The sequence below is a fragment of the Notamacropus eugenii genome, chromosome 1, assembly GCF_028372415.1.
Source record: "Notamacropus eugenii isolate mMacEug1 chromosome 1, mMacEug1.pri_v2, whole genome shotgun sequence".
NCBI classification, from domain to species: domain Eukaryota; kingdom Metazoa; phylum Chordata; class Mammalia; order Diprotodontia; family Macropodidae; genus Notamacropus; species Notamacropus eugenii.
Genome location: NC_092872.1, coordinates 345007209 through 345144101, shown reverse-complemented (window position 1 = coordinate 345144101; position 136893 = coordinate 345007209). Strand labels below are relative to the sequence as shown.

Below are 136893 nucleotides of genomic sequence, written 5' to 3'. Positions count from 1 at the left end.
ACTAGCCTCTTTCTTTTGGGCAGCTGCCCCTTCCCACATTTCCCCTTCTCCAGCTTGATACATCTTCCTCATGTCTATCTTTGATTTCTTTGGGGTTGAGGGAATTATCAGAATTCAGTAAACCACACAGACTTTATCTTGTGATTTAATTCTGGAGCTACCTCAGTTCCCTCTCTACTCAGTTATGGGTCTAGCCCAATTTCTGTCCTGTGAGAAAATTGTACTCAATTATAGGAATTGTGAGAAAACTTTATTGCACTGTTTAAACCTAGCCTTGTGTGTCTAAGAACTGGACCACCTCTACTTGCTACTTAGAGATCCTTAACTAAGGACCTAGGTTATGCTGAACAGAAACCCAGACAGCTCTGAAGATTGATGCAAGGAGTTTTCTCACAATTCTACATCTCAAGCAACCCAAATGTCTTATCTGAAAATTGCCCCCATACTGATCAATTCATTACTGCTTTCTTGTTCCTTGACTGAAAACAGACACTTGGGAGAGTGGGACACCTTTTTCTGATATCAGGGAATTGTATCTGTTTGCTTTATACTAGATCTTGATTTTATTTAGATTGTATTTATATTGAAGATCTATTAATTCCTATGCTTTCTAGAGATTTTAATTTAAACAGAGGTTGTATTTTGTCAAAAGGATTTTTTTTTGCTTTTATTGATGTTATCATGCAATTTTGTTGTTTTATTATTAATATGGTCTGTTATATTTATAATTTCCCTAACGTTGAGCTGCCAAATTCCTAGCATAAAAGTGCAAAATCTTCTTAATATGTTGCTCTAGGATCTTTGCCAAGATTTTGTTAAATATTTTGCATCAATATTCATTGATATTGATCTACAGTTTTCTTTCTCTGCTTTAACCCTTCCTGGTTTAGGTATCAGGACTGTATTTATCTCATAGAAGGAATTTGAGAAAATCTCATATTTCTCCATTTTTATTAACAACTTAGGTAAAATTGTAGTTAATAGTTCTCTAAATGTTGGATAGCCAGTCAATAAGCACCTATTAAGCACCTACTATGTGCCAGGCATTGTGCTAAGCACTGTGGATACGAAGAAAGAGAAAAGTCTCTGTCCTCAATTTTGAGTTTGCAATCTAATAGAATTCATCTGTAATTTCACTGGTTCTAGGATTTCCTTTGAAAGTTGATTTGTGGCTTGTTCAATTTCTTTTTCTGTGATTGTTTTACTTAAATTATCTATTTCTTGTTCTGAACCTTGAATTTTTTTATTTTTATAAATATTTATCCATTTAATCCACTAAATTAGTGCTGTGCTTCAAAAATTGCACAAAATAGTTTCCATTTCCCTTTATTTGTCTTCATTCATTGTGATTTCTTTTATTTTCCATTTAACTACTTAAATGTCATACCATTTAACATATATGTTAATATTGATATTATCTATAGTGCCTTTAAGCATAATGTGTTTTTCCTGCTTATTTCTTTTAACCATGTCTATTTTTACTGTTGCCTTGTCTGAAATCATGATTGCTTAAACCCCCCCTTCCCACCCATTTTTTCAGTTAGCCTGAAGGATAATAATTTCTGTTCTAATTCCTCATTTTGAGCAGCTTGGTAGCATAATGGATAGAGCACCAGGCCTGAAGTCAGGAAGACTCATCTTCCTGAGTTCAGATCCAGTCTCAGACACTTAACTAGCTTTATAACCCTGGGCAAATCACTTAACCCTGTTTGCCTCAGTTCCTCATCTGTAATATGAGCTGGAGAGAGAAATGAAAAGAAAGTTATGTCTGCGTGAATTTTTGTAATAAATATATTTCCTAAAAGCAAAATATTATTGGATTCTGCTTCCCTCCTGTATTGTATAGGTTAGTTCAAGCCATTCACATTCACAGTTAGGATTGTTAATTCGGTATTTCCTTCTATCACAAACCCTTTCACATTTCTTTCCTCTCTTTGCCTCCCCTTTTACACAGAAGAAGGCAATGGTGGAAGAAAAAGGAATGTAATCAATAATAGAAATCTATAACTGAAGTGGTCTGATCTCACTCTTCCCCCTTCCTCTCTTCACCTATTCTAGATTGTTATCACTGAGTCATTTCTGCTTATTATCTTCTTTTATCATTGCTCCCCTGATCCTACATTTCCTCTTAAACCCCTCTCAACTGGTTCCTGCTTTTTTCACTGTTGAATTTATTGTATTTCTACGATAAACTGTTTCCATTTGTATGTTAATTCTACTTTACTTGGTTCAAATGGGTGAGGTTCATGAGATATCTTCTCCTCCAGCCCCTCTTACATGTTTGTCTACTTTTCTCCCCAATTATGCAGAAATCCTAGGTTCCTTCTGTTTCTCATTTCTTCCCTAGTGTATTCTTATTAGACCATTTGTAATACCATTATGGATATAATTTCAAGTGCTCTGAAAGGAAGGGAGATTGGCCCAACCCTGTGACCTGGTGACTAGGATGTTTTCCTTCTCTTTTGCATGAGGCAAAAGAGCAAGTGTGAGATTAGTGGCCCTGGTCATTTGAACTTTTCCCAGATCCTCTGAGAGAGAATTCCATGAACCTTGTGGTTCTCTATGGAGAATTTCTCCACAAGCAAATGAGTTTTGTTTGGTAATCTTCCCATGTTGTTTGTGAATTATTTCTTTGGTCTATGTGGACTTGTTCTTTGTTTAGAGATAGACCGATTGTTGGCATAAAATTGTCTCTAGGCAGACGGCTAGGCAGGTGCTTCAAGAGATACAACTGAGCCACCATAGAAGAAATTATTTGGATTAAGGCTTGTCTGGGACCAGGAACAATGGGTAGAGACTGCAAAGAGGTAAATTCAAATTTGATGTTAGGAAAATTTCTTAATAATCAAAACTTGAAAGTGGAATGGATTGGTTGCCTTCACCAGGTCTCACCTCACTGGTGATTTTCCAGAAGACACTGTGTTACCACTTGTCAGTTAGCTGATGTGGTAATTTCTTCTCCAATACAGGGTGGATTAGATAGTTGTTGAGATCTCTTGTGGCTGTAAAATTCAGTGATTCAGTGACCTCCAGGAAGATCTCTACCATAGAGAAAGGAGGACATAGAAAAGAATCACACTGAATAAGAAGGCATGGAGAAGTCTTGATCTGAGCTATTGGATAAAGTTACCCAACATCCAGGAGGTCCCAGATCCATTGAAATTGAGGTGTTGAAAAGAATAATGATGATAGCTAATTATTTATACACTTTAACACTGGCAAAGTGTATTGTCTTGTGTCAACCCTACAATGTAACTAGTACAGATATTATTGTCTCTATTTTACACACGAGGAAACCGATTTCAAGAAAGTTGAAGTGACTTACCCAGGGTCACACAGCTAGTGAATGTCAGAGGTGACATTCGAACCTAGACCTTCCTGACTCCAAGAACTTTATTCATTAGATATTATTTAAAAGTTTGTGCCACCAGGAGGACTGTTATTGGGAAGAGTTTTATTATTTGTTTTTTAATTTATAATTTATTATTGAAAGATGTGTTATAAAGCAGCTATTTTATGAGGAGGATCTTGTTATGAGGAAAGTTGTATCATCCTTTGCCAAGGTTTGTGTTATCGAGATGACTTTTTATCAAGAATGAAGTAATGGGGGAAGTTACTCTTTTAAAGAAAGACAGATACAATATATCCTGCTTGGATTAGATCTGCCAAAGATTTGACACTGAGGACTTTTACCCCTGAATTTTTCTCCTTGCTCCATGCCTCCACCCTTGAGTGACCCTTCCCATTTTCTCCCTTTCATTTTGGGGGTAGGTTGTTTCTGAGGGTCTCCTCTCCAGGTACCCTTTCCTGTCTCCCATGTCTCCTTCCCAGCATGTGAAGCCCTCGAGGCTCTGGTAATCTCATGTCAAAAGTCCCTCTTATAAAATATACACATACACTCACCCTTGCAAGGGTTTGGTTTTTTCCTGAGGTTTCATTCACTTGTTTATTTTATTTCTAGTTTCACACAAGCAATAAAATAACTGATTAAAACCCCTTATTTACATTACAAATTGTGTTGTTGGCTGTCACACTATATATTATAAACTCTGCACTAAAATAGATTAATAATAAACTTATCTTAAATACATGGAAGAAAAATAAATTATCTTTTTGCTGTAATGTCATGTAACAGTTTGGGAGGCAGAAAAGTCAGTCACAGTCTAGTTAATCACCCTCTTCTTCTGCCCTTTGCCTTCCTCCCAGCTTTGGTTGGCCCCACCTGACTCAGCGGACACTGTGAGGTAGCAGGTTTTGAAATACAGTACTGTGTAGACTTCTATGTCAGGGACCACAAATGTCCACTGGCATTAGTGCCCGTGTGCTGAGTCTTTACCTCTGTGTCTAGGCCTAACTGAAATAGCCCCTATCTCTAAGACATTAAAGAAAAACTGCTTTAAATAACACAGAATAATAAATAAGACAAGAAGAATGTCACTAAATTGTTCTCTTAAGACCTAAAGAGCAAGAGGCTGCTATCACAAGAATGTCCCGTCTTCCTGGACTGCCCAGCTAGGAGAGGGTAGTGCTAGGTAATACTGCCAAATTGAACAAGGAATGCACTGTTTTTTCTTCCCAAGCCACAGAGATCTAAGCCCCTCCGAACCAGGCTGGCAGCTGGGCTGTTAAGTTGCTGATGCCTGATGCTCCAGACTGCTTCAAGTAAGAGCATCTGCAGGCTGTGGCCTAGCTGGTAGTAGGGTTGGGGGGGTCTAGATGGGAGCTGGGCTGAGGCTCAGGAAGACTCAAAGGAACCTTTTCTTTGGGAAAGAAAGAAGCCCTTTGTAGACCTAAGTGCAAAGTGAGTTTGAATTCAGTTTTCCTGAGACTGGGGCAGTGCAGGCTGAGGGCTAAGCTAAGCAAATCTCTCTTCCCCTTCCCTTCCCTCTCACAATCCCCCCTCCCTCACTGAGAAATGTGTCTAAAGTGAAAGTTAGTCTGTAGGATGAATATTCATAGTTTCTCTCTGCAGACATGGGTTTGGGCTCTCATTCTTTAGTAAAGTTTTCCAGCCTTGATTTGAATATCCAATTTCTGTTATACTTCATCAGATATCTGTGAAGGTCCTTCAGGAATCTGCTCAGCTGGATCTTGGTGTTTTGAACCTCGAGGCAGGTTCCTGAAAATGTTCCCTGGAAGAAAGAACCCCCCTTCAGTGAGAATCCTGCAAAGACATCCCTCTAGCTGGAGGAGTTTGGGAGCCTCCCCTTCCCCCTCTCCCCCTCCCAAACTCCCGGTCTGATGGAGGCCTCCCTTGAGGGTTGGCATATATCAGGGGTGGCCAGGGAGTCTTCCTGGAGCCCTGGGCAGGGAACTAGAACAAAGATCATATTGGACACTGGAAAGTAACCCAAGGAAGCAAGACAGTTCCCTAGGGATGCATGGGATGCAAAGACTTACATCACTACTGCTGTTGCCTAGGAGAGAGTTCATGTTTCTCTTAAGTGGTTCAATTTCTGGACAGTTGGTAATGTTATTCAGGACCTCCAATGTTGCACAAGGCTGTGGAAGAAAGAGTGATATGCAGCTCTTTGATACCTGGAATTCAGACCCTGATTTTCTTGACCTTGCTTTTCTTAAGCAGCAAGGGTAGCCCATTGAGGATGCCATTTCTGAGGGGAAAGAGGGCCATCTTTTGAAGGGCAGGTGGATGCAGCATAATCAGCTCTTTGGTCACTCTACTAGAATATTATGATGACCAACTTCATCCCATTTCCTTGGAACTGGGAGGAAAATGGCCCTGAGTGCTCATGGCTGAGGAAAGCTTAGTTATAAGGAAAAGAGTTGAGGAGAGAGAGACAGAGAGAAACAGAGAGACAGAGATAGAGACAGACAAGAGAAAGAGAATGTGTATGTGTGTGTGTGAGTGTGTGTGTGTGTGTGTGTGTGTGTGTGTGTGTGTGTGTGTGAGAGAGAGAGAGAGACAGAGAGAGAGAGAGAGAGAGAGAGAGAACTTGCCAAGGATCCCTTTAGTAAGACAGATGGAGATGGGATATATAATATAGGGTTTTGCAGCCTCAGGAGAAGGAACTTGGTAAATAAGAGGGACTAAGACAGGGGCTAAGGAACTAAGGTAAAATTCCCGGCTTCTAAACTGTATATTCTCAAAGGGGAGCAAAGTCAGTTCAGGGAAACAGTCTAGGAATACTCTGGTTATTATTTTGGCAGTATTTAATCTGTCTCTCTTACCTTATCCTTTTCAAAGTTGACTTGCCACACCATACTTGAATTGCAGGATGGCTGAGGAAAAAAACCCAGAATTCTTATTAGGAGATGCCCTGGAATAGGGCTCAGCCCTCCTTGCTCCTTGACCAAGGCATCCTGTGTCAATGCACTAGCTGACCCTCACCCTAACCCCATGCAATGGTCTCCTTGCCAAGGGAGGTGGGAAAATGACTCTTATTTGGGCTCTTAGTGTCTAACTGCCCCATCTGTCAATGTTCCCACCATTGCCCCCATCCACCCCTTCCCCTGCACACACACTTTGCCATGGAGAGAATATAAGCTTTGGAGTCAGAAAACCTAGCTCAGAAGAACTTGGCTCAGCTACTCTATAGCTGTATAATCTCGAGCAAGTCACATCCTCTTTTTGGGCACTTGTTGCCTCAGCTGTAAAATGAGAGGTCTGAATGAGAAGAGCTCTAAAGCTTATGCACCTAAGATCCTGGACTTCACATTTCCAGGCCCATTGAAGTCCCCTTCTACCTGTCCCCCAGCTGGCCCCAAAGGCAGTCAGTTATCTTTTCCAGTATGAGTAACGGAACCTAAAAAATCAGTAAATACTCATATACTGTGGCTACAGTTTGTTTTGGGAACCTTAATGAATCCCCAGTTCATTCTCTCAGAGCTTAAAGTTTACTTCTATTGGATCAGCTGATTGAGTGAAAGGGGTGATTGCTTACATCAGAACTAACACATTAAAGATAATGCCCCCAGGATGGCGCTTTGTCTCTGATTGGCACTTTTCCCCCATGAGTGGCTTCTCTCTTTTAATATTGACCTAGCCCTATCCTTGGTGAAGCTTCTTCTCCCAATAATCCAAGCATGTCAAGCCAGGCTGCCTATTCCAAACCCCACCACCTACCACAAATATATTGTCCTGATCACAGGATGATCACAGACCCTTCTCCCCACACTCACCAGTTTGGCGTTTGTATTTAGAGAATGAAGTTGTAAGATGACTTCTTTGATGGTCATATTGTGAATAGGACTGGAAGAGACATAACCCTCCAGGCAGGTCAACAGAATGATCCCCTTCACCAATACAGCCATCCCCATCCCAACCTCCATCCTGATCTTTGTGACTTTGTAGAGGAAGGGAAATGTCTTCTGAAGCTGGAGCTGTGGTGACCCCTCTGTCTGGCAGTGACTTTTATAGGCAGAGGTAGTGACGTGTGACCTCTGTCTCCATTCTGACAACTGGCAAAGAGATCTAAAAACCACATCTTTTTTTCAAATAAAAATCATTTATCTTGATTTTACTCTGCGGAAAATCCAGCATCCCTTAAAGGAAAGGTTTGATTTCTTACGGAAGTATTAGAAAGAGGTACTTCAAGAAAAAGTTTCCAAGGCTGACACTTACTTTTTTCCAGACTTGGGTGCCTAGTAGCAAATACCTCACTGGGGGATGTGACTGAAGGCCCACTTTGGAGAGGGTGACTTGCCTGTTCTCAGGGCAGTGGGGTGTCGTCATTGGTTACTTCTCTATTCCATTGATGTCAACATCGTCTGCCCCTTCTAAGCTGTTTTGACTTTGACCTTCTCATATGCTTTCTGAATTAACCCCCCCATGATCTTCAGATATTAATGTTCAGGCACTGTTCAGTGGCTATGCAAGGATGCTGATAAAGCTCATATCACAGAGCCACAGATTTGAAAAGTCTTGGGAAGTAATTTGGTACAGAACTGTTCCCTGCCCTGACTCCCCTGTCACTAACCTGGACCCCTTTTTTGGGTTGGAAGTAGATAAGCTAGGTGGCACAGTGGATCAAGTGCTGAGCCTGGAGTTAGGAAGACATCTTCCTGATGTCTGGCCTCAGACACTCACTAGCTATGTGACCCTGGGCCAGTCACTTAACCCTGTTTGCCTCAGTTTCCTCATCTGTAAAATGAACTAGAGAAGGAAATGGCAAACCATTCCAGTATCCTTGGCAAGAAAACTCTAAATGGGGTCATGAAGAGTTGTACATGACTAGAAAAAAAACTGAACAACACCTGAAAGACTATTATTATAAGGGGAGGAGTATTTTTCCTGTTTGAAGGAGATTCCACAGCCTTGTCAAGTAACATTTCATTATTCTTAAATCAAGATCCTCTCTTTCCCTGTAACTTCTGCCTTATAAGACCTAGAGAAAAAGGTGGAGAAAGCATCCACTCATATGGTGCCAAAACTTTGGACTCGGGAGTCAGGATCCTGGGTTATACAACCAGTTCTTCAGTGATTTCTTCAATTTTCCCATTGACAATACGAGAGGATTTGAGCTAGAGGCTTTCTGGGGCCCCTTCTAGCTCTTAGATTCTGTAGTTCTCTGAGGATCCTGCCAGATCCTATGATTATAGATTTAGATCTGGGAAGGACCTTAGAGGTCCTCTCTTCTAACCCTACCCACTTACCTCCATTTTACAGATGAGGAAACAGAAGTGTAGTGAGGTTTCTGAGCTAATAGTTATTTGAGGTGGGCTGACTCAGAATCTTTCATGTTCTTTAGTACCTAAGTCCCAAATGTTAATTTATATTCAAATAATTTTCAGTTCACCTCCAAGATACCACTCCATTTTCTATATTTGCACAATAATCAATAAGAGAAAAGTCTCAGTAATCTTTGCACATCAGCTTCTTCAGCCATTAATTGATCAGCTTATGATAAATTCTTCCTGTTAAATCTATGTGTATGAATGTGTGTATATCTCAACGTTTTTTTTATCTTCCTTCATTTTCATATTTGTCCTTTGAAAACTTCCCCTGAGTAGCCCTCCTAAGATATTTGCCTATTTTTTGCTGATTTCAAGGTTTCTGTCCTCAACCTTCTCTACTTTTTATTGTTAGGGTTTTGACAGCTACATGCTTCTTCCTCAGCTTGCTATCTTGTCACCCCCATCACCATCTCCTCACCTCTTCATAGAGTTGAGCTCTTTCCCATCTGAGATAGTCTCTTTTGCCAGTAGGAAAAAAAAATGAATCTCAGTGGTCCCAAGGTAGTCTCTCTCTGGAGCCCTAAGATGGGACAACCAGGGCACTGTTGTCTCCATCTTCAAAAGATGCGAGGATACCAAAATTTAGAGGGTACTGATGGCACTTGCCAACCATCAGAACTGTAAATATCACTGAGCTTAGTACCTGGTTAGCAAAATGAGTTAAATGAGTTAATTAATGAGTTAAAACTGGAAACTCCCTGCCGGCAAGCTACCTCCCTTTCATTTCATAGCACCCCCTCCTCCCTGGTCTGGCTCTGCCCCTAAGTTCTACCATTGGGGTCCTTAGAAATAGCTTTTTTGTAGATAACCGAGGATCTCTTCTCAACTCCTTCCCCAACAACTGAATTTATCTTAAAAGGTTGACCTGAAAGTACCTTTTGTGTTGCTTGCCCAACAATACAAAGAGGCTAGTTTTGACTTTGCTTTCCTCTGAAGGCTGGCTAGCCTGGGGCCAGAGAAAGGGAAGGCAGAGGTCAATAGTAAGAGAAAGGAGGGCGCTTATTATGTTCTCCACTGAACTTTTCTCCTCCCAAGATGAGTTTGGGAAGTGGTTTGATAGATAGTTGGTAACATGATCCTTAGGTACTGGTAAAGGTTCCTTGCCTCTATCAGTGCCCTTCACTGTGCAGAATACTTGTTGAGTAAGAGAATCTACAACTGGAAGGAGTTTTAACTTTGTCCAGTGTGTCCAGAGTGATCCAGTGGAAAGAATGCTGATTTAAAGTCAAACGACCTGGGTTTGATTTCCACCTCTGCCATTTTGTATCTCTGTGACCCCAGGCAGATCACTATACTTGTCTTACCTTCTGTTTCTTTGGCTGTAAAGCGAGGGCATTGGACTAAGTAACTTCTAAGCTCTCTTTCAAGTTCAAATATATGGTATGTTGGTAGTCTCTCCTTTGGGAACAGAACCTGAGAGACCAAGGAACTCTCCTAATTGTAATAGGAATAGCTCATCTTCTTAGACAGCCTTACGATTTGCAAAGTACTTTCCTCACCACAACCTTAAGGTTACCAGTCATTGTTCCCATCATAGAGTTGGAGACTCCAAGAACTTGACTGGTTTTCCAAGGTCATTCAGTAAGTAAAAGAACCAGGACTCAAGCTCACCATGCCTCAGAGTTGGAAAGGACTATCTATATGGGTCAGTGATGTCAAACTCCATTAAAATTGGGACCCACTAAATCTACATAAGGATCCTTGAAGGATGCATACTGACTTAGAAAAACACATACTAACATTCATATTCTGTTGTACTTTTATCTACTTTGTTAAATATTTCCCAATTACATTTTAATTTGGTTCTTCTGGACTAGGGCAGCATGTTTGATGCCTCTAATCTAGGTGACCCTTCTCCTATACCTAAACAGAAATCCTCTTTACAATATCTCCAACCAGAGTGAAATATGAATTACTTGGGACAAGCAATAATTGTTGACATAGTTTCACTTTGTGAAAGCAATGGTTGTGTGTGCACATGTGTGCCTCTGCTGATACCAGGCTGACTCAGAAGTCTGGTTAACCCATGTTTAGTTAGTTCTCTGCCAGTTCAGTACTGGATTTTGTGCCATAGCCATGTATTTGTGGTTTCATTAATTCTGTACTTGTAAAGAATGGATATTACTTCAAGCAGTCCTTTTTAAAAAAGTTATCATTCTTAAAGAGTACATTAGAGTGAGTATTAGAGATACTGCAGTGGCTAATTGGTATAGGGATGTCAAGCATCAGGCTCACCAAAGCATAAAGGGAGGTATGTTAGAAAAGAAAAAAATTATCCCAAGAATACACTTTTGTTGCACAGTTTCATTAATCTTCAGAAAACAAGCAAAGACCTTCAGCAAGACCTGGCAGCTAGAGAATTTGTGATTGATTCCTCCACTGGGTGGTTCAACCATAGACTTCTTGAAGTTGGAAGAGGGAGTTAGCTTCTCAAAGACACCTGATCCTGTGTTTCGAAGATTCCAGGAGAGATCATAGAGTATGCAGAGATATCTGTAACTAGTTCTAGTCAGCTAACCAGTTGGGTAATGGGAGACTTTTTTGATTGGCTGTAGAGGCATTTGAAGGTCTTCATTTGGCTTTCCACCTTTCTTCACCTCATTGTCTTCCATTATACTTTTGGGGAATCTCCAGGACTCCTCTGTTTATGGTGGTCTGGTGGCAGTCAATGTTTGAAGTGGGGAGGCCTTGGGTTATCTCCCTGCTGAGACCATGTAACCCTGAGAAAGAGTCTTGAATGTTGTTCTCTAAGTTTGTTCTTTTATGTTTTAGGTGAAGGAGATTAGTGTGGAGGTCAGGAGAGTGAGCCACAGGAATCCAAGAGTCAGAGTTCAGGTTGCACATTGTTGAGGTCACTAGGAATAAGAAGTGACCCTCATGAGTAGCTTTAAAGGACCTAGGTCAGGGGAGTAGAGACCCATCTAGCAGCTGTGCTGCATTTGGAAGTAAAATTGATGGGTTATGTAGGAACTTTGCTAAACATTAGTTTATTCCACCTGCCTCTGTTTTGCCAGCCTGAAGTGGTGCAGTGGACAGTAGGCCCCCGGTATTGGGAAGATACACTTGCCATATCTCTGAAGTAAATATCTCTTTGTAAAATTTAATTGAAATCAAGTGGTTAAATGGAACTAAGGTACTAGCTATTAGCACTTAACCATACTTGGGATGGGAGTAGGGGAAATATAGCCAGAAGCAACTATTGGCTCAGTAGATAGAGCGCTGGCCTAGAATCAGGCAGGTTTGAGTTCAAATCCTGCCTCAGACATTTACTAGTTGTGTGGCACTGGACAAGTCACTTAACCTGTCTGATTTAGTTTCCCCATCTGTAAAATAGAGATAATAATAGCACCTACCTCACAGAGTTGTTGAATGAGGATTGTTTGTGAGGATCAAATGATATATTATTTGTGAAAAGCATTTAGTATAGTGCCTAGTATGCAGTGTGTGTTCATCCTTCATTGCCAAAGAAGACCATGCCATCAGAGAAATAATGACACAACTTGCACTTGACTTTGTTTTGAGTGAGGGAGGGCTGTGTAGGTCACCAGCCTCACTTCTCCTCCAGAGCCATTTGAATCCAGTGACCAGATATTCATCAGGATGACTGGAGATGACCCAGGATGAGGCAATTGGGGTTAAGTGACTTGCCCAAGGTCACACAGCTAGTGAGGGTCAAGTGTCTGAGGTAAGATTTGAACTCAGGTCCTCCTGACTCCTGCACTGGTGCTCAATCTACTGCACCACCTAGCTGCCCCCTACTGGCATGCAGTAGGCAAAATATAAATGCCCGTTGCCCTCCTCTTTCCCCAGAGTGGGCTAGAGCCATGGTCTTAGAGGTGATAGAACTTCAGACGTCTCAGGGTACCCTTCTGATCCCTGGGGGAAGATGGAGTAGAACCAGCTCTGGTAAAGTAGCATCTTTGCTTCAGTTGCTATGGAAAAATGTTTGTTGAGGGCAAGACAATACAAAACTGAAGTACTGAAATTTGGAAAAAGGAAATTTTTAACAATGAATCTTTTCTTTTTCATTCAAAGGCTATACTTAAACCATTGCCAAAAGTGCAGGATTTGGGCCTCTTCATTAGACTGTAAAACAGCTACCCCCAAAAAAAATATTTGGGGTATTTTTATTTTACTTTCAGTGGCCCTAGAAGTCTTATCTGCACTGAGGAAATGATGAACTCTGATTAATATGTTGATATCCTAAGAAGGAGAATTATTCTGGAAATCCTTAAAAAGAGGTGGATATTCCAACATGGCCTTGCACCATGCCACACGTCACAAAAGATTAAGAAATTTATGGAAAAATGAAAGTAAACATGCTTCAGTTACCTAGGAGCTTGCCTGATTTAAGCCCCCTTGAAAATCTATGGAATATAATGAAGGCTGGACTTGGAGAAATGCAGATTTCATCAAGGGTGTCATGTACTTAATATCCAATGTAGTGTGTGATTTCCTGATGAATTAAATAATTGTGTCAAATTTTTGTGAACTCATTGACAAATCATGTAAAACAAGTGATTGCAATAAAAGTAGGACATTATATATAAAAATGCTTTTTTTTTTTAATAAATAAGCTCTAATAAGTTGTAAGGCTTTGCTCTACGGCACCAATTTAAAAGGTACTGAAAGCAATTGTAATCCTTCAGGATAAAGGAAATGGAGTTCATCATCTAGTTAGCAAAAAGAGTTAATTAAAATGGGAAAGATTATGTTGAGTCCCCCTGCCTCCCCTGTACTGACCTCACACTGATGTATTAGGATTCCTTCCTCCTCATCCCACTCTCATCCCAAATGAGGATCTGAGATGCTACTTGCCCTGGGTGCAAACATTTCTACTTACAGTTCCTTCTAAAAGATAAAGAAAGTTGAAATGTAGTGGGAGGCAGACTACAAAATGTACTATAGGGACTATACATTTTAATTTAAATGTGTGGTAAAGAGGGTTACCCCTGCATTGTAGTAGAGACCTATGGGCAGGGGACTTTTGGGGATGAGACAGAGGGATGAGAGAGGGAGGGGCTGGATGGGATGATGCCAGCATACTTTGTTGTAGAGGAGGATATGAAAGGTCCTATGTGACTGAATTGGTGTGTATGCATCCAGAACATTCTGCTCCTGTGACTAAGCAAAGTGATATGGAACCTTTGAAAATGTTCATCTTTTTAACTTTATAGAACTGGTTTTTTTAAACTATTTTTCATGATTTATTAAAAGGAATGGCTCTTATGGATAGGGAGACATATACTGGCAAATAAAAATTGTATAAAAACAAAAGATACCAATGAAAATTTATCTTAAATAATCACAAAAAACAAACCATGACATGCATTGGAATTTGACCCCTGAGAAGAAAAAAAATTTTCATCTAAGTTACCCTGTAGTCCCAACCCTCTGTGAGATGTGAAGACCGTTGTTCAAAGACAGGATTGTAGGCTCACAGGAGTTGATCTTTCTTCTGCATGAATCCTTTCAAATACTTGGAGACAGCTAGTGTATCCTCCTTGGATATTCACTTTCACAAGCTGTTTCCCCAAGTTCCTTTGACCCCCAGTTCATGAATAGCATGGGGTCCAACCTCCTAGATATCCTGGTCATTTCCTATAAGCCCCCTGGTGTGTCAATATCCTTCCTAAATCATCACACTCAGAACTAAAGAACTAAATGGTATACTCCAGGGGTATTCTGAGCTGATAAGGTATAGCAGAATTATCATCTTTCTTGTTCTAGAAACTATATATCTCTTAAGATTAGATTGGGTTTGGAGTAGGTAGGTGGTGCAGTGAATAGAGCACCAGTAATGGAGTCAAGAGGACCTGGGTTCAAATCTGACCTTAGACACTTGATACTTACTAGCTGTGTGACCTTAGCTTTAACCCCAATTGCTTTGCCTTCTCCCCTCAAAAATAAAAAAGATTATATTGGGTTTTTGGGCTGCCATATCACACAGTTGACTCATACTGAATCTGTAGTCCTCTAAGACCTCTCCATTTTTTTTTCTTCATAGAAATTGTTATGTAGCTATGTATCCTCATCCATTTGGCTGTACCATTGAGAGAAGGTACTGTCATTTGCCTTTCTTTGTATCCCCAGAGTTTAGTACAGTGTCTGGAACATAGGAAGTACTTAATAAATGTTGACTGTATGGAGGGGTTGATTTTTTAAAAATAAAACTAAAGTATATTATATCACATTTTAAAATGTGATACTGTGTGATAATGACATATGAGAGATTTTAAATTTCATTTTAGCACACTCATTTCATTTTTGAGATAGTATATTATAGTAAAAAGAGAATTGGATTTGAAGTCATATCTAGCTTCAAATCCCAACTCTGCTACTTATGTCAAATGCATGTCCTTGGGGGCAAGTAACTTAATTTCTCTGAATCTGTAAATCTTTCCTTTGCAAAAATAAAGGAGTGAGATAAGATGGTTTTTAGGATTTCTTTCAACCTGACCCATCACTCTACCCTGTAATCTACAAATTTCATGAGCCCATCAACTGTGTCTTTATTCAGTTGCTGATAAAAATTTTGAAAATACATGGCCAAGGACAGATCCCTGTAGAATTCTGCCATACTTTTTGTTCAGTTGTTTCAGTTGTATCCAACTCTTTGTGACCCTTTTTAGGGTTTTCTTGGCAAAGATACTGGACTGGCTTGCCATTTCCTTCTTGAGTTCATTGTACAGATGAGGAAACTGAGCAAACAAGGTTAAGTGACTTGCCCAGGCTCCCCCAGCTAGTGTCTGAGGCTGCATTGGAACTCAGGTCTTCCTGACTCCAGGCCCACCACTCTATCCACTGCGCCACCTAGCTGCCAATTAATGTCTAATCTTTGGGTTTAATTACTGAACCAATTATGAATCCATCTAACTGTACTATTATATAACCCACATATTCTTCCATTATGTCCGTGAGAATATTATAAAAGACTTTGTCATGTTTTGCTGAAATGTGAGTTTACTTCAGTTATAATAGTCCCCTAATGTATCAACCTAGTAATCTTGTTTAAAAATAAAATAAGTTAGCATCACTTGCTCTTTTTTCTCTTTTTATGGATACATTTTGTTTTGATACAAAACACTTCCCAACAAACTCCCCATCAACATCGCCTACAAAGTAATTCCCTGAAGATAGTTAAGCAGAACTGCCTAATATAGCATGACTTTGAGGGACCATACACGTCAGTTTCCAGTTGTGTAGCTTGCAGATTGTTAACAGAAAGGAAGGATGTTTGCTGTAAGTCTGATAGTATGTTACCACCACTGCCTGTTATATGTGAGCGGAGCTTTGTTGCCTCTTTATCTTGTCTTTACTTATTTTACTACATTCACATCGCATTCTTTGTTCTGTATCATTTCATGGAAGTCTTCCCATGGTTCTCTGAATTATTCCTATTCATTTTTCTTACAGCCCAGTAACGTTCCACTGTGTACATATACCATAATTGAATCAGGCATTTTTTACTTCGGGAATGTGTATTTTGTTTCCAGATTTGGCTCCTTTTTTTTTTTTTTTTTGCAGATGACAGTGCTGCTATGGAATAGAATAGAATGAAACAGCATTTATTAAAGATATCAAATGCCAAGCACTATGCTAAGCTCTAGTGATACAAATATTAAAAAAAAGTTCATTTCCTCAAAGAGATCGCTTTCAAATTACAGGACGGTTCAAATGACGGGCAAATGCAGTAGACCTGCCCTGCAATGACAGGGCAGAAGGTGAGGTGGCACCTCTTACTGGAAGAAGTGTGCTTGGTTATTCTCTACTCAGCCAAGCAATATGAGCCATATCCTTGATCCTTGATCAACAACTATTAGGAAGGAGATTTGGTCCCAAGGGTGCTAGTGGAGCAGTGTTACCTCCACCGAGGGTAAGGAAAACGTGTGAGGAAGAAATAGCATCCAATCTGGAGGGGTGGCCAGCCCTGGGTGGGAATTGGGGAACAGGGCTTGGAACAGGAAAGGGGAAGTATCCTCAAAATCCTTTACTTCTGGGTCCTGGAGAGCTTGTTGGGCTCTGGGCAGCTCTGGGAAGGCTAGGGGGAAGTTCTCCAGGAGCTTCCCTATGGTGCCCAGTAGACCTGGGTGCTCAGGCCATTGAAAACTTTTGTCTTTTCTTTCTATAAATAAGCTTCTTGTAAGCTCAGTAGTGGGATCTCTAGATTAAAAGTGTATGAATGATTTTATAAACTTTTCTTACATGATTGATTCCAAATTGTTTTCCCCGAATATTGGAACCAGGTCACAGCTCCACCATCACAACCCTTCCAGTAAGAAGTTCTCCTAGCTTTGCTAACTTGAAGGATATAATTTGCACTTCTCTGATTATTTATGATTTTTAATAGTTTTATTGCATGGAAGACAGCTTGTCTTTCCCCCTTTGAAAACTATTTACTGCTATCTTTTTGTCACTTATCTATGAGGCACATAACTTATTCTTGAAGCTATGCTGACTTGTAGTCATCAACACTTCTATTCCTAGATAAATGTTCATGAATTATCCTTTTAATAACACATTCTAAAGCAAGTAGGAAAAATCTTTGTAGCAAATTTCTCTGACAAAAGTCTTATTTCCAAGATATATGGTAAAGTGATTCGAATCTATAAGAATCGGACCATTTGATAAGTGATCAAAGGATATGAACAAGCAGTTTTCACAGGAAGAAATCCATATAAAAAATGTTTCAAATCACTAATAATTAGAGAAACAAAAAATTAAAACAACACTGAGGTTCTATTTCACATCAATTGGATTGGCAAAATTCTCAAAAAAAGAAAATGCTAGAAGGGCTCTAGGAAAAATAGGTTATGTTATTTGCACTGTTGGTAGACAGGTAGCTTGGTCTTCCCATTCTGTAAAGCAATTTGAAACTAAATCCCCAAAGTTACTAAACTACATATCCTTTGACCTAGAGAGACCCCTACTAACCTGTATTCTCAAGAAATCAAAGAACAAGGGAAAGGACCCTTATTGTACAAAAATATTTCTAGGAGCTCTTTTTTTGATGACATAGAGAACTGTAAACTAAGGGGGGGTACATCAATTGGGGGATGGATGAACACATTAAAGTATATGAATGTAGGACTACTATTGTGCTATAAGAAATGATGGAGAGGACAATTTCAGATAAACCTGGGAAGATTTGTATGAACTGAAGCATAGTGAAGAGAACAGAACCAGGAGAAAAATGTATATATAACAACAATGCCAGAGTTTTAAAAATACTTAAGAACTCTAATCAATGCAATGACCAACCATGATTCCAGAGAAACAATGATGAAGCACAGTACCTACCTCCTGATGGAGAAGTGAAGGAATCAGGATGCAGATTGAGGCATATATTTTGGACATAACCAATGGGGGAACTCGTTTTGCTTGATTATGTGTAATTTGTTATAAGGTTTTTATTTTTGTTTTTCCTTTTCCAGTGGGGGAGGGGATAAAGAAAGGAGAGAAAATAAGTTTTTGTTCATTGGGGAAAAAAATAAATTAAAAAGATTCTAGAATTTACCAAGAATAGACTCAAGATCTTTGGTTTATAATTTGAAGACCTTGCTGTCTCCTACTTTTTGAACACTGGACCAACATTTGCCCTCCTTCAGATTTGAGGCACCTCTTTTACTCTCTATGATTTTTAAATGATTGCCAATAGCTGCTTGGCATTGCCCTCACCATGTTTTTCTGCCTTGGTGACTTGACTTGTAATGGGGCTGCTAAGCACTCTCTTACCATTTGTTCACTTATCTTGGGCTTCAATTCCCTTGTGACTATTTTTTATTCTAAACTTCTCAGTCTAAAATTCATTCTTCCTAGTAGAGAAAATAGAAGCAGATCAGAATTGAGTAGTTCTGTGTTCTCTATATCATCTCTTATTTTTATTCTAACTCCAAGGTTCCATCCCTTGTATCTAACATACCTAAAGAAAAATTCCTTTTTGTCATTTTCATATGTATCCTTAATATCATTCACTGATGACTTCTATTCATACTGTGCTTTAGTATTGTTGACACCATCCTTATAGGACCATTTATATTCATGTATATTCATTTTTAATCACACACCCTTGTTTTTCCATAAGTTCTGTGTGTGTCCATTTCATAGTATTCTCTCTTCTTCCTTGTCAGAATAATCTGTTGTATTTTTGGAATTTAATTTCTAGGAATGTCTCATTATTATTGGATGAACTTCTTCAGAATATTAGACCATGTCATGGATGGATTCTAGAGGTACCATTCAGCTGAGGCTACAGGGCTGGTTCCTGACCTATGCCTAGTCATTCTGATTTGGTCAGATTCAGTTCTGGGGAAGCTTGACTTCTCAACTGAGAAAATAGCCTCCTCATTCTCATTGTGGTTGCATGTATTCTTGTGTGTGGTTTGTCCTTCATTCTCCAAGAGGACCATGACATTAGGGAAATGATGACATGACTTGCAGTTGACTTTGATTTGAGTGAGGGAGGACTGTGCAAGGTCACCAACCTCACTTTCTCCTCCAGCACCATCTGGGTCCAGTGACCAGATATTCATCAGGATAACTAGAGACAACTCAGGATGCAATGGGAAACCCTGGCCTTTTTAAGCTAAAGCCTTTTCAAGTTCTCACTTTGAGTGAGGCAATGCCCATTCAGTGAATAGACCTCTTTAAGAAGTGATTCAAGGCATGGGTCCCTTTAGTCCACCTCAGCTACTCTGGTGAAAGTGGCTAATTCTGGCTCTAGCCTAGTCTATACACACATAAAAAAGGAAAAAGTAGCCAATACAGAATATGAATCAGGCATAGAACACATTATTTATTCTCTCAAAGAAAACCATGATAATCATAAGAGAATCCCAGCTTGCCTTAACAGAATGATTTAAATGGGCTTCAATATCTTAACTCATCACTAATTCCTCATCTCCGCCCCACTTTGATCTGCTCACCCTGAAGCTACCTCCTCTTCTGGAGCCCCTTCTCTAATTGGTGAGTTCCTGTCTGAAATAACTATTTGAGGAACTTCCCGTGCCATCCACGCTCACTTTTCTCCTGGCTCTGCTCTTGACTCTTTTGATTGCTTTTACTCATCTTCCATCTGAACCCCTAGCTTTCCAGATCCAACAGATATATGTTGTCTTCCCCTTTACAATGTAAGCTCCCTCAGGATAGGGGGTTGATGGAGTTTGTGTTTGCATTTGGGGGTGGTAATTGTATTCCCAGTGCTTAGCACAGTGTCTGGTTCATAGGAAGTACTTAAAAATGCTTCATCTATCTATTAATCTATCATTTCCAGTCAGCTGTGTGGTTAATATTCAAGCCTCAGTGAGACATAAACCATTCACTACCATTCCAGCCTCCAGACTGCTAATTAGCCAAGTTACATTTCAGCTCGATTGGCACTGTCCAACCAACCAATGGGCTTGACTGCTTCTTTCTGATGCCAACTCTTCCCTGGATGTGCTTATTAAGTTTCTTCCCATTGCTGCTTCAGTGCCAAGGAACAGGAAGACATCAGGGACAGTGAATGTGAAAATATGGAGGCAAGAGTAGCATGAAAAGACTGAGAGTTAGCTGGATTGAAGATTGCATATAAGACAAAAAAAGCATAAGAAGATTGGAAGAATAGGATAAGGGTGGGTTATGAGAAGAGCTTTAAATGCCAAACCAAGGACTTTAATATTTGATCCTGCCTATAGTTTTAGGATAATCACATTATTGGGATTATATCATAATCACAGGGTTGGCATTCCCTAGCCATTCTGTATATATGACCTCTGCCTCCCCAGACAGGCTGAGATAAGGGCATTGATCAGGTTAACAAGTGGTTGACATTTGTTGGGGATAATGATAGCACCTACCTCACAAGGATCAAATGAGATGATCTATGTAAAGGGCTTTGTAAACCTTAAAGCACCATATTAATACCCCCTAACAGAATCATTAATATCATAATACCTTTTGTCTTTCCTACGGCATATCCAACCCAAGCATATAGTTATGCTCACAGGGAGACTAGGCAAACCTCAATGGAATGAATTAATGATAAATTTTCCCTCAGTTAATTTAATAAATAACTTTAAATAATTTAAACTAATAAATAGCTTGCTCAGGAGATGCCCAGAGATTTAAGCCTCCTTCTCTCTCTCTCCCTCTTTCCTTCTCTAAAGTTGCAACATTTTTGCAGTCTACTCATTGAGTCCAGCAGCTGCTTCAGATGAAGAACCTGATCTGGAATTGTTCTTTCTGCCCTTTTCTTGATTCTGCTGGGAGGAGGCAGCAAAACATCTCACTCGACCCACTTTCTGTAGGCACTGACCATGGGGCTCAGAGAAGGAGGGAAGAAGGGGGGAGGGGTAGAAAAACAATGGTGCTGCTGCTATGTCAAGATGTGTGTACAATTCATTGCTTCACACCACTTCATTCATTCATTCAACATTTATTGAATCCTTTAAGCCATTCCCTAAGGCCCTGTGACAGGCAATAAAGCTCACTTTGGGATGTGAGGGATTCATGGAGGCTGAGAAGTACAGGTTGAAATAATCTTAGGAATCCCTGAATGAGACCTAAGCCATTTACCTCTATGGGTGGTATAATTTGTGCCCATTGCTCAAACATGCACACACCAGGTAGATTGTAGACCTGATGCCTCCACTTTCTCACTAGCCATCCTTTCTGCTATCCCTTGCAACTGGACTTTAATCCTCTGTCCTTCCGCCCTAAAGTAGGTTCACTGATGACAGCTCCAGGAAACTGAACTGGGACATCTTCTGTCACCTTGGAACAGTTCAGCCAGGACCTGCCATTGGGTGGAGAGTGGGTGACTATTCCACACTGGGACAAACAATCCCCATGCCTACTCATTCTGCAAAGCTTCCCAAATGACTCACAAGGCTAGGGATACAACCCTATTGACCATGATTCAAAGCAACTAGGCAGGTCAGGCATTTGAGGACTCTACCAACACAAATTATCAATCAGCCTTGAACCTTCTGGTCATCTGTCTTTATCATCAGACCACCCTTTTATTCCACCTAGACCCATCCTTAATGGTTAGCATACTCCTATTCACTCCTACTCTCCCTTATTCCTGTGACAATAGCCTCCAGTTGCCAGAAATTAAACTTTCTCCCCAACCTCAGATGTCCATTCTCATATTCTCATTCCGCTCAACTGTATAACCCCTAAAAAGTCCTACTCCAGACCTACCCACTCCTTCCCCTGTGCCCTCTGGCTCACATAATTTCATTCTACCCCATCTCCTTTTGTCATCCTAGGGGATTTCCACACACATGTTGATGTTTCCTCAAATACTCTAACTTTTCAGTTTCTCAGTTTACTCATTTCCCATCACCTACTCTTCCATTCTACCTCAGCTACTCACAGAGATGGTCATGTCATTGATTTTGACACCATCCACAAGTGTTCCACATCTATATTTAAAGAACTGTTCACTTTCTTTATCTGATGACAATATTTTATGTTTATAAAATAGATAACTTGGGGGTACACTCTCCCCTATACTACCTTGCTCTAAGGGCAGAGTGGACTTGGATGGAGCACAGTTTTCACAAAGCATTAGTCCCACCAAGTTCACATCCAGATGCAGCATAAATTCTGGATGAATCTGGATCTTAAAGATTGTTCCTGAGGGCACCAGTGCTGCTGGGATCAGGGCTACAAAGTCAAGAGTTAGACTTTATTCCAGATACTTGGACTTCTGGGCTTTTGGATGCCCAGGTGGCCAGAAGGTTCATTCTCCTTTCAAAACTCACAAGACTGTAGTTTCCAGGTTATTCTCGTTCACCTAAACAAAAGAACAAATACCAAGCCAGGTTCACAGGGCAAGATGTTGGCCTCAGAGAGAGAGGGTGCAAGACATCTCCCCTTATTCATCATTGTCTCTCAGCGGACATCATCAGTGAAGGAGTCACGTTAAAAGCAGAGGTCCAACCAACTACAACCAAACACAACCTACAGCCAAACCCAGTAGGCTAGCATCTATCATGTGGTTAGCAGAGTAGAATCAATTGCAGAATTAAAATTTCTCCACTTCCACCACATGTCATCATGGCTCTTGTGGAAGCTACTTCTACAAAGAGAGTTGCATCAACAGAGTGTGCTAAGATAATTTGTGCATGCTCATAGTAACTGACTCATTGGTCAGTCCCACATTACACTTCATAGAAAAAAAATGACACCATTCAAGAAGAGTTCCCTCTGTTCCCTTCCTTTTCTTACATCCCTTTGAAACTGTCCCTTACTATCTTCTCCTTCACTGCAGTCTGCTTGCCAAGGCCAACCCCTTTACATATACCCTTGATCCTATCCCCTCCTGTCTCCTACAGCAGACTGCTCCCTTCCCCATCATCAACACTCTTTCAAATATTCACTCTCTTCCTATCTAATGCTCCTTTCCCACTACCTCCTAGCATGCTCATTTAAAAAAAAATCCTCACCAGATTCTATCATGCCCACCAACTGACCTATATCTCATCCCTTTCTCATCTAAAATCTTTGAAAAAGCCTTCTACACTAGATGTCTCCACTTCCTCTCTTCTCACTCTCTTGTTAAACCCTCTGTTAATGTCATTCATGCATATGTGTTTTCAAGTATCCTCTCCATGAAAATGACCTCTGGTGTGTATCTCATCTTGACCTCTTTTCTGAATTCCAGACCCTCAGGGAAAGCTGCAGGGAACAATGAGGTCAGAATATTTAAGTTCAAAGTTCAATTCCCAACCTCTGTCACTCAGTAGCTCTGTGACCCTAAGGAAATTATTTAACCTCCCTGAGCCTGTTTCCTCACCTACAAAATGAGGGGAATTTCTTAAGTCCATTAAGCCTCAGGGTCCCTTTCAGTTCTAAATCTGTGACCTTATGGTCTCTAAGTACCTGTAAATCACGCCTATTTGGATGTCTCATTGGCACTTCAAATTGAACAAGTCCAAAACCAAACTCAGAATCTTCCCCTACCCCAGCCCCGCTGTTCTGACCGACTTCACTTTTTCTGCCAGTCATACCACCATTCACCCAGTCTCCCACATTTGAAACTTTGGAGTTAGCTTTTCCTCTTCCCTCTCTTTCACCTCTCATAATCACAGTCCCTAAATTTTGTTGGTTTCATTGCCAATATTTCTCTTCATCTCTCCATTTAAATGACTTCCACTTTAACATTAGCCTTCATCATCACTGCCTTGACTATTGCAAAAGCCTTCTTGAGATCTTTCTGTTTCCACTTTGTCCTCTTTCCAGTTCATCTTTTATACTGTGGTCAAAATAAACCTTCTTACATACAGGTATGCTCAGGTCACTTGTGTGCTCAAAAATCTTCAGTGGCTCTCTATTTAGTAAAGTTCAAAATCTTTTGCATGGCACTCAAGGCCTTTCATAATCTGGTACCACCTTTTCTTTCCAAGCTTTTAAAAAAATATTATTGTCTTCTCTTCCCTTGGAGAGAGTTGGAAGAAGACCACACATGGCTGTTCTATTAAATTTTTAAAGAAGTAAATAAAAACTTTTTCAATGAACAAAAATCTATTCTCTCTCTCACCACCACCATTTGAAAAAAAAAGAAAATAAAAACAAAATCCTTATAGCAAATATGCATAGTCAAGCAAAAGAAACCCATCCATTTCTTTAAGTCCATCAAGTATCCCTCCATCTTGCACCCTGAGTCCATTACTCTGGAATCATGGCTGGTCATTGCATTGATTAGAATTCTTTAGTCTTTCAAAGTTGTTTATCGTTATAATAGTGTTGTTATTTTATAATTATGACTAATGCTCTGCATTCGTTCATACAAATTCATCATTCTTTGTAGCACAATAGCATTCCATTATATTTATATACCATAATGTGTTCAACCATTCCCCAGCTTGATGAGCAACCCCTTAGTTTCCAATGGCACATTCCACTGCCTCCAGGAGCAAATACAAAATGCTCTGTTTGGCACATAAAGCCCTCTGTAACCTAGCTCCTTCCTACCTTTCCAGTCTTCTTACACCTCACTCCCCAAACACACTTTTAAATCTAGTGACACATCTCCTAGCAGTTCTGCAAACAAGACACTCCCATCTCTTGGCTCCAGGCATTCTCTCTGCTTGTTTATCCTCCCTGGAATGCTCTCCCTCCTTCACTAGATTACTCACCAACCTGGTTTCCTTTAAATCCCAACTAAAATCCCATTTTCTACAGGAAGCCTTTCTCAACTCCCCTTAATTTCAGTGCATTTCCTCTTTTAATTATTTTCTATTTATCCTGTATATAGCTTGCTTTGTATAGATTTGTTGGCACATTATTTATTCCCCTTCTCCCCCATTAGATTATAAGCTCCTTGAGGGCAGGGACTATCTTTTACCTCTTTTTTGTATCCCCAATACTTACCACAGTGTTAATAAGTGGATATATTATTAATATTATTATATATCACATTATATTATAATAATATGTTTTATATATAATGTAATCATATTATGTTATTAATATGTGGACATAATTAAGTGGACATATTAGGCATTTAATAAATGTTTATTAAACTGAATTCTTTGCAACCACAAAAAGAGCTGCTACAGTTTTGTACATATAGGTCCTATTCCTCCTTTTCTCATTTCTTTGGGGTATAGGCCTCATAGCAGTAATCCTGGGTCAAAGTAACTTCTGGGGTATTCTTTTGCTTTGGCAAAAATTTGCATTTTTTGCCAAATTGCTTTCTAGAATGTGGAAGCAATTCACAGCTCCACCAACAGCGCTTTAATGTACCTGATTTCCCACAACCCCTCAGCATTTGTCTTTGTTAGCTTTGTTAATCTGATGGATGTAGGGTAGACCTCAGAGACTCTTTGATTTCCATAACTCTTTTTTTTTTTAACAAATAAATTTATTTTTAGTTTGTAACATCCACTTCCATAAGTTTAAATTTTCTCCTCCTCCTTTCTCTCTCCCCTCCCCAAGACAGCATTCGATCCAGTATAGGCCCCTATATACATTCTTATTAAATATATTTTCACATTAGTCATGTTGTATAGAAGAATTATAACTAATGGGAGGAACCATGAGAAAGAAAAAATGAAACAAAAAAAGAGAGCAAATAATCTGCTTCGCTCTGCATTCAGACTCCATACTTCTTTCTCTGGAAGTGGATGGCCTTTTCCACCATGAGTCTTCTGGAGTTGTTTTAGGTCCAGGCATTGCTGAGAAGAGCTAAGACTATCAAAGTCAGTCATGTCACAGTATGGCTTTTATTATGTACAATTAGAACTCTTTTAAGAAAGGAATCGTGGAATGGTGGAAAGTTTGCTGGATTGGCAGTTATAAAAGACTAGAGTTTGAATCCCTCTCTGCTCCTTATTACCTGTATGACACTGGACAAACCTCTTCTTTATTCCTTAGCCATTCGTTCTGTAAAATTTGGATTCAGTCCAAAGACTGCACTTAAGGATTTAGAGGGCCACCTTGGCCTTAAGGCCACAGCTTCCCCACTCCTACTCTAGGTAAACTAGACTAGTCTTTGCCCTTCTCCCACTTTCCCTCCCCTTATGTAGTTTACCACACTCTTCCCTATTCTTAGAATGCCTTTCCACACTTCCCTTGCCATTGACTTCCTATTTTTCCAACCTAAATGCTATTTACTTTTTTCAGCAAGTCCTAACCAATCAATAGTGAATGCCCTCCTCAGACCTGCCACTTTCTTTTTGTAATTGGAATGCACTTAGCATATGATGTGTGTAATAGCTATTTGCATTTGTGTGTTAAACTCCATCAGATTAAAAGTTTCATGAGAACAGGAACTAGGGCTTATTGTAAGTCCCCCACTAACTAGCACTCTGTGCTGTTGATCGTAGGTCTTCAATAAATTTGTACTGAGTGCATTATATCATTGTTGTTTAGTCATTTTCATTTTTTATGCCTGACTCTGTGAACCCCTTTGGGTTTTCTTGGCAAAGATGTTGGAGTGGTTTGTCATTTCCTTCTCCAGCTCATTTTACAAATGAGGAAATTGAGGCAAACAAGGTTAAGTGACTTGTCACAAAACCAGTAAGTGTGTGAGGACAGATTTGAACCCAGGAATATGAGTCTTCTGGGCTTCAAGCCCAGCGCTATCTACTGTGTCACCTAGTTACCTACTGCATCACATGGTATTGTGTTGATTATATTATACTGTATTCTTCAATACTGAATTGTATTGTATTGCAATGCATTAGTCTATCAAAAAATCCATTGGAAAAAATTTTCATATATTTGATTTGAACACAATTCCTGGGGAAAGGCAACAAGAACAAAAACACGTAAACCTTATAAACAATCCATTCCAATTCAATTCACTAAGCCATTTATCAAGCGCTTGCAGTGAACGAGGCTACCTTGCAAAGCTCTGGGGATACAAAGTCGGAAATGAAACAATCCTCTGCCCTCAATTTGTCAAGCAAAAGTCCTTGTGTGGGACTTCCCTGGTCTGTGGGGCTGAATTACCCACCCACACTTGTGGGCTAAAGCTCTGAGGGTATCACTGACCAGCAAGGGAGTGGGTAGAACCTACTGAGAAGCTGATGTTTGAGGAGATAAGAAAGAAAAATGAGTAATGACACAGCTGGGATTTATGTCACTTGGGAGATGAAAGAAAATACCCTTGATTTTATCAATTCCACCCTATGGGATTCTTTATTAATCACCTCTTTAGTACCTTCCATAAAAGTCCTAATCTGATGCCTCATTGTGGCATGAAGGTGAACCAGGGTCGTGGAAGGTCAGCAGAAGTTCTGATAGTCTGCCGGTAGTGGAGAGGCTTCAGTGTCTGTCCCAATGTACTGTCTAAAGATATTAGCCCAGCTATATATGAAACAGGGCAGCTAGGTGGCACAGTGGGTAGTGCACTGGGCCTGGAGTCAGGAAAATCTGAGTTCAAATCTGGCCTCAGACACTTTACTAGCTGTGTGGCCCTGGGCAAGTCACCTAAGCCCATTTGCCTCATTTTCTCATCTGTAAAATGGGGACACACAGGACAAAGAAATGGCAAACCACTCCACAGTCTCTTTGCTCAGAAAACACCATGGACAAGTCCACGAGGTCACAAAGAATCAGACATGACTGAACAACTGGACAATAAAGTGTGCAGCATACTAAGCCGCAGTATTCGTAAAAGCGCTTAGCACACAGTAGGTGCTATATAAATGCTTATTTCCTTCTCTCCTCCCGTAAGTAAAGAACAGCTCAGCACCAGTAGTTTGGCTAGTGACCAATAATATGGTTGAACATTTTTGCGTAAAATAAAACCAGAAGATCTAAGGAATTTCCAACTAAATGGTGAGAAAGTTCACAGGTTGCCCTGGAAAAATCAAATAATGCACAGGTATCAAATGATTAAAACATCACAGGCAAAAGAAGGCAATTGAGAGGACCTCAATAACTAATATTTCCTATGCCTACTTTCTCATTTCTATTAAGTTTTTAAGAGAATGGGTCTTCAGGATGGGAGGAATTTGGAAAGGGAGAGAGGACTGGGGTGACCGGGGAATTTTGTGAACTTCAGATTTAAAGTAGCCCTCCAGTTATAGATAATAAGTGCATCAGGGCATATTTCTGGGGATGAGGTTTTGCAGGATGGAGAAAAGGTAGCAGTAGTATAGGAGTTTCACATACTGGGGGAATCTAATCGAAAGAACAATTTCCTTTTATCAATTTGGCAAGCTCTCCAGAGAGCTGGCATTTCTAGAGCCAGTTGAGGGGAGAGAAGCATATTAATCAGCTTTTGGAGGCAGAGGATTCCAGGTTGGTTTGTTTTCTGGTTCATATTTCCCTGAAGCCTTTTGCATGTAGTAGTGGTGGTTGTTTGTCCTTCATTTTCAAAGAGGACCGATGACATCACAAATTGGTCTGGACGCTTGCACAGACTGGATTTAAAGTGCAGCAGAGTGGTATGAAGTTGGCAGTCTCACTCTCTCTTTCAGTCATCAAAATCCAAGTGACAAGACAAACATCAGGATGGGATGGCTTGTTATGGCCCAGGATGCCGTGGCTGACCTTGGTGTCTTACCAAGGTCTAAGCTCTTCACAGCACCTACTTCAGCCGTCCTTATGGTGGCCGCTGGAACAAATTTGTTCTCATTTGCCCATTCTGCTGCGGGGAGTCCTCCTGTGCTTGGGATAGACACCTTCCTAACTCACCAACAGTTACCCTCAACCTCTCTATTTGAGAGGGTGTGAACTCTGCACATGCTATATATAGCTTCCTGGAGTCACAGGTGAGAGTTGAATGCCAGGTGGACATTAAAGGTAGATGAGCAGCCCTGAAAAGGCCTCGGTAAGCCCTCACACCAGAGGTGCTAGTCCTCTTTGAACATCCATACAGCCCACAGAGTAGTTACACACAGTAGGTGCTTAATAAATGTTTGAATTACCAATGGTGATGTTTGGAAAAAAATGGGATAAGAGCTATCATTCAGTTAATGGATGATTGGAAAAGGAGGGCCAGTCAAGCTGCAAGAATAAAGGAAGATAGACAGATAGACGGACAACCTGAGGTCTTTACAGGTACCTATGGAATGTTAAATAACAAAGAGAAGGAACTTCAACGCATTGGATGGATCATTTATTTATTTGTCTGTTTATTGATTGAGACAATCCAGGTTACGACTTGCCCTGGGTCACACAGCCAGTGTTTTGAGGCTGCATTTGAACTCAGGTCCTCCTGACTCTAGGGCTGGTGCTCTATCCAGGGTGAAGCCTTCATTGGAAATTTATTGGAGGATATGGACAAGAATCTCAGGATGTGAGTCAGAAGGGAGCTCAGAAGATTTCTAGTCAAATACCCAGAAACCCTTTTACAACATTCCCAACAAGTGGTCATCTGTCTACAATGCCAGGATGATGAGTTTTTGGTTTTATTTTTAATCACAGAGACGATAGGGTTAAGGGGCAGAGCACAATGAAGGTGCTTGGCATGTACAGACCTACTCCTTAGGGAGATTATTCTGGGAGTTGTATGGAAAATGAGCTGAATAAGGAGAGACAGGAACCAGAGGCAAAGATGAGCAGTCTACTACAATTATTCTGGCAATAAATAGGGACTGGTATGGTATCCCTTGAGGAGAAGAGTCTGGATTTGAAATAATGTGGAATTTGAATTTGCAGGACTTAATGAGTGGATACAAAAAAAAAAAAAAAAAAGAAAGATGACGCTCGGGTTATAAACCTGAGTGACTAGGAGGACAGTGGGCCTTGTAGTAATAGGAAAATTTGGAGAAGGGGCAGGTTTGGGGTGGGGAGAGAGGAAATAAAAAGAACGAATTTGCACATTGAGTTTGAGATGTTAGTGGATGTCGAGTGAAGATGTCCAGGAGGCAATTGATGATGCAATATTAAGAGTTCTGGAAAGAAACTGGGTGTGCATATGTAGTTTCTCAGGCCATACATATAGGGATAACTGATCCCATAGGAGGGGGCTGGATCACTTAGGGGATATGAGATGAAGGCAGAGCTATGGGTAACCCTTCTGCTTAGGGGCTTAGAGATGTGTCATTGCAGATAAGCTGAAAATAACGAACTAGTCAGCTGTGAAGAAGAAAAACCAGGAATGCGATAGAAGTCAAAGGAAAAGGGAATATTAAGGAGTGTGGTTACATCTACTCCATTCACGGCCCACTGGTTTGGAATCTCCGTCCTATATTTATCAGCCTTGTTTTCATAGTATGAATGCTGTTAGATTTGATCAGTTCTTACAAAAAATTTTAATTAAGAACATTTTTAAAAATATAGTGTGTACAAGTGGGAAGTTCACGTTATTTTGGTTTCTTTTTACCATATTTTGTAATAACATATTTGTAATGTGTACACAAACCTATTCCTCTTTTATCCTTGAGGTATGTCATTCCACCCCTGAGAGAAATATCAATCCAGGATGCCAGGTAATCACAGAGCCCGGATTTTACCTTCAGCCTGGGTATTCAGGAATGAAAGCATTATAAGACTCCAGTCTAGTTATGACTCTGTGGTACAGTTATGTCTGAAATGTACATCCAGACTACTGACTCAGAAACCTGGCTGGCAGATAAATGGAAGTCCCCACTGAAGACTTCTAACCACACCACCTCTACCCAACACGTCCCCATGTCACCAGGCCAAGGACTTTGCTACTACTAGGCCTAGTGTGTGCAGAAATGCTGTACCCACGCCAGGAAGCAAATGTCAGAAAGCTTAATTCTCTGCCCCCTCCATCCACTCAGGAAATCTAGGTCAGCAGCACTTGGAAAGTGTTTTCTCTCAAAACCAGAAATAGGGAAGTTAGGAAAGAAGGGTAGCTTTTGGGATAAAGAGGAATTCCATTTTGGAAATGTTTAATTTTAGACGTTTCTAAGATATCTAACTAGAAAGGTCCATTGGTGTTGGTGATGTGAGACTGGAGCTGAGGAGAGAAAAGGGCTAGATATAGAATCTGATTCATGATCATCATAATAGCTTGCATTTATATACAACTTCAAGGTTTACAAACATGACCTCATTTGACAGAATGTAAGCACTTTAAGACCAAGCAGTTACACTTCTTCTCTTGGTATCTCTCAGTACTCAGCACAATGCTTGGCACACAGTATTTAACAAATGTTTGCTGAATAATACAACCCTGTGTTTAACAAATGTTTGCTGAATAATACGACCCTGTGAGATAAGTGCTACCGTTATCCCTGTATTAGAGATGAGGAAGCCAAGTACCAGAGTGGTTGCCCTTATCAAATAGCTGGTGAATATATGAGCTAGGATTCAAACTCAGGTCTTCCTGACTCCAGGTTCATCACTCTATCCTTTATGCTATGAATGCCTCTCATTTGCAACTAAACCTAGAGGACCTTAAGAGATCACTGAGGGGTTGGAGAGAAAACAAAAGGGCACAGAACAGAACAGTGGGGTCCCATCCTTGGTTAGGGTGATGATCTAGAAAAAGAGACTGAGGAGCTGCTACACTGCTAGGAAAACCAAGTGAGAGTCCTGGCCCGAATATAACAGGTTAAGAAGGACGAGGCCTGGGATGTGTTGGTTTTCCTCGGTCCACAGCACCACCCAGATCAACAGGCCAGAAATGTGGCCGCTTTACTGCAGTGGAGGTGTAGGGGGTGTAGGTGGTGAGGGTGTTGCTGTCTTTGAGACTTGATTTTGCAGGTGTGAGAAGCTGCCAGTAAACTGCCTCAGAAATGAAAATCCTCCCACAGATATTGCTTCTAGGAATTTTTTTTAACAACCAAGTGATGAATTAAAAGTTCAAAATGATGGCATTTTCTTTAAATGAAGTAATTTCCTCCTGTCAAAGAATATACTGGCTACAGAATTAACCCAAAAGATGCTTAATGGGTAGCTGCTGCCCCAATCCCTCTAACAGCAGAGGAAATCTTATAGGATCATAGAGAGACTGAAGGCATTTCAGAGGCCACCCAGTCTAACCTTCTCATTTTGCAGAGGAAACTGAGGCCCAGGCAAGTTAAAGGACCTTGAGCACAAGGACTTATCACACAGGTGATAAGTATCAGAGGCAGAATTTCAGCCTCAATCTCTACTTAGGTCAGAACTTCTACCGTATCATCTTGCTGGGCATCTTGGAGTTGGGTTCACAAGTGAGGTGAATCTGGTAGGGACCTGCACGTCAACTTCTGACAACTGGCCCCAAATACCCTTCTTAAAAGGGTTTTGATGTTAGTCCTCTCCCCAGCTATTATTACTGTGTTTGTTCTATAACCAGCTTCATGTTTTTCCAAAGAGAAAGGGATGAAAAGATTAAGGCACGCCTCTTCAACATTTCTAACTCCTGGTCAAGAAATAAGGCTGCCTACAGGTAATCTGTTCAATTGAACAAGTATTCAGTAAGTACCTACCATATGGAGAATACTGTGATGGGCACTGGGAAGATAAGAAGCGACACTTGAGTTGGGTTTTAAAGGATGGGTGGAAATTAAATAAGAAATTAGAAGGTAAAGATGGATAAGAATCTTGTCTTTGCTCTTGTGTGACTCAGGGAGAGTCACTTGATCTTTTCGGTTTTGTTTCCTCATCCATAAAATGAGGGAATTAAGATATCTCCCAACTCTAAGTTGTATACATAGGCTCGTTGCTTAAATTACCCAACATTAATCATCCTCACCTTTTACTACAACAATCAAATTTGCACATTTCTCCTAGAGACACCTCTAATGGTCTAATGAGGCTGGGGTTGATTTTGATAGCAGCTAGAAGGGGGAAATTCAAGCCCCTTGAGGATACTTTAATTTTGATCTAGCAGACCAGTTTCTTAACCTTTTTTGGTACTGGGTGAGGCCTATGAACCCTTCTCAGAATGTTTTTAAATACATAAAATACATAGGATTACAAAGGAAATGAATTGTATTAAAATGCGATTATCAAATTATTAAAAAAAAAAAATTCACTGACCCCAAGTTAACAAGCCCTGCACCAGTCTCTGGGTAGTGTTTTCTAAATAACACATCTTGGTTATTTCCTGCCACGTAGTAATTAGCAGTGGGGGGTAGCTGAAGTGCCCATAATAGTTCTTCCTCTGGTTTTCACTTTAAGTGAAGAGGAAATGCATCTTAATCAGTTGGAATCAACTAATGAAGTTACATTTTTGATAGTGTTAAATTATATAATTTTAGCTGCCCAGGACTATTCTGGTGTACTAAATAAACTATTGCTGATCTTGACTACAAGTTAGGTACCTCCCTGGGGGAAGTGCTTTTCTGGGGTAACACAGGGTATACAGGATGGTTTTTACTTCCTGCCAAGAACAATGCAATTCTCCTCTGGGTCTCTTTAAACCCCCCCATTTGGGAGCTATACATATACATGCAGACAACAGACACATACCTGAAAGAGCACAGAGACTCCCAGTTCAGAAAACAGTTCAACAAATTTGCAACAAACTCCACAGTACTTGATTGTTTTCAAAGCACTTCCTCACATAATGATTTCAATTCAAGAAACCAACACCAAGAGAGGTGAGCAGGACAGAGACTTCAGAACTCCCACATTTCTCATGAGGAAACTGAGACTCAGAGAGTGGAAGGGACTTAGCTATCACACAGAAAGTTACTAGCCGAGTTGGGACTAGAAGCTCCCAGGGGATGGCTTTATCCTACACTCTACTGGGCACATATTACAGGACCTCTTACCTACCAGAGAAAACACTCGAATGTCTAAAATCCCAGTGAGGCATTTACAAAATTAGGAAACAAGACAAATGCCACTTAAAATTAAACTTGTCATTTTTATTAACACTCAAAGCACACAGAAATGTTCAGAAGCTCAGGCCTGGGCTGCTTGAGACAACTGCTAAGTTTGCCTCCAAATACAGGGTTTCTATCTTAGACACACTGTCAAAGGGAGAGCTACTTAGAAAGACTTTAATGAACATAAGAGCCCAGGGAGCTGATGCTACATCTGATTATCTCTGAGCACTGGTCGATATTCTTTCTAATCCTGTAGAATTTCTCCACGTACTCAGAACGACCCAAAAGTTCCACAAAGTCTTCGTCATGGGTGATCACAAGAAGCTGGAAATTGCGCTGCTGGGAACGACTTTTTATTATTCTGGAACAAAATATTTACAACATGTTACTGAAGGTACAAAATCCTTTCTCCACAGCATGTACTGCATCTCCAGGAAGACTCTTTCCTGCTGTGCCAAGTCAGTAATGATGCTCCCCTCAGACCTTTCATGGCCTTTCGTGGGAACCTCATTCTGCTACTAGAAGGTGACCTCTTTGAGGTCAGGGATCAAATAGTAAGACCCTGAATAAATATTTGTCACATTGTAAAGATCTGAGCAAAAACAGGCTGTCTTCTGTGTTGTTCACAAAGGGTACTAGCAGTGTGAATAATGACTACGTTTTCCCAACTAGTGTCTCTCAGTCTCTCCTGTTGGAAAGAAAGATGGGGGCTTCAGGCTTACCCATCTCACCCAGCCAGGTAAAAGCTGAGATGAGCAGAAGGGATGAAGAAAAGCCTTAAGTTACATTATGAAGGCTTTGTTTTTTATAGTTCATTTTACAACACAGGAAACTGAGGCCTAGAGGAGTTAGGTGAGTTGTCCAAGGTCACAGATGTCTAAGGGGCAGGACCAAGATATAAACCCAGGTCTCCTAACTTCAAATCCATCTTTTTACTAAGTCACACTGCTTCAAAAATCTGCCAGCTCCACTTGAATTCCAATTGTCCACAAGGAAGTGGAGTTACTTAGGCATGAACTCCAACAGTTCTGGCCCAGACATTTGTAATCATTCTGAAGAGGTTAGGAGGAAGGAAAAGAGATATTTAAATACTCAGCTTCATTTAACTCATAGCTTGGTCTCACTCTCCTTGCTTTGGGAATTTCCCAGACCTGTCTGCTTGTCTTCTTTGGTGATGTTAAAAACAAAATTACAGATGATGGATGGGGGAAGAACACGAGCTGTCCCCAAAGTTTTCTTAGGAGTTGGGCCTACTTAGAAATGAGTCCCAACCAGTTATCAGATGCATCATTGCTATGACACACAGAAGCTAGGTGAGTGGGCGGGTTGGGAAAATTTTTGTATTTCTTGTGGGGAGAAGCTGAACACATAGGTTAAGAAGCTTGCTTGGGTTTAGTGGGGCAACATGAAGTTTCAGAAAAATGATAACCCATGTCACACATAGGGATTTGAGTGGTGGCTGTCTTAATCTGGAACACTGCACCCAAACACAGCCATCATAAAAGATGACAAATAGTGAGAGGATGGGGAAAATTCTATCCAAGACTATTAAACTTGGAAGCACATCAACTGTCTTACTCTGTATGTCCCTAGAACATGGAAATAGGCTAAGAGGAGATGCCTTGTCAAACGTACAACATCACTCTTAGGAGAAGTGCAGGCAAGAACAATGACTGCCTTTAGAGATGTGTGTATTTCTAAAATACACATGAACAATATACTCAGTATACATATGAATATATGAAAAACAAGTTCAGCTCTCACTCGTCACAACATAAATGACAAAAATGGAAAAAATTTCGTAATCTCTACCTAACATTACTATTTAAAGTTATGCTTCCTCTGAAGCTGTGGCTGTCCACCTGACAGACCACTTGATGCCATAAATCATGTCTCCCCTACCATCCTCTTAATTTTGCTCCCACACCCACTACCCTAACCCATCTCACCTGGAGGAGCATCAGAGCCCCCTAACAGTGTCTCTGCCCTTCAGCCCTAATTCACACCCATCTCTCTCACTATTGCTGTCCCCACCTCCAGCCTCAGAACAGGTGGGCTTTCCTCATCTCCCCCACTGATGGCCAATCACTCTCACCCTCCTGGATTCTCCTTGTAGGGATAGAACTAAGGACTAGACCTGTGATTTCAAGAAAACAGGGAAGTCCTTGATAAGGAAACTCCCCCTACCGCTGGTAGGGCAGCCTTTTAGATGTAAACGATAGTTGCAGTTACCCAGAGCACTGAGAGGCAAAACAATTTGCCCAGCCAGGGTCATTCAGCCTCTACATGTTAGAGGCAAGACTTGAGCCGAGGTCTTCCTTGTGGCTCTGAGGTCACCTCTCTACCCACTATGCCATGCTGCCTCTCATTTCCTTGTACTATACTGGTTTGTGCTTATGTTGCATTCCCCCAGTGGAATGTTGATATAAGAAGAGAACTGAGGACAGAGAGAGCAGAGCACCTTGCGTGTAACAGGGGTTTGATCTGAGGATGGGGTCAGGGTAGAGAAGATGAGCAAATTGTGGAATAAACCCGTTCAGAAAAGGAGTGTCAGGAGGACCAGCAGGTTCTGGGCAGAGATGTACAGCTGAGGACGGGCTCCATCAGGATGCTTTTTTGTGTTTTAGTTTAAGGGCAGAGAAACCTGGGGAGACTTATGTGAGCTGCTGTAGAATGAAGTAGGACCTGGGGAACAGTTATACAATGACTACAAAACTAAAGGAAAAGAACACTAAAAGATTTAATAACTTTTATCAATTAGAATGATTATGAAACATGTTCTCTACCTCTTGACAGAGAGGTCAAGATGGAGTATAGGTGAGGAATGAAATATATACTTTTCATACGTAACCAGTGTAGGAATGCGGTTTTTTTTCTGCTTGACTATACTTGTTATAAGGAATGGTTTTTAACCTTTTTTTTGGTGGGAATAGAGAATAGAGATACAAAAAAAAGGAAAGGAACATCAATGAAACATTTTCAAATACACAGAAGAGTAAAAAGAAATTCAGAAGGGAACACAATAAGCAACGCAGTGGCGTTATTACTATGGTAAATTTAATATATACTTAAAAAACTGAAGCTGCATATAATAGATTCAGTTTGATATATAGTCCTCATTTTCTGTTCTTAGTGTACAGATGTGTTCCTGTTTTCTGAAACTGGTCAAATTCATAAGGAAAAAAAAGAAAAGAATCAGAGGAAGGAAAAAAACCCTCTTTCCTGATGACTGCCTACTGTGTGGCCAGTTAAGAAAAACATCAGCTATTTTTTAAAATTCCCAACAAACTGTCAAACCTTTATAATGAAATGAATCAAATTCTTCATGAAGCCTATGTATAGTTTTCATTCAAAGCTGATTTTCTCTGAGAACTTAACTTTCTTAATGTTATTTAAAAGTTATTGCTATATTGATCACAGAATGAAGCAGATCATTTTCTTTTGTATTATGTTTTGTTTTATGATTTCTCCCATTCATTTTGATTCTTCTATGCAACATGACTAAGGTGAAAATGTATTTAATAGGAATGTATGTGTAGAACCTATATAAAACTGTATGCCATCTCAGGAAGGGAGTGGGGAAGGAGGGTGGAGGGGAAAAAAATCTAAGACATATGGAAGTGATTGTAAAACACTGAAAACAAGTAAGATAATTAAAAAAAAGTTATTGCTATAAAGCTACCACTGGCCCCTCCCAACATAATAAACACTTACTCCACCAGGGCATGTGCAAGAGATTCAATGTTTTCTCTGTCGAGGTTTGTTGTAGGCTCATCCAAGGCAAGAATGCCACAGTTCAAACAGAAGGTTTCTGCAAGGGCCAAGCGAATGATAAGAGAAGCAAGCACCTGAGGGAACATCAATGGCAGTTAGAGTTGAGTCTTTGAGTTGTAAAAAAAAATCCCCCAGAAGAAAAAGGTATTGGGATCTGAGGCTAGAAGACTGACTCCTGTGTTTGTCAGGCTCAAGAGAATGTCACAAATGTCATTCCAAACCAAAGGACCTTAGAGGTGATAGACCTCAACCAACCACTCAGGCAAAATTCTGGATAAGTCAAAATTCATAAGAATTGTGTTCTAGTGACGAGAATATACTAAGAATCTAGTATTACCAGAGAGGTAGGATGATGTAATGGAGAAAGCCAGCCTGGGTTAAAATCTTGTGTCTAATATCCACTGGCTGAGTAGTTCTGGACAAGTCACTTAACTTCTCAGTGACTTCCAGCAACCTCTAAGTTGCAGAACAATCACTATAAACCTCAGTGGAAAAAGTTTCCTCATTAGGAGTTCCCTACATCAATGAAATCATAGGTCCTGACAGAAAACAGAAACCAAAGAAAATCCAAAACAAAACAAAACAATCATAAGAAAAGAAAATGTTGAACATAATGCTAAGTCTCTCAAAGATAAGGCCCTCTTGACCAGTGGTGTCAAACTCAAGTAGAAACTGGCCAATAAGCTGCATATAAAGATCTCTGCAACCACATAACTGACTTAGAAAACCACATATTAACATTATCTATGTTCCATTCCATCTTTATTTATTTTGTAAAATATTTCCCAATTACATTTTAATCTGATTCAGGCTGCAGAGGAGTATTGTGGGTTGCATGTAGTTTTGGGCATTTGACACCTCTGCTTTAGACAATGGGGAGCCATTGAAAGATCTTTACTAAGGAGATGACATGATCCTGCTCACTGGAGGTAAAGGATTTGCCCAAAGCTCCCCCAGCTGCTGCAGCAACTGAGCCAAGAGCTCTGATGTAGTGGCTCCTGCCACTACAGCAGGCTGTCACTCAAATTGTGTCTAACCACTACCAAGAGCTACTATTACATCACTCATTTCTGTTATTCAATGTCCCTAAGGATGGTTACTAAAGAATATCACTGAAATGCAGGAGATAAAACTGACAGTTCTAAAAAAGCTCTTAAATCTGGAAGGGTCACTATACATTCTTCACCCTCGCAGTCAGCAGTCTGCTTTGATGAAACACATACTCTTTAGGGTAGAAAGGACTCGTAAGTTCACAGCAGTTTCTGATGGGAGCTCCTTACAACTATTTTTCCTAGAGAACTGCTGTAGTCATCCATTCCTCTTCACTTCCTTGGCAGATAGAGCTTCATTTATTTATAGCCATCTTCCTGCCTTGTTAGGAGGTTAGAGCAGTATTTTCAACTGTCCTTTAACTGGAAATGAGTAGCTTCTTCACGAAGTCCCAACACCAACAGTGGATGAATGTAACTGACATAAATAAAGTTATCTAGCTGAATGTATGAGTCTGATGACTTCATATGCAATCTGAATAGAAGAGATGAAAGTCCAGGTAAAAGTATTTCCGATTTTGCTTTCATATATCCATCTTTTACTTGGAAAAGTGAAAACATCAGATCAGAATTATTTTGTACTTATATACAAGCAGGAATTGGTGGTGAAAGCTTTAGCTGAAATGAGAAATTTTCAAGTATCCTGCTATTTATTTCCAGAGTTAAACCTCAATTCTTCTTCAGCTAAACTGGAAATGCAGAAACCTTTCCCATTCTCAGAAGTTGTGTGAAGAAGGGAAGTTTATCAGTCAAAGCTGAGAGCTTTTTATGAAAATAAAAACTCAGCCAATGTAGACAACAATTTCTGGATGTTTAAAATTCTCTTAATAAAGTCTCGATACCAGCTAAATGATCCAGTCCTCTGCCACAGGGCAGAATTACATCTAAGTTGTAACATGTGGAAAGACTTTAAAACTTCTCTAGTGAATCTACTTGCACGTTTATCCAAGGAAGCTGGGCAGGCAAATTCCACTGTACACACATACTACAGGGAACCATATGTCCTGGATTTTCCTAGATAGTCCCTAGTTCCAGAAAGAAAAATGGGGTTCTAAGGAGGTGAGGTAAAGGAGCAGTCACGATTTGGTTATCAGAAAATATGGTCACCATGGCCCTCTAGATGTGTCTAGGAGGCCAGTCTCTCAGTGCATTTTAAACGATTTCTCATGTTGTCCTAAGCAAAGGGAAATGGCTATTTTCCCTCCTTAAAGATTAAAAAAAAAAAAATTTATAGTAGTATGTGACTATTCCAATCTGGGCAGAGACCAAGTATTTTTAATTCCAATTCTTCCAATAAAGAAGCATCACAGGTGCTACTTTATTGCTCTTTGACCTTTTACTTTTCTTTTACATTCTTTAATATTTGCCACTTCTCTTTTAAACAGCTGCTACTAGAACTAAACCCAGTGATGTGCCCTCTGCGAGATCCAACAACCACAATGCAGTCCTAACCTCTGGATTTCCACATGACTTCTCCCCAACATGCAAACTAGTGTCCAGCTCAGGCACCAGGGAATTCATGCTAGAAGCAGAACCAATACCTTAATCTTATGGATATTTCTGTTAGGTCTTTGAGGGATGGTGTTTATAGTTATCTCACCAAGTGTGGGTGAAGCCAGTGTTCTGGAGACAATGTCTGCAAGTCCAAAGATCCAAACATGCCAGACAGCACTCCTACTTTTTCAAAAAGTATGAGTTCAATTTAATATCTCCTACCTTACTACTAGGTTTCTAGTTTGCTAACATGGCTAATTATGGTTTCCTAAATCAATAAGAACCTCTAGAGATATAATGGAGATAAATGAGACAGTAAAGCAACACCAGGCACTAGAGTTGGAGCTAAGAGGCATCAAATTCTAACTTGCATGTAGCTCTCTTAGTCTCAGTTACCTCATCTGCAAAATGAAGGGCTTCACCCTCACGACCTTCAGGGTGCCTTCTAGTTCTAACACTTTGAAATAGTTCCTTTGCATGTCTATCTTTTAAACATTTTTGGTTACTGCTACTCATAACTGAGTTTTCAGTATCTTATGGCAGTTCACGTATGACTTGCTCCATTTCCTTGTTTGACTATTAATATGACAAATTCTTGTTTTTGTTGTTTTGTGTATTTTATATTTTTGCAGATATTCAGCCATTTCCTTTGGTGACAGGGTTAGAATCCCAGAAGATCTTGACAATCTAGAGCATTGGACTAAGATTCAACAAAGATAAATGTAAATTGTTGTACTTGAGTTAAAAAATATCACCTCCGTGTGAAGTGGCAGGAAAATTAAAAAAAAAAACAAAAACAAACCAACTACAATGTGACTTCAGGCTGCCCTAATGAAGACACAAGTTTCTAGGGAGAAAGTGACAACTCCCATCTGGAGTGCTTTATTTAGTGTTCTGTTCTGGGAATCTTACTTTAAGAAGTGTATTGATAAGAGCAAACAGGATGGTGAAAGGTATTGGGTCCATATCATAAGAGAATAGGTAAAAATCAGCGGGGAGGGTCTATATCCTAAAAGAAATAAGAACTAAAAAGCAAAAGGACCTACATGTACAAAAGTATTTATAGCAACTCTTTTGTGGAGTGAAAGAATTAGAAATTGAGGGGATGTCCATCCATTGGAAAATGGCTGAACAAGTTGTGGTATGTGATTATGATAGAATACTACTGTATTAGAAGAGATAATGAGCAGGATGCTTTCAGAAAAACCTGGGAAAACTTACATGAGCTGGCAAAAGGTACTGTGTACAAGTAACAGCAATATTGTAAAATGATCAGCGGGGAATGACTTAGCTGTTCCCAGCGATACGATCCAAGACAATCCTGAAGGACTTAGGATGAAAAATGCTATCCATCCCCAGAGAAAGAATTGATGGTGTCTGAATATAGATTAACACATACTTTCTTTTAACTTCCTTTATTCTTCTTGAGGTTCTTTTTCGCCTATGTTTTCTTTCATAACATGACTATTATGGATATGTTTTGCATGACTACATATGTATAACCTATATCAAATTGCTTGCCTTCGCAATTAAGGGGTGGGAACGGAGGAAGAGTGAGGATTTGGAACTCAAAGTTTAAAAAACAAATGTTAAAAATTGTTTTTACATGTAACTGGGGAAAAATAAAATAATAAATAAAAAAAAACAGGAAAATAAACAATGGGGGAGATTTAGCCTAGAGAAGTGATGACTCAGAGGGATATGAGAGTTGTCTTCAAGTATCTGAAAGGATGTCGTGTGGAAGAGGGATTAGATTTGTTCTGTTTGGGACCCAGAGGGCAGAACCAGGAACAATGGGGGACTGGTGTCAAGAACATCAACAATTAGAACTATTCCAAAATGTAGTGTGCTCTCTCAGGAGTGGAGTGTTCCCCCTTGGGTGAAGGTCTTTGAGCAAAAGGCTGGCACTGGGGATGTCTTGGGGGGGATTCCTTTCAGATATGACCTGGACTAGATGATTGCTGAGATTCTTTCCAACTCTAAAATTCTGTGATTCTAGGAATTCTCAGTTTTGAGGCATTTAAACTTTTGCAAATTGTTTTACATATATTCTTCTCCCTTCATTCTCACAACTCTGTAAGATAGGTTATTATTATTATCCCTATTTTATGGACAAAAAAACTAAGACTCAAAGAGCTTAAACGACCTGACCAGGGTCACCCAGACGGCATCAGACGGAAGAGTAAAATTCAGATTTCTCCTGCCTCCCCATCCTATGCTCCCACCACTCACACTACCTACTTTTCTGGATCGGAACTTGGATTTTTCATCTTTGCTTGGAAAAAATCCCAAGCCTCCTTGCCCTCCTTTTACTCTCTCTTTATATGTAACTGCTAAAACAATTCTGTGTACCTACCTTCTGCCCAGCACTGCACCGTCCTCGCATATCCAGGGCTGTATCTCCTTTTATCATCACTACTCTATAGTTGTAATTCCTCCTTTTGTCAGAAGCTGATACGTTTTCATCTGCATCAGACCGAATTTCTATATATTCAATATCTAATATAGTAAGAAAAGAGTTTGAGAGAAAAAAAAAAAGAACATTTTTGTTGAAGACAACATTAAGCAGCAGTATGGGAATTATTCCAAATAATTCCAGCAACTCCCTAGACCTCTAGAATCAAATATAAGTGCTTTGGTTTAGTTTTTAAGGCTATTCATGCCCCGATTCTAGCCTAACTTTGTAGCTTCACTGAACATGATTCCCCTCCTGCACTATGACACATCTCTGTGTGATACATGTACGTGTACGTGTGATACGCCATCATCTCCTGTCTCAATGTCTTTGAACAGGCTGCCCTCATGCCTGAATGGAAGTACCTCTATAACCCCACTCCACAGAATCTCTCTCTTCCTTCAAGACACAGCTCAAGCAACACCTTCTACATGAAGTCTTTTTGCCTTCTCAAAATAACTTGTATTTATTTTCCTCATATTTCATATATATTTAAAGATGTACTTGTCTCCTCCTAACGTTAGAATGTGAAAGGACTGTTTCATTCTTTGTATTTATATCCTCAGAACCTAGCTCCATGCTTGGCACACAGTAGGCACTTGTTGGTTAACTGAAAAAAATTCCTGAATGAATTTAGACAGGTTAGATGACAGAGGATGTAATTAGCTTTAAGTAGCACTATTAAAGTGGTACTCTGTGTCAAGTTGAAAATAAAATATTTTTTATGCTTCTCTTAAAATATGAAGTTGAGTCTTTTTAAAATTGACTATCAAAGTTAGGAAATAGTAATCACATGATGCCAAAAGTCAGGTCAGGGAATGGGGCGTCCTTTCTGCCCTTTCTAGTTCCACTATCAATTTCCTCATGCTGGTTTTCTCCTTATCTGAGTTAAGCTTACCCATATCTTCATTCTTCAAAAGAAAGCAAGCCCAAGCCCTTTTTTTCCATTACAGCTCAGGCTAACTGTTATTTGCATCTTAGCTAAATTATGTAAAGTTGGATCAGGTTGTGAACAGAAGATTTTGCCTTATCTTCTCAGTAGAGGATCATACCAAGATAAGAAGTCTTACAAATTCTCAGAAAGAAAGTCAGAAGTAATAATGGAAAGGGAGGGAGAGGAGTATCAGTGAAGGAACAAAGCCAGACCAAAGCCCTAGAAAATAGCTTCCAAAAATGATTCATCTTAAATGGTACATAATGTCAACATAACTGTTCATTTTACTAGAGTGTCAATAATTCTAGGAATGGCATGGACTGTGTGGAAGATAGTAGGAAGTAGGGATGAGACTCAGGAAATGGTTAGAGTAGAGCTGTTAATTGTGGAATTAGGGTGCTGATAAAGAGTATTAATCAAATAAATACTAATCACCTTGGCCTCGGTAGGTACTTCGCCAGAGATCACGAATAATTTTATTGATTTCTTCCATTTTCATGCTATGAAACTTCATTATTGCACTGAGAAAAGAAAATAATTTGCTAGTAAAAAAATTAATATCACAAACCCCTAATGATAAAATAGCTACATCAATTTTATGTCATTTGGTACGTTTCCCCTTGTTCCCCTCCAAGAAATCTTAAATTGGTCAGCTTTGTTCCAGGAATCAACTAAGAAATGAATTTTATTAAGTCACTTCTTTGATGCATATTATAAACATTCTACAAAGTATACTTATTCCTTTTAGAAGTTTTTACTTAAGTTGTAATAAGTTATTGGAGGTAAAGTGTGGTCTCTGGTCACTTCTTCCACTTCCCACTGGTATAAAGTACAAGAATTGCTTTCTAGAGTGGGAACTAAGTCGGGGAATTAAGATATGGATAAATCTAATTCAAAGGACAAGTCTTTGAGTTATCAGTCCCTGTTACCATCTGCTGAAGCTAAGAAGCTAAGCTAAGAAGAGAAATCATACCATAGCTCATCTTGTATTTAAGAGTCTCAGGACAACAGTTCTCATAACTTCTCCAAACTAGAGTCTAGACTCTTGAAGTTTCCTGCAGGGATCTCTGTCTTACTGTTACCAGTAGGTGAAGGATCTCTTATTTTCAAATTATTACAGAGAGAAGACCACTGTTTAACATAAAGCAGATCATGTGCCTATTCTGCTAACTCTGCTAACTAAGCAAAGGGAACAATTATTAATAAGAGTAAAGTGGTATGATATTATCAAAATTTCACAAAAGTACGAAGGAGAAAATTCCTTAAGGGCAGAAGAAGCTGACTGACACGCAATGGCAAAGGTGAGGCTTGGGGGAGAGGCGGAGGGGTGTGGAAGGGTTTTCCTGGCATCCCTAGCACTGCTAGCTTCCCCTTTTCACTTAGATAAAGGCTATAATGCTTCAGTTTTTGGTTTTTGTTTTTGTTCCCCCAAAAGTTCTAGTCTGGGTCTTCTAAATTTTTTGTCATTTGGACAACTTGGTCCAGCTGAAAAGCTGTGAAGCAAAAGAAATGATACTGTTCAGAGGATTAAGGTGTTAAGATGCCAAAAGGTAAACCTCAAACATCTGTACACCTTAATCCCAAATATTATTCAGCTGTGATAAATATTCCCCATTTGTGTTAAGACACATTTTCTCAATTTTATTTGTTAACTGATAGCTTTTAAAGTCAAAATAAAGGAAAAGATAACTACAAAACTGATGTGAATGGCTGCAATGAAACTTGCAATTACATGTCACCTTTTAACAAAAGATCCTTAGGTTTGGACAATTTAAGAATCTTACAAATATTACATACTATCGTGCCCCAAAGGCAGACATTATTACTCTCAGGGTAAAATGTAGACACCAAGGATGTGAGGCGGATCTTACTTCCAAAGCAGGTTTCTTATCTGATTGCACAAAAATGAAACTTAACTTTATGCTACTTACTTCGGCAAAATCATTTCATGATCTTTTGATTCACCAGCAAAAGAAACAAGAAATGACTCAACATTAAATACATTTTAAATATTATCAGATGAAGGATTATAATGCAAATTATAAAAAGAACTGGGAAAAAAAGCAAATGACTAAAACCCACACTCAGCTTGTTGATGAGGATGCCATCTGTTGCCTTATAATTGCCCCCATTTTCTTTACTTTTTAATACCTATTCATAAGATCTTAGCACTTCTTACTTGTGGGGAGTTTTCTTTCTGTGACAATCATGAAAAAGGACTTCCTATACCTTTTATACTATGAATCTAATATTTTAAAATACAAATTAATTCATTTAAACTTTTAAAAAAATGTATTTCAACTAACACTGAAGCCCAACTTATACATGACAGAAATAAAATCCTTTTGTCCCCCTCTCATTCTTACCATGAATATGAAATGTTAAGACTTCAACATTAGAATAGAGGTGGAGGAAGAAGAAGGGAAAGGCACTGTCTGATTTTTGCACTCACAGCTGCTCTGAGATAGGAGATCATTTAATAATCAGAAGGATCCCAAAGAAAATCTCAAGAGATCTAGTGAAGCCTGATATGACTTAAACACTTGAAAAAATGTTTTGAAGTCTTAAAGAAAAACCATACAATTCAGAAAAACGTTGTAATATGGGAAATACATGGCCTATAAAATTCAACCACTTTATTTACCGAGTGAGTATACGGCTGGACTTGAAGGGAAAACACTTCCCTGGGGGCTTTTACATAGTCTAACAGGAGAGAGAAGATGCACCCACAGATACCTATAATAGCAGGCAAAGTACAGGAAGGGAATATAGAATGCTACAGAAAGGTTCCTTAGAAGAGAGAAAGATCACACTAAAGATGGGGGATGAAGAGGGGGGAAAGAGTTCCTAACATGTTACGGCAGATTTATCTGACAGTGGCATGTAGGATCAACTAGAAGGTAGACAGACTATTTAAGGTTACTGTTAAAAACTGGAGAAAGGCTAACAATAAAATAACAGCAATAGTTGCCATTTAGATAGCACTTGATGGTCACCAAGTGTTTTACATAATCTTACTTGACTATCAACAATTCAATGAAGAAGGTAATGCAAATATTATGATCCTTATTTTATAGATGAGGAAACTGGTAAAGTTACTTAATGAACTGCTAGAGCTATGAAGTCAGAGCCAGGAGGCAAAGCTGCATTCTCTGAGCTCAAATACGTATGGATGAGCAACTGGGAAAGGCATAAGCTATTCTCTGCAATACAATGATCCAAAAGACTTATGATGAAAAATGGTATCTACCTCCATAGAAAGAAATGATGATGTCTAAATGCATACTGCAGCATACTTTTAAAACTTTATTATTCTTGTCTTTAGGCTGTTTTCTGTTGTAACATGGCTGATGGGGAAATGTTTTACATGACTGCACATGTATAATCTATATCAAATTGCTTGCCTTATCAAGGGGAGGAAGGGAAGGCGAGAATTTAGAACTCAAAATTTTAAAAAACAAATGTTAAAAATCTTTTGTTTACATGTAATTGAGAAAAAAATAAAAATAACCAACCAATAAAAAAAGCACATGGCTATTTCCACTGTATCACACTCTTAGCATGGTGGGCATGGTCATAAGTAATGATGAGATGGTAGGAATCATCTCAAGCAAGGAGGTATCATATCTCCCTGCAGAGACCAATGCCTTTTTCACATTTCTATAATACAATACTTCCCTAAATGCTTAAATGCATGTTGAAGTCAAGGCACTGTGCCAATAGTGTACATCTTCTTTCTTTTCCCATTCCTAGGCAAGCTATGCTTACTTGAAATAAGGAGTCCAGTGATTATTCAGGCTATACTGGCTCCCTGAAAGCTTTGCATATTTCATTAACAATACAAAAAGGGCTATAGCAAATAGTTAACTTTAACAGGCAGATATAGAAAAAAAAAAGGTGGAAATTTATTTTTTTCAGTGAGTTGGCCAGTCAACAGACATTTATTAATTGCCTACTATATGCAGGGTACTGTCCTAATTGCTGGGAACATAAAGACAGATAAGAATAGTCCCTGTCCTCAAGAAGGTCACATGAAGAAGGTATGAAAAAAAAATATTTGGAGTGGATGGAAAATAATCTAAAAGAAAAGGGCATTAGCAGAGGTAGGGACAGGCCACCTAAAGAAGACTGGATTTGAGATAAGTCTTGACAAAAGTCTGGAAAACTAGAAAGCATTCTAGACTGAGGAAAACCAGTGAAAGGGAATGAAGAGAGGAGATGGGATGTCATCTCTAAGGAACTAGTAAGGAGGATGATGATGATGTCAGTGGATCACAGAGTACCTGTAAGAAGTAAAATATAAGAATGGAAAGGTGGGAAGTGGCCAGGCTGTGAAGAGGTTTAAATGTCAAAGACAGGAATTTTTGTGTAATCCTTCAGGTAATAGGGGACAACGGTAATTTACGTAACAGGGGAGTGATATGGTCAGACCAATGCTTTGGAAAATCACTTTCACAGATGAGTGGATGATAGATTAGAGAGGAGCCATTTGAAGTTGAGAAACCAGTTAGAAGGCTAATTTGAGTCCAGTTGTGAACTGATGAAGGCCCACACTAGGGTGGCTCCTATGTGAGCAGAGAAAAGGGGATATATACAAGAGTGGTTGTAAAGATAGAAACAGCAAGATTTGGTAAAAGATTAGACATCTATGGGATGAGTGGGAGTAAAGAGGTGAGGATGACACCAAGGTAACAAGCCTGAGTAGGGTGTCTGGGAGGATGGAGGGTATCCCTGACACATAATAGGAAAGCTGGAAAGGGAAAGAGTTTGGAGAGAAAGATAATGTGCTCTGTTTTGGACAGGCTGATTTGGGATATCTGCAGGACATCCAGTTCAAAATGTTCAAAAGTCAGTTGGTGGTGAGCAACTGGAGATCAGCAAAGAGACTAGAACTGGATATGTAAATCTAGGAATTATCCACGTAGAGAAGATAACTGAATTCATGAGACTTGATGAAATTGCCAAGTGAGATAGAAAGAGAAGAGAGCACAGGACAGACCACTTGTGAACATCCACAGTTAGTGGGTATAATGTAGATTAAAAATTAGTAAAGGAGACTGAGGAGTGGTCAGACAGGCAGAAAGAGAAACAAGGAAGAAGTAGTAGGACAAGAAAGTGATCAATAAAGTCGAATCTCACAAAGAGGTCAAGACTGAGAAGACTATTAGATCTGGTGATTAAGAAAGCACTGGTAACTTTGGAGAGAGGAGTTTCAGTTAATGATGTCCAGGAATCATTCGTTCTTTCACAAATATGTACGAAATATCTATCTGGTGCAACATACAGTGCTAGAGACAGGAGATAACTTAGGTAAGAAATTCATGAAGCTTCCAATTAGTAAGAAGATAATACATAAAACCCAACAGCTGTGATAAACAACATTACATGATTAGTATATTAGAGAACTGCAGAATAAAGTGCTATGCAAGGTCCAAGGGTGAAGACCATTAACTTCACAAAGAGGTTAAGCTGTTACTTAAGAGTTCACTCTCAAAGGATTGTTGCTTGTCCTGTATCTGGTTCTGTAGGGCCTTCCTATCTTGTCACACAAAAACTCATGAGGCAGAAGAGAAAATTTGCTCTTTGCTTAGTAATATACTCCAAATTCAGGCTGAATAATAATTGATAATTATAGACCCCAAAGGTGAGGGGGAAAATGGATATAACGCAATGGATTTTTTCTTATGTACACACTTAGACTTAAGATTCTCTGACCACTGGAGATACTTAGTCTCAGTGATTTTTCCGATGATTACTAATAACAGATATTAATCAGCTTTTCTTAAAAATGCAAAGCTAATTTCCTGCGTTACCTTGAATACCCAAATGCAATACTATACTGAACTCAAATTTAACTCTAAAAGAAGGTTAACTGGGGCCATATTTTCTTGAGGAGAGAAAAGTTGCATTCAGGGTTTACAGGAAAACTTGTATAAAAAGGGGCTACTGAGTTCCCTCCAGTTTGGTCTAGTAATTAAGTCACTGAGCTCTTACACTGCACAAGACATGGCAAAGCTTATAAATATAAGTATGAATCTCTGTCCTCAAATAAATAAATAAATAAATAAGATGAAGGATAAAGATAAATGTAGAAATAGTTGTAATACAATGCAGAATACAGTCAAGAGACTCAAGAACGGTACAAGACAAAGTGATGTGTTCAGAAGGGAGAGTGGGATCACATTTAGAAAGGGTTGATGAGGCAAGCCTTCCTAAAGGAAGTGGTCCTTGAGATAGACCTTGAAGAATGGGTAGGATTTCAACAGAAGGCGAGGGGAAAGTGAAGGGGAAAGATGGAAGGGAATGGGTATTTTCGGAAGAGGAAACAGCATTGAAGAAAGGTGCAGAAGGCAAAGTAAGTACAGAAATGATGGTACTTTGATCTGAGTGTAGGAGAGTAAGTGAAAACAGGTGTGGGTAATTGTAGGGGGCCTCTCGAATGCTGGAATAAGCAATCTGAACTTTATCCTTTCATCAATTGGGACTCTGAGCAGAACACTCACCTTCACTCTTTTTCCAATATTTTTAATTCTTTCCTTGTCTCACTTCTTTTATCCAACCATTTGCCAGGCCCTATCATATCTATTCCTTCTTCTTTACTCCCACTGCCATCACATTAAGACCTCTCACCTAGATCATCTCCTAAGGAGCCTCCTAATAGGTCTCACCATCTTCAATTCTCTTTCCCTTTCCAATCCATCCAACAGATTCCTGCCACTCCTCACTTTCACTCATTCCACATCAAAAATCAATCAGTTGCTGAGTCTTGTCATTACTATCTCCACAACACAATATGTGTCCACCACTTTCTCTGCACTCACATAAACAACACCACTTCAGATCAGACCCTTATCACCTCTCACCTGGACTACTAAAATAGTGTCCTCATCAGTCCCCTCACTTTGAGTCTTTCCTCACACCAATCCATCTTCCATACACTTACCAAAGTGATTTTCCTAAATTACAGGTCTGACCTGGGTCCTCCTTTACTCAAACTCTAGTGGCTCTTCTATTACCTCTAGGAACAAATCTAAATGTTTATTTCTGTAAGGCCCTTTACAACCTGTTACTTCCCTTCACACGCTCTATGATTGAAACTAACCTTCTTACTGTTCCTCATACACAGCACCATATCTCCTCTCTCTTTGTCCAGGAAAAACAAGAATCCAGATACAGATCGTGACATATAAACTGAGTTAAGTGCCTGGAACTGCAAAACAGGACTAGTTTCTGCAAGGAAGAGGTTAGTCAGGAAAAGCTTTGCAACACCAAGGCTCATTCTCTTTCTTCTTTCAAGCTCTAAGCTTTTATCTTCCATCAATGAACAGCTCTATTCCTTAGTTCCTCCTTCACTGATAAACCTAACATCTCTCTAGTTTTTTCTCTCTTGCTCTTCCAACATTGTCTTGGGGATATTCTAACATTCAGAGGCTTAAAAACACATGTCAACACAGCGCAGGAAACTGGATTATAGAACTAGATCCAGAAGGTCCTTAGAGTCCACTCAGTTCAATAAATTTTAGAGGTAAAGAAGTTGAGCCCCAGAGAAGTTTTGTAATTTCCTAAGGCCATCGAGGCAATTCACGTCAGTGGTAAGCTCTGGGTCTCTGGCTCCAAACTGCTGCCCTTTCTGTTGTAATGTACTACCTCTCCAACATGTACTTAACTGAATAGTTCTACATCTTAAAATGTTGATCAATCAACTTTTAAAAGGTTTAGAAGTCAGGTTCCATTACAACAAAAACTCTTATGCCAAGAGCTCTTTTGTTTCAAACCACAAGACAACAAAATATTAAAATAAAACACATAGTCAGTCCCTTTGAAGTTCCTAAGACTGAATGTGAAGTATGTGGGCACTTATCTTCAACCATTCTATGATGTAGACAATGGTTCTGTAACTCTAAAGCCCCATCCATGTGCAATCATCTCATGACTTTCATGTGCCCTGTGGAGTCTGAGCAACACTACTCTGTCATTTGTTTTTCTCCCATGTTTATTCCCTTTTTATATATTTGAGATCCTAAAGTAAACCTACTAGTGTACTTCTTGAGCAGAGACCCAATTGATATAGTTCTCGCTTTATGTATATTTGCATTATGCAAATTCAACTTTACATACAGAATTCTGAAAGAAATACACATTCCAAAAAAACACCTAAGTTAACTTTACTGAACAGTATGGTGCTCTTTCTTTCCACTCCTGCTCCTGAGCTAGGTGCTCCATGGCCTGCTCCCCTCCCTCCCACAAAAACTGTCCAACTGAAAGCAGAATAGGTTCCAAGAATGGCTGCTGATAGATTGGGGGCTTGGCCTGAGATGTTCAATGCCAAGAGAGGAGACCTTGACTCTGACTCCACCCAAATGTCCCACTGTTTGTCCCCAGCCTGTGTGTGTCCTCTCCTGTCTGTCCATGTCCAACCCCTTCTTGGTTCCCAGTCAACCTCCCACCTGGCTGGCCCTAGAACTGTGTGTTACTCCTGCTCTAGCTTCTGTGTCCCTAGTCCCTGTGTATCCTTGAACTATGTCCCTTTCATTCCCTCCACAGGTATTCGGGACCCTTTTTATATCCTTTTCTCCCTCTCTTCCCCAGGCAAATTTGCATTAAAGTAAAAGTCTCTTTACTTAGAGATCTGTGGAATAATTCACTTCTGTAAAGTAAGAATCGTCTGCAGTTTATGCACAGGTGAAGATGTAAATTTCTAAAGAATTAACAAAAAGAAGAGAATAATTGGAGAACTGTGTATTTTCTGGAGGAAATGTGAATCAGGTCTATAACATGACACTTACTGGTCCAATGCCTTGTAATAAATGTCAAGGTCCTTGTTCACAAGTTCTGTTGTTCTCATCACAATCATCATTTCTCTGTACTTTTCCTCAGCATCAGAAAACTGAGGTTCCCGCAGCTCTCTCTTAAAATGAAGAATTTCTTCCTCATAGCCTTTTTGTCGTCCTAATGCTAAACTGTGATTTCTTTTCAGTGTTTCTATTTTTTCTTCTAATTTCTGATATTCACTGTAAAGGAAGAAAAAATTAAAAAAATTAAAACTGCACTGACAACCACTGTGTGATTCACAACAGCCAAGTGAAAAACCTGCTAACAGTTCAATTTGCTAAGTATTTAGTAAGCATCTCCTCTGCAGAAAGCACTATACTGGGGCTAGGGACACACAAACAGCCTCTGATCTAGAGGAATATACAGTTATTATGTGCACACACATAACTAGAGTACAATGAAAGCTGAAGAGGAAGAAAGCCTTAATATAGGAAATAGGGGGAAGGTTTCATGAAGAAAGGGGCACCTGTGTTAAGTTTTAAAGGAAGTCAAGGCTTCTCACGCATGGACATGAGGAGTGGTTTGTGGAACTGTTTAGAAACAGGAGATGGAGTGTCAATTTTGGTGAACAGTGGCTAGTCCAGTTTCACAGAGTCATAGACCACCAAGTGATGGGAGGGACCTCCAAGAATATCTGTTCTAGCCCATACTCTCTGTGATACATGACTTACACACTGGGGTGTCATTTCTATCTGTTGTAGCTGTTACATATATACATTGGGGGAAGGGGATGTACCATATTATCCTCAGGAAGTCCATGTTATTTTTGGATAGCATTAGTTGACAGGAATTTTTTCTTTCCCTCAAGCCTAAATTTGCCTCTTTACAATGTCTAGCCATTGCCCCTATTTCTGCCCCCTGCCCCATCCCCTGGGCCAAGAAGAACAAGTTTATTCCCTCTTCGATGTGGTAACCCTTCAAATACTTAAAGTGATTACACAATACCCCTTCCCCCTCCCTCCCCAGTCTTCTCTTCTCCAAGATAAATATCCCCAGTTCCTTCAAATGATCTTTGTGTGGCCTAAATTCAAGGTCCTTGACCATATTGATTGCTTCTTCTGGACACATTTCAGCTCACCAAAACTTTTCCTAACATGTGGCCCATGGAATGGAACACAGTGCAGACATGATCTTACCAAAGGTGAAGATCCACCAAAGGAGAATCAAAAGGTTAAACAGGTAGAGATGAAAGAACAGGGGGCAAGATCAGAGAAGGAATAAGATCAGGGCCAGGAAGGAAGCATTTATGAGCAATAGAGAGCTAAGGTATAACTATCTCTATTGATGACTGTGGCAGAATGAAGATTAGTGTCATAGGAATTGAGGAGAATGATGATGAACTGGGTGACCAGAATAAAACGGTAGATTGAGAATGGCAGATTTAGCTGAAAGGGACAGTAGAGGTTATTTAGTCCAACCCTCTCATTTTACAGGGAAGGAAACTGAGGCCCTCTGAAGCTAAATCACTTGCCCAACATCACACAACTAGTAAGTGGTAGAATCAGAATGTGAACCAAGGTTCCCTGACCCCAAAGTCAGCTGTACCAACCTATCTCCCTCCCTTTAGGAAAATGTAAATCACTTTTAATCACTCCAAGGTACTCCCTGAAGCAAAAATTTACATTTCTAAAAAACAGCGATGTTTTTACAGTGAGTGCTATGAATCATGGAAAAAATATCACAACCTTCAAAAAAATCAAAATTTCAGGTAAGCCAAGGGTCAATGGAAAGAGATAGAGTAGTCATTCCTCAATTGATAAATGATCAAAGGATATGAGCAGGCAGATTTTTGATAAAGAAAACAAAACTATATGAAAACGATATATAGTCATATGAAAAAATGTTCTAAATCATTATTAATAAGAGGAAGAAAATTAAAACAACTTTGAGATATCATCTTACACCAATGTGATTGGCTAAAATGGGAGACAGAAGGGATTATAGAGGGGATTTTGGAGGGGATGCAGAAAAATTGGGCCACTAATTCACTGTTGGAACTGTGAACCGACCTAGTCATTTTGGAGAACAATCTGGAATTATGCCCAAAGAGTTATAAAGCTGTGCAATATCCTTTCACCCTGCAATGTCACTAATAGGTATGTTTCCCAAGGTGATTAGAGAAAAAAGGAAAAGACCTTATATGTTCTAAAATACTTACAGCAGCTCTTTTAGTGGGGGCAAAGAACTGGAAATTGAGTGGATGTTCATTTATTTGGGGAATGGCTAAACAAATTTGTGTGGTATGATTGTGATGGAATACTACCATACTATAAGAAATGATGAACTGGTTGATTTTAGAAAAACATCGAAAGATTTGCATGAAATAATGAAGAGTGATATGAGGAAAAACAAGAGAATGTTGTATACAGTAACAGCAATATTGTTCTAAGAACAACTGTAAATGACAAAGTCATTTTGAGTATTATAAATACTCAAATCAGCTACAAAGGTCCTATGAAGGAACATGCTATCCATCTCTAGAGAAAGAACTGGCAAATAGGGCAAACAGAAGTACGTATAGTATGGTACTTGTGTCTAATGATGGCCTTCTCTAATGTGGGGTAGGGAGGGAGAGAGAAAAAAAGTGCACAGCAGAGAACAAAAGGAAGCAAAGAAAAGTGAGGTAACTTTGAAAACAATGTGTAGTATTTATTACATGGTTTTTCAAAATAAGTAAACAGTGTGAAATGAAGATTTATGGTTTCATATTGAATCCTCCTTTTGTACAGTGCTATGTATAGGATTTTTTATGTCTTTTGTATTTAAGTTCAAAATAAATAAAATTTTTTTTGAAATAAAGGCAAAAGTTTATTTGACCAGTACTCAATAATAATCACATTAATACATATGTATATAAAATATACATTTTATAGAATTATTATTGGGAAAGTGTATATGTGTTTGTATATACGTATAGGGCTTTAAGTTCTACCTTATATGTGTGTGTATATATATATATATATATATATTTCACAGAATTATTGTTTGATAAAGTATATACACATATACACACATACATTGATATTGTTCAGTTGTTTCAGTCCTATATGGCTCTTAATGAACCCATTTGAAGTTTTCTTGGCAAGGATCCTGGAGCAGTTTGCTATTTCCTCAGCTCATTTTACAGATGAGAAATTAAGGCAAACATGGTTAAGCGACTTGTTCAGGGTCACATAGCTAGTAAGTGTCTAAAGATGGATTTGAACTCATGAAGATGAGTCTTCCTGACTTCAGACCCAGCGCTCTACCACTGTCACTTAGGAGACCAACATAAACAGACACATGCATATGCACACGTGTGTGTGTGTGTGTGTGTGTGTGCATGTGTGGAGAGAGAGAGAGAGAGAGAGAGAGAGAGAGAGAGAGAGACCTTTAAGGTTTACTTTCCCAAATAAAATTTTTTAAAAAGAAAGATGTAGAGTAGATATAAATAAATTACAGCATTACTATCAACAACTTATCAGCAAAAAGGGGCATAAAATATCATTGAAGATGTACATGACAGGCAAAGGAGGAGGGTTAGTTATGTAAAAAAGGTAAAGAATAAAGGACACATATATATATAAACATATATATATATATATAATCTTATATAATCCTCACAATAACCCATTTTATAGATAGGGGAATTGAGGTTGAGAATCACTTATCAAAAGCTAATAAATTACAGTCTTTCTCTTAGTTTCCCCTGTCTCTAAGATGGGGATAATAGCACTTATCCCACAAGGTCACGTAATATGCACTTTATTTACACACCCATGTGTATATACAGCACTTTGCAAAACATTAAGTGACATAACCATGTCAGCTATTAAGTGACACATAACTAGTGACTACAGCAAGTCTTGAATTCAGGTACTCCTAACTTTATCTACTAAGCCATGGAAATCAATGAAATAAAAAATCCATCTGAGTATTTTGTTATTAATGTTACATAGAGGGAATGAAATCTACAAATAATTCTACTTAAATGGATCTGAGAACTTCTCAATGTGGGTACTCCCTCCACTGGTATAGTCTGTCCGGGCTTTCCATCTTATGTTATTTATGTCAATATTTTTCCATAAATTCTCTTGGCACCTATCCAAAATACTGGCAGTGTTCCTCTAGTTCTTTTAATATTTTGTGGCTACTAATGTAGCACATAGGCTGTCTATCCCTTGTTCGTGCTAAATGAATCGTCCGTTTTCTTTTTGCCACATGCAGTTCGGATTCTTAAGATATCATAGTTTTCATGATTCACAAGACTACAGCATCACCATCATGATGCTTTTGTGGCAGAGAGAGGACTAAAATCACTGCAAGATTTCCCAAATGCCATGCAGTAGGACCTTTAAAAAAAAAGCCAGACCTGGCGCTCTGTTCATCTTTGGCACCCACTCAAGCAAGATCTACATACTAACAGACCAACTCAGTAGCATGGCCTGGGTAATATGCACTCTTCATAGTTTTTGAGTGTGAATGTTTAGACTGATCTCTTTCAAGTAACGATGGATCTCAGGGAAGAGGTCCAGTAATGTTCCTGGGCATAAAGAAGTTGGCACAATGCTATCCGTGGACAAAAGTATATAGAAAACCTTTCTATGAGAAAGAATCCTACGTCTGGCATCTTCCATGACACTGGTCCACATGTTTCCTTGCTTTATGACTTGCTGTTACCTAACAGATTAATGAACAGTTATTCCATGATTGAATTTCAGTCACGGAATCTTTTTTTTAAACATTTTTTAAAAATTAATTTTATTTATTTTCAGTGTTCTACAATCACTACCATATAACTTAGATTTTTTTCCTTCCTCCCTCCCCCTGCTCTTCCCCTTCTCTCCCTGAGACAGCATACAATTCTATATAGAATCTACACACACATTCTTATTAAATACATTTTCACTATAGTCATGCTGTGTAGAAGAATTAAAATGAATGGGAGAAATCATATGACAAACCAAAATGTAATATAAAAGAAAATGTTCTGCTTCATTCTGCGATTGAATTCCATAGTTCTTTCTCTGGATGTGAAAGGCATTCTGCCTTAAAAGACCATTGGGGATTTTTTAAGTCCTTGCATTGCAATGAAGTTCCAAGTCTACCAGAAAAAACTCTCGCACACTGTGGTCGTTGCTATGCACAAAGTTCTCCTGGTTCTGCTCCTTTCACTCAGCATCAGATCATATAAGTCCTTCCAAGCCTCTCTGAAGTCTTCCTGTTCGTCATTTCTTATAGCGCAATAGTACTCCGTCACATTCATATACCACAGTTTATTCAGCCATTCCCCAGTTGATGGGCATCCCCTTGATTTCTAGTTTTTGGTCACCACAAAGAGTCAGTCATGGAATCTTGTACGATTTAAATGTATAGCTGGGAGACACGCTGTACTGAGGAAACCTTCATAGCTATGTTGAAATAAGCTGCATATCTTTTTTTTTAAGTAATCAACAAATAACAAATACAGCACAACCTTATATTCTCTACACCACTCAGGTTTATGGCTGTGAAGACACTATCTGCTATAAAAACATCATCTACAAAAGCCTGTTTCCTTCTTATTTTTTTTTACTGAGGTTACCTTCAATCCATGTATTGTCTATTTTCATGAAATTTTAGAGAGATGAGCATTTGAGTTGGTAGCTATTAGTGTCTTCTCTCAGCTCTTTTTTTTCCCTTCAAGAATACTGTCCACAATTTTTTTCTATTCTTTTGGAATCTTCTCTGCTTTAAAATATCTTTGAAAATCAAGGAGTACTTTAAAAATTGTGTCACTTTCAGCATGAACATCTTCAGAATGCTTTGTTCAGTGTTACCGCCCCATTTCCTTACAGAGGAGCACTGGGTCCAGAAATGGTGACAGAGACTGCCGTGGAAATGCTGGAACTCATCCTCTGTCCAGTTTCATCTACAAATGTTATTGCGATGATCTGACCTGACTTAGAACAGCATCATGAGAGAGATGGAGAGAATCCTGGACTTGGAGTCAGGAGTCCTGAGTAGGAATCTTGTTTTCAGACACTTAGTAACTGTGTGATAATAGGCTAGTCTCACTGAAGCAGTCAGTCTCTGTCCCATTTCACACATGCACTAAGAGCTGGAGCATACTCCTCCTGAGTTCTGCTTTTCGACCTTACCTTTCTTCCAGGCTCAGTTCAACCACCACCTCTTATGTTAAGCCTTTTTTGATGTCCTCCTTAGCTCCTATTTACTTCTCCATGCACAGGTTCCATCTTCTGGGTAGAATATAACTTCCATGAGTGCAAGAATGGCTTCATTTTTCTCTTTCTCTCCAAGGACTAGTACCTACCTATGCAGATTCGTACCTCATCCATAATGCATAATCTTAGAGAATTGCCTGGGATGGATATGCAACACTGAGAGATTAGTAATATGACTACACTTATACAGCCAAGGTCAGAGCCTGGACTTGAATTTAGGCCTACTTGACTCAAGGCTGACCCTCTAACCACTGTACCACAATGCTTTCCTCTTGCACCTAAATGCATGATCCTTAATAAATGTCTGCTTAATTGAATGGAACATTTTAGTTTTTAAAATTCATATGCTTTTTAAAATCCTAATTTATTTAGATTTTTCTTTCAAACATACTTTAAACCTAGTTTACTATTTTTGTTGAGAATTTATTGCTCCACTCATCTGAAGTTCCTCTTTGTTTGCAGGGATCTTTTCAATTTCAAGCTGTCATCAATAAACTGAGTTCTTTAAGTTCTTTTTTTGTTTTTTTTTCTGCTTCTATTCTTTGGCAGCAAGAGGAACCAACTCCTTGGCTTGTGCTGATTCTTGGATCTTCCTAGAAATCTCTCCCAGTTTTTTTTTAACCACTGCACATTTTTCTATGAACTCAAAAATTCTTCACAGTTTTTATGTCTATTTAAAATGTATCAAAAGTTCAGTCTAAGTGCTTTGAATTCTTTTTCACTAAGAATTTTTAAACAAATTAAAGAACAAACTTTTAGAAGCTCTTACTTTTTCAGCTGTAAAACCTGCATTTGTCCCATTTCCTTTAAGTGCTGTTTTCTTTCTTCTTCAACCTCTTTCAATTCCTCATTTCTCTTCCTCAGAGTAAGATTATCTTGAAGCCACCTTTCCTGCACCTAGAGAGACAGAGAGCATAAGTCAGAGTCTGCACGTGGCCCACTGATACAGGGGAACATGCAATTTTTCCCTTGACTTAAAACCATATTACACACAATAATAGGCTGGCAAATTTAATATAGAAGACAGAAAGCAGGATTTGGAGTCAGAGGGCCTTGGTTCAAATCTCGGCCTTGTCACCTAATGTGACCCCAGGCAAGTCTCTGGGCCTCAGTTTCTTCATTGATAAAATGGGAGGGTTACACAGTGACTTCTAATGGTCTTTCCAGTTCTAAATCTGTGATCTTATGAAACCAAAGTTACAATATCCCAATGACAGGAAACCTATGATCTTTGACTTACTTCAACCTGACCACTCAACAAATAAGCGTTCGCTGAATACATGGCAGGGAAAACACAAAGCAGTTTTTTACAAGTCCTTAGTGGCAATACTCTAAAGAGCCACGAGATGGCAACACCATGCTATAGGATCAGAGGCTCTCTCAACATCTGACAGTGCTGTATTGGAACAATCAACAACCTCTCCTAGACTCTCCTCTCTGGGTTATCATAAAATTGCTCTCTCCTGGGTCTCTTTCTACCTATCTGATCATTTTTTTTTTTTGGTCTCTCTTGCTAGACCTTCACCAAAGTCATGACCATTAATGATAGATGTCTGTCAAGGGTCTGTTCTGAGCCCTATTCTCCTCTTATCACTTAGTGATAATCATATCACATCAAATCCCAGGGGTTCAATTTTTATTTCTATGCAGACGAATTCCAGTTCTACATACCCAGACTCAGTCTCTCTCCTGAGCTTCAGTCTCACATTATCAACTGGTTTTTTTTGGACATTTCAAAAAGATGCTACACAGATACCTAAAACTCAAAACATTCAAAACAGAATTCAATCTTTCCCCACAAACTCTTCCTATTTCTGTTGGGGGACAATATTGGATTCAGTTTCCCAGGTTTGTCATCGCAGTGTTGTACTTGATTCCTCATTCTCCCTCACCCTACATATCCTATCAATTACTAAATAAAATGCTTTCCATTGTACTCTCCTGTTTCTCTGTGAAAATGCTTTCTGTCTCTGTGTGTTGGGGGGCTGGGAAGGTGGGCAGGAAGAGAGAAACAAATAAAAAATCAGTTCCTATCTAACAGCATGAGAAAATGTACCCAAATATAATTGCTGCCTTGTCTTCTATATAAACATAAATAATGTTTCCTGTTTCTGTGTGCTAAATGAATGTATTTTTTCCATTCTTTTTCCTATATATTTTATATTATGTATATTCACTGAACAGATTTTCTGTTCTTTATTTTTAGTTTTTTAAAAAGTCCATAAGTATTTTATATTTCCCCTAAAATAGAGGCTTCACCCATGTAAAAATTGTCAGAAAACAAAGGGACCAATCATCAACTCAAATTCTAAGACTTTCTTGGAGTAACAACACTTAAATTTAATGTGTTCCGCTAGCTTTACAGGGAATCTTCCTTTGATTCCATGCTATCGTGAAGCAAACATTTTTATCTGTAGGTAATGTTAATTATTTAGTCTTACACAAGACAGCTGGCCATTCTCCCTACTGAGACCAATTCCTCCATTTGTATCCCTGAACTCACAGTCCTTCATCTCCTCTAGAACCTTGTCTCAATCATTTCCTTTCTCATCTCTAATCTCTCCTTATTCTACCCTGCTGTCCACAAAAATGCCCAGGTTGTCACCTTAAGCAATCATCCCGTCTAACTTTTCCCTTTCCTAGACAAACTTCTAAAGAGCTGTCTACATTTGCTGCTTCCATGTCCTCAGGTCAGCCTCTTATGATCTGGCTCCCTACCACACTATGCTATTGACAATAACTCTCCCAAGTTATTTATGATATTTTAACTGCTAACACAATGGCTCTTCTCAGTCCTCATTCAGCTTGATCTCTTTGTAATTTCCAAGGTTAAGAATTCTTTCCTCATGGTTACTTTTTTAGTTTCTATGATACTGCTTCTTCCCGGTTCTCTTCTCACCCTTTGAGAGATCATCTACTAACTTCAACCCATTAAGGTGGTTGAACAAAGTTATGCTTGAGGACTGTTCTCTCTTTACACTTACTCTCTTGGTGATCTCATCAGCTCTCAAGGGTTCAGTTATCATCTCAACACAGATGACTGCCTAAAGAGCTAAACCTAATCTTTATCCTAAACTTCATCTTGTCTTCACCAACTGGGCATCTCTACTTGGATGTCCCATCAGCTAAGTGGTCCAGGAGATATCACTTAAGTGTTTGCCTCTTTCCTTAACTGTAAAATGGGGATAATAATAGCACTTAGCTCACAGAGTTGTTGTGAAGATCAAATGAGACAACATTTGTAAACTGCTTAGCTTTATTATTATGATCATCATCAGAATTTCAAACTTAACCAAAAAGGAATTCTCTTAACCCTATCACCAATCCAAACATACTTCCTTTTGCTGAGGTTTAAGGTACCACTATCTTTCCAGTTACCTAACCAGTTAACTATGCAACCTTGGAGTCATTTTTGATTCTTCCCTCTCTTTCATTTCCCATATCCATTCAGATGCTGGATTCTATCTGCCTCTAAAACACCTCTCACATTTATTTCCTCTCTGTTCACATGATCATTCCCCTAATTCAGACTCCCATCATCTTTCACTTGGACTTTTATAATATCTTAATAGATATTTTATAGACATATAAGATATATATCTATAAAATATGTAATATATAACAATATATTATATGATATATTATTATATATAACATATAAATATAATAATATATACAAAATATATAATATATAAAGTAATATGAGAAAATAAGATATAAGGAATTTTATAATATCTTAATAGATCCCCTTCAAATCTCTCTCTCCACATCAACCATCTACATGTCAAACCTATGCTCAAAAACATTAAATGGCTCCCTGCTCCCTTTATATACACACATATATATGTATACATATACATACAGACAGACAGAGAGAGAGAGATAGAGCAGCCTAGCATTTAAGGCCCTCCACAATCTGGCTCTATGTCCATTCTCAGACTTAGTTTATAGTATTTCCCTTTGTGCCCTACATGTTCCAGACAAACTGGCCTACTAGCTTTTCCCCCTAAGCTGACATTCCATCTTTTATTTCTGTCCATTTGCAAGACTGAAATGCCTTCTTCATCTCTGCCTCTTAGAATGATTAGCTTCCTTCAAGCTTTTTAGTTCATCTGTCTCTTTTTGGATTAATCAATCATTTATTGAACATCTTTCTGTCAGGTACTGTTTTTCACAAAAACTGAAATGATCCCTACTCTGGTGAAGACAGAAGTCTAGTGACTCATCCAGAGCCACCCAGACACTGCTTGAAACCAGATTTAAACTCAGGTCTTCCTGCCTCTAGGTGTTTTCTAAGGTTTCTTCCAGTTCCAAGATATGATGGTTCTAGTTATTGTCCAACTATACCAATATTCTACCCAATTTTATATGATTTAGCATCCAACTTATAAAAGGTCAATGATTTGAAATTTTATTGAGTTTCCTATTTAGGTAGGCAATTTCTTCAAAAGTTGCAAATATTTTTGTACCTTTCATTGAAACCTATAATAACTAAGCATTGTTATACAGTTGTCTTGATTTTCACAATTATATAAAACACTTTTTTGAGCATTTAAGAATTACAGCAAGGATAGTCTGTAAATTTGATATTTCACTCATATTCACAGAAATTCCTGGGTTTACAGTCAAAGAAGATGCAGACAAGCTTCCTGGAACAGCTTTCATCGATAAACTTACTTACAGAAGTATTTCCAAAACAAAGGATGATTTTATCAACTAGTTAGCTGCATCAAGCATTAAAACGTGAAAAAACAACAAATTCAGGGTAGAAACAGCAGGAGCAAGAGACTAATGGGTGTGCACAGAAACTAGGCAGTTACATTTAAAGCTCTGGAAACACTGGAGCTGGGCTCAAATCCTGGCTCTGACACTATCTATGTGGTCTTAGAAGTCACATAACTTCCCTTGGACCCAGTTTTCTTATCTATAAAATGAGGGGGTTGGACTAGATGGCTTCCAGAATCCCTTCCATTTCTAGATCTATGATTCCGTATATCAGAGATCAACCTTCTGTTCTGGTGGAAAACATTAACTCTAAATAAATATCAACAGAAAAATAATTTGACAGAAAGAAGAATTTACAGTACCTTTTAAGAACATATTTGATGTAGAGAGCTAGTTCAAACCTTTACATCATTTGAGTCACATAGCATATGCCTTACCATTAAGCCACAGGCAACAAAGAATACTGACCTTTTGCATATCAATGTCTTGTCTCATTGTTCCCATTTCCTTACTTATCTTGTCTTTTTGTTTTTCGCATTCATTTAGCTGACTTATTACTTTATTCAGTTCAGCTTCTTTTTGCTACAAAAAAAGAAACAAATTTGTAAGTATAATGAAAGTTTTCTAAACTTAATCAAATTAATTATTTTTAGGTTTTAAATTACCATTTTGTAGCTGTCTTTTCCATCTTGAATATAGTTCTCAATGTCTTTCATGTAACTAGATATGTTTTTAACCTTCTCTTTGATATCATTTAACTGTGGAAAGACATTAATTCGTTAGTTTAAACTATTTTTTAGCATTACACACAGACACATACAAAGTACTAAAAAAAATTCTTTTTTCTCATGTCTGGGTATAAAGAGTATTGAACTGTAGCCAAGCTAGGATAGGAAGCTAAGTTTCAGCTTGCTGCGCTGCTCTGCATTGGTTATGACCCATCACCTCATAAAACGGAGGAAATCAACAAGTGATTTGAAGTCCTGTCAACTCTAGCATCTCATATTTCTATAAATTACAAAATCTAATATGACAGGACCATGAGATAATGATTAAAACTTCTATTATAACTTTGATCAACTTACATGAAAATATATTTTCAATGTGAACATCAATTTTTCTCTGCTTTTTGGAACAATGCAACTCAAAATTATACATCATCTTTTTAAATAAGATTTTATGACCAACTTCCTATCCTAACTTGATGTTGTCTTTGTCAGCTATCTCTCTCCATTTCTAATTAAGTCAGATATCTGCTCACTAAGTTCTTTTTTTTTTTATAAATTTATTTAACTTTTAACATTCATTTTCACAAAATTTTGGGTTCCAAATTTTCTCCCCATTTGTCCCCTCCCCCCATCCCAAAACACTGAGCATTCTAATTGCCCCTATCACCAATCTGCCCTCTCTTCTATCATCCCTCCCTTCCCTTGTCCCTATCTTCTCTTTTGTCCTGTAGGGCCAGATAACTTTCTATATACCCCATTACCTGTATTTCTTATTTCCTAGTAGCAAGAACAGTACTTGACAGTTGTTCCTATAACTTTTGAGTTCCAACTTCTCTTCATCCCTCCCTCCCCACTCATTCCCTTTGGGAAGGCAAGCAATTCAATATAGGCCATATCTGTGTAGTTTTGCAAATGACTTTCACAATAGTCGTGCTGTGTAAGACTAACTATATTTCCCTCCATCATATCCTGCCCCCCTATTGCTTCTATTCTCTCTTTGGATCCTGTCCCTCCCCAACAGTGTTGACTTCAAATTGCTCCCTCCTCCCGTTGCCCTCCCTTCCATCATCCCCCCTACCCTGCTTATCCCCTTCTCCCCCACTTTCCTGTATTGTAAGATAGGTTTTCATACCAAAATGAGTGTGCATTTTATTCCTTCCTTTAGTGGAATGTGATGAGAGTAAACTTCATGTTTTTCTCTCACCTCCCTTCTTTTTCCCTCCACTAAAAAGTCTTTTGCTTGCCTCTTTTATGAGAGATAATTTGCCCCATTCCATTCCTCCCTTTCTCCTCCCAATATATCTCTCTCACTGCTTAATTTCATTTTTTTAAGAAATGATCCCATCCTATTCAATTCACTCTGTGCTCTTTGTCTCTGTGTGTGCATGTGTGCGTGTGTGTGTGTGTGATCCCACCAACTACCCAGATACTGAAGAGTTTCAAGAGTTACAAATATTGTCTTTTCATGTAGGAATGTAAACAGTTCAACTTTAGTAAGTCCCTTATGACTTCTCTTTGCTGTTTACCTTTTCATGCTTCTCTTCATTTTTGTGTTTGAAAGTCAAATCTTCTTTTCAGCTCTGGTCTTTTCATCAAGAATGCTTGAAAGTCCTCTATTTCATTGAATGACTATTTTCCCCCTGAAGTATTATACTCAGTTTTGCTGGGTAGGTGATTCTTGGTTTTAGTCCTAGTTCCTTTGACGTCTGGAATATCATATTCCACACCCTTCAATCCTTAATGTAGAAGCTGCTAGATCTTGTGTTATCCTGATTGTATTTCCACAATACTTGAATTGTTTCTTTCTAGCTGCTTGCAATATTTTCTCCTTGACCAGGGAACTCTGGAATTTGGCCACAATGTTCCTGGGAGTTTCTCTTTTTGGATCTCCTTCAGGTGGTGATGGGTGGATTCCTTGAATACTTATTCTGCCCTCTGGTTCTGGAATCTCAGGGCAGTTTTCCTTGATAATTTCATGAAAGATGATATCTAGGCTCTTTTTTTGATCATGGCTTTCAGGTAGTCCCATAATTTTTAAATTGTCTCTCCTGGATCTATTTTCCAGGTCAGTTGTTTTTCCAATGAGATATTTCACATTATCTTCCATTTTTTCATTCTTTTGGTTTTGTTTTGTGATTTCTCATAAAGTCATTAGCCTCCATCTGTTCCATTCTAATTTTGAAAGAACTCTTTTCTTCAGTGAGCTTTTGAACCTCCTTTTCCATTTGGCTAATTCTGCTTTTGAAAACATTCTTCTCCTCACTGGCTTTTTGAACTTCTTTTGCCAATTGAGTTAGCCTATTTTTCAAGGTGTTATTTTCTTCAGCATTTTTTTGAGTCTCCTTTAGCAAGGTGTTGACCTGCTTTTCATGCTTTTCTTTCATCTCTCTCATTTCTCTTCCCAGTTTTTCCTCCACCTCTCTAACTTGATTTTCAAAATCCTTTTTGAGCTCTTCCATGGCCTGAGCCCATTGAATATTTATTCTGGATGTTTGGGATATAGAAGCCTTGACTTCTGTGTCTTTCCCTGATGGTAAGCCTTGTTCTTCCTCATCTGAAAGGATGGGAGGAGATACCTGTTCACCAAGAAAGTAACCTTCTATGGTCTTATTTTTTTTTCCCTTTTCTGGGCATTTTCCCAGCCAGTGACTTGACTTCTGAGTTTTCTCTCCACACCCACCTCGCCTCCAGATTCTCCCAGCCAGCGACTGGGGGCTGAGATTCAAATACTGCTTCCCAGCCTCAGGGCTTTTGGCCGGGGGCGGGGCTGCAGCTGCTATTCAGTTTGTGATTAAGTTCAGGTGCTCAGGTGGGGGCAGGGCCACCACGCAGGGCTTAGTTCCCTCAGGGGGTTTATGAGGAGACCTTCAACAATGGATCCAAGCTCCTGCCTGCTTTGGGAGCCCTTGTCTGCTGCTGCCTCCCGAGGGGGTCTGAGTTATGGAGACACCTAGCTCCCCTCTTGGCGAGCCAAAAAGACTCTCTCACTGACCTTTGGCACCTGTGGGTGGAGGGACCTGTGCAGCTGCTGGAGATTCTGTCCCTGAAGCCTGCTCGGATCTGCTCCTCTCAGGTGCCGAGTGGCCAAGGCAGGGCTGGGCTCCGCTCCAGGTCTGGTGCACGACGGACCTTTGATGTAGGTTTTTCAGGTCTCTCTGGAACAGAAATCTCCTCCACTCCATTGTTCTGTGGCTTCTGCTATTCCAGAATTTGTTGGGAGTTCTTTTTTACAGGTATTTTATGGGCTGTGGGTTTGGAGCTAGCATATGTGTGTCTTTCTACTCTGCCATCTTGGCTCCTCCCCCTCACTAAGTTCTTTTGAATATAAGTCCTTTAGGCCACTAGCAAATTGGGTGAATCCCCTGTGACAAACTTCAGAGAGAACACAGACAAATCATGTAGGATAAGCAGGCAAGATGGGCTGCCATCTGCACCAATGGAGGAAACTGAATCAATAAGATCAGAGATTTATTATAGGATATGTATAAACAAGACCATTTTGTGATACACTGAAAGATCCATTATTTTAATAGTATGGCTACTTCTAGTCAACCTTTTGTGATGAGTCTAGCCTTTCTTAATCTTTTCACCCAGGCTGATCCTTAAACATACTTCTGATTTGTTTCTAGGTCTCTGTTCAAGGCTTCTCTAGCTTGGTGAGTTAGATCCAACAGAAAGTGTGTTTTGCTGCAAAGGTCTTTTAAGAATCCAGGGCCACAAAAGTAAGACTCAGATAAAGAATGTAAGACCTTAGGACAAAAATAATCTAAACATTACTTTTAGAATCAAAGAATATTAAGTACCAAAGGCACTTCAGAGATCATCTAGCTCAACACTGTCATTTGAAAGAGGAGAAAACTGTTCCTGGGTGTTCTAAAGTAAAAAGAAATTTCATGAAAAACATACACCATCTTTACAAATGAAGTCTTACTTTTTCCTGTACTACACTGTTACTTGTATTCTTTTTGTTAATTAATTCTTCTTTTTCTTGCTGCAATTTTCCCAGAGTGGCTTCCAAAGGACACAGTTGCTCTTTTGAATCCTAAAAGAAAAAAATGCATATACATTAAGGAAGAATAGCTTCATATTATTCTATGACCTTTACTATGAAATGTCTCTAGGATGATTCTTAGGGCTATTTTAACACAGATACTACAGGCAAAGTAGTTTGTGGGTGAGATAGTGTCCTTTATTTATGTTTCTGACTTGTTCTTGTTAATCTACATATATAGAACTATAAAGGCATCCTATAATACATTTATCAGGGCTTAATGAATATAACAAATAACTCTTTAGTAAAGAATTCTTCCCTTCTCCATAGATCTGATAAATACACTATTCCTTGCTTCTCCAGTTTATTCATGGTATCAATCTTTATACCTAAATCATGTACCCATTTGGACTTTATTCTTGTGTACGGTGTCAGGTATGGGTCTATGCCTCATTTCCGCCACACTGTTATCCAGTTTTCCCAGCAATTTTTGTCAAACAATGAGTTCTTATCCCAGAAGCTGGGGTCCTTGGGTTTATCAAACAGAAGGTTGCTATATTCCTTGCCTACTGCATCTTGAGTGCCAAGTCTATTCCACTTGTCTACCTCTCTGTTTCTTAGCCAATACCAAGTGGTTTTGATAATTGCTGCTTTATAGTACAGTTTGAGGTCTGGTAGGGCTAGGCCACCTTCCCAAGCATTTCTTTTCATTAGTCCCTTTGATATTCTGGACCTTTTGTTTTTCCAAATGAATTTTGATATTATTTTGTCCAGCTCTAGAAAGTAATTGTCTGATAGTTTAATTGGTATGGCACTAAATAGGTATATTAATTTGGGTAGAATTGTCATTTTTATTATATTAGCCCGGCCTACCCATGAGCAACTAATGTTTTTCCATTTACTTAAATCTGACTTTATTTGTGCAATAACAAATAACTCTGATAGTAAATCTAAAAGTTTAAATAAAATGCCTCCATCTCTCAAGTTGTAATTCAATCCCAGAAGTTTAAAAGTTTGAAGCAACCTTAGTCTGAGGGCTCTTAAACTAAGGTTCATGACACTCTTTTATAAAATATTTTGGTAAGTGTATTACACTGTTAAGTGGTTTTCTTTATAATTCCATGTATCTGTTTTACACAGTTAAAACCATCATTCGGAGAAAGGGCCCAACAGGCTTCATTAGATTGCCAAAGGGTTTACAACATAAAAACAGTTAAGGACCCTGGTCTAATCCAACCCAAGCAGGAATTCCAGTCCCTAACAGGTGGTCATCTAGCCTTTACTTATATAATGGGAATGTTACTGTCTAATAATGAACTGACTCCACTGTTGACAATTTAACTGTTAGGAAGTGATTCACACTGAGCTGAAATTTGTCTCTCTTAACTCACAGACACTGATCCTACTCTTGCCTTCTCAAGCCAAAATATGCTTATATCTTCTTTCACATAATAAGTCTTCAAAGATTGAAAGACATTTATCATGACTCCCCTTAAGTAATCTTGCTAACTGAGAGGGTACAACAGGGAAAAATCAAATAATAATAATCCCTTGTTAGTTTCCCAACTGTTTTCACATATGTTGTATGTCAATTTATATATTCTTACTTTTATTTCTCGATGTAAGGACTGAACTTCTGTAGACAAATCTACTGTCTGTTCCTCTAGTTGCTGTCGACGTTGCAGATTACTAGATATCTGAAGTTTTTCTGATTTCAGTTCATTTATTGTACTTCTTAGGTGTTGGATTCGTTCTTGCTGGTCCTGTATAAGCTTACGATTCAACTCAATTTTACTGGAGACTACAATGAAAACATATTGTACGTAACTATTACAAGTCCATTTTCAGCAAAAAGCCCTGTCAGACTACATATTAATCAATTTAAAAGCATTTATTAAGTAGCTAATATGTGCTAGATACTAGGGATACAAAGCCAAAATAAGACAGTTCCTCTCCTCCAGGCACTTACATTTATCCAGGATAGCTTGGTGGTGTAGTGGAGCCTGCAGGCCTGGCATCAGAGAAACCCTGAGTTCAAATCCAGTGATCCTAGGCAAGGCAGTTAAGCTCTGTGTGCCTCAGTTTCCTCAATAGTAAAATAGGGATAATAATAGCATCTACCTCACAGGGCTGGGGTGAAGACTAAATGAAATCATATTTGTAAAGTACCTGGAACCTAGCAGGCACTATATAATTGTAAACTATTATTATTATCATTGTTAGAGACATCATGTACACATAGGAGTTAGTACATTTCCAAGGAATGTTGTTATGTAGAGAAACATCAAGAAAGCCAGTCTGTCTACTCTACAGAGTGTGTGAAAGGGAGTCACATATATAATAAACCTAGAAACTGGAAATTGGAGTCAGATTGTAAAAGGCTTTAAGTGCCAAAAAGAAGAGTCTGTATTTGGTCTTAAAGGACCCCAAAGAGAATGAGTGGAGCTTACTGAGCAGGGAAGAGTTATGGCTCAGAATATCATTTTGCATCCTTAGAGGATGGACTGAAATAGTCCAGGTGAGAAGTAATAAGGATGTGAATTAAGGTGGTGATTGTGTGAGGGGACTGATATGGAGGCAGATACAACAAGACTTGATAAGTTGGGGCAGCTAGGTAGTACAGAGGATGGAACACCAGCCCTGGAGTCAGGAGGACCTGAGTCCAAATCCGGCCTCAGATGCTTGGCATTTATTAGCTGTGTGATCCTGGGCAAGTCTCTTAACCTTGATTGTTTTTACCCCACTGCTGCCCTCCAAAAAAAAAAGACTTCATAAATCATTAAATCTGGGGGATAAAGGTGAGTGAGAATCTCAGAAATAAAGTATTTTTAATTAAGGTATGTACATTGTTTTTTAGGCAAAATACTATTGCACACTTTAAAAGACTACAGTATAGTGTAAACATAACTTTTAAATGCACTGGGAAACCAAAAAATTCATGATTTGCTTTATTGTGATACTCACCTTATAGCAGTGGTCTGGAATCAAATCTATAATATCTCCAAAGTATATCTGTATTTTACTCTATTCCCCATCATATGTATTCTACATTCTGGCCAAACAAGGTTACTGGCTGTCCTGCTTTCCTCCCTTTTCCATGAATTTGCACAGACATCCCACATCCTTACAACATATTACTTCCTTATCCTTCACCTATTAAAATCCCATTCTTCCTTCAAGATTTAACATGGGTGCCACATCCTCTTTGAAAATTTGACAGCTTCAGCTGAAGATAATCTCTTCCTTCTCGTGTAGATACATTCATACCTATCTATCTATATAAATATGTATGCACATGTATGACAGATTAATAAAAATAGTTTTTTCTAGACACCCATTCCTTTGCCCAGATTATATCTTTTTATAATTCATTTGGGTGAGATAAGGTAGAATCTGATGTTATTTTTCGTATTGGTATCCCATACATCTAGCACAGTGTAGGGGCTAGATAAATGTTTGTTTAATTGAATGGCTGCTTAAGTTGACATATCATCATCAATCTGAAGAAAGTCAGGTGATAGAAATTTCTTTTGGGGCAACAAGGAAGAATGGGTACAAAAGGTATTTATACAATAAATCATCATTTTGGGAAGATTGAATTTTTTGTCTTACCTGTGTCCAATCTATGCTGCTTTTCTTGCTTTTCTTGGTTTACTTGTTGAACAGTTCGATCCAAATCTACGCCTTGTAGCTTAGCAGCCTGTTGTGCAATTTTTCGTTCAACATCTCTGAGCTCCATCTTAAAAATAATAAAATTATTTCATTAAAAATATTTTGCCTAATAAAGTGAATGCATCATGTTATTCAGAATCTTCAAATTGAATACGTATAACAGAACAGGTACAGTGCTAAGTGTAGGTATTAGAAGTGGGGTAACACTGGAAAATGCCTCTAGTATAAGGTGCCAAGCAGCAGAGGTAGGAGGGAGAGCATTTCAGGCATGGGGGACAGATAGGGAAAAGAAACGGAGCTAGGAATACAAAAAATAGCAAGAAGGTCAGTGAAGTTGGATGGTAGGGTGGGTGGAGGGGAGTAAAGAGTAAGAAAAATAGGAAGGGGCTAGGTTGTGAAAGGTTGTAAAAGCCAAGAAGAGTGTTTTATAGGGAACCACTGGAGGGGGATCAAGGAGGGAGGGAAACATGGTCAGATCGCCATTTCAGGAAAATCTAGCAGTTGAGCAGAAAATGAATTAGAGTAAGGAGACACCTGAGGGAGATCAGCCAACAGGCTATTGCAATAATCCAGTTATGAGGACATGACGGCCTAAATAAGGGTGGCAGAGGCTGTGTGAGCAGAGAAAGGGTTATATATAAAAGAAGTTGTGAAGGCAGAAATGACAAAACTTGAGAGAAGACTGGATATGGGTGTTGAAATTCAAGCCCTAGGTGACTGGGAGGATGGTGGTATTCTCAATAGTAATAAAGGAATTAGGAAGGGGGGAGGGTTTGAGGAAAACGATAATGTGTTTGGATGTTAAGTTTGAGATGTCTACGGTTCAAGATGCTCAACAGGGAACTGGTGATGTGAAACTGGAGCTCAGGAGAAAGACGAGGCCTAGATGTAGAGATCTTGGAGTCATCCACATAGACTTCACTCATGGAAGTTGGTGAGATCACAAGCAAGATGGTACAGAAGGGAGAAGAGGACACAGGACAAACCCTTGGTGGATACCTACATGGTCATGACCTGAATGAAGATCGGTAAAGAAGACTGAGAAGGAACAGACAGGTAGAAGAAAAACTAGGAATAAGAAATGTCATAAAAACCTAGAGAGGACAGAGTAGATGGTGAAGAATCATGTTAAGGATTGCTAAGAGTTCAAAAAGGGTGAGGGTTGAGAAAAGGCTATTAAATCTGGTAATTAAGAGATCACAGAAAACTAGGGTGAGAGCAATTTCAGTTGAATGATGAGGTCAGAATGCAACAGTTTTGAAAAGAGTGAGAAAATAAAAAGTGGAGGCACCAACTGTATGACTTTCTCAAGTTTAATCACAAAAAATTGGAGAGATATAGGTTGTGTTTAGAATGACAGCCACAAAGTCAGTCTACTGCTAGGCTTTCCATGAAGCCTTTCAGTTTGGTGAAACCTGTCAGAGCTTAGACTCTGCTGGTATAACTTAGAGACCCATGGTTTACAAGTTTAATTAATTTTTAGGAAATTAAGTTAATGAAACAATAAAAATGTTAGTAAATATAAATGTCAGTAAATAAAAATGTAGTTCGGAATGAAAATGACATACAAAGGATAAAAAAGAAATGAAACAGAAGCTGTCAATTTGTTAGCAAAATGAAATTTCATTTTTATACAGTGCAAAGCCAACAACTACAACAATGAAGTTCTGCTTTCTAATTTTGAATTTGATGTACTGCTCATCTTTCCTCTTTAATTTTAGGTTAACTCAAATGCCTAAGCATCATAAACCCCTTATTTTCTAGCAGATTCTTTTCAATTTAAAGATGTCATTTCTTTATCCATAAAATTTCACCATTCCTATAAAAGATGCCTGATGCCATGTGGAGACTATAAAGCTATGGCTATGAGGATGAGCAGCAAGTATATCGCACTCTTAAGCTTTCTTATTGAGTTCATGTTACAAGCAAGACTCTTCCAAGAGGAGGTCCCCAACATGTTTTTACACAGTTACATATAAGACTTTCCTAGCAAAACATCAAGAACAAGCTCTATTTCAGTATTTCCATTTAAAATCACATCATGTTGGCCACCTCCTCCTCATATAAAATTTATCTATAATCATCTGCTGGAAGAGATCAAAGGATAGGATAAGGGTACTGAAGAACAAGACAAAAAGTTGGTAAGAGCAAATCAAAAGGTTGGCTTGAGGGATCAATGTGCCTACAAGTTAATGGATATAGGACACTTGATGAGGATAATAACTAGGGAAGGAAACCATAAAAATCATAAAAAATTCTACAGAAGTATTATCAGGCCCCCCCAAAAGCAACTTTACATACCTGTAACCTTTCCATGATAGTGACATCTGTTAAGCATGCTTTAGCACTTTCCTCTTCAGGTATTATAGTACCTAAGAGGGTCTCTTGTTCTTCTATTTCACCCTTGAGATGCTGGATGTCCCTGTTCACATTCTGTAGCTTATTCCTCAATTCTGGTATTTCTCTTTCCTTCAAATCAATTATGTTTTGTCTTGAAAAAAAAAAAAAAACCACACAAAATTCTAAGTAAAAGCTCAGTTCAACAATTATATTCAACATACTTACTAAGTTATGTATGATATGCAAAGCATAGTGCTACATTTTTTTAATATTAAAAGTACATTTGAAGCTGTTATTGATGCCTGACACTATGGCCATTTCCCAACATATTTCCCCGTCTCACTGAAGCCTTTCTTGTAAAGAAGAAAAATTGTAAAGCGAAACCATTAAACACAATTAATTATATCAAACCACACATGCAACATTCTTCACCTACAGTCTCCCACTTACAACTGATCATTACAGTAAATCAGAATTTGGCTCTTTCAGTGTTGAAGTCAATCATGTATATTATTCTCTATTTCTATTTACCTAGTTAGATTTATTTTCAAGTACAAGGTTTCTAAAAAAGCCATATTGTTAGAGGAGTGCCCCAAAGGCTATATTTCAACCAAATCAAACTCTTTTTGTAATAAACAAAGTGGCATTACTCTCTAATGCACAATCATAATCCATATTTTTGGGGCTTAGCCTGTTGTAAGAAGCCATCTCTGCTCTAGACATGCTCTTTGACATCTATAATCTGCCATGACAGAATCTTCTATGCAGCAAACTTCTGCTGGTCTGATTCATCATACCCTGGAGACTCCTTGTCCATGCCCATCAGAGGTGGAAAACAAATCAGATACTCTGAGCAATCCTTCTCCCCTCTATAAAACCCCTGGTCTTCCACTGTATCTCTAAATAGCTCTATCGTGTGGACATGGGAACCTAGTTGAGCCATATATATCAACTAAATTTGCTTCACAACTTATGCCCATTGTTCCTAATCCTACCTACCGAAGCCACAAAGAACAAATTAAAGCCTTCTTCCACATGAGAGACCTTCAAATACTTTGTGTTCTAGCTAATACATCTTCAATCTAAACATTCTCACTTCCTCCAACTAATATTAATATGGCCATGATCTCAAGGCCCTTTATTATCCTCTAGATATTCTCTTCTTAAAAATGTCCTTCAGTGGACACTGACATAAAACAGAGGAGGCAGAAAATGAAACTCTAGATATGGTCTGACCACAGTAGAACACAGAAGGACCAGTCTTTGACAGAGCCTCATTAAATGCAGTCTTAAGGTTAAATTAGTTCTCTCTCATCCTGACCTTACAGTTTTGATACTCAATCATCTTCTCAACTAACTCTAAATTACCTCTCCCCTCAGACTGGAGGGCTAGAGGGCAGAGCATTAAACCTCTCCCAAAGCCTTCCTTTATAAAGGGCTTAACAAGTTTCCTGATAACTCCATTTTCCATTAGCAGCTCTGCTTGGCTTCAACTCCAGGGAACACCACACCTCAGTGTCCAGTGCCCTATGGCGGATGCTTCTCCTTACCGCTCAGCTTTTCAGTTTCTTTTTTTTATGTTGTCTTCCCCCATTAGACAGTAAGCCCTTTGAAGTCAAGGACTTTTCTTATTTGTATCTCCAGCACTTAGCACAGTGCCTCACCCATAATAGATGTTTAAATAAATAAATGTTTATTTAATAAAATAAAATATTTAATTTAATAACAGTCCACTAAAAACTCAAAGATCATTTTTAGATAAACTGCTATCTAACCACTACTCTCCAAATTCCATACTCATGAAGTTGAGTTTTTGAACCCAAATAGAAAACCTTACATTTAAAAAGAAGCATGATATAATAAATAGAATGAAGGACTTGTCAGAAAGATGGGTTGAAAAGTGTGTGACCCAGGACAAGCCAGGTTACCTCTCCCAGTCTCAGGTTCCCTATATGTAACATGGGAGTCATTTTATCTGTTGCACTATTCTTTCAGAACTGCTGTGACTCTGAAATGAGAAAATGTATGTAAAATGCTTTATAAATATACTTTCTTATTATAATATACTGATTTAAAATTTGCTAAATGCTATATACCTAGCTCATTTGAACTTTATAACAACCCTATGAGATAGGTACACTACAGGTATTACAGTCACAGAGCTGAAAAAACCTCAGCAGTCATCTAGTTCAACCTACATTTGAAAAGGAACCCTCCTGACTCAATCAGCCAGGCAAAATGATCATGTGGCCACTGCCGGAAGACTAGCTCACTACCTTAGAAGGCATCCCATTCCACAAGAGAAAGCTTTTGAAATTTTCCCTTTCCTTCCTGATCTGCCCTCAGGGGATAAACAGAGTTAGGCAATCCTCATTTTACATAAAAGTTCTTCAAATTCTTGAAGCCATTATGTGGTTTCCTCCTCCTCCCAACTCTTCCCTTCTCCAAACTAAAATAATATTCCAGATGTAGTTTGAGCCAGGGCTAAATACACAGGAATCATCACTGCCTCATTCTTGGGAGTCATTGCTTTCTTAATAAAACTCAGGATCACATTAACATTTTCTTGGTTGCCACCCAAAAATGATTGCTGATTTATGGCAAGTCTACTAAAACCCCTAAATCTTTCAGTGCTCAGTATGCCAACACAGGGCAAGCCCTCACATAGTGATCAGAAGAAGCGGTATATGGACACTCTCAAGGTGTCTCTTAAGAACTTTGGAACTGATTGTGTAACATGAAAGACACTTGGACAGGACTGCCCAGAGACACTTGGACAGGACTGCCCAGTATGGCATGCCCTCATCAGAGAAGGGGCTGTTGTGTTCTATGAGCAAAGCAGAATTGGAATAGTTTAAAAGAAACGCAAGATGCGCAAAATTGGGAAACCCACTCCAAATGTTCACATGGACTATTCATACCTGACCTGTGATAGAACATTTTGAGCTTGTATTGTCTGATCATAGTCAGAAGCACTGTAACATGACTTTAACATAGTGACATCATTCGGTCCTTTTTTGAGAACAAAGGACAACAATCAACAGTGTCTGGCAGAAAGTAAGCTTTTTTTTTCTTTTTGTAAAAAAATTACTTTTTTGTCATCATGAGCTTGAAAAACACTGACAAACAGGAATATTGCCCCATCTATATTATATATGTGTATAAAACATCAAAAAAGAGGATTATGTACATGAAACTGAAACTCCTTTACCTACAACTTAAAATAAATTAGTTCCAAACTAATACTATTTGTCTATTTCCTTCTGAACCTCCTTATTTTGTCTTCTGTGCATTTTTTAATGGTCCACTGATTTTTTTTGCATTACTTTTCAAATTTTTTTAATTGGCAAAAATCTGTTTTCTTGCTTTTCCACCCCTTCTGGAACTGTGGCTGTCATCACACTAATCTGAGTCCCTAAAGTTGCTTGACTTTAATTAAATTGTTCTCTTGGTTCTGTTCACTTTATTCTGCATCAGTTCATAAAAACTTCCCAAGTTTCTCAAAAACTATGTCCATGTCTTTGTATACTGGGGTACAAGTTGTGTTATTCTAACATCTGAGGGATAGCCCAGGCTGGGGACCTTTAAGATTTCTGTGTTCTTTCTGAAAGCTTTTCCCAGTCTGATCCAGATCACTCCTCTGCTGCTCCTGATCTTGATTTGGGTCTGAGTAACACTCATGGGGGCTTTGTCCCAGGTTGGAAGTTCTAGTAGACGGCTGCTGGACTCAGCCACTATCAGCCAGCTGGGAAGATGTGCTAGTTCACAGTGATAGAAGTGCAGGATCCCCCGTGCTCTGAGATTTCTACCTTGGTTAGTCCACTGCAGGCTTCATGTTGGGCTAGAGGCTAGTTGGGAGGTGCTGTTTTGTTTCTGATTTCAGAGCCACATGGCTGCCATTTGTTTCTGAACTTGTGCAGTCCCCTCCTCAGTCTACCCCAGATCCGCGACTCAGAACGGGGTAGTGAGGGATAAAACCGCCAGTTGGCACCTGCTCCCACTCCGTGTACAAGGCTGAGGTGCCACAGCATGGGTCTGAGACCGTTTTTTGCTCTTGAGCTCACAGTCCTCTTTCAGTCCCTGGGCTGTTGGAATGGTCTCAGCTGAGTGACTATAGTATGCTTCTTGACAGACCCTGTCCCAAGTATCTATCTATAAACCTCTCTGTCATCCAATGGTCACCTAGGTCAGAAAAATGACTCCTTGTGACTTTCTCATGGATTTTCTAATCATGATTTGGTCTGGTGAAATGTCTAGATTTGTTTGGTGTTTTTTATTTTATTTTATTGTTTGCTGGGGTAGAGTCTGTGGGGGGAAAAAGGAGGGGAACCTTGTTGTATTTCTTCCTGCTTAATAAAAAGCTTGTTAACCTGACCTTTATTTTGCAAAAATGTATCCCTTAGAAGTGACTCTGAAGAATTCAGAATAAAAGCTCATCTGTTTCATGACTACTTTAAGAACTTTTCACTAAGAAGGGCTTACTTTTGAAAAAATAGAATTTCTTTTAACAATAAAAATAACAGCATGAGGCAATGAATATCAGCCTGTTGAATTCACTAGGATGCCTAATACTTTATTCTGGACAAAAAAAAAAGAATAGTAATTTAATTTTTCATCTCAGCTTTATTTTAGAAAGGACTAGCTAACAAATACTTGGTTTGGATGGGTGCATTTTTATATTTACAGTGCTACTATGAGAAAAATGTTCAGTTTTGGTTTTTGTTTTTTTTTTTACCTTATTGGTTTAAGCCCCATCATTTCATCACGTCTTTTTTCTCTTCTCTTCAGCTCAGATTCTGTTGACTTGAGTTTGTCTGGAGCAAGGCGTAGCTTAGATTGCAAATCACTTATCACATCTTGTAGTTCAGCCTCCGTCTGAAAGACTCTTTGACATACAGGGCAACATGACTGGTTTTCATCAGTTAGCTGAGTAATAAACTGGGAGTAAACTGCTGTGGCTCCAGCAAGCATTGCTGTTTTTAAGAAAGAAAAATAAAATTTTCTAAATTTAGTATTTTATAAATTAGACTTCAAGTATATGAAGAGGAAATATCAAAGTTGTCTTCTTTTCTATAACGAGTATGATTGTTTATTATAATTCATTGAATGAATACACTATTCAAAAGCCTCAGCTTCCTCAACTGTATAATACAGATGATAATAACTGAAATTATCTCCCAAAGTTGTTTGGAGGATCAAATGAGATATTTGTAAAGCATTTAGCAAAGTCCCTGGCACATAGTAGGCACTATATGAAATGCTTATTCCTTTCCCTTTCCCTTTAAAAGGAACAAAATTCACTTATTTAAGTTTTCTTTCACCAAAAATTCCTAAATATCATTTGTAAAAATTGCCTTTTTGATTTAAGGAAAAAAGTATGATGATAAAGGAAACTCTAAGCATATTTTTAAATGGTCAAAAAATTATAAATTTTACCTCGTTGTTTAGAAGATTTTTCAATTTCATCCATTAGTTTGTCTAAATCACTTTCAAAATCTTGACTCCCACAAACATCAAATAGTTTGTCTTCATATTTGGATAACTGTTCTTCCTTCTGCTTGAGTTCATTGTTGATGTGATTTTTATTTTGTTCTGCCGAAGCCAGTTCTTTACTGAAATAGAAATGGATCTGCTTTTGAAACACACTGAACTCTTAAAATATGTAAAAGAGAAACAGAATTAGAATAATTTAAGATATGTGGTTAAAAATTGAATCAAAATAATTCTCCACAAAAAAAATATATACATATGTCAAAGAAAATATGACAAGAGCTAAAAGGATATAAAGATAACTAAGGGAACCACTACTTGATGGGGTGGAGGCTGCTGAACAAGATAGGTAAAAATGTGTTACTAAGCATGATAAGTAAAAATGAGGTTAGTGACTAAAGCAGGTATATCAGCAGGTAACTACAACAAAGTTTGATAAGCACTTGGTCAGGTTAGCAAGGGACAGATTTAGTACATATGATAAAGCAAAGAGATCTAGTGAATCAATCAGTCAATTAACAAGCATTTTTGTCTACTACAGTGGTCCTTGTGTCAAGGATCCCTTCAGCAGTCTGGTGAGGATCATGACCCTTTCCTAGTATGTTTTTAAGCAACTGAAAGAAATGCTAAATTTCAGTGAGAGGCTAGTGAAAATAAAGATGCAATTTTTTTTTCCATCCAGGTTTAACCCCTGATCTATACTCTGTGCCATGCACTATGCTAGGTGCTGGAGATACAAAGACAAAAATGAAATGGTCCCTCTTCCTAAGGACAGTATAGTTATATATAAGTATACAAAGAGTATAACCCATCTATAGCTCTTACTAGGTCTACCTCAAGGAGACCAAAGGAGAAAAAGCATCTATGTATAAAAAAATTTGTAGCAGTTTTTTTGTAATTGTAAAGAAGTGAAAATTAAGGAAGTATCCATCTATTAGAGAATGTCTGAATATTGTACATGAGTATAAAGGAGGATTAATATAGTGTAAGAAATGATTAAATAGATGGTTTCAGAGAAACCTTGGAAGATCTGTATTAACTAATACAGACTGGAGTGAGTAGAAGAGAACAATTTATAATAACAATATCATTGTTTAAAACACCAGTTTTCAAAGACTTGAGAATTCTGATCAATGCAAGGATCAACTGAGAATCCAGAGGACCAATGATGAAGCTGCTTCGAAATAGAGAGGTGATAGACTCAAGATGCAGAATAAGATATACTTTTTCAGACACAGCCAATGTGGCAATTTGTTTTGCTTGACTTGCATATTTTTTACAAGGGATTTTCTCTCTCTCTCTTTTTTTTTTGTTGTTTCCAAAAGAGAGGAGGTAAGGAAAGGTCACTGAGATACCATTTTTTTAAAAAGCAGAGAAAACAAAGGCCAGAAATAAGAACATACATGCAAGACAACTTCAAAAGCTAGAGGTTAAATTTATTATATACTTAAAAAGAAAAGCAATACATATATAATAGAGACCTGCTGTTCCATGTACCATCCTCTTTTCTGGTTCTAATACATACATACATACATACATACATACATACATATATATATATATATATATATATATATATATATATATATATATATATATATATATGGAAATGCCCACTTTTTTGTGGGGGGTCAAGTTAAAAATAAAAATAAGTTTAAAAAATAAATTCAAAATAAATAGAAGGTATTTCAGGAGGGAGGATATCAGCACCTTGGGGTAGGGGTCAAAAAAGGCTTCATATAAAAGGTAGTGCTTTAGCTGAGCTTTGAAAGAAGTAAGGGATTAAGGAAGGAGTACATTCCAGGTATACGGGGATAACCAGTGCAAAGACACAGAGATGAGAGATGGAGTACTATGTGTAAAGAAGTACAGCTTGGTTGGACCACAGTGCGTCTGCATCAGAGTAATATGAAATGAGTCTAGAAAGGCAAATGGGACAAGATTGTGGAAGGTCTTAAAAACCAAAAAAGGGGTAAATAATTTATCGTAAAAGCAAGAGAGCCACTGGAGATGATATGGCTAGACCTGCACTTCAGGAAAATCACTCTGGCAGCTATGTGGAAGATGAATTGGAGTGCGTGAGATTTCAATCAGGGAGACTGATTAGCACTTAACTGCAACAGTCCAGGAGAAACAAAGGATTGAAAGTAGTAGCTATGTGGATAAGCAGAAATCATCAGATAAAAGATAAGAAATGTCAAGGGGGCATAAATATCAAGATTTGGCAACTGATTGGACATGGAGCATGAGGAAATCTGAGGAATCAAGATACCAAAGTTGTGAAATTAGAATTATGATGATTCTCTCACTTAAAATAATGAAGTTTTGAAAAGGACTGTTTATGGGTAAAGATAATTCTATTTTGGATACGTTGAGTTTGAGATGTCGGTGGGATATCCAGTTTGAAATGCCCAAGAAGCAGCTCATGATGTGGGACTAGAGCTTAGGAGAAAGACTGACACTGACATTGACCTGTGAGTCATCTACACAGAGATGATAATCAAAGCCATGGAAGCTGATAACGGTTAACAAGGGAGACAATATAGTTAAGAAAGCGGAATAAAGTGATATGCACACTTAGGGGACTTGGTGTGGATGATTCAGAAGAGTGAGGAGAAATCAGGTAGGAAGAGAACCGGGAGAAGGGAGTGTCATGTCAAATCAGAGTATTGAGGAAGAAAGCATGGTCAGCAGTGTCAGATGCTACAAAGATCAAGAAATATGAGGACTGAGTAAAGACCAATTAGAAATTAGAATTAATTAGAATTAATGCAGTTAGAAGTCATTCTTAACCTTGGGGTAAAGCAGCTTCAGTTGAGTGACAAGACTGGAAACTAGACTGCAAAGTGATGAGAAGTGAGAGAGAGGAAAGAAAGTGAAAGCAAGTGCAAACAGCCTTTTTCTTACACTCATAGTATGACTGAGAATTTGCCCAAGATACAGAATGACAGCTTGAAGGAACAGTAGCTCTAGTGAAGGCTTAATCAACAAGCCAAGTTAGGATAAGAGAAGTCAAGAAGCTGAAACAAGAAAGTGTCTAGCCCAGGGCAGTTCAGGACTCTTAAGTTCACACATAGCAATGGTTATTTTTAATTTTAAAAGAGGCCTAAGAGAATTGGTGCAGCCTTGCCCCTCTGAGGAAGCAATTTTGTTTTCCTTGACCCAGAGGTGGAATCCTCAAAGTATGAAGAAGGCAGCAGGGAGGGAAGAAGTTCTACATCCTCAGAACACGGAGACTTGAAAGAGTATGAGATCCTCAGGGACCTTGATATCTATTTAGGTTTGCTGGAGGCCTCAGGTTAGACATAATTTTAAAAAAATAGCCTATTACAACAGTGTTTTCTTAATTTACCAAAACCAAACAAACTCATTTATGAGTCACCCATACACACAATAATATACAGCATTTATTAAAAAGTATCCTTTATTAGGATCACAAAAACTAAAAATGAAAACATTATGAATCTGATTTTCTTGGTCTCTTAAACAACTATACAAGAATTCATAGGGAAAATAGAACCAACCATCATTATTTGCCTATGTGACTGCATAAATTCATATATATAGATATATGAGTATATAGGGATAAGAACTAGAGCTATGATTTCATTGGTATGGATCATTTCCAAGTGAGAAAACTCCTTCTATCAATGCAGGTTGGCATCCCTTTTGCAATATATAGTCTTAAGGGACTTGCCCTGGGTCACACAGCCAGTATGCATCAGAGTCAGAGCCTCAAGGATAGCCCTCTCTATTCACTTCACTATGCTGCCTGCTTCTCAATACATGCACATATACAATTTGCAAAATACAAAAATATCCTAGTGAATGTGTCAAAATAAGAGTCAATATGGCATAAAGGAGTCAGGAACACTTGAAGTCAAACATTGCCACAGATACTAGCTAGGTGACCCTAGGCAAGTCACTCAACAATGCCTCATCTCTGAAGCTGGGATAATAGGTGTCTACCTCACAGAGTTGTCATGAGGATGAAACAAGATAATGCACCTCAAGCATTTGGCAAATTTGAAGATGATATATGATACCAACTATTACAATAGGCCATTTTACTGAAATAACAGATTTTAGGAACAATTTTTAAAAACTGGTCCAGTATGGAAGAAAAAAGACTCCCACAATAAGTATCAAAAGAATAATTACTTACTTAAATTTGGCAAGTTTGTCCCTTGTTTGATTAATTTCTTTAGATTTACTATGAAGCCAGTCTTCAAGTTGCTTTTTGTTGGGAAAATAGCCTAACAATGAAGTTAATTCATCACTGTGTCTAGATTTTATTTTTCTTATTTGTTCATCTTTGTCAGCCTATGGGGAAAAACATTAAGGCTATTATTTTTTTTACGGAAATGCATCTGACAGTTTTGATATGCCAATTATGACACCAAATGAAATATCATTATCTCAGTTACTAATTGGATTGGATCTGTGATTTCATTGGTATAGGAACCTCCCAAATGAAGAAACTCCAGCTACTAACACACTTCGACATCTCTGCAGTTTATAGTCTCCCAAGAATTGCCTATAGCACCCTCAGGCAGAAGTTTTGTTTCGCCCATGGTCACATATCACACAGTCACTATCTATTGGAAGTGGGGCATGAACCCAGATATTCTTGGCTTCAATGTCATCTCTCTATCTACTACAATACACTGTCTTCATCAGTCATTAATGCCAAACAAAAATTTCAATGCTACATTAATATTAATAGAATGATATGATACAGTACTTTGTCTCTGGTCAACATTTCCATTTGGGTTCTCGTCATGGTGTGGAGGTTTAATTGTTCCATCTCTTGGTCTAATTTACGAAGGCTTCTGTCCAGGTCTCCTTTCTCCCGTAGTAGTGCTGGTACTTCTTCTTTCAGTGCTGCTATGTTACTGTTTTCCTCTGCTTTGCAAAGTTCAAGTTCCTAAGGAAAAAAAGCAGCACAAATTTGCCCTCTGTGCAGAAGCAAACAACAAGAAGTTAGAAAGTCCATTAGAAAGTTACTGAGCACCAAAAAAGGGGCAGAAACATTTAGGTTTGACCAAAAACACAGCCCATGCCAATTAAGGAGACCCTCCTACTGACGCATGCGATGTGAGCAATTGGCCAAACCCCATGTAAGGAATGTGCTGCGTGTATTTTGGTGACAACTGCATGAAGAATATTCCTACCAGAAAGACAACTACTAAGAAAAATAAACGAACAGGTCCAAAAGGAGTGGAAAAGAAAAGAACATTCTTGACATCATCTCCCATCCTGCCCTCCTTTCACCAGGCTCTGACAAAGAGGGACAAGGCCAGCCCTTCTTCCCATGTCCATGATATCCCTCTCTCTTGTCCTCTGCAGCACACTACATAAGCAGTCATCTTAAGTTTTCATCCTCTCTCTGACTACTGGGTTTTTCATTAATCCCTTAAAACATGCCAAGATTATTAAAAAGTCTTCACTAGATGCCACCATCCCCTTAAGCTATCATTCCATATCTCTCTTCCCTTTCTCAGCCAAACTCCTTGAAAAGAGTTATCTATACTTGCCTCTCTCATTTTCTTTTCTTCCTACTCACTCCTCAACCTTTTGCAATCTGGCTTCTGAGACCTCATCACTGAACTGAAACTACTCTCTCCAAAGTGGCCAACGCTTTCTTACTTGCCAAATCGGATCTATTCTAAGCCCTCATCTTTCCCAGACTACTGGGCACATGTGATATTGCTGACCACTCTTTCCTCCTGGATGCTATCTCTTCTCTGGATTTTCAGGACACCACTCTCTCCTGGTTTTCTTCTTACCTATGTGACAGCTTTTCTGTCACTTTTGCCAGCTCATTATCCATACTACATCCCTTACTGGTGGGTGTATACCAAGGTCTTATACGAGACCCTCTTTTCTTCTCTTTACAAGCATCTCTCTCAGTAACCCTGTAAGTTCCCATGGTTTAACTATCAACTCCATAGAGATAACTAAGAGATCTATACATCGAGTCCCAGTCTCTCCTCTGAGCTTCAGTCCCACTGGACTGAATTGTCCACTGGACATGTTAAAGTGGATGTCCCAGAAACATTTCAAACTCAACATGTCCAAAACAGAATTCTTCACCTTTTCCCCTAAATCTTCTCCTCTTCCAAACTTCACTATTTCTGTTGAAGACATCCCCATTCTTCCAGTCTTCCAGGTTTGTAACCTCAGCATTATTTTCAGTTCATTATTCGCCTTCACCCCATATCTAATTAATTGCCACATCTCCACATCTATTATTTCTTTCCTTCTCTCTACTCACATAGCCACCTCCTTAGTTCAGGCCCTTATTACCTCTCACCTAGATTAGTGTAAGAAATGGTTCCTAATTGGTCTCCTTACTTCAAGTCTCTAATCTTGAGTTTCTTCTATAAAATGCTGCCAAAGGAATTCTCTTTTATGCACAGAACTGACTATGAGACTCCCCTGCTCAATCAATTCCAGGTGCTCCCTACTGCTTCCAGGATCAACTATCAGCTCCTCTGCTTAGATTTTAAATCCTTCACAAATTGGCCCTAACCTCTCTTTCCACCGTCACTGAATATTACTCCCATGTCTGTGCTCACTGATCCAGGCAAACTGGCTTTCTTTCAGCACACAGCCAACACTCTACCTGCGGTCTCCACACCTTTGCACTGGCCATTCCCCATGCCTGGAATTCACTGTCTCCTCAACTCTACTGCACAGAGTCCCTCTCTTCCTTTCAAGATGCATCTGAAGCACCACCTGTTGAAAAAAATGTTTTCTGATCTCCTTCCCATCAGCTGCTAACATGCTCCTTCCCTGACTATCTTGCATTTAATTATTCTGTATTTATCTACACTTATTCATTTTATATTTATTACGCATATACTCAAGTATGCATTTGTTGTTTTCATTAGGATATAAGGTCAAATAGAATTGTTTCTTTCCTTGCAATGGCATACCAAATACCCATTTCCTAAAATATAGCCTAACTGAAAACCATTTTTAAAAAACACAAGAAATTTTAAGAAATGTGAGGAAAAAGGAACTACGATCTCCCAACAGTCTGTTTCCATGTACCTGTATTTTGATTTTTTTTTGTTAAAAGCTGAAAAGCACTAAGAACCTCTAAAAGTCTATCACCAAAGGCTGAAATAATTGTTTTTTCAGGGGGACTGCAGCTACTCTAAAGGTTTGTATGTGGTAGACTTGGAGATAGGGTGGTGGTTGAGTGGTGGGGAGAGCCTCTAGAAGACTTTCCTACCAAGGTATGCAAATTAATGCTTCTTTACACAACCAATTTGTATGGGTTCTACATTGCTTACCACATTATCAAGTTTGTGTGTCAACAAATACAATAAAATATAGATGTGGAGGAGATGAGTAAGTCATTAGGTCTATTCCTTAATTACATTAGACAGATATCTTACAGTTTTTCCAAGTTCCTGGTCCAGTTCAAGAATTCTGTCCGAAGATCCCTCTAGCTCTTGCAGTTCATATTTTATATTTTTCAGTTCAGTCTGTTTCTTATTTTGAATTTCTAATTTCAGTTCAATTATTCTTTCCAGGCCAGTTTTCTTATCCCTTATTTCATCTATCTGTTTTTGTTTCATACTTTCTTTTCCTGCAAAGTCATTCTAAATACAAATATAAAAAAAAGGATTAATAATTTTGTCATTATATACTTAGATATATATGGGAAATTCATTTATGACTGTTAAAACATAAAGATTTCAATCTGTTTTTTCCTTTTACAATAAAACAAGTTCCTTTAATGTATATCTCAATAAGAGTTTTAATATATCTTATAGCCAAGATACATATTATCTTCAAAGATCTCACATTAAATGACACAAAGATTAATACCTAAACTAGACAATGCAAAAAGATGAAAAATACCACAGATTGACATATTACAAAATGTTTACCATCATTCTCCTATTAGCTTCTGTTTCTCTTTCTTCTATGTCCTTCACAAGTTTCTGAAAATTTTTAATTTGTCTTTCATTAAATGGTGCTCGTTCATAACCATCTAATTCTAAATGTGTTGCCAAAGACTGTATTAATGAATCTCTGGATCGAATGTTCTGCTGATGGCGATCTGCTTGTAGTTGCAGACGTCCTTTACATAAAAAGAAATACAAAATCATTAACAATTCTATTCACATATAATTAAAACCTAAGACTTTAATTTTTTTATAACTCATTCTTTCCAATTACATGTAAAAACAATTTTAAAAAAAAGTTGAGTTCCAAATTCTTTCTCTACCTTCCCTCCCTGCTCCTTGGGAAGGCAGGCAATTTGATATAGATCATAGATGTGCAGTCAAGCAAAACATATTTCCATATTAGTTATGTTTCACAAGGACCAAAAAAACCCCAAGAAGCCCAAGAAATATAAAAAGTTAAAAAAAGTGCTTCAATCCACCTTCAGACTGCATCAGTTCTTTCTCTGGAGGTGTATAGCATTTTTCCTAAGTCCTTTGGAATTGTCTTCAATCGCTGTTGTGATTACAGTAGCTAAGTAAAACTAATTTTAAACACTTGATTCCAAAAATAAATGACACTGTGGAAAAATACCATGGACAAAGTTTTTCAATAGTTGTATTACTCTGATTTTGGGGGATAAAAAGTATTTTACAAGCATCATCTAGAGGTAGAGTATTATAGTGGAGAGAGTGCTGGGCCTAGAATCAAACAGACCTTGGTTCAACCAAATTCCATTTTATGACACTTATTAGCTAGATGACAATAAATTACTTAAAATCTATGTGTTTCAAACAAATCCCTATAACTTATGTTCTAAATCCACTAACAGGTTAGGATTTGCTTCAGTAAAGGGAGTTCCCACCATCTAAATCATGGATCTTTGGAAAGTATCATCCTTTCACCTACATGCTTTAGTAGCATATTCTTAAGGAAAAGCATAGCACTTAGATTACTGGCCTACATGTTTCTTAATTATTATCCACTAAACTAAACAACTTGGTAAGTGTCATGTAGCATAGTATTATGCAAATATTATTTTCTTGTGTATTTGTTGGCATAATTAAGAAGTTGATTTTCATGTACAGTTGTGATGCTGTTGTTTTTTAAATATACAATCTACTGATTTCAAATTGTCAAATAAAGCATTTTATACACCCTTAAAACGTTTAATTACCAAGATGTGTGTTAACAGTACATCAGTCTTGATTTCATCAAGAATCTGCAATTTCATAAGTTTATCAGGGTAGGATGAGAACCCTGTCTTACCAACACAGACTGCAACCCATACAGATAGAAATGTCTGTAAGTCTCAAAGAAGAAATTCTTAGCATGGGGCCTGTGAATGTGGATTAAAAAAACTTTCCCATAACCATATTTCAGAGTAATTTGTTTCCTGTCTAATTCTAAGTATTTTATTTTGTGCATTTAAGAACATATTCTGAGGAGTCCATAGGCTACACCAGACTGCCAAAGGGGTCCATGGACACAAAAATGGTAAAGAACACCTGGTTTGGAGAGGTTAAATAAACCACTTATGGTCACATGACCAGGAGATATCAGAAGTATGATTTGAACTCAAGTCTTGCAGGATCCAGGTCCAGTATTCTATCTCTTCCCCCACAGTATCTCTCCAGTAATAACACCTAGTCACACTAAACACACTGTCTCAATGAATAAAGCTCAAGTCTACTTTACCCTGTTCCACAAGCAGTTCTGATTTTTCATGATTCAGCAGCTTAGACTCTTTATCTGTTCTATCCAGCTCTCGCTGACAGTCAATCAGTCTCCTTTCCTTTTCTCTCACTGTTCTCTGGTGATTATGGTACAAATCATTGAGCTGTTCATCAGTCCCTTGAAATACCTAGGCAAAACCAGAATAAACAGCTTAAAAATAAAAATGTAAGGGGACATTAGCATTACTTTAATTAGCAGTAACTTGTGTAGGTACACCATTATTTTGAGAGGGAAAAAACCCAAAGCTCCTAACCTCACTATCACTTATACAAATAATATTAACATAAAAATAATGATCTTTTCCAAAAAGAATAAGGCAATGTCATGGTTTAACATAATAATCTCTTTTATATAACATATTCTAAGGTAGATTAAAATTTCAACACAAACCTTCTCCATTTTCTGCTCCAGTTCACTGTTGTCCTTTTCCATTTGCTTCTTTCTGCTCTCCAGAGCTTTAATGTCATTGTCAAGCCTCACTATTTTAGAAAGATTCTGTTCAATTTCTTTTAGATGAGTCTGAAAATGAAATAAGGTTCTTCACCATACTCACCATAGCTTAATTTATTCATTTAAAATATTTTAAATATTTTAAATGCTCATATAACTTAATTTAACTGAACACACTGCATTTAAGGCTAGCAAAGAAGCCTCTATAGGAGGAAATTTTTATTTTAAGTGAAGCAAGAATTTTGAAGGAAATCGATCTTTTCACATACCCCACAAAAACTGCAACAAGTATTTCTAGCCCAGAAACTAAGAAAAAGAGAAATACCCTTTACAAAAACTATGAAATATATGTGGGCATTAACTTAACACATAAGACATATAAGAGGTCTACATAAAGATGATTTCAAAATGATTTTGACAGAAATGGTGGCAGAAAAGATAAAATGAAAGAATATGAGTAGATAGATGGTACAGTTAAGAAATCACTGGGCCTGGAGACAGGAAGACCTGAATTCAAATCCAGCTTTTCAAATATTAGCTGTGTGACCCTGGGCAAGTCAGTTAACATCTAGTTTGCCTCAGTTTCCTCATCTGAAAAATTGGGATAATAATGTCATCTACCTTACAAGGTTGCTGTGAGGATCAAATGTATAGTGCTTAACAGAGTGCCTGGCATATAGCAAGCATTATATAAATGCTAGCTATTGTCATATTCCTATACATCATTAGGTCAAACAAATATTATACCTGTCTTACTTGCTAATTTATGCAATACAAATCAAATTATTAACTAAGGTTATAGAATAGTGGTTTGATTCGTAAGAAGTAAGTTCCTTATGTATATCTGTCAAATAAGTAAATAAATTAATTGAATTATGGATAAGAAGGATTATCAAAGTATCCTTAACTCTTCAAAGGACAAGTGCTAAAAACTTAAGGTATCTCAAAACACTTTGCTCAGGAATGAATGAAAATAGTATTTATTAAACACTTACCATTTCCCAAGCACCACAGTAAGTACTGAGAACACAAATACAAATACAATTCCTGCCCTCGAGAAGCTACATTCTAATGGAAGAAAATAACACATAGAGGGATAGAGTGAGTAGATAGAGGGGTATTCTGGTTTGGAAAACTACAGGGATGGATTGAGGGAGTCACAGAGAAGTACATCTGCATAACATCATTTCAAAGTCACCAATGATCTCTTCATTGCCAAATCTGATGTACTTCCTTGATCCTTACCTTTCTGGACGTCTCTGTAGTATAAGAAATGGTTGACCACCCTCTACTCTTGCATCTTTTCTCTCCTCTATGCATTACCTGTGCCATGGCTTCTTCTCAGCCTCCTCTGCAATTAATCCACATTACCCCCCACTAACTGTGGGTATGCTCCCAAAGCTCTCCCTGGTCCTCTTCTATTCTTTCTCTCTAGTCTCTTATTTATATATACACCTCATTGGCTCCCATGGATTTAATTATCTATGCAACTGACTCCTCAAACAAGATATCATCCATCTCTAGCCTCTCTTCTGCACTCCAGTCATGCATCTCCAACTGCCTGCTGGACAAATCAAACTGGATGTCACACATGTCAAACTCAACATGTCTAAAATGGAATTATTTTTCACTCCTAAATCCTCTCTCTTTCTAAATTTTAATTAAAATTACCATGATTAAAATTTAATTAAAAATAAGGAAGTTTGGAAGAGGGAAAGATTGGGAGAGAGACAAAGATGAATATATAGATCTGCGAATTATCTGCTTAGTTGATAGTTAAACCCATAGGAGCTTATGTGGAGGGGGGGAGAGGAGAGAGCAAGAGAGAGAGAGAGACAGAGGGAGAGAGAAACAGAGAGAGAAAATATATAACAAAGAGAAGAGGATTTAGCACAGAATCTTGGTGAATACTCAGTCAGGAGGCGTAAGGTGGTTCATGAAATAGCAAGAGACAGAGGAGCCAAGACAGAGAAAAGAACTAGGAAAGAGGAGTATCACAAAACCTCACCCATATATAATCAGTGATCAAGTCTTGTCATTTCTATTTCCATAACATTTCCTATATCCATTTCTTCTAATCTCTCATGTAGCCATCAGCCTAGCTGAAGCTCTCATCATCTCTTGACTAAATGACTAGAAGAGCTCCTAATCAGTCTCCTACCTTTCCCTACCTCCCTATCTATCTTATCTTCCACATAGCTGCCAAAGTGATTTTCATAAAATGCAGGTTTGACTATATCACTTACTTATTCGCTGAACTGGAACGGCTCCAGTTTACCTCTAGGATCAAATATAAACTCCTGTTTTCACTTTTAAAGTCCTTCACAACCTGGTCCCAAACTACCTTTCCAATCTTATATGGAAACTTATATCCACCCCACACTCCACTGTGAAATCAAATTGGCCATCTTGCTCTCTTGTCCACCTCAGGCCTGTGCCCTGGCTTAGAGTCCACTCTAAACTCACTCTGGCTCTTGGAACCTCTCGTCTATTTCAAATCTTTGAACAAGTCATGTCTTCTACATGAAGCCTTTCCTAATATTTCAGCTGTCTCGGGTCCCCTCCCCCAAAATTGCATCTTATGCATATTTTGTAAATGTTCTGTATATCATCTTTATTTATGTACAAGTTGTCTCCTTCACAAAATGTAAGCTCTGCACAGCCAAAGACTTTTTGTCTTTGTACAACTGGCATCAATCACCATGTCTGGCACATACTAAGCACTTAATAAATGCTCACTGGTAGATTTTTAACACTATATCCTAGCAGACAGGCAGACTACCCAATGATTAGGAAATGATGCAACCAACTACAATATATGAATACAATGGCAGCATAGTACTATACTACAAGGAATAATTTGAGAAATATGAAATTTGAATAAAAATAATACAAAAACCCCCAACTGTCTAAACATGAGATCATGCTGATACTATACTTTCAAAGTTGAATCACAAAGCCCTCCTTTCCATTAATCAAATGGCTTTAGAAGATGACAGGAGGAAGACAGAAGCGATTACTATCAGCTAACATAGTAAAAGAAGGCTTCATGGAAGAGGCCAGTTCAATTGGATTTGGATGCCTACTGCGTCCATCTACTTGGGCATTACCTTCAGTGGTCCAAGTTCATTGTCATAGGACTTGACAAACTCCTTAGAAGATGCTAATTGAGCTTCCTTGCTGACAATCTGATCTCGAATCTCACAAGCTTTTTCCTTATTCTGTTTCAGGTACTTTAGTTCAGTCTGACATTCTTTTACCCGAATGCTTTGGTTGTGACGCACTGAACGAAGAGTCTCCAAGGCTTTAATATACCTGAAAAAAAGGAATAAAAAGAGCTTCATTTTAACATTTTTCTGTTACAGTAGTTAAAAGCAACACAACTGAATCAAATGAAACATTTTAAAAGGGCTAGCAACATAATTTAAACAGATGCAATTTTACTAACGAACTAAGTATTTTATGGAGCTATAAAATGTTACACACCTTGTTGCTGAAAAGATTTCATCAAATTTCTGCTTCAGGGCCTTCCCTTCACTTAAAGGCCAGTTGGAATCTTCTTGATGGCAAAAAATGACATTATTGAGCACAGATTTGGAAACACCAAGGGAACTGATCATCTCTCGGTCGATTTCTGCACACTTAGAGCTGAGGCTCACCTTTTCACCATGCCTACAGATGATGATGATGAAGAATATCTTATATTTGTATAACAAATTACAAATTATAATTTCACGTGCATCATTTCATTTTGTCCTCACAACAAACCATGACCTAAGTAGAGCATGTATTACTATCACCTTCATTTTACAGATGAGGAAACTGAGGTTCAATGAGGATAAGTTATTTGTCCATGATCAATAAATAGGTGAAAAGCCTGAATTTAAAAAAAAAAAACTTAAGTAGATAGAGTCTGCAAACTAAATACTGGTGATCTTTATTTCTACTTGTGACAAAATTTTGGAACATATTATTATGGGGATGGAAACCATTTAGAAAAGGAAGCACTGATCAAATAGAATGAATCATGCCAAGCTAACCTCATTTCCTTTTTTGACAGATACTAGACTGGTAGATTAACAGAATTAAGTAGGCAAAGTACTTAGATTTCAGCAAGTATTCAACAAAGTCCTCCAAATTACCCTTATAGACAAGATGGAAGGAATGTGGATTAGATGAAAATAAAGTTAGGAATATTTGGAAATGCCTGAATTTCTTTACCCAGAATGGGTCAATTTGAAGTGAGGTCCTCAGTGAAGTACAACAGTATTATGCTGCTTAACAGAAGGTATAGAAGGTCTCCTTATCAAATTCTCAGAAGACACAAAGTAAGGAGACACAGATAACACAATGGATGACACACTATGGATCCAAAAAGATCTTGACAGCTAGACCAATGAGCCATAGCTAATGAGATGAAGTTTAATAGAGAGAAAAGTAAAATTCTACACTTGAGCTTAAAAAAGCAACTTCACAAATACAAGTGGGAAAGAATAATTACTGTCACATAAAATAAATTCCAGCCAAACTTGACCACTATATATTCCTAGAACTTAGTATGTTTCTTGCATCTGTGTACTTACACATACTGTTCTCTGTATACCTAGAATGCATGTGTTCCTCCTCAATTCCAAATACAGTTATCCCTTTCACATCATGACTTTCCATGTTGTAACTTTCTCCATCAGTTTCAATATATTGTGGGTGGGCATAAGAAATTAAATGGGAATTTTGGGGGAGTTTTACAGAAGTCACAGATGATATACAAAGGACAATAGATGACACAGAGCATATAACCAAATACTTAACCCAAATTTAAAATAAGGTATTGTAAATACCCCATAAAATAAAAAGAAAAAAATTCAGACCTCTTTTCTGGTATGAAGGCAAGGTCAAAAAATTTTATGCAGATTTTCTAGATAGATCATGGGGGAGCCAAGATGGTGAAGTAGAAAGACGCATACACATAGCTCCGAACCCACAAACCACAGAATGGCTAGAGGGGACCAACCCAGGGCGAATTCTGCACCCAGAGACCACGGAATACTGGAGCGAGGGAGATTTCTGTTCCGGAGAGACCTGCAAACCTCTCGCGGGGGGGTCCTTCACGCCGTGGACTGGGCGCCTGGACTGGGAGCTGAGTGCAGCCCTGCCGCAGCCGCGGCACCGAGAGGAAAAGATCCGAGAGGGCTACGGGGATGGGATCTCCAGCGGCGGCACTAGCCCCCCCACCAACAGGTGACTGACGGGGATAGGTGAGAGAGTGTCTTTGGTGGGTTGAGAGGGGAGTGGGGTGCCTCCATGGCTTGGGCCCCCCCAGGAGATGGAAGCTGAGAGGCGGCTGCAGACAGGGGTTCCCCAAACGGGTGGGAGCCTGGATCCATTGTGGAAGGTCTATGCATAAACCCCCTGAGGGAACTGAGCCTGAGAGGCGGCCCTGCCCCTGACCTCAGCACCTGAACTTAATTTAACACTGAATAGCAGCCCTGCCCCTGCCAAAAACTCTAAGGCGGGAAGCAGCATTTGAATCTCAGTCCCCAAACGCTGGCTGGGAGGACCAGGAGGCGAGGTGGGTGTGAGGAGAACATTCAGAGGTCAGGTCACTGGCTGGGGAGAATGCCCAGAAAAGGGAAAAGAAATAAAACTATTGAAGGGTACTTTCTCGGAGAAAAGACACTTCCTCTCTTCCTTTCTGATGGGGAGGAACAATGCTTGCCATCAGGCAACGACACAGAAATCGAGGATTCTGTGTCCCAGCCCACCCAATGGGCTCAGGCCATGGAAGAACTCAAGAGGAATTTTGAAAATCAAGTTAGAGAGGTGGAGGAAAGACTGGGAAGGGAAATGAGAGGGATGAGGGAGAAGCATGAAAAGCAGATCAGCTCCCTGCTAAAGGAGAACCAAAAAAATCTTGAAGAAATTGGCACCTTGAGAACTAGCCTAACTCAGTTGGCAAGGGAGGTGCAAGGGGCCAATGAGGAGAAGAATGCTTTCAAAAGCAGAATTAACCAAATGGAAAAGGAGATTCAAAAGCCCACTGAAGAAAATAGATCTTTCAAAACTGTTATGGTACAGATGGACGCTAAGGACTTTATGAGAAAGACAGATATCTCAGAACATACCGCGCAGATTCGAAAAATGGAAGATAATGTGAAATATCTTATTGGAAAAACAACTGACCTGGAAAATAGAATCAGGAGAGACAATGTAAAAATTCTGGGACTACCTGAAAACCATGATCTAAAGAAGAGCCTAGACATCATCTTCCATGAAATTATCAAGGAAAACTGCCCTGAGATTCTAGAACCAGAAGGCAAAATAAATATTCAAGGAATCCGCAGAACACCGCATGAAAGAGATCCAAAAAGAGAAACTCCCAGGAGCATTGTGGCCAAATTACAGAATTCCCAGGTGAAAGAGAAAATATTGCAAGCAGCTAGAAAGAAACAATTCAAGTATTGTGGAAATACAATCAGGATAGCACAAGATCTGGCACCCTCTACATTGAGAGATAGAAGGGAATGGAATAGGATATTCCAGAAGTCAAAGGAACTAGGACTGAAGCCAAGAATCACCTACCCAGCAAAACTGAGTATAATACTTCAGGAGAAAAAATGGTCTTTCAATGAAATAGAGGACTTTCAAATTTTCCTGATGAAAAGACCAGAGCTGGAAAGAAAATTTGACTTTCTAACACAAGAATGAAGAGAACCATGAAAAGGTGAACAGCAAAGAGAAGTCATAAGGGACTTACTAAAGTTGAACTGTTTACATTCCTACATGGAAAGACAATATTTGTAACTCCTGAAACATTTCAGTATCTGGGTATGGGGTGGGAGCACACACACATACACATGCACACACGCACACATACATAGAGACAGAGTGCACAGAGTGAATTGAAGAGGATGGGATCATATCTTAAAAAAAAATGAAATCAAGCAGTGAGAGAGAAGTATTGGAAGGAGAAAGGCAGAAGTTATATGGGGCAAATTATCTCTCATAAAAGAGGCAAGCAAAAGACTTATTAGTGGTTGGATAAAGAGGGGAGGCAAGAGAAAAACATTGAGGTCTACTCTCATCACAATCCACTAAAGGAAAGAATATAATGCACACTCATTTTGATAGGAAAACCTATCTCATAATACAGGAGAGTGGGAGACAGGGGCACAAGCAGGGTGGGGGGGAGGATAGAGGGGAGGGCATGGGGAGGAGAATGCAATCCGAGGTCGACACTCATGGGGAGGGAAAGGACCATAAGAAAATAGAAGTAATGGGGGACAGGATAGGATGGAGGGAAATATAGTTAGTCCTATACAACACAACTAGTATGGAAATCATTTGCAAAACTAAACAGATATGGCCTATACTGAATTGCCTGTCTTCCAAAGGGAAGGGGTGGAGAGGGAGGGAGCTAAAGAAGTTGGAACTCAAAGTGTTAGGACCAAATGTAATGTTCTTACCACTGGGTAACAAGAAATACAGGTTAAGGGGTCAAGAAAGCTATCTGGCCCTACAGGACAAAAGAGAAGAAGGAGACAAGGGCAGGGAGGGAGGATAGAGGAGAAAGCAGATAGGTCACAGGGGCAATTAGAAAGCTTGGGTCTGGGGGGGGGGGGGAGGATAAAAGGGGAGAAAATTTGTAACCCAAAATTGTGTGAAAATAAATGTTAAAAGTTAAATTAAAAAAAAAAATAATTTACATAATGTAGGGCACATGCCATGATTTGTGACTTAAAAAAAAAAAAAAAAAGAAGACCCAGGTTCAAAATCTAGCTCTGTTAACGAGCTGTGTGACCTTAGGGAAGTCCCTCAATTTTTCTGAGATCCAATTTATTCATCTATAAAATTAAAGAGTTGGACAAAAAAAAAAAAAAAAAAAAAAAAAACAACAACCACCACCACCTGTGGTCAAGTCAGGTTTTATTACCTCTATCTTATAAATGAAGAAGCAAGAGCACAAAAAGTTTGTCACTTGCTTAAAGCCCTAATGCTAGTAGTTGGTGGGGGTGGGGGACCTCAAGAAGAACCTTCATGTGTGGTTTATTTGTCTCATCATTTTAATTGGCAGGAAACAGAATAATATAGTGGCAGTGTTTTCAGTGAATACTCTTTTCTTTTTTTTCATTTTACTGATAAACATATTTCTTTTTAGTATATGTTTTTGGGTGGGTTTTTTTTTTAGATTAGAAAGGACATATTCCAAAATAAGCTTATTTAAATTACTGAAAATCCTATTTTTTATTAGTCTAGTACCAAACTATATAAACAGTAATAAAAAAAAAGGTTATTCAGGAAAGGGATTTATTTAGTAAAATTCTAACCTGGAAAGGACCGATGAATTAATGAATTTTTTGTCACAACTGAACACATGATAAAAAGATAAAATCACAATCTTATGAGTACAAGAAGCTTTGTGAAAAAGCAGTATTTCATTAGTTATCAAAATCTTTGGCTAACAGAATTACATCAAACACAAATGAGAGGAAATTTTCCCAAAAACAGTAACCAAAATATTTTTACATAAATCTTTTTTTTTTTAAAGGTGAGTTCTAAGCACTAAGCAAAGAAATCCTCTCTGAGGGTATATCAACCAACTAATTTTCCATAATCTAAGAGTCTTCATGCAAGAAATTTGTCTGTCTGCAGAAAATGTCAGCTTTCTCTTGGCCAAGTTCAGAGTTATTCAAGAGGTGGGAAAAGAAAAGAAAGAAGGGAAAGTCAACTCTCCTGGTGATACTGAAAATTATTGGTATTATTGGCCCAGACATTATAAGCAGAATAAAACTCTTGGGAACTAAAAAAAAAAAAAAAAGATCATGGGGGTGCTGACTCCCTAACCCCCACAACGTGGACTTGATAACTGTATTAGAAGCCTTTGCTTTCTACTTTTTCTTCTGCTATCTCCTCTATAGAGCCTTCCCAAACTCCTTAAACTCAAAGTGTTCTTTCCATCCTCAATTTTTTTCTAGAATACAGCACCTGGATCTCTCCTGACCATGTCTCCCAACCTTGTTTTATACTAATCTACCTATACATCCTGTAATCCCCCCAAACTAGCTGTATGTTAGTGTCCTAAGGATAAGAACTACACCATATATTATCTTTGTATCCTTAGGGTATACAGCATGGCTTAATGGTTATAGAGGTACACTTAAAGCTAGGAAGACTAGGTTCAAGCTACATTTCTAATATTAGCTGTGTGACCCTAGAAAAATAATTTCCTAAGCAAGTCTTTAAAATTCTAAATTACAAACTAATGCATTGCTGGTGGAGTTGTGAACTGATCCAACCATTCTGGAGAGTAACTTGGTACTATGCCCAAAGGACTACAAAACTGTGCTTTTCCCTTGACCCAGAAATACCACTTCAAGGGCTGTATCCCAAAGAGATTCCAAAGAGATCAGGACCCACATGTACAAAAATATTTATAGCAGTTCTTCCAAAAAATTGGAAATTGAGTGGAATGGCTAAACAAATTGTGGTATATGAATGTAATGGAATACTATTGTGCTACTAGAAATGCTGAGCAGGCAGACTTTAGAAAAACCTGCAAAGACTTACATGAATTGATGCTGTGTGAAGTGAGCAGAACCAGCAGGACATTGTACACAGTAACAGCCATATTGTGCGATGACTAACTTACATAGAGTTGGCTCTTCTCAGCAATGCAAGGATCTACAACAGCTCCAAAAGACTCATGATGGAAAATGTCATCCACATCCAGAGAAAGAACTCTAGAGTCTGAATGCAGATTGATGCACACTATTTTGCTCTCTTTTTTCTTTTGCTTCTTCTTTCCTGTGGTTCCTCCTATTGGTTCTAATTCTTCTTTAAAATATGACTAATGTGAAAATGTGTGTAATATGAATGTATATGGACAGCCTATATCAGATTGTAAGGTGGGGGAAGGAGAGGTAGAGGAGAGAAAATTCAGAATTCAAAATCTTATGGAAGTGAATGTTGAAAATTAAAAATAATTTACTTAACAATGTTAAAAGAAAAATGAACGTTAAAAATTGTCTTTACATATAATTGGAAAAAAATAAAATATTCTTTTTAAAAATAAAAAATAAATAAAACTCTAAGTTACAGAGAACATGTCAACCTGCTTTGAGAGAGGAATTTTCCTTACCCAGAAGTTCTCTATTCAACTAAATCACAGGTCCAGTCTCTATCCATATTCTTTATCCCCAGAACTTAGTTCTTTGCAAATTGTAATATACTTCATGAAGGTTTATAAAATAAAATTTAAGAGTATACTTTAAAAAAGCAATATATGCCTACTTTTACTCATCAATTTGCCACTTTTTTTGAGGTATGGAAAAAATTTCCCTCTAAAATGTGTAAAAATTGCCTCTATTGTCTAAAAATAACATTCTAATGACAACGCCAAACAGTTACATATGAGTTTAATAAGGCAGTAATGTGGCATAGCTTAGAATAATGCTGATACTCACTTTGTTGCTTATTGGTAAAGTATAAGAAGCAAGTTTTTAGACTTACCAGTGAATTACAAGAATGTCTTCTGAAGTCAATATAAGACTTATTCTAATAGAAAGACAGAGGTTGAAGTAGCTAAATTAATTTTCTCAACTGGGTTCTCATCACTCATGGCAATTACTTATTCTTCCCTTACTCTAATTTACTCTCCAAAGTAGTTACTCCAACCTTTTCCTTTCTCCTCCAGACTCCTCCTCTACTTTTTCCCCCATCCCCCTCAGCAAAGAATCAGTTTACTAACAAAATGTCGACCACCCGTTAATAGAAGAATAGCTTACAGATTATTATGGCAACATAAGACAACAAAGATGAAAAATTCAGAGGAGCATGAGAAAACTTGTATGACTTTTGGCAAAGTGAAGCAAGCAGAATCAGAAAAATTTACAAAACGACCACAATACGTAAGGGAAAACAATACTTTAAAAACCACCAGAAAAACAATGATGACACATGTCTTTTGGGAGAGATAGTAGACTACAGCTATGTAATGATACAAAATGGCCAATATGTTCATTTATTTTGCTTAACTGTACTTATTTGGTACAGGGGAGAGTTCTATTTGGGGAAAACATTAAAAAAATCCATAAAACATTTTTTAAAAGGAAAATAGAAACCTTGTATCATTAACTCCCCTTGCTGACCTATTCAAAACTCTTCCCCACCCCAACCAGTGTGCTCTTCTGATGTACTCCAATCTCTTTTGAAAAAGTGGACCTTATCCTTGCCAAAGTCAACCCCTTTACTTGCACTCCTGACTCTAACCTTCTCCATTTTTCTCTAGGAGCATGTCTCTCAATCTTTATCTTCTTTAATTTTTCCTCCACTACTTGTTCCTTTCCCATCTACTGGATGTACAGTAATGTAATGTAATATGTACAGCAGATATATTAAACTCATCATATCTGAAACAGAACTCTTCATTCCCCTGCCCACTTCCCTATTACTATAGAACAGCACCATCCTCCCAGTCTCTCAGTCTCACAACTTAAGAGTCATCCAGAGTCATCTCAATAGCTCACCCTACCCCCACCCCCCATATCCAATGTATTGCCAATGCCTGTCAACTTCATCTTTGCAAAATTTCTCAAATAGATTCCCTTTTCTCCTCTGACACTGCCACCGCTCTACTGCAGCCCTCATCTCCTCACAACTGGATTATTGCAATAACCTGCTGCTGGATCTGCCTGCCTCAAGTCTCTCTACTCTGATTTATCCTCCATTCAGTCACTAAGAGATTTTCCTAAAGAGCCCCCTACTCAATAAACTCCAGTGGCTTCCCAAAGCTTCCAGCAGCAAGTACAGAATGTTGTGTTTGGTATTCAAAGTCCTTTATAACCTAGCCCTCTCCTACTTTTCTCGTCTTCTTACACCTTACTCTCTTCCATGCACTCTTCAAACCAGGGATACCAGCTTCCTTGCTCATTCACAACCAAGACACTCTTGGGCCTAGGCAACTTCTCTGTCTTCCACTCCTGGAACACTCTCCTTCACCCACACTGTGATTGCTGCTCTCCCTGACTTCCTTTTAAGTCTCAACTAAAATCCCACCTGCTACAGGAAGCCTTCCCTAACCCATCTTAATTCTAGGGCCTTCCCTCTTAATTATTTTCTATCTGTCCTTTATATATCTTGTTTGTACGTATTTGTTTGCTTGTTGGTGCTCCCATTAGATTGTCAGTTTCTTGAGGGCAGGGACTGTTTTAAACCTCTTCTGCATCCCTAGCACTTAGCACAATGACTAGTAGGTGCTTAATAAATGTTTATTAACTGACTGATTTACTTATCTATGTATGCAATATATTTTTCCCAGTAAAATGTAATCTCCAGGGTGGCAGAGGGCATTTTATGTTTTCTTTGTATCCCCAGTGCCTGACTCATTGTCTTACCCACAATAAAGAAAAAATAATGACAACATAGCAGTTTAAGGTTTGAATAGCACTTTTCATACATGATCTTACTTGATCTTTATAACAATCCTGTAAGATATTATGATCAACCACATTTTACAGATGAAGAAACCACAGAAGAAAAATTTTTAGGAACTCTTCCACAGTTACACAGATGGTAAGTGACATTGTTGTGTTTGAGGCAGGATTCAAACCCAGAGCCCAATGAATCCAAGTCCAGCACTGTTGGCACTATACCAGACTGCTTAGCAGGTGTTTCAAATATCTGCTGACTTTATGTGAAATTTCCTATTTGCCTTGTGTCTCACCTCAACTACTTGCACAATTCCCCAATGATTTTTTTTTTCAATTCAGCATGTGAATTATACCATAGAATTATGCCACAGAAGCATGGCAACATTTCCTAAAGTCTTCAGTTTACTATTGTTATATCATTTAATATATTATATATAATATATTATAATATATATATAATATATATTATAATATTTATAATATATAATATATATTAAATGATATCTGATTTGTATCCCAAAGAGATCATAAAAACAGGAAATGTACCCACATGTACAAAAATATTTATAGCAGCTCTTTTTGTGGTGGCAAATAAATGGAAATTGAGGGGATGCCCATCAACTGGGGAATGACTGAACGAGTTGTGGTATATGAATGAAATGGAATACTATGGGGCTATAAGAAATGATAAACAGGCAGACTTCAGAAAAACCTGCAAAGACTTATATGAACTGATGATGAATGAGGCGAGCAGAACCAGGACATTGTACACAGTAACAGTCACACTGTGGGATGACCGACTTTGATAGACTTAGCTCTAAGCAATGTAAGGACCTAAGACAAAGCCAAAAGACTCATAATGGAAAATGCTATCCACCATCCACAGAAAGAACTATGGAGTCTGAAAACAGAGTGAAAGCAGACTGTTTGCTCTCCTTTTCTTTTGTTGTTTTATTTCTTCTTTCTTGTGGTTCCTCCCATTAGTTCTTATTCTTCTCTACATCATGACTAATGTGAAAATATTTTTAATATGAATGTTCATGTAGAGCCTACATCACATTGCAAGCCATCTTGGGGGGGGGAAAGGGGGAGAAAACTGAAAACTTAAAATTTTATGGAAGTGAATGTTGAAAACTAAAAATAAATTTTTAAAAAAAGGTACTTTCCATTATTCATTTAAGAATAAAGTTCATGAACTTATGCAGCGGAAAAAAAATATTCTTCTTGCGAATACAAAATGAAAAGGAAATGGAACCTGAAACAATAACTTACTTTGTTCTAGTGATGATTCCTTCCAGGGTTTTAAATTCTGTTTTTTTGCTTTTCTGAGTACACACCATTGACCTCTGTACAGCTACAAGTTCCCCATTGACATCACGAAACTGTAGACGAATCTGAGCTTTAACATCTGTTTCTTGAGCAATCTTTAATTCAAACCAAAGAAAATAATCAATTTTTCAGAAAAAAATTTATTTCACCCTTTATACTTTCTGCAATATCACTTAAAAGATATGTGCACCAAGAAATACTATTTCAGCTTTAGTTCCTCTAAATTAATTATAATATATATAAATATATATATATATAAATAAATTATAATTATTTAAGTACACAACCTCCCCCACCTGGTGTCACTTTGCCTTCTCAGAATTTTCACACTGCTCCCTGACTTACAATGTATGCTCCACTTGAACCAAGCCTTTTTTTGTTTTTATGTACACTTGCTCACATTGTTCCATAAGCCTAGAATGTCTTTCTTGCCTTCTTGGTGCATTTAAGCTCATCATTTAAAGCCCAATTCAAATGTTACTAACTACTTTCACCAAACCTTTCTTGTACTCTCTCCATGCACCAGCCCCATCTCCCCTTAAGTAAAGAATTTTTACCTCTTGGAATTCACACAGTACTTTGCCTATAATTCCCTTAAGCACTTATGAAATTTCTTGTATTATGGTTATCTATGAATAAATCATATCCACCTACTAGACTCTAAACTTTATGAAAGCAAGAAACTGTCTTGCCTAAAGTTTCTTGCTTCCCTAGAACCTAGAACAGTTACTTGTTAAAATGGGCCCAAAAGTTTGACAAAAGTAAGGAGCTAGTTTGCTTTAAAGAGCATCTCCTATCCATGAGGTCAGAGGCAGGAAATCTTTTTATCTACTAGAGGCCACTAACCTAAAGAAACAAAATAATGAATTGAAAGATACATAAATGAATTACAAGTTAACTTAGGCTTTCTTTTTTAAAGTTAATATAAAACATTTCACTTCCTGATTTTTAAAATTAAGAACTAAGAAAAAAAGTTATTACATAGACAAAATCTTTAAGGAAAATTTAAGAGAAATGATTTCTAATGAGGATAAAGAGTCTAGATTTTGGGCAAATCTTCTGACTTCTCTGGGCATCAGTTCTGTCACCTATAAAGGAGGGAAAAGAACTAGATAAAGTCCCTTCCAGCTTTTTCTATGATACTTTTAAAAGGACACTTGATCTAAAGAAATCCCACAGATACAAAGGAACTTGTCAAATAACTTGGATTTTTAAAAAGACAAGTAGAGAAGATAGGAGCAAGGGCAGATAAAAGGAAATCAATACAAAAGTCTGTCACTGTCCTGTAAAAGCACCAAAATTGCTGAAGCTCAGAATGAACTGGGGTTCTCAAAGAAAAGTGAGGGCAACACAAAGAGAATTATTCTAGCTGTATTGGAGAAAGTAAAGGGTCAAGGAAGACACTGCTGTAAGATGGGACAGTGTTTAAGGCAAAGACTGCTAGCCTCTTATTTTGCTTTTCTTTACTTTGCTGAGGAAAATTAACTCTAAACTAAAAAGACAGAATAAATATTTCCAAAGAGAGTTGAAACTAAGGATGAACAGCAATTAACAGAGAACGAAATTGCTTTTGATAAGTTCAAGCCACAAATCCAAACAAATCACCTTCACTCACTCATTTGATCAGCATTTATTACATGCCTATTATGTGCCAAACAATAAGCTAAGCACAGAGATTTCAAAGACAAACATGAAACAGCCCTTGACCCCTCCCCCCAAAACTTAATTGGGACCAATAACATATGCATAAGTAGATATAAAATAAATACAAAGTAAATATAAGGTAATTTTAGCTAAAGTAGTGACTAGTGAGGGGGAGAAGAGGGCAGGAAGAAAAGGGAAAACAACTAAGAATTGAGAGTACAGAAATAAAAATAGCCTCTGTCCTCAAGGTGCTTATATCCCAGGAATTAAAAGAACTGGCATATGTAATTGTTGAGCAACTAACTTGTAATCTTTAAAAAAAACTGTAAAGCACAGAAGAGGTACTGTAACACTGACATATCCCAATCTGAAAGACAGAAATGGGTAGGATCTTCAAATTATAGGCCAGTGAGTTCAACTAATATTCCAGGCAAAATTCTAGACTTATTAAAGTGAATGAACATCTAGAAAAGAAGTGATGATCGTAGAGTCAGAGCGGATTCAATAACCGCAGGTCCAGCCAGACCAATACATCACTTGGTTTTCAACAACATGCCTGGGAGGGAAAGACAGCAGACATAGTTCACTTATCTAAATTTCAGTCAAACATGCAATGAAATCTCTCATGCTAATAACCTTTTAGATAAGAGATGCAAATAATTGTTAGGTGAATTTGGAAGTGGTTGACTAGTCAGACCCAAAGAGTCACTGATGGCTTGATATCAATTTGGATGGAAGTCTCCAGGGGATCACCTGAGATCTGTCCTTAACCTTGTGCTGGCTGATACTTTTCTCAGACTTGAATAATGGCATGGATGATATGCTTATCAAAAATGTAGATGACATAATGCTTGAAGGGATAGCTAAGATTCTGGATGACATTCATGAACCAAAGACTGAAACTAGAAAAATGAAATTTATTATAAATGTCAATCTTATGCTTAACTCAAAACTCAACTTCATAATTATATGTGGTAGATAAGCATAGTCTGAAAAAGATCTGAGGTTTTAGTGGACTGAAAACTCAATGAGTCAGATGTATGATATATAGCATCAAAAACGAATGTTCTCTGAGAATGCACTGAGCAAGGCCTAGTATTTAGGACAAAGGAGGTGATAGTCTTACTGTACTCTATCCTGGCCAGACTACAAATGGATTCTTAGGTTCAATTGTGATGGGAGGACACTGAAGGAAGGACACTGCTAAATAGGCAATCATCCAAGCAAGAACCACTAAGATAATTAAAGGATTAAAGATCATGCCAACTGAGAAGTAGTTGAAAGAACTAGGGATGGTAAGCCTGGAGAATACAAGTAAAGGAGAGTCATGATAGCTTTTTTTTAAGAACAAGTTCTTCCAAAAGTCTTGGTGCAGTTTTAAGACTTTGGGGACAGCCTATTTATGAAGGGCTGCCATATGGAAAAGGAATTAGATTCATCCTCTTTGGTCCCAGAAAACAGAATTAGGAATGATGGGCAGAATTTGCAAAGAAGCAGATTTAGGCTTGATATAAGAACAAGTTCCTAACTAGTATATCTGTCCAAAAGTGGAATGAGATATTTCAGGTTGGCTTAAAGAACTCCCTTGCCAGAAGTCTTCAAGCAAACACAGGATAATCATTAATCAAGTATATTATGGAGGGGGAGGGGATTCATATACAGGCACAGGTTGACCTAAATGGTTTTAAGATCCGTCTCATCATGAAGATTTTTGTAATGATATACCCTATAAACACATGAAAGAGTGGCACAAGTGAGTGATTATGACATAAAAGAAATACAGTCTATTTTCTTCAGAATGTTATATTTAAAAGGTGCTCAAATTTCTGTTATACTACAACCTGTATTGTAAGTTTTATTACTATTTCTGTTAATGTTTTTTAAAAAGTTCATCAGAAAAATACAAATTATCTTTGCATATATACTCTTCTTACCTTTGGATCATAAACAAATGTATTTCCTTTGGTACCAGGAGGGAAATCTCCAGTAGAAACATACCTCAGACATTCAATGATGGTCTAAATACATGAAAAATGATATATTGCATAAGATGGGCTATTCAAAATGGATTTCAGTGTTCTTATTTGAGCATGCTGAAATAAATTACCTCTAACGTTCATTCTAGCTCCAAAGCTATAACTCTATAATCAAGAGACAACATTTGCAAGTACATAGCACAATGCCTGGAACGTAGTAGGCACTTGTAAAAATGCTCGATCTCCTCTCCCTTATAATCCTGTGACAAAACATTATGTTCAATTTGTTTATTATATATACTGCAAAGTCACCTAACAAATACCTACATCAGAAATGCCTACTGTATGCATACCTGTGCACATAGGGCTATAAGGAATAAACAAAATACAACATATGATCCATCACTACACATAAAAACCATTTAAAAACTATCTGTTGAAAGCTTTCTTTTAATTTACTTATAATTTAGTTTCCATACACAAAATTTAATAACAAAATTGTCTTGAAAAAGGCCGTACCAGAAATATCACAAGATAGGTTAACTATCCCAAATGAATGGTATAAACAATAAATACAAGAACATAGTAATATGTATTGGGTATGTTGTAAGTAGCGGATTAGGGAAAGTTCGAGAACACAAAAGGTAGTCTGGGGTCAGCCCCTAGATAGTCTTCTACGTGGCTTATTTATTCATTTAAGTGGAAAAGACATTGTTGATCTATCACCACAACCTCTCAAATCCATTCCCTCTCCTTTTCGCTCTTAGGTATCCAAAACTCTACCTGAACTATTTTAACAATTCTTGACAGGTCTTCCTGCCTTTAGCCTCTCCCACAAAGTACCACTCTCATCATATCACCCTCCTGATCAAATATTTGGTTCACCACTGCCTACTTAATAGGTTAAGTCCAAATTCCTTACTCTAGCATTTAAAGCCCTCTATAACCTACATATGACCAGCATTCCTAGGTTTACTTTACAATATTTCCTTTCATACACACTACAAATTTCAATATACATTTAATTTGCATAATTACTTCTTAATGTCTTGTGTACTCTTGTCTACCTATTAATCAGTTACTTGAATTCAGGAACTATGTCTTATTCATCTCTGTATCCTTAGTACTTAGTAGTCTTTGCAAATAGTAGGTACTTAATTTGTTGAACTGAAATTTTTGATGGAATAAGGCTATTCTCATAATCACACCTGGATTTTTAATTTAAAGTAGCCCTATTTAATGCCACACAAGTTTAAAAATGGCTTAACTGACATTTCACATTCAATTTGCCTTTGTTTTATTGTACGTTTTTCTATAACACATGTATGGATTTCTACTTTATTGTTTTTTAAACCGTATATTGCACATACCAACAAAATCAGAAGTATGGTTAGTAAGCTAAAGAAATAGTACAATGACTTAATAAATATTACATAAGCAAGTATCAGACCAAAGGAGAGATTGGCTATCTTAATAAATATTTTTCATTCATAAATATAAGGGCCTTTCTTCAGAAAACCATGACTCAGGTGGGACAAGAACATAGCTAGAGATGAAAGGATCCTCAGAAGCCATCTTTTTACACATGAGGAAACTGAGGCCCAAGGAAGTTAAATGACTGACTCAAGGTCACACAAGTAGTTTTAGAGATAGGATCTTAACCAAAGTACTCTGGTTGGAGTCAGTGCTCTTTCCCTGTACTGAAGTACTTAGAGACAATCTACGACAAAAATCTTTCTAGTTTCTTAAATGAGTAGACATTCTTATTAAAGTACAAGAAAATAAATCTTGAATGAATTTTCTGTTTTAAAATAATAAAACACTTTAAGATTAACACTACATAATTCATTCTCATTGTGGGATACTTTTTTTCAGAATCTAAACCTTTAGCTTGGATTGAAAATACCTGAGATGACTTACCAGGTCCCCCTCCCCCTCCACCCTTGCTCAATAAACTCCAGTAGTTTCTTATTGCCTTCAGGAAGAAATAGGAAATGCTGTCTGGCCTTCAAAGCCCTTCATAATCCAGCCCTCTCCTACCTTTCCAGTCCTCTTACACTTTACTCCCAGACAAGTACTCTTCCATTTAGTGACACTGACCTAATCCTCCCTGGAATCCTCTCTGTTCCCCCAAGCCTGGAAATCTCTCCCTCCCCCCACTCTGAATACTGACCTCCCTGGCTTCCTTTAAGTGCTCCCTAAAATCCCACACTCTCAGAAGAAGCCTTTCCCAATCCCTCTTACAGTGCCTTCCTTCAGTTAATTTATTTCCTAGTTATACAGCTTTCTTTGTACATATGTTTGCATGCTGTTGCAGCCCTTAGATTATAAGTTTCTTGACAGTAGGGATTATCTTCTGCCTCTTTTTTACCCCCAGCACTTAGCAATGTCTGGCACACTGTAGGTGCTAAATCAGTGTTTACTGATTTATCAAACAGATCTTGTCTGCCAAAATTGTTATGGACCTTAAGTCCAAACTGGCTCATTTCTGTCCTATAGCCCAATAAGACTTACCGTCTTGCCTGCACCATTGGGTCCAACCAAAATTGTTAAAGGACTGAAGAAAGTGATAACTTGCTTATCCTTGTCCTCTATTCCAAAACTCCTCACACCCATAATGCTCATCTTTTCAATCTTAGACATGTTTTCAATTTTTTTCTTTTTCCAATATCAAAAGTTTTGATGACCTAAGCAGAAAAATATTTTATTTTATTTTTGGAGCAAACTCCAGATAATCTCCACTCTCCAGTGGAGTGAACGGGTAAATCGCTCTGCTTTGCACTCAGCTCTAGCATCAAACCAATGGCAGACCAGGGGCCTTGATGGTAGAGGCGGCTACGTTTTGCCATTCAGACCCAACAACCTCACACCTGAACCTGGAGCTCCAGGGTAAGTGAAAGGGGACGAGGCGGGAAGAGGGGACAGAGAGGGGCTGGGGTCTTTCAGGCTGGAGTTGGGGTGGTGGGCCCCGGAGAGCTGAGTGGATGGATGTAGGTGAGGAAGGAAGAGGTAGGTAGTGCAGCAGGGACATGGGACAGGAGAGGTGACGCTGTGGGGGGCAGGAGACGTAGTGGGGGGTAAGGGGATGGAGAGAGGTAGGGAGGAGGACAGAGGAGCACGGAGGGAATGAGAGACGTGAGGGAGCCCCGGAAACACGTACAGGCGAGACCACAGGCCCCGCCACTGGGGTTCTGCCTGGGACCCCCACCTCCTACCGGCTACTCTCCTACGGCCTGAGGCGAGGTCGGGGTCGGAGTGGGCGCCCCCCCTCCACCAAGCTAGCAACTCCGATACCTTCAGTGACACACCTGCGAGTCCCGCTCGCCTCCGCCCCACCCCTTTCCGTCGCGCAGCCCCGCCCCTTCCGGGCTCTCTCGCGCGCTCCTTCCCCCGCCTCTTCCGGGCCGTTGCCTAGTAGACCGGAAGTCCAAGGTTTTCTCCGCCCCCTCGAGGCGGGGAGGACGACTGATGCTGCGCAATCCTGCTAAGTGGGCTCTCATGCCGACTGGGGCGGACCCAGAGCTATTTGGGCGGGTTTCTGTGTCCGTGGCCTCCTTCGCTGGGTGTGTACGTGTGTTCGTCATTCGTTGCCAAGAAGACCATGCCATCAGAGAAATAATGACATGACTTGCACTTGACTTTGAGTGAGGGAGGGCTGTGCAGGTCACCAGCCTCACTTCTCCAAAGCCATCTGAATCCAGCAACCAGGATGACTGGAAATGACCCAGGATGAGGCAATTGGGATTAAGTGACTTGCCCAAGGTCACACAGCTAGTGAGTGTCAAGTGTCTGAGGTGAGATATGAACTCAGGTCCTCCTGACTCCTGCACTGGTGCTCTATCCTCTGTACCACCTAGCTGCCCCCTAGAGGAACCTGAAGCCCTTGGGGCGACCCGGTAGGACACCTTCCCACTCCAGCCTCCGAGCTTAGAAGGGAATGAGACCAGGGTAAATATGCCTCCAGCTGGATTCAGAGCTGATGGTCCCGCCCGCATCTTACGGAGGAGGAAACTGAGGCAGGTGGAGTTGAGGTGACCTGCCCAGTGTCCCGCATACACAACTAGTCAAAGCTCCCGAAGCAGCCTGCCAACTCGAGTCCAACTCTCTATTCTCTGTGCCCGGCTGCCTCCATAGTAGGGTTTTAATGTCTTGACATTTTGAGTAGCCAGGGAAAAGCTGCAAAATTAAACCTTCGAAAAGTTAGGAACAAGTTGTTGATTATTATTATTATTATTATTTTTTGCTCAAAATGGATGGGACTTCATATATCGTTTTGCTCTCTACCTCTCTAAACGCATCTTCCATGTGATATTCATCTGTTCATTGTCTTCCAGCATCATTGTAACCAGTGAATTTCTATTTCTTTAGCATAAAACAGGTCGAATAGACCTTTCTTGTTTCTGACACAGGAAACGTCTTTGTACATTGAGTGAGGCTATGGTCAGTATGCAGAACGTAGGAAAAGGATAGGGACTTTGATTTTATTGGCATATTTACCAATGCATTTTGAACCTTCTTTGCAGTTCTCTGAAGCCAGGAACTGCCCTATCTAAACTTTGTCTCTCATCTTCACTCAGGGCCTTGTATCAAGGCTTCTGTGTTTGATAAATATCTAGTGAATGAATAGAATGGCAGATATTTTTCAACTTTCTCAGCAAATTTCCAAGTCTGCCACTTAAAACCTGTATGTCTGTAACCATACAACTTCAGTTTCCTCATGTAAGGATGCTGAACTTGATGGCCTTGGATATCTTTTCTCATAATGAATTTTAAATTTCAAGATTACCTGAAAGATTAGACACCGGATAAAATATCAGTAATATAAGCTTTCCTGTCTGTGTCAAAAAAGATATCAGTTGAATTTTCTTACTGCTTTTGGGTTGATTTATTGACTGATTAGGAACAATTTCTCAAAGCATTAATCTAAGCCTTAATGTCTGTATAATGGAGAGTTCCTCAGGGAACCCCTGATCAATTGAGTCCCCTCAACCCAGTCAGTGAAGTTACAGAATGAAAGGGACAGGCAGTTGAAACAATAAAATGTAAGGATTTACTTTTAAAGTTTGACCTTATCTTTGAATTTGCCTGTTTGCCCTTTGTAAAGGGTTTTCCCCTTCCAGACTTTAATTGTCCATTGTAAAGAAAGTGTAGGGGCAGCTAGGTGGTATAAGACTCATCTCTGTGAATTAAAGTCTAGCCTCAGACACTGGCTTTGTGACCCTGGGCAGGTCACTTGACCTGTTTGCCCCAGTTTCCTCATCTGTAAAACGATCTGGAGAAGGAAATGGCAAACCACTCCAGAATCTTTGCCAAACAAACCCCAAATGGGATCATGAAGAGTCAGACAAGACTGAACAACAAAAAAGGAAGTGTAAAGGAGGGTTTATGCTTCCTTACCCTCCTTTAGAAGGTGTGAAGAAATGCACAAATCACTGAATGGGTAGAATGAGTGACTAGCCATTGGCTGGCTGAAGGATCAGCCACAACCCTGGTGACCTTTAAAAAACAAATTCAAGGATCAAAAAGAGAGTCATCTCTGGTTGTCAAGGAGGCTGGTTATAGAGGAAGAACTCAGCTCTTGAAAGGAACTCGGCCCTTCACATTTTTCCTTGTACTTTATTTGTAGTGCAGCAGGAGGAGGGGATTTCTCTCCTATCTTCCCTCCTCTTGAATCGGCATCTTGTAGTAGAAAAATTTGGCCAGGAGGAGATGCTGCTTCCAGCAGAGAGCAGGCCCACAGAGAAAAAGAGCAGACTCAAGTACAGTGGAGTGACCTGTGCAGCCAGGAACAGCAGTGTAAGGATATCATTAGAAAAGAAAAAAAAATCCACTTTACAGTATTGATGATGTGTTGCCTTGATACATTGTATTCCTTACGTTTGCCTCTCTACTAGTGTCCTGTATGTGCCCATTTTTCCTACTCTGTGTATTTGTGAGACACTACACCCTTGATTATGGGGAGCATATGGTAACACTGTTATGTTATGTCAGTTACTGTTATGTTACTGTATGTTACTGTTATGTCAGTTCAACGAATGCTTTTGCTTTGAGCTAATATGGATAACTAACTATGTATGGCAAAATAATATGTGGGGACTTTTTTATCTATATTTTTAGAAGTGCCGTACCATCTTTGGTTCCTTTGATATCTTAAACCTGGAGTAGTCATCCTTCAGGAAACCCAATCTATGAAAGTTGGGAGGTAGATCAGAGAGGCCGCTATATTTGCTTCATGAGTACTATTTATGATTTTTATCACTTTCACATTGTGGAAATTTAGTCACAGGATTTTTTTCCTCCAGTACGACTGTGTTAAGAGGCCACAGAAAGGAATTTACTCATTACAAACTTAATTTGAAAAACATACAGTCATTGTCTGTGTTGAAAGATAGACATGATTTCCAAGTACTTCATCCTCTCTCTTCCCTTTCTCTTCCCCCTAAGCCACTACAGCACCTTCGATCTCTTCTCACCAAGAGTCATTTCTGGTAATAGTCGGTTGTCTTCTAAATTTAATTGTTGCCTAAACAATGGACGTTTGCCTGTAAATAAAAATGGAAGGGAGAGGAAAAGAATCAGATCCTACATGAAATGTCTCTCTCTAATAAGTTATCATTTGGCTCTCAATGGGTGACATTTTCTAAACTCCTTTTCTCTTTATTACATCTCTGTTGTTGTGACACATATATTCAGTGAGCCCAAACTAAATAAGTTACTGAGGGATAATTAATATGCTGAATGACAAAATCAGAATCCAAAAATATCATTATAAGCTGGAATGGTAGTCTGAAGTTTACACTAGGAATTTAAAAGAATAAGGTTCTCCACATTGAATTTTAAAAATCATTTACAAAAGTACAGGACAGAAGAAGCATGGTTCATATGCAAAATGCCTAAAGGTTTTTAATGAATTGCATGCTTAATATGATTCAGCAAGATGATATGCCACCCAAAAAAGCTAAAGATGAACCCTATTTCTCTCCCAGGGACATGAACAATTCTCCAGACTTACAGTTTCACTTTGTAATTGAGACATCCCCAGAAAGTAAATGTAATTGGAATTGCTAAAGAGTCAGACATGTCTTCAGATATCTCAGTGTGATGTTAATGAGTATGTCTGTACCTTCCATGGGGGAGACATCTTTAAAGATATAGCAAAGGCCTCATCCTGTGATTTCGTCAATTTAACCAACCTCCCATAGTCATATCTCCATAGACATATACTGTCTAAAGCTAAGGGAGGATTGATAAGAAGTACAGAGCCTCCATACTTTGCCAGGATCAGAGTACATCTGGAATATTATATGCAGTTCAAAATGGTATATTTTAGAAGAGACTGACAAACTGAAAGGAAACCAGAGGAGGGCAATCATAATCCCCCTGGATTATGAAAGGACTCAGAAACTATCCTATGCTAAAATTAATTGAAGGTAGTCTAAAGGAGGAAAGGAGGCATAATAAATCTGGAGAAAACTTTGAGGAGACTTCATGTATTGGAAGGGCTGTCATGTAGAAGAGAGACTGGCCATTGCATAATGGAAAGCATACTGAACTTGTGGTCTGAAAAGACCTTGGTTGGATTCCCAAGTTTGACTATTAGCTAAGTGGCCATGGGGAATCACTGGGGAGAGAAGCATCTTCTATCAAGTTCCCAAACTGGGAAAGGAAAACCCAGGTTGCCTTAGCCAATGGGACACAAATGACTGAAAGTTAGACAATTACTCCTTGGGGTAATTCCTTAAAAGCTGCCTATGGTTCTAAGATGTTTGTGGGAACCTCCTATTAAGGTGTGAGAATATTGGATTTCTGCGCCCACAGGAATTATTGGCTTCCTCCTCAACTGCCCAGCTCCAGACTGGGCCACTCCAAACCTGAAGCCTCAAAATAGTGACAAGCTTAAGATTTAGTTTGTTCCAGAAGCCTTTCCTAGAAGGCAAGGAATATGAGAACCTGACAGAGAAACCTCCCTAGGGAGGAGAGAGGAATATAAAATGAGTTCACTTCCTTTCCTAGCTTGAAATAAATAATCCATATGATTGCTGTCACTGGCAAATACTAATTGGAGCTGGTCTGACCAAGTGGTCATCAGAAGACCCTATATGGAAAGTAAGAGCAGTTATCTAACTAATGGGGAAAGTGTATCTAGAAAAAAGTTTGTGTGAGAAAGATCTGAGAGCTCTAGTGGGCTGCAAATTCAACATGTCAACAGGACAACATAGTCCTCTTCCCCTCACAAAAAAAGTTGATACGCATTGAGGTCACAGAATAAGGGAGGTAATAGACCCATTGTACTCTGCCAAGATTAGATCGCACCTACAGTACAGTATTCTACTCCAAGGACATTCATAAATTGGGAAGTGTCCACAAAAAGGCAACCATTTTAGTGAGAGACCTTGAGATTCATAAAAGGATCCATAAAAGAATTGTAGATATTTGACTCAGAAAAGAAAAGACGTGGGGAGGCCGGATAGCAATCTTCATATGTTTGAAGGACTAGGAAATTGCAGAGGCAGATTCAGCTTCAATGTAAGGAAAAATTTCCCTGACAGTAAGAACTATCCAAAAGCAGAATGGATCATCTTGGGAGGTAATGGGTTCCCCTTCACTAAATAAAAGTCTAAAAAGGAAATCTGAGTGACCACTTGGGAATATTGTAGAGGGAATTCCTATACAAGCTATAGTAGATGGCTTCTGGGGTCTCTTCCAAGTCTGAGATTCTGTAATTTTGTAGTATCCTGGAGTTCAGTAGGACCTCTCCTTCTTACAGGGTTGTTGTGAGGATCAAACAAGATAACATTCTAAAAATGCTATACTAATGTCATCTGTGACTATCCTGCTGGACTTCTGATGGAAGAACTTGGTCCAAGAAAGGTGGAGGATGAAATAGACCATCTCAAAATGAGGAAGAGTTTCCTAAAAATTGGAGTATCCAATTGCATCGCTTGGGGTGTGTTCCCTGTCACCAGAGGCCTTTCAAGCAGAGACAGGATAAATATTTTCCAGGAAGAGTGTAGACAGGATTCATGATTTGAATATGGATTGGACTAGATGACATCTGTGGAGCCTTCCATCTCTGTGATTTAACACCATCACCAAACTTCCATATTCCTTCCTAACTAATTTTTTAAAACTCATATAAAACCAAGCAAAACTAAAACTTGGAGGTGATAAGTTCAGTGATAAAAGATTTCTGTTCTAGTTAATGCTGGCATTTTAGATAGCATCAGTGCCAGCTAGTGGTAGTATTATTTCTAGTGTCTTTTCTTTAAAATAGAACAACCTAAACCAAGTAAAGCAGGGGACAGAATGGTGGATCTGGAAAATTAAATTCAAATCCTGCCTCAGACATTTACTAGCTGTATGGCCCTGGGCAAGTTGTCTGACCTCAGGTTCCTCCTCTATAAGACAGGGATAAAAATAGCACCTACTTTACCAGGTTGTTGTAAGAGTAAAATGAGATAATACTTCTAAAGCACTTTAGAAACCTTAAGCATTTTATAAGTGCTAGTTATTATTATTTATTATTAATAGCCTCAAGAGTAATAAAATTTAGTTGCCTTCTAACCAGTTTTCTAAAGTCTTGTCCTTTACTGTCTTGGTTGTACTTATTTCCTCTTTGGAATCTATTTGATTTCCTATGTTGGCTGATGTTACTTTTTGACTGAGCACCACTTTAAGAATGACCAAGGACAGCAGGGATAGTGACTGTCTAAAAGGAACAGGCTACCCATTCCTTCATCCTAAAGGTGAGGGAAGAGCAGGAATCTCTAAGAGGCAAGAAGACAGCAAGCCTATTGAGGGAAGGCTGTGAGGAGCTCCAGCAGAACTCCCTTAATCACAGGTCACCCTCAAAAAAAAAAGCACTTACTTAGGATGCTACATTGCTAAGAGCCCACCATTCCCTTTAGATTAAAAACACAGTCAGAGCTGTTCACATGTAAACTCCTTGCTAATATAGCTTCAACCTAGTTTACCAAATTGATTACACATTTCCCCTTCTTATGTACATGGCTTTAGCAAATCTTACTTATTTGCTATTCCCCCCATGTTCCATCCCTTTGCCCAGGCTCTCCCTCGTGCTGGGAATACTCTCTCCCTCATGCTTGGAATACTCTCTCCCTCCTTCCTCCCTTCTGCCCTTGGGAACTTCAAGCTCCCTTTAAGACTCCACTCAAATACCATGTCTTTCAAGAGGCCTTTCCTGCTTCCCTTACTTAATAGTGTCACACCACCCTTCCCCCTTCCCCATCACTTTGATTTTTTTTTTTAATCCAGTCTGTGTTTATCTGTAAACATATTCTAGACTCTAGCAGAGTAGAATATAAACTTCTTGAAGGGATTATCTCATTATAGTATCCTAAGGGCACAATACCTAATCCATAGCAGGTACTTCATAAATGCTTATTGATTGATTAGATGGTTGAGATATTTCAAGTCATTCTGACCTTAAGGAGGCAAACTTCTTATTTTAGGAAGTATAATCAGGAGATTGGGTGGTATGAAAGAGGTGGCATGGAGCTGTTCTTGGAGCCAAGAAGACCTGGATTCAAGTATCCCCTGTGATACATACAGGCTATGAGGTCCTGGACAAGTCACTTCACTCATCAGTGCTCTAGGCAATGCTCTAAGACTATGAGATACTGAGAAGATGCCAGCCTGCACTGGTAGAAGGGAGTTTCCTCGATAGTATGGAAATCACAAGTCTAGTTCCTATCCCTATGAATCATTTTAGTAAAGTTAAGAAAAAGTTATATCATTTTATGACATAAAAGCAAAATAATTAGAGAAGAGAAATGGAAATATTAAGTTCCATGATGTACCCCTATACATAATTCCCTATCAGTAGCAAAGATCACTAGAAATTATTCATTTCCTCAAAGAGAGAGAATAAATTGGTTGAGGATATAGCCCAGTAGTACACACTTTCTTTGCTGGAGATTAACCTTGAGCAGTTCAGCATGATGAAAATACTTGTGTGTCTTCCACTGCTGACTCTCTATGCAGGCTGTGTTTATGGAATCGCAACAGGAAATCCAGTGAGCAGACTGGTCACAGAAACTCTATCGCTAATCACAGCTCACCGAACCTTGCTGATAGGCAATGGGGTAATTTTCAGTTTCTTTAACAGATTCTTTTTAAAATAGTGTCATAATTTTGGTGTTTTGCTTACCATTTATTGTTGATATTAATAATGAAGTAATAGAATATTTTAGAGAAAAGTTTTGACAATTACATCTAACAACTAATAATTAAAGCCACTCTGTTACTGTCAGTCACAAGTGCCAAATTAACTCAAAAAGTAACCCTTGTATTTGCTTTTATTTTTAGACTCTGAGGATTTCAATACCTGACCCTCAAAATGTAAGTGAAATTATAGTCATAGAATGATCATCTGTAAACAAATGTCACATTTATATAATGTAAAAAATAGCAATTATCATCTGGAGCTAAGTACTCCAGGTGTCTTCTGTATGTTAGTTCTTCCATATGGTTTTAGGATTATGAAGAAGGATTTTCTAGTAATTCCTTGTAATTGAGAGGCAACCTAGGTAGTGGAAAGATGACTTGTCTTGGAGTCAGAAGGTCCAAGTTACAGTCACAACTCTGATGCTAATTGTGTGACCATGGGCAAATCACTTAACCTGTGAGCTTCAGTTTTCACATCTATAAATAGAGGAAATATTTGTTTGTCTACCATGAGGAAATTATTAATATTATTAAGATAATATAAATTATTAAATGATTTAAAATAATATAAAAGTATGAGCTATTATTATCATTACTAAAAGCTGCTTAAAAATAGCATGAGCTGCCTCATGAGATAGTGAGCCCTACCTATCAGGGATATCACGTAGTAAATTCTTTCATATGGCCAATTCCGTTTCTTTTAACTCTGAGATTCTGATTGGTTTGTGTATGCATGTGTGTGTGTGTGTGTGAGTGAGTGTGAGTGTGTGTGTGTGTGTGTGAAAGAGAGAGAGAGAGAATGTGCATATGCATCTTTCTTTGTATTCCTAGTGCTTGCCATAGGGCTAATGGTAACTTAAAATATGGTATAATATAATATATGGTATAATATAAATGCTTGTTGACCAATTGACTAATGTTTGTCTGAAGTACTTACCCATGTATTGATTTCTGACAGTCTTAGTGATTTAAAGCTACATGTGTTACACACATATATGCATCTTAATATAAATGATGACAACCTAATTGAATTAGCTTTGTTTAAGTTTGTCATTATATAATTATGTTAAAATCATAAAATATCTAAATCCAATAGGCTATATGTGTTAGTTACAATATGAGAAGTGGACCTCGCAAAACTTTGGGGAACTACAAGCACATGATACTGCCAAATGAAGCATATATTTTAAAATAAATATTTACCCCTTGTTTTTGGCTATGCCTCTTTCTAGCATCCATTGTGTATTGAAGAAATCTTCCAGGGGATAGAAACACTGAAGAACCAGACTGCTGAAGAGAATGTGGTGGAAAAAATTTTTCAAAACTTGTCTTCTCTGAAAGGATACATAACCGCCAAAGAAGTGAGTTGTGAGGATCAATGATATTTTCCATGATTGTGGTCTGATAAGGGATTGCCTCTAACAGTATTGTTGTTCTTTTTTTCAGAAACAGTGTGGGGGAGAAAGAAGAAGAGTTGAGCAGTTCTTGGACTACCTGGAAGAATTTCTACGGACAATAAACATTGAGTGGAACACTGAGTGGACAGTCGAAAGTTAAGAATGAAAAGGGAGGCTATGATGGACTGATTTGGAGTTGGTAAATGAGTCCTGGCTGGTCCGAATGGAGGACACTTCCACAGCTCTTCCAAAACAAATGGAATCTTTTGGTTATTACACACATTTTATATGAAACAGAATGTCTTTATTTTTATGATACTCTTTCTGATTTCTTCTTCATATGTTCAAATATTAGTTTTGTCTGACTGGAGCTTTAGAACCTTCTGGAAATGAATTGATTCCTTTAAAAATGCAGAGGCAAGTAGTACTTGAATGATACCTTCTGACTGAGTGTACCTTACTGACTGGCAATTTTATCTGCCTGCTTTGTGCTCCTAAATGCAGTTATAATACGGATTTCTATCTGGTGATTTCCTCATCACTTGCACATACAATGACAGCAACCTTGGCTACAGATTTCCTGGCATTTGTGGCCTCAAGAAATTATGTGGTCACACTTTATTTATTTGCTTTGATATATTTAAATGTACCCTTCCTGTTTGATTGTGGACTTGTTACTTTCTGAGCTTCATTGTCTTTTATGTGTAAAACAATGGATTGTAATGTAAACTAAGATGACAGTAAAAAGCAGTACATAGGCACAATGACCAGTCTTCCAGATAAGAAATGAGGAAAATTCTTCTCTTTCTCTAAAGAGGTAGGGGACTATGGGTATGGTATTTTGAATATACTGTCAGAAGTGACCAATGTATTGATTGTTTTTTGCTTCTCTTTATTGCAAGAGAAGATTTAGTGGCCAGGTGTGAGGGTACCTGTGTGTATAAATATGCCCAAAAATAAATGTGATGGGGAAAAAAAGTATCAATAAAACTTTTTTTAAATTAGAGGTTTAGACTAAATAGAAGCCATTTACTCCTTCTTCTCCCCTGCTCTACATACCTAAATCCCTTAACATCATCCCCTATTTTCTCCTTCTATTCACCGGTCTTTGTGGAGATTTGAACTTATTCCTCACCAAGTCTATTCCCTCTGCTTACTGCCTGGAGTTAAGTACTCTGAGCATCTTCTGTATTTTGTTTCTCCCTTGTCGGTTTTAGGATTATGAAGAAGCACTTACTAGTAATTCTTTCTTTAAAATTTATTTTATTTTTAATTTATGAAATAAAACAAGCATTTCTATAACAATGTAATTTAAAAAAAGATGATTGCACATGAAACAGAAAACTATTATGTACAACTGGCTGTTCCTTTTAAATATATAATAAAGTTATTGTGTAAATTTCTTTTTTATTTCCTTTTTTCCTCTTCTCTCCCCTCCTGCTCTGTTCTAATTGACAGGCCACCTAGTATAGTGGAAAGATCACTTGTCTTAGAGTGAGAAGACTTAATCGCCAGTCCCAACTCTGGATCCCATCCTCTCTAATTTTCAATCTGTCTCTTTTTTCTGGTCCCTGCCCTACTGCCAACAAACATGTCCAAGTCCCTCTAGCTTCAAAACAAAAACAAAACAAAACAAAACAAAAAACTGTCCTTCACCAGACCCTTTCATCTACTCTAGTTGCCATTCTGTATTTCTTTCTTTCTTAGCAAGATTTCTAAAGAATCTGTCTGCATTCTTTGCCTCCACTTTCTCTTTCTTCATTCATTTCTTAGTCCTTTGCAATCTGTACCTCATCACTCAAATCAAAATTGCTCTCTTCAAAATTAACAAAGATATCTTAATGACCAAATATGATGGTCTTTTCTTAGTCTCTGTCTTTCTTGACCATCATCTCTTCTCTTAAGTTTTCATGACACTACCTTTTCCTGGTCCTTCTCCTAACTGTCTGACCACTTATCTATATTATACTTGTAACTGGGCTGCATGCATTCCTGGATCACCTAAGATAAGGCATCCATGTGGAAGGAGGCAGGGACTTGCTTCTGGGAGAGACATACTATGCTCCCCTCCCACATAGGCAGAAACTGTCTCTTTGCTCTGGCTAAACAGCTAGAAGAAGGTGTTTCTTTAAAACTACCAGACTGGGATAATAGTGTCCAAGGGGAAAGGTCCTATTCACCTGAAGTTTAGGCAACATACATCGAGCTGGATGTGGGGTAAGAATGATCTTCCCTATTTCACTTTTAGGGACTGGCATTTTTTTTGTTTGTCCTTTCCATTTCTAGGTTCAGGAAGTTCAAACCATGGTGGGAGGAAAGTTTTACTCCACTGCATCAATTCAGGATGTCCTCAATTCATATCTTGATTGAATATCTATCTCCTGCTATGGTTAAATAAATCTGATTTAGCTCTTTCTACATAATCAGTTCATCTTTTTTTTTCCTGGCTCTACACTTCTTCAGTGGCATTCTATACACCAATTCTGGGTAATTCCTCATTTGTAAAGTTCACAACCATCATGTGCTTCTCTATTGTCTTTTGGGAAATTCTCCATTTCAATTCAGAGATAGTAGTACATGACTCAAAGCCATATGATATCACTGAAAATTTATTGGTGTTAAAAAGATGAGCCCATAATAAGTTATCAGTATGTTATAAGAAATGAAAAATATGAATACACAGGAGCATGGGGAGAATCATGAACTGATGCAAAGTGAAGCAAGCAAAACCAGGAAAACAATATGAATAATTATAACAATCTAAATAAGGACAACAAGAGCAAAATAGTAAAAAACTGAGTGCTATGAAATTACAATGATCAAGTTAGGCCCCAAAGAAGAGGTAGGAGAAAGTACCTTCCCCCGCTTTTTTTTTTTTTTGCAGAGGTAAGAGAAAATGGGTATGGAATACCACATGTCATACTTTTTTGATATGTTGATTAGTTTTGCAGGTGAATTTTTCCTATTTTTTTCCTCTTTGTTTTAAAAATATGGCATTTTTAGAGGGTTACTGGGAAATGTAGGTGATGGAAAAACAAAATATATCAGTCAAAAAATTCTTTTTTTTCATTTTTAAGATAGGCCATTGTTTCATGGAGAAACTTGGAGTCTTAAAAAACATCACAATTTTCCAAGGGCAACCCAGGTCACACTCTTCCAACTGTTGAATTCTGAGTCCACCTCATTCTTTATTTGCAGTGTCTATCTAAGGTACTGATGAACCAACTCTATATTTATATGAGTAATGGGTGTTCTTCATCATTTCAACCCTCACTAATGCACATCCATCCTTTTACTCTTTTCTGATTCATTCTCTATCATAGTTTATGATCCCCCTTCTTCTCCTATATTTTGCTCTATGCTTGGGGGAATGTGTAGACCTTGCTTCTGTGACTGCTAACTCGTCTCAAGTCTTCTTGACATCGGTCTTTGATGACTTGGGAGGAGAAAGTGAGTCTGCTGGTTTTGTACAACTGCCTCATTTAAATCCAGTTCACAAGCAAGTCAAGACATTACCCTTGTGACTGGTCTTCTTTGAAAACAAAGGGCAAACAATAACTCTTCAACTTCTATCCCCCTGTCTTCTCTGGCGGCTTGCCACTGTGATCATCTCTCTTCTCTTCCAAATATTCAACCTTTCCTTATCTATGTCCTTTATCATTGCCTTTAAATGTGCACAGATCTTTCCTATAGTTAAAAAAAACCCTTCATCTAAACATACGAGTCCCTCAATCTATCATCCTATATCTTTCTTCCCTTTCTCAACCAAACTCCTAGAAAAAAAAAGCTGTCTATTCTTTTCGCTCTGTTCTTTCCTTCTTCCACTTACTTCTCAACCTCTTGTGATATGAATTCTGTCCCAGCTCCTAGGTCAAAACTTTTGTGGTTCAATCATGTCTGACTTTTCTTGAGCCCATTTGAAGTTTACTTGGCAAAGATACTGAAGTGGTTTGCCATTTCCTTCTCCAGCTCATTTTACAGATGAGAAAACTGAAGCATAATGTGAAATGACTTGCCCAGGGTCACACCACTAGTGTCTGAGATCATATCTGAACTCATGTCTTCCTGACTCTGAGTCTGGCACTCCATCCACTGCAGCACCTAGCTGCCAGGTTAAAACTACTCTTGACAAAGTCACCAATTATCTGTTTATTGCTAAAGCCAATGATCTTTTCAGATTTTGTCCTTCTTGATCTCTCCAGAGCATTTGACACTGTTGACTACCCCCTCTTAATGGAAACCTCTCTGGGTTTTTGTGACATTGTTCTGTCTATATTCAATATTTTTCTTCTTGTATGTAAGACTGATCCTTCTCATTTGCCTTTGCGGGATTATAATTCATGTCCCACACACTATGCACAAGTGTAACCCAAAACTCTGTCCTGGTCTTCTCTCTCTCTCTCTCTCTCTCTCTGTATATATGTACCCTTTGTCCTGTTAATATAATCAACTCTCTTGGATTCAACGATGATCTCTATGAAGATAGTTCCCAATCTATATATCCACGTTTTGATTCACTTCTCTCCTGAGCTCTGGTCCTACAACTCCAACAGTCTGCTTGATATTTCCATCTGGATATGTCTATAGGTATCTCAAATTCAACATGTCCAAAACAAAAATATTTATTCCCCTAATCTAGCATTCCTTTTAACTTCCTTATTTCTACTAAAGAATCATTCCTCCAGTCTCTCAGTTTCACAGCTTACTAACTATGCCCAACTTCTCCCTTACTCACTGTCCCCATATCCAATTTTTTGCTTCTGTTGATCCCACTACTTCAATATCTTTCACGTGTCCCCTTCTCTTCACTCATACCACAACCACCTTAGTCTATTCCATCATTTCCTCTTTTTTGTTCTGTTGAAATAGACTCCTAATTGGTCTTCCTCACCTTCTCTCTCCTATTTTCAATCCATTCTCATACAGACACCAAATTGATATTCCTAAAAGATAGATTTGACTGAACAAAAAGCTTCAATGGTTTCCCATTGCTAACAGGACAGGAGTTCTTAACATGGACTCTGTGAACTTTTTAAAAAATGCTATTTCTTTTTTTAAATGGAAAATCATTTATTAAACCATTGCTATGTGCCAGGCACAGTGCCAAACATAGGTGATACAAATGTGTGTTCATCTTTCGTTGCTGAAGAAGACCATGCCATCAGAGAAATAATGACATGACTTGCACTTGACTTTGTTTGGAGTGAGGGAGGGCTGTGCAGATCACCAGCCTCACTTCTCCAGAGCCATCTTAATCTAGTGACCAGATATTCATCAGGATGACTGGAGATGACACAGGATGAGGCAATTGGGGTTAAGTGACTTGCCCAAGGTCACACAGCTAGTGAGTGTCAAATGTCTGAGGTGAGATATTTTTGAACTCAGGTCCTCCTGACTCCTGCACTGGTGCTCTATCCACTGCACCACCTAGCTGTGATACAAACATGAACAAGGAAGATAAATTCCCCCCTCTCAAATACATTACTATTTCAATATATTTGGTTTCCTTTGTAATCCTTTACATTTTTCATTATGCATTTAAAAACTGCATTCTGAGGAGTCTATTGGTTTCACAGGTCTCCCCAAAATGTCCATACACAAAAAATAGTAAAGAACCTCTGCTATAGGATAAATAAAAACTCCTCTATTTGGCATTTTAAGACTTTTACAATCTGGCTCCAGCCTATCTTTCCAGGCTGTTTACCTAGTACTCCTCATCTACTCTACTCTCCAGTCAAATGATCTATGATGTCCTCCATAATCCTCACTTTATTTCCTGCCTCCATATCATCTTTCTTTGCACAGATTATTTCATATGCTAGGAATAGTCCTTTTACAGCTCAGCACAAGTTCCATCTCCTTCAAGAGGTCTTTCCTGACTTCTTTAGTTGTCACTCTCCCCTTCTTCCCCTTCCACCCCAGTCACTTAGTGTTACACATACATAAATACTTGGTTACCTCACTCAAAGTGAGAACCTGGAAAAGCCTTAGCCTAAAAGGGCCAGGATCTCCCACTGCATCCTGGGCCATCTCCAGTTATCCTGATGAAAATCAGGTTACTTGACCCAGATGGCTCTGGAGGAGAAAGTGAGGCTGGTGACCTTGTATAGCCCTCCCTCACTCAAATCAAAGTCAGCTACAAGTCATGTCATCTCCCTGATATCATGGTCTTCTTCAAAAAGAAAGGACAAATATAACCTCTCCTGCCCTCTCTTCCTTTCCCCTCCCCACCCCACCCTTTCCTTCCTCTCTTTTCCTCTCCTCTCTTCTCTTTTCTCATCTCCTCTCCCTCCTTACCTGGGAATGCTCTGCCCAGGGGAAGGTACATTTTGATGGCCAAAAGCTGCCTTTTTTCCTTTGGGTTTACTGGCTAGATTTCTTTCTCAAATACCAAGCCCTAAACCCAATTCACTCTGGAGTTCATAGATTGGACAATAGGTCCCTGTTCTCCTAGCACAGAGTGAATGTAAATACTCTATAGTAACTGTTTATCTTTTGGTCAGAAACCCTGAGAGTCTTCCCCTCTCAGTTTGATTTATTTTTTTATTAAAGGAGCCATCCCTTGAGTAACTACTTAAAGAGGCTAATTCACTCAATGGGCATGATCTCATTCAAAGTGAGAGCCTGAAAATGTCATAACCTAAAAGGGCCAGGGTCTCCCATTGCATCCTGGGTCATCTCCAGTCATCCTAATGAATATCAGGCCACTGGACCCAGATGGTTCTGGAGGAGAAAGTGAGACTGGTGACCTTGCACGGCCCTCCCTCACTCAAATCCAAGTCAACTGCAAGTCATGTCATCATCTCCCTGATGTCATGGTCCTCTTCAAAAAAGAAGGACAAACATGACAACATAAATATACACAGTGTCACAAAAGTCAGCATAGTTTTATACTATAATAACTTCAGAAATACAAATGCTACAAACTTAACAAAAATCATAATTTTCAATTTATATGAATAATATATTAAAATTTTAATAACATGAGCCAACCTGTCATTATGCATTACATGGGTAACAATTTTTGGATGACACTTTCTCAGACCGGTGGACCAGTAGAGGAAGTCCTAGACTTCTGGTATACTTTTTTACCCTTGGAAGCTCAAAATCTTATAGCTTGGTCCTTCCTGTCTCCAATACTCCTTCACATAAGAGCAGGAAATAGTAGACACAGTAGAGATAGAAAAACATTTGTGTCTTGCTTGTGGACATTGGTAGACCCATCGGGAAAGCAGTCACTAGAGCTACCTCTTTCTTCCCACCCAGAGGCACTCTTCCTCTTAATCACCACTATGAAAGAGAGAGACTGATTGCACCAGTTAAAGCCTTTTGTATGCATGCTCAGCTCATTCTCAACTGCCAATCAAAAATTTTCTACACTAAGCAATAAGCAGATAGGAAGCAGTCATAAAACACCTATGCATGTTCTGAAGTATAGAGACCAACCCCTCCATTCAAACACTTCTGGAAGCAGTCTCACCAAACATCCACATGGGTCTCTTGTGTATACTCCCAGGACTGGAACCACCTTGATCAGTCTCCCGCTGTTGTTGTTTGCCCTTAGTTCTCAAGGAGGATCATGGCATCAGGAAGGGGATGCCATGACATGCAAGAGGATTGGATTTAAGTGAGGAAGGGTTGTGCAAAGTCACCAACCACACTTTTTCCTCTGGAGTCATCTGAGTCTGGAGGCAAGACATAGATCCGGTTGACTGAAGATGGCCCCTGATGGAGTGGGAGATATTGGCCTTTTTATGCTAAAGTCTTTCGCAAGTGTCAGTTTGACTGAGGCAATGACCATTCAGTGATTAAGGCTAGGTAAGAAATGAGGCAAAGAATGGTCTCTTATGCCTAGTAAAAAAATCAGTCTGGGAGGGGAAGACCCTCAGGGTTTCTGGCCAAAACAGAAACAATTGCTGCTTACACCCTGATAAGCTAGCTTTTGCCTTATTTTACCAGGATGCATATTCATAGTAAAGAATTAAAAATAAAGTAGATACCCACTGATTGAGAATGGCTAAACAAATTGCAGTACATAAATATAATAGAATTTTACTATGCTGTAAGAAACAATGTATACCGAGAATTCAGAGAAATGTGAGAAGACTTATATGAACTGATGTAGACTGAAGTAAGCAAAAGCAAGAAAACCTACACTGATTCTGTGTGTAACACTTATACTGTTAGTATAAGTAAACAGAAGAATAAAATAGAACTGAATGTTTTGTAATTATAATGACTTGCTGAATTGAGGGACTATGTATGAAATACTATATATGTTGCCAGAAATATGGGTTGGTTTAAATGAACTAATTTTGCTTTCCATTTGACTATTTGTTACAGTAAATGACCTTCAGGGAAGGAGAAGGGGGGATTGATATATATGAAAATGAATGTTTTGTAAAAATAAAAAGCATCAATTTTTAAAAACAGAATATAGGCTCCTTGAAAACAGATCCTGAATCATTTTTATATTTGTGTCATCAAACTCTACCACAATACCTAGAACATGATTGGTGTTTAATGGTTGCTCCACTTGGTTTTTGTTGTGTGAATAGTTAACCCAAACTCTTTTGAATTAGCATAGATTTAATTTTGCTTCCACAATGCTCTGGAGTATGAGGCAATCAGCACAATGTCATCTCTAAATATTTACATGTGCCACTTTAAATGCAGGAGAATCCGAGAAAAGAGAAGAGTCTGATAAAAAGGATTTTCCCTTACGTATTGTTTCAAAGTAATATAGGTTTCCCATTGTGAGCTTCTTTCTACTTTTATTAATCAGATACTAGTGTATCTGACACATAGAATCTTGATAATTCTTGATAAACGTTTGATTAATATTCTTCCTTCTTAGCAGCCAACAAAGACAAATTTTGCTTCTTGAGCAGTGTTCCTACAATTATTTTGCCCAGTTCTTTAGTTGGTGAACCCAGTAACTTGAAGGGAAAAAACAAACAAAAAATGTTCCTTTCAGAACCTTTCCAAGTTCTCTTTCCCAGTCCAAGTCCCAATTGTCTTTGGTCACCAAGAAGGACCTCTGCTTCCTATCCCTGAAATGGCACTTATCCGGTATATAGCTTGTTTGTAAATAATTATTTGCATGTGATCTTCCACATTAGATAGTGACCTCCTTGAGGGCAGAAACTTTTACCTTTCTTTGCAGCCCCAGAACTTAGCACAGTGCCTGGTACATACTAGGTGTTTAATAAATGCTCATTGATTGACTAAGTTATTTGTTGCTTCCTTCCATTCTAACCCCTAAGAGGTAACTTACAAATAATAAACCCTACTCTAAGAAGGGGGAAGTCCCTTGACTATGCACATCACTCTCTGTCTCTCTCTCTCTCTCTTTTTCTCTCTCTCACACGCACGCGCACACACACACACACATACACACATACACACAGCTTCTTGTTACTAAGTGTCTCTGAGGGTGTTGGATTCATAATCATCAGTTCAGGGATTAATGTCCAGGATATTATAAGTACAGTGGAGGGGGAGAATGCACATATCATGGGAGTAGGCATCCAGAAAACCTGTGTTTTCTTCATGTTCCTTAAGTAGCATAATCCCCAATATTGCTTTGTAGTCCTCTAGAAATGGAGATAATGAGAGCCCCAGGATGAAGGGTTTTGCTCAGCGATTGAGGAGGCAGAGAAATCACAGGTACCATTGGAACTGAAACTATCTTCTAACCCAACATTGTCTTCTGTCTTCCACACAAAGCCCTCTCCCTAAAAATAAGTTACTCTGAACAACTGAGATCTGAGCAAGACCACAATAAACTGCACAAAAAAATTGAACCCTGACCTAGACATGGTTAATTTAGGATACTCATCTTTTGTGACAACAAGCCAAAACTGACTGATGATAAACCCTCAAAGCCTTTTTTTCCTCTTCCTACAGGATGCTCACAACACTGGGAACCAAACAATATTCCCCAGGGGGATCATGCTCATGGCAGCTGCAGTTGGACCTATAACTAGGAATGATTGTGCCTGCGCAAGTACCCTAAATCCTGCCTGGGACAAGTAGTACCAAAGAGCTTAGCCTAGTGTAAAGAGTACTGGCTTGGAGTCAGAGGAGCTGAGTTTAAAAAGCTATACGGAGCCTTACTACCTGTATGACCTTAGGCAAACTACATAACTTCTCTGTGCCTCTGTTTCCTCACGTATAAAATGAAGAGATTGTACTAGATGGTATCTGAGGTTCCTTTTGGCTCTAAAGGTATTCTTACCTGGGGGTGAGGAGTTGCACAACATACTGTAGGAAGAGAAAGAAATTCCAGGATACTTCAAGAGTCCTCCATGGATGGTTGCCCATCCTCCTCCCAATTAGAGGAAAAGGAAGCCATTAAGTAGTCCTATTTAAGCCAATGTTCCTACCAAGTTATAAAGAATAATTAATTACTCAGAAAGAGATTAGGAATGTGATGAACAAGATGGAGGACTAGACATTTTCTTTGAGCCTCAAAACCTCTCAGAACTCTATAAAATAGGAATTATGAACAAGAGATAAAGCAATTTCAGCTGTCTATGTGTTCTAGACACCAAGATCCCAAATGAAGAAACAACTCAATGTACTAAGGACAGAGAAGGATCCTCACTAGCCCCTAACATAGTCAGCACCCTCTCCCCCATTTACCACACTCTGGTAGTAGCTTGTTGTGGCTGGTACAGGCACATGGTAGTGACTATGCTACAACAAAACTAAGCCAGAGAACTAAGGGCACTGGAGCAGCACGTGTGTGTGTGTGTGTGTGTGTGTGTGTGTGTGTGTGTGTGTGTGTGTGTGTGTGTGACAGAGAAAGACAGAGAGACAGAAAGAGAGAGTGAGTGAGAGAGAGAGAGAGAGAGAATCCAGCTGGGACCAATTCAATATCCCCAGAAGTCACTTGGTATAGAAAGAAACTGTGGCCTACGGAATGTGACTTGTTCAATGTGAAAAGAGGCTGAGATACCTTTGAGGTCTAACTTCCAGGAAAACCACCATCAAAGGGGAAGGGTTTGGAAAGTGAGCAATAGAACGTAAGGAGGATGAAAAGACTGAAATTACCAAAGATGTTAGGAGGTTAAAAAAAAAACCCAAACATCTCAGTTAAAGACCTTGAGAATAAGCAGGCAAGTCAATAGGGAAGATACTAAGAAAGAAATATGGACTCCAGATCAGCCAAAAGAGAGTAGAATCTATGAATAAATATCCTAAGAATCAATACCTGATGAGGCAGAAAACCCCGTGGGTTCCCACGAGATCGCAGAACCACAGCAGAATGTTCCTAAATTGTTTAAAAGAGAAATAAGTATTATAAAAGTAGAATTTATAGTCTGCACAGTAGAAATAACTGGCAGAATAGAAAAACTTGAATTCATGGTAACATCTCTCATGGAGAAAAACAAAAGATAGATTAAATAATTGGGAATACAAGTACACAGAATGGAAGAACCAATGGAAGAAAAAGCAATAACATTAAAAGAAAACACTCTCTATACAAGCAAAGCATATTAATATTGAAGACAGAATGCATAGTGATAACTTAAGAATTACGTCTCCCAGAAGAACATAACAGATTAAAAAAATAAACGGAACATCATAATGCAAGAAACAATAAAAGAAAACTACCTAGAACTTTTCAACACCAAAAACAAATATGAGTCAAAATCATCTCAAGATTGCCTCCAGGAAAACAAAAAAACTTATGCTACAATCTCTAAGATGCATAGTAGCGAAACTGAACATGTCCAATGACAAACAACAAATTCTGCAAGATATAAAGGAAAGGAAATTTGAAAAACAGAACACTATTTTTCAACTGCCAGAAGCCACAGGAGGGAAATGTGTGATGTGTTCTGAAGAGAAAAGTAGCTCTACATGTAATCTGAGAAAATGTATTCTGCATCTCTGAGCCTGATGACAAATGAAAAAGACTTTCAAAGCATCTTTAAAAGAATACCAGATGTGAACAAACTATTTGCTTTGAAAACATCCGAATAGATAAACAAGAAAAGTAAACAAATACAGAAGCTAACAACAAAATAACAACAGAGAGAACAAGAAGAGATTTCTTTCCGAATGCACTTGAGGAGACAGCTAAAACCACAAGTCAAATAGAAGTGATGATGAAATAAATCACAGGCCTGACACATTATAGACTAAATCTGACGACACACCACATACGAGTGAATGAAGGTTTTATGAAGGGTTAAATTACAGAATAGGAGAGTGCAGAAAAGATGAGGAGGGAAAGAAGAAAATAGAGAGGAATTTATGATTGACACTAATCAACTTAAAGGCTAACAATGAAGGGAAAATAATTCCTGTGGTCTTTCAAGAAGAGGAGACCTTACAAAAAACAGGGAAAGAGGCAAATGGAAGGACTGAAATGAGGCCAATGAAATGGGAAAATATTGTCTTAGTGAAGGGAAGAGGTACCATTGATGAATGCTCCCATAGGAGAAGAGAAATAATTTTAGAGGGAGACTGGGACTTTCAATGGATATAATTTGCAAAAATTTGGTGCTTAGAAAGACCACTTATTTTGCCTGAGCAGAAGGGGAACCAGAGCTTTGGGGATCAACTGACACTCAGAAAAGTAAGACAGCAAAGGCTTAAGCAGATTTGATTTTGAGATTTGAATGAAAATGACCAAAAGGAAGGAAAAAGTTAACAGTGAACTGCACGAATAAGTACATAAGAAAATTCATACAATGAGGTGATAGCCTCTCTATCATTTGCAGAAAAAAATGTATTTCTAAGAGTAAAGCATAATAGAAAAAAAAAAAAGGCTGTATGGGGTACTATCTATAAGACAGCAACATAAAACCTGCTTAGAAGAAACCTGATGGAGATAGAATCTTAGAAGTTTTCATTCCATGAGAAATATAGAGACTAAAGGATTACATAAATATAAGGACCAGGAATCAAAGAATAAAATCATGGGATAGGCCAAAAAAGAAGATAATGAATAAAAACAATTCCTTTTAGAAAAAGGCACAGAAGTTCTAAAAAATTAATAAATAAAACAAGTTGAAGGGGAGGAAAAGAAGGGGAGTTTTACTTGACTATTTAACTGAGAGAGAAAAGAGAGGAAGAATAATTACTTAATAATTAATAAGATAAGAGCAAAAAAGAAAAAGGATCTAATAAGCTAACCAAAGCTCCAAAACTAAGGAAAGGGGTAACGAATAGGAGGTGGGAGGCAAAGTTTGAAAGTGAAGGGGGGTCAATGTGAAGAGTTGCCTTAAAATAGATTAAGGTAAAATAACTGAAGAGATCTAGTACTGTGTTTGCCTGAGGAGAAAAAGAATCCTAATATGGAAAAAAAAAAAACCCAACAGTATCAGTGACATTGAGAGGAATCTATAAATCTAATTCTCATGACATTAAGTATAAATGGATTAAATAATCTAATAAAATAAAAAAGAACAACAGAACGAATAAGAAAACAAAACAAAATCTGTTGCTCACAAGAGACAAATATATACATAGAATAAAAATGAGGGTATATAAAAAAGTACTATGCATGCATCAGATAAATTCAAAAAAGCAGAAGATACAATCCTACTATTAGATGAAACAAAAACATTCAAAACATGGGAATAAACAAGGAAACTATGATATTCTAAAAGGTGCCATAAAACCATCACTCTTCGAAGATGATATGATGGTATACTTGAAGAATCCCAGAGAATCAACTAAAAAACGAGTTGGAATAATTAACAACTTTAGCAAAGTCATAGGATACCCGTAGAAACTATTAGCATTTTTATATGTTACTAACAAAGTCCAGCAGCAAGAGAAACTGAATTAAAAGATACTATGCTAACAGAGAAACTAAAAAAAGTATAGGAATAAAACTAAAAGTTACTTCTTTGACAAAGAAATAGAATCAACATTCAACCAATCTTATTAAAAATAAGAAGGAAGAAAAATCACCAAAACAACAAGACCAGAAGAAATAAAAAGAATAAATAAAATCTGTTTTACATAGTTACATATTAACAAAACTGAGAAAAAAAAGAAATAGAGGAATACCTTAAAAAATACAAAATACTCAGACTGACAGATGATCAAATAGAGATCTTAAATAATAGAAAATAGAACTATCTCTAAAGGAATTATCAAAAAAATAAATTCCTGATGAATTTACAAAGAAAATTCTACCAAACTTTACAGTTAGAGCAATGCTATATAAATTATTCTTAAAAATAGAGAAATAAAGCACCCTTCCAGATTCCTTTTATAAGACAAATAAAATTTTAATATCTAAATCAAGGAAGGAGAAAGCATAGAAGGAAAACTTAGATCAATATTATTAATGGATATGTCATGTGAATACAAACAGTACCTTAAGGGTTAAAAAGAATAATTAAGGATTGCTTTTTCCAGTACTTTGTGAAGCCCCTCCTAAGTGGGGTTGGGGTTTGTTCTGTAGCTTATCCTGTAACTTGAGGGCGTGCTAAAATCCTTTTCTCCTTATCTTGAAATGTCACACAACTTCTTTTTCTCTTGTAAGACCAAAAGAATTGCTTTTCCCACCTTATCCTGTGTCCCCCCAACCTTATCTTTAACCCCCATAAAAACCTCTAAAACTACATCATCATTCTGAAACCACTATATAAGTACAACTCCCCCAAATACTGGGGTCTCGATTAGCTTTCTTGCCAAGGAGGCTTGCGTTGTAAGAAAGAAAAAAAGCAATTCTTTTGGTCTTGCAAGATAAGGGGAGAGAGGACTTTAGGACGCCCTCAAGTTACAGGATAAGCTACAAAATGAACCCTAACCCTTCTAATGAAGAACTTCACAAAGTACAGGAAAAACAACCATTAATATTCTTTTTAATCTTTAGGGTACCATTTGTATCCACATCACTAGTATTATTGGATATAGTCCTAGAAATACTAGCAACAGCGATAAGACAAGAAAAATAAATTGAAGGCATGAAGACAGATAAAGAGGACATAAAACTACTTCTATTGGCTGATGATATGACAGTTTACATAAAAATTCTAGGAAATCAACAAACATACTAATTGAGGCCATTGGTATAGCAAAATTGTAGGCTACAAGAGAAACACTCAAATTTCTAAAATACTCCTGTATAATAATAACAAAATTCATGAAGCAATAATAGAAAGGAAAATCCTATTCCAAATAATTATAAAATATATAGAATATCTAGGAATCGATATAGCAAAGCATATTCTATTCTATTACAATGATTCTATTAGATTCTATTACAAAGTGTTCCTTAAAGAAATAACTATTTAAATAGCTGGAGGCATATTCATTCATGATAGTTGATCGGTGTTAATATAATAAATATAGCGATGCTACCAAAGTTTTAGTGCTATGTCAATAAAATTATTACAAAGATATTTTCCAGGCCTTGATAAAAATAATTGTAATTCATCTGGAAAAATAAAATATTTAGAATATCAAAGAAAATAATGAAAAGAGTTATGAATAAAGGGGGAATAGTATTTCTAGACCTCATACTATATTCTAAAGCAATAGTCATCAAAACCATCTGATACTGGTTAAAAATAGAGAGGTAAATCAATGATACAGACTAGACAAGAAAGAATCAGAGACAACTGGAACTCAAGAATCCAGTGTTTGATAAACCAGAAAACATAAATTATTTGGGAAAGAATTTCCTATTACATAAAAAAAATTGTTGGAAACACTGAAACTAGTGTAGCAGAAATTAAAAAGTTTAGACTAATAGCATATACAATATTCTACAACACATTCTAAATATATATGTGACCTTAATACCATTATTTTTTGGTTCTTTAAAGAACACTAATTATTTTTAATACATTTTTTCTTTTAAAACTGAGTTCTAAATTCTCTCCTTCCTGTCCACCATCTTCCCCTCACTGAGAAAGTAAGAAAAATGATATCATTTATGCAAGAGATATCATGCAAAATATATTTCCATATTAGTCAGAGAAAGAAAATTACACTTCAATTTGCACTCGGAATTCATCAGTTCTTTTTCAAGTCAGATATAACATTTTTTTCATCATGAATCCTTGAGAATTGTCTAGGATCATTGTATTGATAAGAGTAGCCAAATCTTTCAGTTGATCATCATTACAACATTACCCTTACTGCACATAATGATCTCTCTGTTGTTCTCACTTCACTTTGCATTAGTTCATATAAGTCTTGTGATGGTTGTTTTTTTTCTGAAACCATCTCCTTGTCATTTCTTATAGTACAATAGTACTCCACCACAATCATTTGTCATGACTTGTTGAGCCACTCCCCAGTTGATAGGCATCCCCTCAATTTCCAATTCTTTGCCACCACAAAAAGAGCTGCTATAAATATTTTTGTACATATAGGTTCTTTCCCTTTTTCTTTGATCTCTCTGGGGTACAGACCTAGTAGTGATATTGCTAGGTCAAAGGGTATGCACACTTTTGTTGCCCTTTGGGTATATTTCCAAATTGTTCTCCAGCATGGTCAGGATAGTTTATCATTCCAATGTCATTATTAATCTCTAGATCATTCTACAGAAATTTAGAAAAGAAGCATGTCATATAACACCAACAGGTATGAGTAAGAGATGTATTCTTAATAAAAAATTGAACAAATTATAGAATATAAAATAAATAATTTTGGTCATATGAAACTAAAAAAACTGTACAAACTGAATTAATGCATCTAGGATAAAAAGGGAGGTAACCAAAGAGGAAAAAAGTCTTTTACACAAATTTCTCAGTTAAGAGTTTAGTATTCAAGATAAATAAACAATTAATCTATCTGATACATATGCATACATACAGACACATAACATATATCATGCATACATTTACATATACATATATGCACATCCACATATATCAATATGTATATTGCACAATACACATTATATATGTGCTTACATGAGTAGGCACGTATGTACATATCTATATACTTATATACGTATATGTGTATATATGTAGTCAAAGGATATGAATAGTTTTAAATGAAGAATTTCAAACTATTAACAACCATAAAATGCTCTAAATCATTAATAATTAAAGAAATACAAATCAAAACAACTCTGAGATTTCACTTTTTACCCTGAAAACTGACCAAGATAGCAATAGTCAATGTTGGAAGGGCTGTGGAAAGATAGGGATACAGGTGCATTGTTGGTGAATCTATAATTCAGTACAACCGTTTTGGAAAGCAACTTAGAATTATGCAACTGAAGTGACCAAAATGT

The 136893-nt window shown here is 38.2% G+C and overlaps 2 protein-coding genes across 7 annotated transcripts; one reads left to right on the top strand and one right to left on the bottom strand.

Annotated features, from left to right (window-relative positions):
- Nucleotides 1-33890: 33890 nt before the first annotated feature.
- Nucleotides 33891-110526, bottom strand: RAD50 (RAD50 double strand break repair protein). Of its 5 annotated transcripts, none has more exons than XM_072630003.1 (26): nt 110394-110526; nt 109600-109772; nt 107044-107127; nt 103409-103560; nt 93198-93383; nt 92822-93026; nt 89652-89780; nt 89223-89388; nt 87467-87660; nt 86969-87175; nt 84304-84486; nt 83725-83882; nt 79506-79681; nt 78805-79042; nt 74031-74220; nt 71670-71796; nt 69665-69858; nt 67998-68108; nt 64004-64096; nt 63807-63920; nt 59383-59510; nt 52365-52589; nt 44014-44099; nt 42546-42688; nt 37587-37720; nt 33891-34233 (listed from the first exon to the last, which is right to left on the bottom strand). In XM_072630003.1, exons 2-26 carry the CDS (start codon nt 109726-109728, stop codon nt 34047-34049), a joined length of 3939 nt encoding a protein of 1312 aa, XP_072486104.1. In that variant the 5' UTR covers nt 109729-109772; nt 110394-110526; the 3' UTR covers nt 33891-34046. The 5 variants fall into 5 exon arrangements, with proteins under 5 accessions (XP_072486104.1, XP_072486102.1, XP_072486106.1 ...); XM_072630001.1 differs by having other exon boundaries at nt 110380-110514; XM_072630005.1 differs by having other exon boundaries at nt 110294-110446.
- A 2128-nt stretch (nt 110527-112654) lies between these two features.
- Nucleotides 112655-121072, top strand: IL5 (interleukin 5). 2 transcript variants are annotated; one of them, XM_072630006.1, is made up of 4 exons: nt 112655-112881; nt 118414-118446; nt 119505-119633; nt 119719-121072. In XM_072630006.1, the coding sequence occupies exons 1-4, from the start codon at nt 112795-112797 to the stop codon at nt 119827-119829; spliced, it is 360 nt and encodes a 119-aa protein (XP_072486107.1). In that variant the 5' UTR covers nt 112655-112794; the 3' UTR covers nt 119830-121072. The 2 variants fall into 2 exon arrangements, with proteins under 2 accessions (XP_072486107.1, XP_072486108.1); XM_072630007.1 differs by lacking the exon at nt 112655-112881 and adding an exon at nt 117990-118190 and having other exon boundaries at nt 119719-121061.
- Nucleotides 121073-136893: the final 15821 nt, after the last annotated feature.

What these genes read in the sequence shown, in the direction of transcription:
- RAD50 (XM_072630003.1), bottom strand. Translation starts at nt 109,728, where the DNA reads ATGTCTAAGATTGAAAAGATGAGCATTATGGGTGTGAGGAGTTTTGGA. An exon ending in CCAATGGTGCAGGCAAGACG is followed by an intron (nt 107,128 to 109,599) that starts GTAAGTCTTATT and finishes TCATGTATTTAG; the next exon opens with ACCATCATTGAATGTCTGAG. An exon ending in GAAAAGACAGCTACAAAATG is followed by an intron (nt 63,921 to 64,003) that starts GTAATTTAAAAC and finishes CTTTTTTTGTAG; the next exon opens with CAAAAAGAAGCTGAACTGAA.
- IL5 (XM_072630007.1), top strand. Translation starts at nt 118,044, where the DNA reads ATGATGAAAATACTTGTGTGTCTTCCACTGCTGACTCTCTATGCAGGC. An exon ending in CCTTGCTGATAGGCAATGGG is followed by an intron (nt 118,191 to 118,413) that starts GTAATTTTCAGT and finishes TTTTATTTTTAG; the next exon opens with ACTCTGAGGATTTCAATACC. An exon ending in GATACATAACCGCCAAAGAA is followed by an intron (nt 119,634 to 119,718) that starts GTGAGTTGTGAG and finishes TCTTTTTTTCAG; the next exon opens with AAACAGTGTGGGGGAGAAAG.